The sequence below is a fragment of the Netta rufina genome, assembly GCF_964035555.1.
Source record: "Netta rufina genome assembly, chromosome: 6".
NCBI lineage: Eukaryota > Metazoa > Chordata > Aves > Anseriformes > Anatidae > Netta > Netta rufina.
The window spans coordinates 13392990-13537168 of record NC_140129.1 but is presented as its reverse complement, the minus strand read 5'-3'; the positions used below and the strand labels follow the sequence as shown (position 1 = coordinate 13537168).

The window sequence follows — 144179 nt, the reverse complement described above, 5'->3', positions numbered from 1 at the left end:
GTGCTAATCAATAAACAAAAATCTTTCTGGATGTTCATTAAACAGTTCAGATAAAACAGAAATGTTTAAAAAGGTATTTGATTTTACTTTAAAAAACAAATTTGTACATTACCTATCATAAATCAAATTCATCAAAGGACGTGAAAAATTAGCTGGGCCCCAAACAGCACTGTCACATCCGTAAATTTTTGTATGTGACAAATCAATGTAGTGACAGCCAGTAATATTGCCCCAGACAATCACATCTTTAACTCCTGCAACAGAGAAAAATACATAAATTAATTAAAAGAAAGACAAACACTTTCACAATATAGGTTGGACTAGATGACCTCTGGAAGTCCCTTTGAAGATGAATTATTCTTTAATTCAGTGTCCTGCCTTAATAGCAGATATGTTTTCATCTGAAAAATGCATCAATATTCTCCGTAACATTACATGAAACCTCAACAAAAGCTATAAAAGGAACTTTAATTAATATAATGCTATTATATGTATTAGACAAAAAAATAATATTTAGCTGTCGGAAAACAAATAATTTCACAAACATATAGCAATGTTTCATTTAAAGTCCTGTACATGGAAATATTGACTGCTGAAAAGCAATCTGAAAAGGAAAAAAAAAAACACATTGGTGCAAAAAGAATTTCTCAAATAATCTGCTGATAGGCAAATCAGCCTATCAGTTGTTCTATGAAATACGTGCTCTCAGAGAAGTTCATCCACTGAAATCCCCAAATGCTACCAGAACACAAAAACATTCACCTGCTGCATTCATATTCAGCTTCCTGGCCAGCATGGCTTTAGCTGCGGTTTCCCAGGATGTTGCAACAGCAATGACATTTTCAGGATTAATGGATGGGCCGTATGTGATAATCATCATCGCCTTAAGGTTTACAAAGGTTTTTCCTGCTGAAATTACTCTGACCTCTTTCTTTGCATTCTTCTCAATCAGGGGAGCATACACATGGCAGATCTCACTCACTTTTCTGATGTAGTTCTCAAGGGACTGGACTTCACGTTTTAAGAGGATATCATCAAGAACAATGATAACGTCAGCTTGAAGAAAAGCCTTATCTATTTCAGTGTGCTCTGAAATACCACGGAGGAGTGGGAATGCCATGTCTTCCACTTCCATTACAATACCGCAAAGAACATTCTTAAACTCGTCAGTGTCTAGCAAATGGATACTGATTTCAGTTGTCATCCCAAACACTTCTCCATTCGCCAACAGAGGTATCAGCTGATAGCATATAGGAGCTGATGCACTAATAAAAGAATGGTACCAAAAAATCATAGTTAAGCACTATATACTGCTCGTTTCAAAGTATTACATAAATAAACACAAAGACCTTACCTTTACATTTGATTATATTTAAATAGAGCAATAAAAGATCCAAACTAATGGCCTTTCTCTGTTCTTAACATGTTAAAAATTAAAAGCAGTTAGGGCATCCTTTCATTTGAAGGTTTTTCCATCCTATACATTTCAGGCCATAATGTCATTTAAAGTCTAGCATCTTACAGAACCACAAATTTTTAAGGTATTTTGTTAGGATTAAGAGAAATACATAAATTTCTACAGGTAGACCTGCTAGGAATTGATTACTTATTTAAATATTTCCAAATACATTTAATGTAAGATACCTGCATTACAAAATTTTGTAAATACTTGTTTTTCCTTCCAAGGTGATCTGGTGAGCTCATTGACACCTGTTCACATCCCTCACTTAAACTGGAACATAATGTAACGAAAATAGAGATACTTTTCAATTCATATGTTGAATGCTCATAGTGAAGGGTGCAGAATCTAACTCAAATCAGCAAATTACGTGGATTCATGTATAACCTCAGACAGTTATACCTCATATGCATTGAGAAAAAATGCATTCTTCTGAAACTGAGTGAAACTTCATACTCTTTTTACTTTCACCTGGTGATCCAGATCTGCAAAGGGTTGGTAAGATTTCTAATCTCCTCCTCCTCTTTTTCAGCTTCCACATGTGCCTGTAGGTTCTCCTCAGCAATGTCTAACATTTCCTCACTCAACATCATTGAGGTGATGCCATAATAGTGCTAAGAACAAAAAAAAAAAAAACAAAAAAAAGTGATCTCTAATGAAATGACAGCTCAAACACAGCAAGGTGTAGGATAGCTTTATTTTACATTTGAAGGAGGAATAAAGAACATTATAAGAAAATGTAAAATATGGGTTTACAGAATAAAAAGCAGCTCACTACCTGAGCATATTCCAGAAAATCATTAACTCCTCCCAGAAGCAGACCCTTCCCTCCACGGTCCAAAAGTTCTCTCCAAATGATTGGAGATTGTCTGTGCTGCCATCCATTCATTTCACAAATGTCACGGAGCCACTGCTAATATAAATACCACCCCCCAAAAAAAAAAAAAAAAAAAAAAAAAAGTTTTAATACTTGTTCACTTATGATAACAGTTAAATGTTACAGTTAGTAACAATCTTATTACTTCCTGTCAATACATGATTACAAAGTGTCTCACAACGTACCCACATCCCAGTGTGCAAAAATTGGCAGATTGACACAAAGCAATTCATGATGATACACTGCAATATTTCAGCAAAAGAGCAAAACGTCCTATGAACTTCTGCTTGGTTTTAACTCTGTAATTTTTCTCCATTGTCTTAATGACACTGAACATAGGAATGCTGTAAAGCAGTGAAAAATCTGAGGATTCCTTAAATAGGTAAGAAGTAGGTAACCTCTGCAGAAGGGTCGCTAGGCTGAAGAGGTTACTTGCCATTCACTTTACTGTTGAATTGGCTGAGGTATCAATCAAAAGTATAAGGGGGTAATATAAAGCAGAGTACTGCCTGTCTCATGAATACTGCAGTTTTTCATTTTTATATGGACTACAGTAAAACAAACTTCAAGTAAAATGAACAACTGAGCATACAGCAAAATAATTAAAAAGGCCCACTCACACTGTAAACCAATATATGAGATTTATTTTTATATTTCTGTTATAATTCAAGGCCTTTGAATGCCAGAAATCCTCTTGACAAATAATGGCTGTGAAAGTATACACAATCACAGTGTGCAAAAAATTTACAGAAAACAGCAGGCTGAACAGCCACATGTATTTAATAAAACATAAACTTCACTTTCTTGCAAGCAAAACACGGTTTCAGTGTGACCTTCATTTTATGTACGTATTCTGCCAGTCAGAACGTTGAAACTTTTCCTCAGGCTGGCGCTCATACCCAAAACTGCTTTTGCAGCACTTCCATCCACGTACCCAGATGCTAACGAAAGTAAGAAACAGACTGCAGCCAAGCACACTCCTTGCCAGGCGGAGCACTGGGTTGGGTTATCTACCACGTTTTGACTGGTAGCGCCTTACCTCCCACCTGTCAGGGTGCTGGGTGATCTTGTGAACCCTGAAGTCCGGCAGGTTAGCCTGGAGGTAGTCAGCCAGGAGCTCCGCTTTGGCATAGTAAGGGCAGTTTGCCCTGCCTGTGGAAACACCAACCGCACGCCCAGAGGCAGATGTGGTGACACGGGCTGGTGAGAACTCGACCAACACAAAACTTTTGGGAATTTTTCCACACACACTCACCTCCCTCCCCCCCCGCTCCCCTCAGGCGCCTCACCCGCCAGCACCAGCTTGGCCATGCGCGCGCCGCCCTCCAACGGCCGCCGGCTTGGGGCGTCGCGCGGCAACGCAAGGCGCTGCACGCGCCGCCACGGCCGTTTGGCCCTCGGCGCGCGCCGTCCCCTCTCGCGAGGCTGGCGGAGGGCGGCCGGGCGGCAGCATGGCGGCGGCGCCGCGCGCCGGGTAACGGCCGCCCGCGCTCCTGAGGCAGGTGCCCAGCGGCTGCCCGAGGGACGCGGGAGGCTGGAGGGGGCGGTCGGGGCGAGCCGAGCCCAGCCCTCAAAGTCCCCCTTCGCAGCAGCTCTCCGGGGGGGTTGTCCCAAATCTTCTCCCTGCAGCTTTACGTGAGGAGTCGCAGGTCTGCTCGCTGAGCTGTGGCTTCCCTTGGGCTTCACACACAAGTGACTTTGTGCTCTCTTTGCAGGCTGGTTTCCGCAGGAGGAGTTTCATCGGGTCCCCTGCCTTGAGTTGGCGCGTCAAATCTGCTCATGAAACGCTCGGCAAAATGAATAACAGGATAAGTAACTTGTTGAACACGGTCAGGTGCTTGCGTCGGTGTGGTTCTGTGCTCGCTCCCAAGTACTCAGGCGCCACAAGAAAACACGCTTCGTGGGTCGGCGGGCGCAAGGATCCCCTGGAAAATGTGAACTTCAGAAAACCCTTTCCAAGTATTTTTCCCTCTCCACACGGGTCATCTCTTCGGTTTCTATCTCAAAAGGCAGATGTTTTTAGCGCAGGTGATGAAATACAACCAGAGAAGAGTACTGAGGCTCTGGGGAGTGAGCAGGTTCCCCAGAGCTCCTTGGAACTGAAGAACTTGAAGGATGATTCTGGGGGCTCCAAGGCGAAGCCCGTTGTGGATCAAAATGAACAATTCTTTAATAGTCTCCGGAAATGCACCTGTCCTAGCGATGTGCTGGATTTGGCTTCAGAGTCTGCTGTTTCCCTTAAGCACTTCACAAACTGTTTAACTACAGCATGGAGACTCCTGAAAACCCTGTCCGAAGACCAGCAGCGTTACGAGAAGCAGCTGATCTTTGAGCACCCAGTCTTCATCAAGCTCTGTCAGCACGTGCTGCGAGACGCCAGAAGGATGACACGGGCTGACCTGGTGTTCAGTCTGCATGCTGTGGTGAACCTCGGTGTTCCTCAGAACACTCTCCTAGTCCAGACTTTGTTGAGGGTATGCCAGGTGAGTATGAAAATCTCTCTTCTAAGTTTGGGCTGAAGTGTCAGGATTAGTTCTGGGAGGCTGCCCAACATCAGAGAGATTTGGCTTACATCCCGGGTTTAATCTGATGCTCATTGGAAATTGGGCTCCCTTAGTTAATCTGTGTGTAATTCTAGTTTCCTTCATTTTTGAAACCACTGGCTGGTTTCACACGGATTTAACTGACAAATCATTATCCTTTTCAAATCAACTAAATGTGGCTGATAGGAGACCTTGTAGGACAATGGAGTCTCAGGAATTGACTCCTTGGGGGGAAGGCAGGATGGCAGGTGGAAATTAAGAGTGGCCAGTTTCCTTCTCTGAAGTAACCTAACATTGTGGAACTCTTTAACAGGAAAAGCTCAATCAACTTGATAACCGGTGTATCTCGGTTTTGGCAACTACTTTAGCAGGGCTGGATAAAGACAAGAATGTGAGCGCTCTTCAAGCTGGATTACTGTGAGGAAAATACATTTTTCACATGTTCTTAATATTTAAATATTGTTTGAATGTTATGTCTTATGTAAGTCACGGAGGGAATATCTGTGCATAAAAGACGCGTTTTGGTTTTAGGAGTTAGATGATTACATGAGATAACGGCTGTACATGACAGTGATTTTTGGCATTGTCTTTGCAGTTTCAAGCAGAAAGGCTTCTGATGGCATAGGAAGTTAGACCACTCTGCAGCTGATACATATTCTGACTGCATCGCCACCACTGTTTTTTTGTGATGTTGGTCAAGTCCCTTTGCATATCTATGCCTCTGTTTTACCTGGGTGTAAAAAGGAGGTAATAAGGCTAGCTTAATTCATTAACTATTTTGATTTAACATGATGAAAAATGCTGTTCAAAGGCCAGGGATTATTTCCTTCAAGTTTAGTAAGGAAAAATTAAGATGAAAACAAGTTTTGACTTCATCTTTTTATAGAGCAAAGCCTATGTCTAATGTTTTATCGGAATAACTTCTCTGGTTTTAATGTTTTTCTCTAGAATGATGAGATGTATGTGGGTAACCAATCTGCTTACTTTCATGAGTTTTTTACTGAGGCTGTCACAAAACTTGAAATAGATTAGAACTTTTGGTCCCAAGTCAGGTCCTGCTTTAAAAAGGCAGATGTGCTAGTGATACAGACAGAGCACGTTGTCCTGTAAGCTTGGGAACGTGGTTCTTGTAGGTTAGTGGAAAGCAGGGGAAAACAGAAACTCCTTCATGATATACTTATGATTCCTCTGTTCTATGATACCCCCTTCTGTTCCTGTAGCTCACAGCGCAGCTTGTTTTTTTTTTTTTTTTCCTCAGTTGCTCCAGGTCATAGTCAGTGTCCATTCCCAAGTTTCCTGTCTGTTTCAGAACTTGTCTCCATCTAGATGATTCTATGATAAAAACGTGTAATGTTTTCCACAGAGAAGTGTTAATTCCATGAGGCTTAACAGCACTCACATCTGCACAGTCACCTGTAGTCTGGGCAGGTGACCCTAGTGTTCAGAATGTGTTAGGGACAACACTTACGTATCAGGGAACATTAAGAAACCATATATTTATACCAATAGAATTATTTCCATGTGGGTTAACATCTGTGCTGCAGCTACATCACATAAAGTTGTGCCAGCCTTGCAAAAAGTAGGCAAGAGAGGAGCAGGGAATAACAGCTGTAACTTGGGAGTATATCAGTGAGGGAGAATGGGGGTACATACCAGTTCCTGCTGAAACAAGGAAACCATCTCAAGGCTTTGCATTTCTTTCTTCATCAGATTACTAGCGGAGCAGCGAATCCCAAGTATCAGAGACATCTTTATACTGCAAAACCTGATGAAATGCATGGGAAAAGATGCTCCAGTCTTTCTGAAAAAGAAATTAGAGGTAAACTTGGCTGAGGGGTCATTTTTACTTCCAAAAAGCCTGTGCTCTTGCATTGTTTTCTGAACTGTGTATGGTTCTTTCTAGATGCAAAAAGAGAATGTATAATACAAAAGTTAACTGCATTTGCTATATGAATCATAGTCCAGCTATATTTGCAAGAGAAACTTAAATTTGGAGCTGGGAATATCACTGAAAGGGGGCAGGAAGCAATGGAGATGGTACAAAAGGAGTTGAGACAGTAAATTAGCAGTGCCTTCATCTCTTGTTTGGGTTGGCCAGATGGTATTTCATAGAAGCATTTACTGGCTGTTCTGTGATTCCCTTGCCCAACCTCTGTCTGGAAAACCGACGTAATACTGTGTAATTTCTATTGTAGATGCATTTTGCATTTACCCGTTAATAGACATGCAGTAAGAATATTGTATTTTAATAACAAGTAAAGCTAAACTCTGTAGTCTCATTTTTACTGTCTCTTGTATCAGTCTAACTGCTGCTTCTGTAAATGAAGTGTGTTCTGCAGCATCGTTGCCTCTGTTCACATTAGTAGCTGGGTGTTTGTATTAAAGATATGCCACTCTGTGCTGTTGGATTGTGCTGAAAGCTTACAGCTCTTGCACATGTCCAAAATAGTAATTGCAGTCATAAAGTAAATCAACTGTGGTAATTATATTTCTGCTGCTTTTTTAAGAGTTAGTATATGGTATCACAGTATTTGGAAGTGAGTTTTACTGAGACTTCTTTAAAAAAAAATCCATATAAAGACAAATTTCTGGGAAATTGCTTAGTGACCTAGCTATAGAACACTTGATCTCTTCTGATTGTATATTGAGAATCTGAAAGAAGTTACTTTATGCTTTTGCTTTTTGTTGCTCCTTTTTCTTTCATTTAAGTCTGGACAGGCTAATGGATTTGGGAAAGTTTTGGTGAAGATTCCTTCACAATAAAGCAGTGGTAACATGTGAAGAATGAAGGATTTAATAAACTCTACTTCACTTTAGATGGCAGTTTTGAAAGAGATTGACCACCTGACTTACCTAAATGCTCGGCGTGTGTTTTTGGGTCTTGTTGCAATGAATTATTGTTCCATTCCGATCCTGAATGCCTGCAGTAAAAAGATCCAGGGTAAGAAAAATGTTTATTAAATCTCCCTCCTTTATGCCAAATTTTTCCCTTTCATGTCCCTTTCCTAATTTCCTTTAAAATTCAGGAAATATCTTTGCTTTACAGAAGAGAATAGTAATGTGGAGTCATTTGACAAGTGGCAAGACAGAACATTACTGATGGACAATGAAACCAAATAGTTCTTGCATTCTGTACCCTTTTTAACATTTCCCTGAATTATATATTTTTCTTTGCTTTTCTTCTGAATGCATTATTTAGGAAAAAGAACTGAATGCTAGAAGTAAAAAGTAGATTTCAGATAAGCTTTTAAAACAAATCTGAATTGGAAATAGATAGACGGGTGGTCTGATGTGATTAGTCTGAAGGGAACATAGTGTTTCCCTGATTAACTGGTTTTCAATATTGAATGCTGCAGTCCAAAAAAAAAACATAAATGAAAGGTAGTGCTCTCACTTCTCTCCAACCTTTGCAATGCATTTCCCAAGTATATGTAGTCAGTACGTATCAATTCACACTTAAAATGCATATGAATGTGTGTCTCAAAAAAAAGGAAGATATCAAAACAACATTTTTAATATTTAGGAAACAGGAATATTTGGGCTGTTTGTACAGTCATTATTTGTCCTGATGTTCATGTGTGTTAGGACACAGTCTTTAATGACATATAGTGGCTTCTACCACAGGAGTCATGCCGTGCTCAGACGCAGGCTACATAGCATGCATAGAGTAAGCAGCTACTCAGTGCTTTTTTCTGCACTTTTTTAGTGCATATCGTCAGGACTTACATGCTATACATTGTGCTCTGGGCATAGTCATTTATTTCTTGACACAAGTAACCCCTTCTAGAGTATGGAGATGGAACAGGATGAGGAGGGAGGGTTATCCATTGGGTAAGGGAATTTGCCAGCGTGTTTTCCAAGTCCTGTGCTGTTGCTGGGGCTTTCAAGAAAGTAGCACCCTCTTCTGTATCTCAGGACCTGAGCATAATTGTAGTAACCGTGTGTTTCATAAATTGAGTTAGTTTTTGCAGCATTGAGGAGATGACCCAGCGGTGATATTAGTTTTCTAATTACACAGAGGAGAGATTCAGGTCAAAGCGTCCAGTAACACGAGATTTCCTTTGATCTGTTTTCTTTAAGAATACCTAGCATTACCAATCACTGAATTTGATGCACAGATTTCATTGGCTTCAATTGCTGTTGTCAGTGCTGAGCACCTGAAGAAATGTTTCATACTAAGCCTGGAAACAGTGAAGAAACAGTTTCATACTAAGCCTGGAAAATCATTGAGCCACAGCTTACGAGAAGGGTTGAACTCATTTATTTTCCTACTATCCTCTTGAGTCTTCATGGAGAGGAAACAAAGTCTAGTTGTAGCTGTGCCTTCTCCTGCAGTCACTGTCTTTTAGGACATGCATGTCACTCATTGAAGCAAACAAGGCAGGATGTTCAAGAGAGAGCATTGTTCTTTGGTATTTAATCTTCAACTCAGGAGTAGGTCCATATTGTGTGGCAGATGAAGTAGCAGTGCTGTGCTACAGGTCTGTTGTGATCTGGTACTCAATCTGTGTCATTATGCTCATATGCCAGGAGGTTATGTTAAGGTTTTCCAGTCTGACATGTGCTAGTGCTTCAATGCTTGATAGCCTCAGTCCTTTTTAGAAATAGACACATATTTATGGTTACTTGCAGTTCTGTAAAACCAAATCAGAAAAAGTAAATTTCATCATGTGCCACTATGCCTCCAACCTACAGCTCCCTTTGCTTTGTCCTTTTTATCGTTTGTCCTTTTTTGCTTTTCTGTTACAGAGAATATTCACGATGCTCAATTTTGGCATTTAATTCTTATTCTGGAAGCTTGTCACAATCTCCAGTACCGTAATGTAAAACTGTTTTCAACAGTAGCAGACTACGTTAATTCCAGTGTCTGCATTTTGGACAAAAAACAGGTGAGTTTGAGACCAAATAATTTATAGTAGTAGCAGTAGAATAGGCAGTTTCTGGTGCTTTTCCATGCTACCCTTTTAGAAATACCATTATGATGAAGTTCATACAGTTAAATTTTTAAAATGCGCTTCTATCTATTGACTTACAGAATAAATAAAGAAATAGAATGAATGTTATGGTTTGAAAAGTTTGCTTTCATTAAAAATGCCTTTTATGAAAACAAAATGTAAGATCCACTTTACTTTTTCTCTTGACCTTATAAAAATACCTTTTGTTTCAGATTATCCTTTTTCTGTCTGCCTTCGAGATACTTGGCTTTCAGCCCAGTGAACTGATGGGTGTTTTTGCTGAGAAGGTGACAGCAGACTCTGAATTCCTGGACTTGAAAAGCCTTTTGATTGTTCTCCGAGTGTATTCACGACTCAACTACCTTCCCAAAGGCCAACATCATTTGTAGGTTTTCATTTGAGAACGCCTGATGTTATGTTGTCATCAATAGAGTAATATATGGAAATGTATGGAATGGCAACTGGTATTTGATATTAGTTGTGAAAAAGTCCATAGTTCTGTTTTATTAATCTGTAAGGTAAATTTTCTATGTCTTCTGGCATTTTTTTCTATATAGGATTTCTATTCTGAAACTGAAAATTGATATATTCTTGATTCTAGACCGATAAAGGTACTAACTCTGTTGATAGGTAGCTGTAGCCTCAAAGAAGATTCTAAAGCTAATGCTGGATTACTCAACATGTGATTGTACAAAATATAAAATTTACTAGCACATAATTCTGTTTGAAATCCATTATAGTCTTGTATATTTAGATACTTTTCTTCTGCTTTTGGAAAAGGTTTTTTGAGACTCTTCAGAGCTGCTTGAATAAGTACCTTCCCCAGATTTCCAACACAGAACTGCTGAAGGCAGTGTATTCACTTTGCATCTTAGGATACCTTCCTCATCGTGCACTTGATCAGCTGCTGCAAAAGGAGAGCTACGAAAGACTTCTACCATCAGGTTAGGCCTTTTGTTGTCATGTTCTTTTTCTTTAGAAGGACAGTTTGCCTACCTAAATAATTTTTTATAATTGTGTTAAACCTTATAATTTAAAGAAGGCAAACACAATTAATACTGAAGTTCACAAGAAAAAGCTGATGCAGTAATGGTGATTTAAGTGACACCTTAGTCTCTAATTATGCACTAGGGCATCTGGTTTATTGTCCTGGGCCCCATGGTGGCAACTGTTTAATTAATAGTTTGTGCAAAGAGGTGTATGTGAGATTGGTGGAAATTGTAGAAATGCATTAAGAGCTAGGGGTTCTTTGTGCAACAGATATTCAGACACTTTTAAAAACACAGGAAGTCTTAAGCTTCATAAACCAACTTCGGTACCTGGGATCATGAGTAAAATTTGACTTTGACTGCTTGGAGTTACTATGAGGAATTTGGAACACTGTAGTAGAATTTGGTTTCCACATGACATTCCTCTACAGTGAGTAGTGTAGTTTATCAGAGTAGGAATTCAGTGTAGAATAAAACTGCCTTGATATTGAGCCTCCTCTGACTGAACCTGAAAGCTGTAGCTGCTTAGTTTGGGAAGGCTAGTACTCTTAAAACACAGTTTCAAAATGATGGCTAAAGTCTGATATCCCTTTGTTTTATAGCCTTCTACTGTCTGGATTTTACAAATGACTTGTATGCATGCTCTCTTGTTCCATGTTCTTAAGGCTTCTCTAATAACTGATGGCAGGCATAGAGCTGTGTACAGTAGAGGGGAAAGAGTGGATAAATGGGAAGGTACTAGCTGTAGACCTTACTATTTTAGTTAGTGAATTGACAGTGTATATTTAAAAGAATATTGAAGATAACAAAAATCATTGGGAAAAAAAATTGGGGTTTGACTCCTGTATTGAAATTCATTTGCTCTGAAGAGACTGTAAATGGTAACAAAATGAAATGTTCTGAGAGGTAATACTTAGGATGCAATATTTTTTTGTATTCTTTTTCAGGTGATCTTTACAAAGAAAAAAAGGAAATGATGCTTCGCTGTGTGAAGACGTGTATGGAACTTGATAGCCCTTCCTTCATGAAGCCTGAATTTGTGCCAAATGAGAATTTCTCATCATTAGTATCTCTTAATCTCAGAAAGGCTCGAGAGGCACTGCTGGAACTTCTGGGAGATGAGAATATGTTTCGGCAAAATGTTCAGCTGCCATATAAATATCACATTGGTATGAAGACACATTCATATTGTTATTTTTAATGTAAATGTATAATCCCTAAAATAATAAGGTGGTAACAAATTTGCATAGCATACAGGTGATTAAAAGATATTTTTTTTAAGGTAGTCATTTAATAAATTATATCCTTGATTGTTGAATTTATTTTGTAGGATGCTTTTGTAAAGTCAATTTACTGAAATACTATGATTGCTTTTATTTACAAAACTGCTTTGGACTTCTTGTCAAGCATCAGCGAGCAGATTTTAACTGCATGTAAATCCAGAATGGCCAACTGTTTCAGACAGTTGATACCTTAGTATTACACTTGAATTAAAATGAAACAGTGGTCTTCTTTTGTTCTCTGACTTGTTTCTCCTCTAAAACTCTGGATAACGTTTGGTTTCTACTTCCATTTTATGAGATGGGATATGATCTTGACAGGTGATCATTTCATAACATTTAGTTTCTTTTATATTTTGATATTGCTTATTCTTTTGCCAGCCACCCAGATAACCGATTTTCTTGTGATATTTGTAATAGTTTTCTTCCTAAATATTTCTAACTGGGGATCAGATTACAGGAAAATCTGAGTAGGTATGATGGACTCAGATCAAAACGAGTTTCTTTATGCGAGTGAATTGTAATTTAAAGTTACATCCACAGTTTCTAAAAACTTTTTTTTTCTTGGAGATGTGCAAGCTTTAGCAGTTTATGTTGGTTGCAGGGAGGGAAAAGCGATCGGTAATGAGCAAACTACAAGAGAACAGTAATTAGAAACACAGCAGTGACAGTGTCTGATATCTTTTTCAAATGAGCTACATAGAATATTAATTGTAACCTCATGTAATGTTTGTTGTTGTTTTGCTTTCAGATTTTGAAATCAGGATGGATTCAGACAGAAAGAAAGTGCTCCCAGTAACTGCAACAGATAATCATCCTGACACAAGTGTTCAAAGGTGTCTTTTTTGACTGTCTATTTTTTCTAGTAGGCTAGTTTTGTTTGTATGTATTCTATGCACTTATGATTTCTACTGATTTGCAGAAGCAAGCAGACAACTTATTTGTGCTCCCAGAAATTGCCATGCATGCTACTTCAAAATAACACCTCATCCAGCTCATTAACTTCTAATAGAGGCTAAAAAAAATTACATTCCAGAGAAAGAGGCAGGAAACCTTACAGTTTGGATAATCTCAGCCTCCTGCAATGGATACAAATTTTTAAGTATGATTAAAATCCCTTCCAAAAAAATAGTACATTATGATTGTAAAATTCCAAGCATTACTGTGTTTAATTAAAAATTCAGTTATTCTCTTTATGTCTCCAAAATTTGCATCCCAGTGGTATGTTTTAGCAATGAATTCAGCTGCTGAAATGCAATTTGAATAAAATGCACAATCATGTCCATGCTTTAGGTGATAATTTTAATCTTGTGGAAAAAAATGACCTCTCACTGAATGAAGTAGGACATACATCAATTAAGTAAGTCTTAACTAGAATTGAGTAATGCTTAAATTTGTGCGCTGGGTCGCGCTGCACAGGAACATATTTTGTGTAGTTTGCTTTTTGAGAAAAAGAGAGCTAGTGAATTGAGTAACAGAAACTCACATCAGGTTTTCAAGACATTCAGCTTTCCTTACCCTTTTGAGTAGGTTTTATGGCAGGAAGTAACTGATCTTGAATATTAGCAAAGGATCAAAGTAAATGCACAAGCTGTCAAAATAATGTAGGATTTGGAATGATCTATTTCCTTCCCATTATGGGGGAAGTGGATGTCTAAGGACTTAATTCTGCTGTAGTAGTTTAAGTAGATGCTAGCACTTGAGTGAAGCTCACCGAAGAAGAGAGGGTCTAAATTAATTAAGTCTGGAGAAAGAAAAGGATAATGAAATTTGTGCAGTCCTGATACTCTGCCTTCCGGAAAGACAGCTCTATATTCTGCAATGTTGAAGGACATCACTGAATCATTGTCTTAAACTCTTCTTGTTTGTAGATTGGCGTTTCTCTTTGTTCCTCTGTCTGCATTTTGTTTGGGTACAACACACCCCCAAGGGAAGCTTGCAATGAAGAAGCGGCATCTAAGTAAATTGGGCTATCATGTGATTCTGGTAAGAGTTCTGTTATTCTCTCTGTTTAGGTCCTGTTATCAGCACAGTGATGAGTATGTTTGTTTGGCAGAACAGGCCCTGTAGGGAATGATGAGCTTTCTCCAGAGTGATAACTGCGTAGCATATCTGCTTTTACAAGGTGGTGATTGTGTCATAAAGGACAGAGGAGCTCTAAAAGACAAGCTACCACTTAACATTGTCAGTGAAATAAATGTTACCATAGCTCAGGTGGGAAAAAAAAGTCAAGCCACTGAATTGTTTGTACCTAGAAACCTGTGGGACTTTGACTTATTTTTATTTTTTTTTTTACAGAATGAATGATTCAAATGAACATGTTTCTCAAAATAGAGCAAATCCCTATGGCTTTCCCATCATGGAATGCTTTGTTTATGGGACATAGTAGTTTGCTAAAGACACAAGAAATAATGTACCCTTTCCTTTTCCTTTTCTACAGGTCCTGAACAAGAAGTTTCAGGAAATGACAAATGAAGATGCAGTTGAGTTTTTAAAAGGAAAAATCTATTCTGAAAATGCTTCCCCTATTTTCTAAAGTGAATGTGCCTGATAATAATTAAAGTAAACCAACAATTTTGTGTCTCTCTCTCTTTTTTTCCTGTTTAACTAACAGACTGATTTTAATGGAAAAGGGAAGCATTTTTTTTGTTTTTTTTTTTTTTCTGCACGACTGTGTGCTCCAAGGTATTATTACAGGTTGAGAAGTTTGTAAAGCCAACAATTTCTGCTGGTAGTGGTGGTTTTCTTTAGTGGAAACAACTACTTGATGAATCTGAAAAACATCCTGGCATCTATCACTGTTGAATTTCCCTAACTTTGTTATTTCTGCTCCTCCCATGCCCCAAATAAAACTCCTCTCTCCTCTTGAGCTGGGTCAGAAAAAGGAAGTGACTATTTCAAGTGGTATTGGTACCTCGCCTACAACCAAGCACTAGAGGGATTTCCTCCAACATCCAGTCCCCTTCATCCCCTGCATTAATCCTTATGCAGAGCTCTAGCAAGTAACTAAGCCTAAGGTGTGTATTAAAAAAAAAAGAGTTGCATGAAAAGTTTCTGAGAAATCAACCTCACTCAATTTTCAGAAGTTTGGGACAAAAATGGTTCCACGAGCTGTATGCTTATTCTTTTGAATCTTTTGCTCCACTACTACTGTAATAGATTTTGAGGCTTCTGACCACAAGATTACAGGTCTGTCACATCCTTATGAACTGACTCTTGCTCTCCCTTTATGATTGTCTCCACTGCTACTTAAAGAGATTTTACAATACTCAGGTTTATTCATTACATATTATGATGCATCTCTACTACTAAAAGGTAAAATGACAGCATGGTGGAATTCATTATATTGACAGGTCTACAAGCTCAAAACAGCTTTAGGAGTTCGAGCTCAAAGAACAGAGAGAAGTGGTACATCTTTTCTGTTATTGATAATATTTACTGGTAAAAAAACATTTATTGCACTAGAATTACTGGAGTACTTAGCAAGAGCATTGGAATGTTTGGACCTAGATATATTTGCCAAGAATAGGTTGCTTGTTTCTGCTGTACAATCAGATCTTCAGTCATCATTTTGCTCTACCATAACCACAGCCAAATTGGCACGAAGGGAAACAGCAATACTGTATACAGTGACCACATGTTACCTAATGGTGGTGCCCTTGCTTCACTTGATAAGCTACAAGAAGTGGGTTCTTTGTCTTTCTGAAGTAGCATGCATGTATGGATAAGGTATTACAATAATGAGATAAGGTCAAAAAGAATGCTAAAAAAATTTGCTGTGCAATTTCTTGCAGAACATGTGGATAACAGTATGGTGCACATTTATGAAGGAAACCAAGTAAAAAGCATCACAGTCTGGCACAAAAAGCATAGAGCACTGCTCAGCATTTCAATCTCTGAAATACAGCAAGTGCTGAAAAACAGATTTTTTTTGCAATTGTAAAACTTAACAACCAGACCAGAGTTAATCTGCTTAACTTGATGTGAGGTTTATCGTGCCTCTTTTTTTTATCTGCTACTTTAAGGAGGTATTGTCTGCATGAACTCATCTGTAAAGCAGAATGGTGAGGACCATTCTGATTTTCTGAGCTAGCCAACTGACTCATGGTTCTTGGCCAGTGCTGAAGGAGGTGTGAAATATTCTTGTTCATGCTGGAGTGCTGGCCGGAGCTCAGAGCTGTGTTTGAGACAGCATTTTATGCTGTTCAAAGGTGAAGCTTTGCAAACCAAGCTACTACAGTGTCATCTGCAGCTCTCACCTGGTCTGGGGAACTGCTGTTTCTGCTTCAGGCTTTCCAGTCAGGTTCTCAGTAGCAGGTACATAGCTCCTTCTGTTCAGTGACAAAACAGCAGGCAGGAAAGTATCTCTAGGGTACCAGCAACCCAGACAGAATTAGCCAACAGTGAGCACACAATAGCATACATGAAATTAGTTGATTATTTTCTTTTGTTTCTTTTAAACATCTTGTAAGTGTATGGACATTTACACAAGCCGGATGGAAGTGTAGTCCACCATAATGATCACCTTGCTTGCTAAAATATCTTGCTTTATGCTACCATAATAATTTATTGTTATCGCCTACACTGATTCATAGTTCCAAACAATACAATAGCTGCTGCCAGAGACTTAGGAGCTGTGGGTTTCTTCAGTCATTACTCCCATTAAAAAGCTACTCTGCTGCAATGTTGGAAATACCCTGATTTCTCAGGAGTCCAATTCATGCAGTAAGGCAGATCTGATCCCCTAGTTTGTGTGACAGAATGTATTTCAAACATTCTCCTCTTTTCCCTGAATCACGCTTATTAAAGTTAATGGGAGACCGCCAGTAGATGATTTTGCTTTGGTTTTTGTCACTGTGTGGACTGCTTAGTATAAAAGCTGCAAAATCCCCTTTTTAGGGGCTTAACATGTATTTAGCGGACCTGGCAGTGAGGCTAACAGGGGTGCAAGCTGCACCATTTTTTTTTTAAATACACCATTTTAACAGTCTGCCTGCAGTCTCAAGACAGGCATGTGTTTCTAACCTTTATCCACACTTAGAACACATTATAAGTGCAGTAGATGGAAATTTTTTTCTGAACAAGGAGTGGGGACCCTGGAATCTGAATATGGCTTTATTTTATAGAGCCTAGGAGCATACCTTATTAACAGAAGGAAAACAGATACCTGCTGTGTTGTTTGTCTTACTAGGGGAATTTTAGGCATATACCTAATCTAGCATGGACAAAGGTTCTTAAGTCCATGTAAAGTGAAAGTAGATCATTTACTAAGTAAACTAAATTGTTCACAGATCTTCAATGAATTGGCGACTATTTAAAGAGAAAATAGCAAGTGTACAGCTTAGAGTAAATATGTAGCAGTGACTAAAAGATAGTAGACTCAGTTGTACAGATCCACAAAAAAACTTCCTTTCATTCCAAGCTATGGAATACCAGACTTGGGTATCTGTACTGCTAATCTCAAAGAAAAAGATACTGTTATTCCTGTTTTTTTCACATACTCTATTATACCTTTTTTGATTCATAAATCTTACATTGTTACAAAACAATAAAATGCAATGATAAAGCTGGCTTATCTTTTTGGTTTGGTTTGTATCTTTCAGTGAATAAGCATAAACAATAAGCAATTAATGAATAAGCATTTTGTCATTTGAATTCTTCAGATTACTTGAAGGACATCCACATACAAAAGGGTGACAAGCTCGGACCACTGTCATGTATCATACAATCAAGACGAAAACATTGTGGGAAGAACTTACAAGTTATATAGCAAACTTCACTGGCTCAGGGATGACGTTAACCACTGCAGGATGTATGAACAGATCTAAAATGAGAGCGTGAAATGGGAAGGCAGAAGATGCATGCTGCCAGGGTCAGGAAGGCTCTTGCATGAACAGAAAATAAACTAGTACCATCTGAGCAAAAATGAAACAAAGTTTGTTAAGTAATGCAGAATGAGAACAGCAAGGGTCTGGAAAATAAAGCACAAACAGCTGGATTTGCAGACCTCTATGACCTGTGTTTCTCTGCCGCTTGGATTTACTTATGTCTGAAAACACATTTGAGCCCTAACTCCAGTCTTCTCAGGGGTATGAAATATCTCAATCACTCAGCCACTCATTCTTGCAAAACATCCAGGAACTCTCCTTAGAGTTTCCTCTTTGCTCTCAAACTGGCCAAGAGGTTCAAAAATGACCAGGAAAGAAGGACTGAGTGCATTGGAATAGCTTGTTTTTTTGTTAAGGACATCAGCATTTAAATAAACTTAACCTTGGAATTAGGGAATGAAAGTCTGTTTCTCAGCTATTGCAACTGTTTCTGCATATGCAAGAGGTTGAATAATGCTCTGTATGTGGAGGTCTATTGTCAATTCCTAAAGTGGAAAATTTTAATATCCAGAGATGATACTAAGATCTCCCTCTAAAGCTTGTTTTGTTATTCACCATTGCAACAGGAATGATTTTTATTGCCATTTGTTAACACTAAGTTATTCCCATTCCATGTGAATCTCATAGCACACAAGCTGGCATGAGCAAGGTATCAGTTTCACTTACTCTTTGCTGGCAGGAAAATATCTGAACTCAAGAAGAACTGCAGATGTTATGTAGAACTCAAAAAAGGTGGAGTATTTACTCCAAGGACAAATGTGCTGAAATCAGTTATCTCAGAACAAAAGCAGAGCCAGTAAAAAATAGCAATGGAATACAATGGTTATCTGTTCTTTACAGACATACTTTTAAAGCAATTATGATATTTAAGCACGTTTTACTGAACACATAATTCTGTGTTTCTGTTCTTTGCTAGTGACCATAGCTGCTTTAGAAGTTCTACATTGTTCTTCTCTTTTATGTGATGCCAATGTAATGGGTTCCTATATTCAAGACCTGTCCTAACAGCTGCAGTTTTTTGCTTTCTTTCTCTATTTCTGGATAATGGCAATATGGAGTCAAAGTATGAATGTGGCTAATACTGTAAATAACAGCCCAGGAACAAGAAGGATAACCTGTCTTTGGGTCTGCAGCAAGTCCTTGTGTCCACAGACAACCAACAAGCTTTCCATTTCATCCTATTTCCTCTCTTTGAAAGTATTCCCATACTATACTGCAATAACATTGTTGCCATGGCACCCATCAAAACCCAGATATGCTCCTGCTTTAACGCAGCAAGATGCAAATTTTGATAAGGGGAGGATTTCTTTTCATTTTTCACTGCTATAGGTATAGGATTCTATCCATGCCTCCAGACAGATGCAATTTACTAAACACTCTTTGTTATTTCTGAATACATGCCATGGATTATTCTTATCAGTTCAACTCACAAAGGGTTCCTGCTAAATCTTCTGTACTTGCCTGTTTGATTTTCATGGTACAGATTCCTCTACATATGTCATCTGCACTCGACCACCCTTTAGAAAGGTGGGGAAGTGTGTGGGGAAAGGGGGAGTGGCTCCTCAGCTGGTTTAAATTGAAGTCAACGCACCACAGCAATATACACCAGCTGAGGTTCTGGTTCTACATCTTCAAAGGAGGAAACTTGAACTGATGTGCAAGCCCAGATTTCTTCTTCTGCAACAGAGAACAGCTGGTGAATCTGACTCTGACTATATGCAGCCTAGTGTAAATAGTGGTAATTGCCACTGAAATCTTGATTTGTGCTGATAAGAGTTGATTGTGGAAGAGATTATATGTGTGTATGTTCAGACTTTATTGCACACAATAGCTTAGGGAGGGAGGAGAGCCTGGTGCCCACATCTGAAATCATGTTGATTGCATCATAAAAGAATACTTAAAGTATATTTATTAAAGACAAATACTGTGTTCCTGCTTGCCCTTTGTGCTGGCTCAGCAGTTAGCTATCAGCTTTAGTGGAACAACAGACAGTTCTGTGACAGAGGCAATTCTCTGGAAAGTACAAGGGAAACCTAAACCCCTTACATGCAGGGTGTGTGAGGTAAGAAGAGGGTAAAGACTGCTAATGCGTTTGTCCTTGTTGTCTTAGAACATGTTCCATTCTGAGTGATCTGTTCAGGGAACATAATCTCTGCTAAATGAATCTTCATTCTGAGTTACTTTCATATAATGTAAGGAAAATGATGGAGATCTGAAAAGTTAAGCTGGCAAAAAATAGACGTGTTTGGAGATTTCCTCTGTATCAGTCTATGCTGAAGGAACAGTACAAAACTACGAATGCTTCACTGATGTCAGCAAGATTTCATTCTCAGTAGAGTCAGTACTCCCCCTAAAAGGTACTACTGATGTGGATGAAGGCTGGTGTGATTTCTGGTAATACAGAATAAAAAGAGAACTTTCCCATCTTTTTGTTTCTGCTGTTACTTGATACTCATTTGCCTAACCTAACAGCTCAGTATTTGAAGGAGGAAAAATGAGGAGAACAACAATAAAGGTATCAAAACCACCTTATCTGAACAGAGGAAAAGAACATTGGCACCACGGCATTGGGTGGAGACACAGACAATCCGAGTTCAGCTCCCTGCTTGCCATTGCTTATCTGTTTGCTCACGGGCAAGTCACTTAGGAAGATCTCATAGCACACCCAGGGACCTGTCACTTGCACGCATCTCGGCTGTGCCATGACACCAAGGAATGTCCTGGTTGCCAACAGAGGTAATAATCACAGCCCAGCCTGGTGCCTGTGCTCCCGTCTGTATAATGGGGATGTTCCAAGGTCAAGATGCTTGGATTTGTTTGCTCCCCCAGGCAGAGCTGGTTGATGTTTTCAGAGCTGTTAGCCATGAGTGTGGAGAAGGCCTTGGCTCATTACACAAGTAACAGCCCCCTTCACTGAAGAGCCCCCAAACTTGTGACTAGAACTCTTCGCTGCAAGCCATGTCAACAGCCTTACTGCGAACTTAGTGTCACAAGCATGTCAAAATTACACCATCCAGTCCCCTCCCTCAGATACTATTAGCAGCAACATTTTTTTTACAAAATCAAACACCAAAATGGAAGTTATTTCTACTGCACATCACATTTGTACACATATAACACACTCCAAACCTGGCTTACAAATTTTTTTAAGACTTATTTGCAAAAATACCCCAGAAATTCTACTCAGGATAAGCTATGCAGAATAGAGACTTCTCTAACTCAGACAAGATTTGCTTCGGGATCTTTTGCCAAGTACTACGGGTTTCAGCAATCATTCCTGTGATTCCTCAGGGAATTCCTCATCATAATATGCAAGGTGAGTACTACTCACCTTGCATAGCCTTACATCCAAAACTGCAAGCACACGAGCAATACTGTTATGCTTGGTGGTGCCGGTGTTAAACAGAAAGCTGAGTATGGGTATCACTGCTGATAGAACTGAGGCCAAAGGTTAATATGAAAATGTTTCATAGCTGCAAAAGCTAATTACTTAACTTAAAGTGAGTATAGTATAGATTGTTTGAGTCTAAGAAATTGTGTGCAAGGATATTTGCATCTAATAATTTATGCCATGTTTAAATAGTTCATACAGTATTTTAGGGCTTGTAATAGAACTCATTAAAATAATGTTAGTTTTTCTAGAATGCGGTGCAGTAAGCTTGTTTTTTAACCATTAAGCAGTAATAGAGGCTTATGTGCAGTCTTTCACAGTTCTGCTAGTAGCAATAAAGTAATATTGGTTCATTTACTTACAAAGGTAATTACTGTATTTAAAAATACAAGCAAAATACACTTACAATGTTATGTGACATCTTCGTTAAAAAGATCTTGTCAAAACAAACCACACTTTGTTTTGACAACAAAAAAATTACAATGTTTTGTTTCTTCATACCATCAAGGATTCTCATCTAATTCTTGCCCACTCAGAACCTTATTACAGTATCAGACACTTATGAAAATCCTTTTGTCCCAAAGCAGAACCTTTGAAATCATAAGTTCTAATCATGTCACCAGGAGCTATTCTTAGGAGTGAAACTTTTCAGGACTGGAGAAGGTGAGTGTGAAAATTTAACTGCTCCTTATGACGGCAAATTCAGACCCATTAAAAACTGCCAGCAAAAGGAATCTTTCCTTTGATCAAGCTAAAAGGGCATTATTTTGCAGCCAGCTTGTATGCATGGAATTTAGGTTCAATAATTTGCCACTGCACCTGAAATACACTACTAGTGTTTTTTTTCAACTGCACAATCCTCATGCGGACAAATTTCCTACTGGAGTTTACATAAGGGCTCTAGGATTTTGCGCACAACTCCTGGTAAAGGGGATCATCCTTCACTCCTAGAAATAAACTTCGTTACTCCTGAGCAACAAGCTGTAAATACCACCTTGAATTCAGGCTCTATGTTAAAGGAGCACCTCAAGGTTTCTTAGCAGTGACATTTTGTTGTTTGAAAGATGAAGGTAAAATAGGCCAACTAAGGAAAGGCATTTTGCTAATAGCATCCTCTTTTCCTGCTTAAGGAAACTGGTATCTGAGGAAGCTGCTGCCAGCCTCATTAAAGCAATACAGATTTTGCCAGCCTGCTTCCATAAGGAGCTGCTTACCGAATGGGTACTTGATGCACTTCTGAGACAATGAAGTTGTCTAAAAACTGTATCATGGGACTGGTGGAGAAAAGGCAGGTGTTATTTCTTACAGTGACACAATACACTTAAACTTCCAGTTTTGAATCAAAATATCTGAGTATGCATGTGTGTAAGTGCTATAAAAACTGTGGAAAAATCTTTGAAAGCATTTGTAAATGTGTATGTCTTGAAATCATTAGGTCATGTACCAATTGTCAAATTAGTTCCAGTCAGCTAAAGCTTAAGTGTCCTATGTCAGTCAGTGATCTGCAGGACACTAACAGTTGGCTTAGTGGAACTAATTTTAAGGTTTGCTAGTAATGTCATTCTAATCTAGCGTATGTTGGCTGGAATTTATTTAAGATTATTTTTAAATCCCAAATGTAAGTTTAATGGAGTGTTTTCAGTATCAAATCAGAGAAAGAGAGAGAGAGGAAAACTCAGCTTCCAGTATATTCCCATCTATGCTAGAATTGTGGCTGGAGGTAATGAGGCTTGAGAACTGTTAACACTGTCAAATCACAACAGAGTCCAGAGAATTTCAGACAAACCTTTCTCTAACAAAGTTATGAAAGGTGAAGACGTAGTATACCAAGAGGAACAATGAATTGAATTGCAAACCATACAGCATATTGCTGAAGATGCATGCGCTACAGAATTAAGACCATTCACTTAATATTGTAGAATGCATTGGAATATTTGGAGTATTGCTCAGAAAGACAGAGAATACTTTTAGTACTCACAGAAAAAGACAGTAACTATGCAATAAGCTATCTGCTATGACAAGTCAATGGGAAACAGATCTATCATTTCATTGTGTGCTTCCTCAAAGTGAAGCCACAGTGATAACCAGAGGATATTTTAGTAAAACAGTTGAATTACCCAACCCACTTCTTCACTGGAGCAGAAGACTAGGATTTAAGGCACATTACTCAGCATGTTACTGTATTGACCCTACTGAGTGATGATTCTGACTTGGACATATACCATGAGCTTTCTGCAGCAATGAAAGAGGGAAATTTACTGGAAGATTATTTTGCCAGAATTAAGGTGATGATTAAAATAATGATCATCTTGAACTCCATCTAGTTCTACTTTGTTTTTTAGTTCAGATGGAGTCAGTATGGGAGTTAGCTGTGGAACTGGGAAAGCTTGATGTGGTGAAGTGATGTTTGTGGAGAGATACAAGAGCATATTTTTTTTCTTTTTTTTTTTCTTTTTTTTTTTTTTTTCATCTTAATAAGCTCCTTGTCCTTGAAAGTTACATGCAGCTCAGGAGGAAATCCGGGTGCAGGCAGCTACCAGGATCAAACTCACCGCTGTTTGATAATTGTTTAAAACATGTGCTACGCTTCAGTATGGAATCTTTAAACAAAACAGTTCTAGCTTGTGGCTGTTGCTAAACAGACTGTATGCAGATAAGTCACAAATAGCTGAGCATATGTGTGGTGCAAGGTTAAAACAATAACAAGCAGGTCGAATCATTCAAACACTGGAAATCACTTTGACTCCAGGCCAAAAGCTTAGCTTGAGATGATATCAGTATGGGATAAAAAGAGGATAAACTAACAGGCTTAGCAGCCAGCTTGTTGGAGTCAGCATATAGTATCTATACTTCCAGCAGGAGAGCAGATGGTCATATATTTAAGGAAGCACCAGACAGGGAGTCAGGAGATCTGAGTTCTATTCCTGGCTCTGCAGCAATGTTTCGATGTCACCTTGGGGGAGTCACTTTTTTCCCCTTTTTTCTTAATCTTTTAAGTAGTGGAAATAATATTTGCTTGTCGAGGAGGCGGTTAAGAGGCTAAACTGATGCTGAAAAAATGCTTTGAAGCTCTAAGAAAACGTATGCAAGTACTGCAGAGCAAACTTGTTTGGAAGAAAGGACGCTGCATGGTTTCACATGGCCATATGCTTATGACCTTTCCTCTCCTCAGAACATACCATGTCTTTTTACACAGTTTTCCAGGAGGGAATAAATGGATTAAGCTGCCTTCCACATTTGCTAGAAAGATAAGCAGCTGCCAGTAAGAACCTGACCAAAGAACAGGCTTTATTTCTGAGAGAGACATTATTTATGCCCAAGAGGGCAATAGGCTTGTTGACTCTAACTGTTTGTCCCAAGGTAGTTTTGCACTGGTGGCAGAATAACGTCTCTAATGGCGTTTATTCCAAATTCAGCAATGCTGCTTACAAACTGAACGTTAAGTACATACTTCAGTATCTTCTTTTATGAACAAATCTTCTGCCCAAGTCCCCAAACAAGTCCATTTTTTAAATCGGTGAGAAATGTCCATGATTATTTGTACAGGACTTTCATCTAAAGCCCATTAAAATCAAGTAGACTTCAAAGGAATTTGAATCTAAGACCTAACAAGCAACTGTCATTTCTTCTGAATCCCATGCCCGAAAAGCAAAATGACCCTATCTATCTTAGTAACTCTTTGGCATCAGAGGAGTAATGATTTCACCACCAAATAAATAGATTATACTTTCAGGATGAAGGTGTAAGGATATGGTTGGAGTTGAATTTTATCATATATCATGATTTGTGCCATTTGTATATACCTTTTTTTTTTTCTTTTGAAAAAAAAAAAAAAACACATAATGAAGCCTTTTGTTTTTTTACTCTATGCTCCATTTTTCTTGTCTCTTGATTCTGAGTCCCTGTCAAGGGACTGAGCTCCCTTCAAAGCCAGTTCTGGTAAAAGGGCACAGACACTACCACAGGAAAGATAATTCAAAACATTAGTCTACCTCACATAGCCATAGCGTGGACAAAGGAAGAACAAGAAAAGGTTATCTGAGCAGAGGTGTCAACATGGAATATGGTCTTCCAAACATGAGCTTGTTTTTCTGTTTCCTACACAGATGGAGTTGCTGTAAGGATGGACAATTATCAATCCTGTGAAGGTGGACTTCCTTCAGCTCTTCTGGAAGTCACTGTGGGTTGGGTATCTGCATGGAGGGAAATATTCATCATTTTTACAATCAAGCAGTCGAGCAAGTAACAATATGAGGCAAAAAATGGGAAAGGTCTGGTGTGATTTATGAAGAAGAGCGTATTTTTCTCTTGAATGCAGACTGGTTTTGTGAGAACACACTTCTGAGTTAAGCTGGTCAGTTTTTCTGTCTGTTTTCTTGATGACAGCCTTGGCAGTAATGTAAGAGGACTTTGCTGAGAAGGATACTATGATTACAGTTAAAATTCATTGCATGTGTACACAAACAAACTGACTTACTGGACTTTCTTCACTCAAAATCCATGCAGTCTGCTGTATTAAACGACAATGGGATGGCTTTACTCCAAGAGAGAAGTTCAGTGAAGCAATTTCTTTCTGAAGAATTGTGCTATACGTCTAAATGTAGTCTACTAAGGAAGGAATTCAACTGCTCACTCGTGATACATGAACTAAATAGGGAATGAAGTATTTCAGACAGTAACCAACCCACCATTTTGAGCATATCAAAACACTTTTTATGGCAGTGTAAAGTTGATAGTGTGTGGCCTGGGACTGATTTGGCCCAACTGAATGTGGTTTTAGGTGAAACTCTGCAATCCCCATATCTTTCCCTCTAAAACAAATATTGCTTGTTTCTTTTACATTCTCTTCTCGGCTACCCAAGTGACAAAACTGCAATCAGAAGGTCAGGGAAGTGCTCCACAAGGACATACACATGGGAAGGAACAAAGCAAGGATGGAGCTTATTTTTCCAGTATTCTCTTGTTCTTCCTACCCCTGTAATTTTTACATAATCCTCACTAGTTGCCATAGACCTTGCAGGTAACATTTTCTTCAGACTGCCAACGTGGTCATATAACATTTTTAAAGGTTTGAAGGTAGCATATATAAAAAAAAAATCTTACTTCTTAAAAGGGGTGCTGCAGTGAGAACATTGCTATTTGTATATGTTTGTATTTTGGGATGTGAAACAGAAAGCTTGAACAATTAACAAAAAGTACAACTATATCAACGTGAAGTTAATGATTGAACAAGGGTAGGTCTGGTTATATAATAGAATTGTGCAAATGAAGCTTTCAGTACAGATCTATCCTCATCTATTCTGGATTATTTGCACAAAAATGTGGCTTTTTCTTGGGATGACCTTTTCTCTGGGGATTCTAATTCCTGGAAAACTCTGCTCGGATCTGCAATATGATGGGTGAGTGTGAAGGGGGTCATGAAGAACTATGCAATCACTGACATTCTCAGGAACTGTGTAAAAATAGTAATAACATCTCTGAAATGAAAATGTGGATGAAGGGTTACTAACCTGTAAATTTGTAAGATTTGAAAAAAGAAAACATAAAGACAAGAAATGAGAAAGAGTGAATCAATCCAAGCCAACAAAGATATGGTGGCAGCTACAGGAGACGCAACATGTCCCTGCAACGCATCTCTGCTATCATTAGCTGAAAATCATATGGCTGATCCTCTTTCAAAACTTCTGAAATGAACTTTTGAAATCAGATGCTGTAGGAATAAAATACATTTTCGGAGTACAAAATGATTGAGCAAAATTAGATCCATTAATAAAAGAAATCCGGGGTTATGTGAAGAGGATGCTCAGATGCTGAACTCCTGTTTTAAATCTGTAAAAATAATTTAAAAAGCCAATGAAATTGGTCCAGACAATCTTCATCCAAAGGTGTTCATAAAATGAGATTATCACTTTTTTTAACTGCAAGTATTTTTGAAAAGTCTGAAATGCCTGCTTTTGCTGTATTCTCCATTCTCAACTCTGCTTCGTAAGAAATGAGTGATATAAAATTGTGCTGTTTGCCTGTCTAAACAATTCTGATAGGCATTAACCCTCAACTTTACAAGGAATGACAGGTCACTCTTTGCCTTTACAGCAGCTGTGATTTGCAGTAGGGGTACAAATACAGTGCAGAGACTAACTATCCATATAGAACTTCATATATGGAATTTTCTAAAGTCAACAGGAAAGTAGACCTGTGATTAATACTTCTGGGTTAATTATATCCCCTAGATACAGCTTTAAAAAGAACACAAAACCAAGCAAATAAGCTCCTTCACAGTATACCTGTTCAACACCTCTCCTGGCAGAGCATACACAGTCACTACATCTCCCTTTACAGCGCATTATTTCCCTTTAATCTTTACATTTGTGTCAGGGACTTGCTCAGAGCCTGATGTTTTCACTGGGCAGAATTCATGGACCCTTGATTATGTAGTGTTCAATTTTGTTTCTAATTGCTCTTCAGGACTGAACCTGTTGAGTACTTGCATAGGATTTAAAAACACACTTAACAGAATGATCTGTGTGACTTTGGACTAGCAGTACCTGCACAAAGATGAAGCAACTGGTAAAGCCCAGCAGGACTAACATTTTCGTCATAATTTGCTCTATGCAACAACTTAAATTAAATATCAGAGGCGTGTGATCTATGAACATCCAAGGAAATGCAGCTTGTGCTGAGAATGGTCCTTTAATTTGGTAAGAAAGCTTAACCATAGCATTTAAAAAATGTTGTTCTTGCATGGTCACATGGGCTGACTTTGCACTTCTGCACTGAGAATCCTAGTCCATAATCATAAATGAGTGTGTGCTTTCTAATTTTAGTGTACTATTAAAAATGATCTGTCTCCACACTGGCTATTGTAAAAGGTTTATCAGTAAATAAGAGCTGGCCATCTGGCAGCAATCTGACTGTCTGGCATTTCTTTCATTTGGTGTAATTAAGACATAATGTCAATGAGGATAGAAAGATATTACAGGATATTGTTTCCCTTCCTGACAGACAAAGCACGAAGCAAGCCCAGGCATTTCTGGAGAATAAACACGGAACTGCAGCTGAGATGTTTATTCTCCTAGCAAAGATGTTTATCCTGCATCTACAAGGATCTATTTCAAAGATACCATGGTTGTTGTATCAAACCGTTAGCAATGCAAATGTAATCATTTTGCCCCATAGATAAGGCTGCTGCTATGTGCTAACAGCATCTCCTGAACCAGTTGCAAACAGCTCACTTTAACTATCAGGTTCTTGTTAGTCCATCAGCAAAGGTGATATATTCAAGAGAGAGAGAAAAAAAATCCTGCCCTCCTATTTTTCAGTGGATAATGCGAAAAAATTGTGAATTCTATTTGCATGTATATTCAGCTGATAATAGTACATTTGTATGGAAGCACAAATGATAGCAGTTGCAGTTCAGATGAGAGCATATTATATTGATGACCACAATGATTCACCATGCAAGGCTTTTGCAATGAGAGTTTCTATCACAGAAGCCTTAGCAAGTAAATATTTATTTTTTTTTTACTTGACCTGTAAAGGTTTCAAAGCCTACTGAAGTCACTGAAGAAGACTGTGAAGTTGTGGTTATTGGTTACTAACAAGTAAGCACATTTCCCAGGTTCCCCATTTGACCGCATCAGTAGTAGATAACTGCCACCTCACCTTTGAGAAACACGACATAATTGTCAAAATCCACTTGTTATTATGAAATTCTTTCATTAGAAATATCACACTTGTTATCAGACCTGGAAAGCTGATCTGTGAACATCTCAAAAAAAAAGAATTACTTTTTTTTTTTTTTTTTTCCTATAAAGCATACAGATTTGTTTTCTGCATTTCCAAGCACTTTAATTTGTTCTTTTCCAACTTTTGATTTTTTTTTTTCTTTTTTCAGATGAACTCTGCAGTAAATTAAAGTTTCATGGGGCCTAAGGAAAATATATTCCCAGACACTGGATCTGTGTGTCATTTTTGTAATAGTAAAACGATAGATCCTGTACAATACATTTTTTGTGTTTTCTGCTGTTTGAGTAAGAATATGTGCTTCTGGAGACCACTCTATTCACTGCTTGTGGAATAAATTGGCAATTCTTATGGCGAGCAGTTTGTGAACATCCCAGTCTCTTAGCAACTGGTGATATCATGGCAATCTAACTTTTTTTTGCATGTTGAAATAGATTAGCAAAGCACAAAGCCTATTTGGAATAATTGAACAATTCCTGAACAGGAGGAACAAAAAGAGATTTTATCAGTGATCTTGTTTTGGCCCCAGTCCTGCAGAGGCAGAAACACACACCAGGGCTCATGCAAGCTGATATGATGAATAAAGGACTGCCACTAGCAAGGAAGCAGAGCTAACCTAATGCCCCAGCAACAGAAAACCCACATCACTTAGTCCTGTTTGTAGCTAAAACATTCCAGAAATTCATCACTCAGACATGCTTTTCTTAGAACATTTACATGTTTTGTCTTCCTTCCACATGAGAAAATACCTCCCTTTGATTTATGGCAATCATGTCTACTTTAACAAATATTAAAACCTGTCTTGTTTCTGTACTTAATTTCCAGAGATCAGGTTTTGCATATTGTGCCAGAAACATTTCAGCAAGTCCAGCATCTTCAGCATCTTTGCAGCACTTTAATGGTGAGTAAGAATAACCAGGTGTGCCTAAAAAGCACAGAGGGGGCTTGGAATGTAAAACAGATTTGCATGTAAGCTTGGACAGGAATGAAGGTGAAAGTAAACTTCAAAAAGCTACACCTAAGACGTTTCTCTTAGTGTAAGGCTAAATTGCCCCTCCACTAGATGAAAGAATTTATGGGGAGACGACAGTTTCATTGCATGGCTCTGGGAAGGTGCTGCTACTTATCAATGGTGCCTCAGTCAATGGAAGCACCGAGCCTGTGCTGCATGCTCTAGGAACAGATTCCTGGAGAAAAGTTAAGAAAAGAATCTGAAGAAAAACTTGTTCCATTGTTTTGATACGCAACTACTCTAAATAAATATATTTTCTCGTTCTGAGAACAGAGCGTGATTTGTGCATTTCCTTATTGTCCTCTGTCTAGCTGGATTTGTGGAAGCCCCAGCTGCTTGAAGACATCCGGGCTGGAGAAGACCTACACATAAGGGTCCCAGCTCCTCTGGTGCAGGAGGTGAAAGACAGCTTAGATCAACATATGATCTCTTACAAGTACGACCTCTAATTTCCTGATAAGAAAGGCTGGCTCTAGCAATCTTCTTTGCTATTACAGTAGGATCAAACCCTTTCCAATGAGCAGTCAGCAAGTACTAATGACAGGACCCAACCTTTGTTCCAACTGCCTCCAACTTATCTTATCTTGCCCGATGCACAGATATTATGGCTACCTCTGAGTTTTAAAAGCATGTTCCTCTATGCCCTGTTTATTCACCTTCCACTTAGCCTGGACTGCGAATTTGGAGCTGGAACAGAACAGAAACTGCAGTCTTCCTAACTGATCTTCCCTTGACCAGGCTAGGGAGAATTTCCAGGCAGCATCTAGTGCAAGAGAAAAATCCCAGCCTTTAACAAAGGTCCCAGTGGCAGGTCCCCACTGAGCACATGTGAGAGCCACTAGCTGCGTTATCACAGCTATCCAGCCACTCATCTATGCCAAGGGCCACGCTTTTGTTTCCAACCAGAAGATCTAATTCAGATACAAAGAGTGATTATAAAGCTACATGGGATTAAATAAGATCTATTCCTCATCCAATCTCACTCCCATTTGGAACTGACTTTTCCAGGTAACCAGCAGCTAGCTATATTTCATATAAACCATCCTGCAGTCACTCAGGGCTGATGACAAATGGCCTATGGACATACACTGACATTTACCAATGAAAGATAAGCTAAAAGAGGATTGGTGCCACTTCAAAGCTGTTTAGAGTTAAAGCTGATCTTGACATCCTGCCTGACAAATTCTTTTTAGTAAGTGTGATGCCCTGACAACCAGACGTGGAGAGAGATGAGGTGGCAGCCAGTATGCATGATCTGGCATCAGGTTTAGGTATTCAGACCGAGACAACAACCCAAAAGATATTTAGCCTCAATCAAGGCTATTCATTTTCTAATGGCTTCAGCTGATTCTAGGGGAAAATTAAATATTAATCAGAAGTTAGCAGCTTAATTTTTATTTTATTTTTTGGATTGGAGCCAGAATAGTATCCACCTTGTGTAAGCTCCTAAAGAGAGAGGCGGGTAATTTAAAAGTCAAGCTGAAATTTTGGCTTGAGGGATTGAGATAAGGAATAAGGCAATGTTATAGTTAAAATTCCTGCGACAGATTCAAAGCTGGAGACATCTTTTAGAAGGTGGTTGACATGCAAGGAAGGTAACGTGACAGTTAGGTGAATAAAGATAGAGACATAAATGACAAATTATAATCAGGACCTAAATATTCTGACTGTGTCAGATGCTGGGACTTCTGTTCTCCAGAGCTCTGATAAGGCATTTTGTGTGTGGTTTCAGTTCAGGGGAATCTGCACTGCTACATTTTAGTCTGAAGTTCAGATGTGAATAAACATCAAAGCCCAGAGAGACAGTCAGCTGTAACCACTCTTAAAAGTTAGATGTGCAGTTTCCAGAAATGCCAACTGGTGCTAGTGTCAGCAGAATAGCCTATGAGCACTTACGGTGTTTGAAATCAGTGTTTAAGCTACCTTTGCAATTGTCTTATCACAAGCGCCTACAATGAGCACAGATTTGTGAGTGTTACAAGTGGCCGCTTTCAGTAAGAAAGAACAGTGTCTGATATGAAGTCCTCTGAAGCCAAGGCAAAAGCTTTATGGATTGCTCTTCCTCATGGAATCAGCCCTATGCCACACTCTTTTCTGAACGAATTCCGAGATAAAAAGCAATGAGGTCTTTTTAGAGAAAAGATCAGGGTTTGTTCTGATTTTTTCAAAGTGCACCAAACACCTACATGAAGTCTTTGCAAATTGAAAATGTCTCTATAAAATACAAAGAAACAGTAATCTTAAAATTTTCAGTTTCCCCCTGACTTTCCCCAAAAGTGGTATTTTAGAGTTTTGCCCAGGAGCAGAACTGGTAAAGGAAAGTAAGATCTTGAACTTTTTTTTTTTTTAAATTGTCAATGGTTAAAAAAAAAAATCTAATAAAATTATTATTCATAAAACCCAATGAAGACTTCAGTACTTGGAACTTTCTCTTACAAAAAAGTAACCATTTTGTTGACGGTGATGAATTTGCCAGGCAGCTCAGAACCCAAGGGGCTACAGCTTTTTATTTGTTAATATAAGTTGTGTACCCACCACGACAGTTCTTCAGTAATCATTAGGGATTTTTTTATTTCCTATCTCCCAAATTTCCCTCCTTTCAGAGTCCTGATAAATGATGTGCAGGAGCTTGTGGACGAGAGTGTACTAAAGGAGAGAAGCCAAAGGCAGGTCCCTGAAGGTTACAACTACACTGAGTATCATCCGATGGAAGAGGTAAAGATGAACCTGAGTTTGTTTGCTTTCTTTGTTGCTATTTTGTATTTGCCACAGGAAGCAGCTCCCTGCTTACAGAAAGCTATACTGGAGCTCCTTCTGGCTTTAGGGGTCTTTTTTGAAGGATCAGTCCTTACTGTTTGACTAGAATCTCGTCCTCATGTATTTTGTTGAAGCTACCCCTAAATTTCCTGCTGAACTTACATGTGGAAAATAAATACTAAGATGGCAGATACCGTAATTGTAATGCAGTTCTGGAGATTTGATGGTGTGGTTCTGCATCCAGCAAAGACAACAGAAAGACACCCAACGGGGTGGGCATGTTGAATAAGATTCGGGATAGAGTATCAGTGTTGTATTGCAGTGATGTTGTCTTTTACCACCCAGTGAGATATGGCCATGTCTTTGCCTGCAGGCAAGTGAGAGACCTTCTGTAAGCATTAACTGATATCACAGATTGATATCACAGCTTAGGTCTGAAGAAAACATTGCTTGTCTAGGAAAATCCTTTAATCTGGAAATAGAATTGGATAAGAGAAGGAAACTCCCCCTTAGCACCAAGCGCTCTCTGTGACTATTTCAGATTTATGAATGGATGACTCAGATCGAGAAAAACAGTGAGCTGGTGACTCAGCACTACCTGGGGAATACAGTTGAGAATCGAACAATTTATTATCTGCAGGTAAGGCAGGAACTTTATTAAAATAAATAAAAGTACAAAGGAGAAAACAGGATTCAGATCTTCCCTAAGACTGTGCCTATTCCAGTTCACTGAAATGAAGATGGTTTTACTCCTCTACAGTGCAGTAAGATTTCCCAATGTTCATATACACTATCACTATAAACTTGCTATTGCTGTTATATTGCAAAAGCAGACAAATCAACTGGAATATTGTTTAGAAATATCAGTCAAGGTGAAACTAGCTTGGCAACAGCTGTGTGTGAGGACCAAGAATTTTGTTTTCCAGTTTTTATTATTTTTCACAGCATATAACATTTCTTCTACAAGTATTCCATGATACTTTTTATCGGTAGCTCTAGTAAAAACTGTAATCTTAATAATTGGCTTAGTTATTGTCTAATACACTCCTATCACTGAGTAAAATTAGATTCCCTGCCTTTCTGTGCTTCCTCATCTAAAAAAAAGAATCTCAGAGTAAGAACAATCAGACCTGTGAATGACTAATATAAATGAAGAAGAAACTGTTTTATTGAAACTTCTACTCAACAGGCACTTTAAAACTCTTGCCCTGAGTTACTTCAGAGATGGGCTCATTAGGAAGGAGAACTTATCATAATGATGTCTGCAATAATAATTATCTCAGATAACTCAATAGTATATCCAGGAACATCCTTTTCTTCGTGTATTAGGCTAGGCTATTTTATTGTAATGTAAGTTAGCCCAATGACCATTTTTATACTCTTCTCAGATCAGTCAACCATCAAATAAACCCAAAAAGATCATTTGGATGGACTGTGGGATTCACGCCAGAGAATGGATCGCTCCAGCCTTCTGCCAGTGGTTTGTTAAAGAAGTGAGCCCTATCTTTTCCACCAAAATAATAAAAAACACAGATTGTTTTGAATGCTTCAGTTTTCTTCTCTACAGTGGTACCAAGCATTATGCTTTTCCTGTTAAAATATGATGTTCAAAAATAGTACACAATACAGAAACCTAAGTCCAAATCACAGTTTGAGATGGGATACGGGACAATATTTGTTAGCACGTTGTATCCTCTATCTAAACTGATTCCAAAGACACTTAACTAGACAGCAATTTCTACCTTTTCCATGGTGGCTTTTGGATCAAGCCTCTCTGTATCACAAAGACACAGTCCCCCTGGAATGAAACATCCCTAAAAATGCAGTACAGCAATGTTCTAAAGTACCTGGTGCACAATGCCTATGGCATCGTGTTTTTCATTCTCTGCACCCTAGGAAGTGCACTACAACTGGATACACTGTCACTTTGTTAATGGCAGAAGGTAGGTCTCTCAATATATCTGGGGATCAAGTAGATCTTGGATACCACAGTAATATCCAGGAGTGAGTGATTCTTTGATGACATTTCTAAACCATTTCTTTACAATGATTACCACTATATTCTCTTCTGTTCAGTCCTTTGTATTTTTTATTTTCAGATTCTGCAAAATTACGAATCTGATGCAACGATAAGAAGATTTCTTCAGAATTTGGATCTCTACATCTTGCCAGTCATCAATGTTGATGGTTATATCTATTCCTGGGAAGCAGTAAGTAGTGAAAATCCAGGACCATACTGAAATTTAGACGTGCACAGCATGTTTTGTTCATTTTAGACACAGTCATAGCAATTATATTTAAACAGAGAACAGTGACAGAATCATTACTCACACAAATCCTCCTGTGGCAGAGAGTTTTTTTTCTTCTGGTAAATCAGCAGTCACTTGAGATCAGAGGGCAAAAAATTCCTAGCAAATGTCATGAGCCTTGGGAAGGTAGAAAGTCAAAACCACGGGATCCATTGCTTTCAGGCTTCTGGGAATGGACTGACTTCCCTGCTAACAGCTCAAGGCTTGAATGATAGAGTTAAGCATGTCTGGAGGAGTCAGTCGTACTTTGCAAGAAATCTCAACTAGCAGACAGATCTAATCACCTTCGCAGCATAGGGCAGAAGACTTGGTCAAATGTTAGGCTATCTGGCTTTGAAATAGATGTGCTCTCCCAAATAATCTTCCTTATCTGATATGGAGAACAACGCGAAATATAGAAACATCTTTTAATTCAGAACATTAGCACGGCCCAAAATGTTCAGTCTACTGCCACATGGACCCTGCTGTCTCTCCACTTACTCCCCAGCAGGTTGGGAGCACACCACACACTGCATTTGGATGCACTGGTCATTCAGCCAGGAGGCTCATACAGGCAGCGCAGTGAGTTCTGCAGGAACCAAGCATGGCAGTGAGTTTAACAATGAATCAAAGAGCAGCTAGATTAGATGGCAAAAAAAGCATTCATCTTCCTGAATCTGAAACAAATGTAAGTTCAGCTATCATCTCTTTTGGACAAAGAAGTATCCCTCACAATGTCAGGTCCTTCTTAGAAGTGGAACACCACACGGAAGCAGTTCGGTACTACAGAAATACCATTGTTGTTTTTTAAAAGCTCAGAAGCTCATTTCAAGGTGCATGAAGGCTTGTGGAAGATATCAGCATGGCAGTAATAAATAAGATGTTTGATCACTAAGTTTTATCACCCTTGAACAGAGTCCCCTATAATGCAAGAGTTACTCAAGAATGCAGAGGTCTAAATAAAAGGTGTGCAATGCCATACTATCATTAGTCTCTTTGGATCATCAAGTTGCAGTTATTTAACTGGAATTACTTTTGTTTAGGAACGTTTATGGAGGAAAAACCGTGCACCATATATGAATGGCACCTGCTACGGGACAGATCTGAACCGAAACTTTAACTCCTCCTGGGGCAGTAAGTTCCAAGTGTTTCATGTCAGCTACATATAATAAATGCATACAGTATTTATACAGTAAATAAAGCAAGAATAATAACAAGTCTCTGAAATAAGATTAAATCCTGTATGAAAGGAATACTCATCCCACTGTCACCAAGATACACGTAAAAGTAAAAACCTGGTTTGTAAAAATATTGCTATTGACTTTCAACTGGCATTTACTTCTGGAAGCAGAATATTAGTGCTTACACAACTGTACTTCTAATTCACTGCAGGAGCAAGCATCACCAGTGTTAGGAGTCAGTCAGTTAACAGCCAACATTTGTATCTGCCATGAATTTCAAGGGGCCTCCAAAGGTTTGCTGGCAGGTTGTATACTGTTGTTGTGTCAGTGATTTCATTGCAGCCAACCTGGAAATGCGTGTAAAATAATTCATAATTTTCAAATTTTAGTTGCTAGCAGGAGAGTAAAGCATTCGAGTCCCTCTGAGCTTTCTAGTCTGACTGCCCACATACACACACACCTGAACACCTCCAGGTAAATTTCCCTATGAAGTGGAGTTAATATGTTTCTCCTTTAATTCACTTTTTGTATTCCTCTCCAGGTGTTGGTGTTTCTTTTAACTGCACCAGTGAAGTTTTCTGTGGATCTGGACCAGAATCAGAGCCTGAGACGAGAGCTGTGGTCCAGCTTATTGAACAGAAGAAGAGTGACATTTTGTGCTACTTAACAGTACACTCCTACGGACAGTACATCCTCACTCCATATGGTTCCACAACCACACCTCCAAGTAACAACGAAGAACTGGTAGGGCAAAACATTCATCTTTCACACCAGTAGAGAATTAGTACAAGCAGTAGCACCTGGCACAACTCTTTGAACTGTTGATCTTTCTTTAAAGAAAACTTCCCTTGAGGCAGGTCTCCAGGGCTTTAGCATGCTCATTGCCCTTGTGCTGGGCTGTGGTCTCCTCAACGTTCTCAATTGTCTCTTGAATGGGCAGTACCAGCAAGGCTTCTCTGTCTCAGAATTAACCCTAATCTTTCATCTTAAAGTAGGAAAAGTGAATTATTACAGTGTTACTACAGTGCAGTATAGGTAAGCAGAGAAGAGCACCAAGTTCTGCCTGCAATCATTTGCTGCATGCAGGAATGTGTTTGCACTTCAGGATGCTAGTACGTTACATGCATGTGGTTGTCAGGGTTGTATCCAGAATGGGTACAAACATGTTCATTTGGAGAATGGGAGCAAAGTAGACACCTACATTTTGGTTACTATTCTCCCTTAGTTTTTGAGTGGTTTAATTTAAGTTCACTAAAATGCATATTTATGAACATTCCCACAGCTGTTGCACTAGTGAAGAGCATGTAGGACCTGGGTTCATACTTCATACCAGACACTGGAGAAGTGATTCAGTCTGTCTGTGGTTCAGTTTCTAAAGATGGTGAGACACCGACTCCATGGCAATAGGAGAAGTGTAAGAGATCAATAGCTGCTCTAGTCAGTCTCAGTTTGCTATGCAGCATAGACTCTAATTCTCCAAAATGCATCTCTCCAGCACTAAAACAAAACCAGTATCTTCTCCACCTAATAACAGTTATCTTTTTAAAATGTAATTTGCATTAAAAAAATCAAGACCATTTTTCCCAAGTGTTTGTAATGGGTTTCTCTAGAGTCCTGAACTAATAGAAATAAAACTTGAGGCTGATCACAAGTAAACTTATAGCTGAAAGAGATACAAATTTTGGACTACTTGGAATAATTGCCAAATTTACTGGTACTGACGAAAATGCTGTTTGTATTTTGAACATACAGATGCAAGTTGCACAGAAAGCAGCTGCTGCCCTGATGGAAAAGTATGGGACCAGTTATAAAGTAGGATCAACCTCTTTAATTTTATGTAAGTTTATTTTCCCCTTTAATTGCTCTGTTTTTCAAAGAAGAGAGTCATTCTTGCGTCATAGACATTAGCAAGTGCTGTTTTGCCAAGGTCCTTCTTTGAGTAATATTTAATTGCCTGGTTTGGTGGAACATACAAGTAACAATCATTTGAATACAAGATAATACTGTACCGCATAAAGCTGACTGCAGGAAGGAAAGAAGCATTGATCAGAAGCCAGTTCTTACATGAATTCCTCACAGATACATCACAGGGGACAGAAAGAGATTGGTGATAGATCATCCTGACCCTGCTGAAGTCAGCAGCAGAACTCCTATTTATCTTCACTGGAGTCAAGCAAAAATTAAAATCCCAATCAGGTCTACTCCATCAGACATTATCACATTGCAGCTGCCTGCAGTTTGGTGCGAAATGCGTCAGTCTCAGCCTCATTCCTACCAGACCAGATAGCCACATCACGAACACACCACGACAGCTGATCTTAGTTGACAGTCTTAACACAGAGGACTTGAGGGCCCTAGAGACTGCCTGGTAAAAACAATCCTTTCCCACCAAGCAGGAAGTCATGCCAGGCACTCAGAACAGTAAGTAGCTGGTTTCAGTACACACGTGGTTTTGCATATTCACAATGTCTGTCTATGCCAGTCTCTGCATGAGCAATGTGGTGTAAATCTAAGGTAACTTGTCCATGCCTAGGACTGCATGTTGCCAGGGTTTGTACTTAAACTGAATGGGTAAGAAAAAAAAGATCCATGAGCAGATAAACAATGATACAAGGAGTAGCCAGAATTTTTTTCAGGCTTGAACAAAATCATGTTTAAAAATATATGTGTTTAAAAATATACAGAGAAGTTCAATGTCAATGTAGGAAATGAAGTACCAGAACAGAAAAATGGCCTATGCACCTTGTATCCAACACTGATCATGGCAAAAAGCTATGAACGCAGAATCTGTGGAACTCATCTCTTGTACAATATCATCTTATGGAAAGTTGTTTCACTTAGGAAACTCCATGGAAGACTTTAAGAATTGGAGCAACTAGAAATGCTGGTCTCCATGTCACAGTGATGTATGATTACTGCTTAGCTCAGGGATTCTGGTATAACCTTGCATTAACAAGAGGTATTTCAAAGAGCAATGCTTAATACATATATCTCCCCTCTATTTTTAAATTCACAGACAGTAACTCAGGCTCCTCACGGGACTGGGCTCACATGATTGGCATTCCTTTCTCCTATACATTTGAACTGCGAGACAATGGTACTTATGGATTTGTTCTACCTCCTGACCAGATCCAGCCCACGTGCGAGGAGACTATGTTGGCTGTGACAACCATTATAGACTATGTTGACCAGAAGTACTTCCCAGGTGGGGCTGTGATGCTGACCTCAGGCAGCCTGAGCCTGAGCCTTTGCCTGAGTGTTGTATTTACATGGATTGCTTCTTAAAAACACTACCAAAAGCCCCCCAAGAGACACCAGACAAGGCATAACATCCCTTTGAAATGACAAAAGTATATTAGCAGAGAAACTAAATTTCAAGTATTTCAATAAAAGCTCATTCCAGAAAATTCAAGCATTCACTTGTGGTTTTGATAGCTCTGTTTTAGGGACTTGTTGGATGAGGTGCTATTCCTACCTCATGGAGCAGATCAGAGAGCATTTCTCTGCATTCTCAAATTCCAGAAGCTCGACAGAGTGCTAGAGGACAGGAACCACTGCAGCTTATCGAGCAGAGACCCTCAGCCTGGGCCACTCAAAAGGAAGTGCCAAGGAACGAGCTGCTGTATGCGTTGTGACAGCCAACAGCAGAGGGTGCAGGGCGTTCACTAAAATAGAGAAAACCTGTTTTAAACATGTATTGTCTGCTTTTGAATCCTGGAGTTCTGCATCCCAGAACTACGTCCACCAGGCTTGGTTATTACAGATTTTTTTTTTTGATAGAAAATGAAGAGTTCAGGAAAAAAATGCTATGTCTAATTTTCTAATGCAATGTCTAATTTTCTTAGCAAACTTGAAGTTTCCACTTGAAAATTTAAAGTCTTCTTTAGACTAGAGATTTTCAACAAAATATTTCCAACTTTGGGGAAGAGAATATTTTTTTGCTTGTTTATTTCTAATGACTGCTTGAAAGCTAGTCGTGGAAAATGTAGATCAAAAGCTTCTGGTATAAAACAGATAAAGCACACGGAGATGACCATAATATTACTGTCCTCAAGCTATAAAGTACAACAAAACTCTGTGACTTGACTATGATCTCATCGATATTCTGTGGCAGAATCTGGAAAATTCTTTTGACAAATTCCCTTCCGATGCTGGCAAAAGAAAGATGCATCACACTTGACCATGATACCGTTAAAGAGAAATAAAGACAAAAGCTTGCAGTCTTTTTTCCAAAGCACATCTTATTGTTTTGTCTGTATGGTTCATTGTCAAACCTTAGCTCCTGTGTTCACTGTCCACAGATTATTACCAATCAGCGTAGCTAAATCTGTCTAACTCTTGCAGGTTCCCCAGAGCATAGTCCTTCCAGACCAACCACTCATTTAGAGTAAGACCCGTCTGTCGCTGGGCTTTGTAGCAGAAGGTGTCACTAATTAGCACTTCTCCCCACAGGAGCATCACTCCCCAAACTTATGTTTAGTTTAGGGTGTAACTTGTAAGGCTTTACATCTACGTTTGTATATCATGCCTTTGGAACAGTAAGAAGCAAGACAAGGCTATCTGGCCCATCACTGGGAGCTGTCTTTAAGCAAATGGGTTTTGACCACGAGTGTTTTGTAGCCTTCTGCTGGCAAGTGGAAGCAAAGCCCCCCAGTTCCACCAGGGCTTCCACCAGCACCAGATGGCGGTGTCCTCTGGGGACCAGTGCCCCCACGTTCACCTTGCCAAAGCCAACCCAAGCTTGGGCTTCCACCATGTCATTTCCAAAACTAGCCCATGACTTTACTGGTACAAACTGCTGCTGGGCAGGGCCCCTTCCTGGATTCGGAGACACCATACAGCCTGGGTGCCTAGAGACAGACTGGAAGGGAGTTAGTTTTGTTGATCTTAGGGATCTTTTGATAACATTGTTTGCAGCTACAAGATAAAACCAGGTGTGTCCCAAGGTTAATTAGCAGATTTCTGTGGACTGGCTCATTTCCTTATTAACTCCCCTTGCTGCAATAACCACCAGCAGATAGGGAAAGATGCACCTGGACGTGGGCCCTAGGCAGGGGGATGAGGGGAGAGTTTGCCTCCAGCATTCCAGAACCACAAAAGGGGAAAGGAAGACTGCCAGGAAAAGAAAAAAAAAAGGAGGGAGAGAGAGATTTAGCAATAATCATTATTTAGAAGAACTTCTGCTACTGTCAGCACACTGATCATCCTTGGGCACACAGCTCCCTGGATCCATCAGCAATGACTCACCCACTTCGCATAGTAAAACCACAAATGAAGGTTGTGTGGAAGCAGTACCTTGCCCTCCCTGCCACTGCAGAACTGATGTCCCACAGTGAGTGCTTACAGCCCCTTTTAGGAGCGGTCGTTGCACAATCAAGCTACAACCACTAAAAGGCCAAGGCTGCAGCGAATTGATCTTTACAAACATTACACGGGCTCTTATTTCACACACCTTCCCAGTTTGCTGACATCTCCGTGTACCTTTTGTGCTTGTAGAAGGGTGATAAGTGTGGCTGACAAATGACTGCAGAGAGGGTGCATTTTATCAATCACAGTTTGCAAATAAAATTTTTAAAGAAAAACATACTACGAATGTCTCTTGAAACTCCCCTTACTTCATGAATCCACTGTCTGGCTCTGTCCCTCCTATGTTCCTTTTGTTTTCTCTTTGACTTCTGCTAGTTTCTGCTTTAGGATGAGTTGTGGAAAGAGCCACATTCTGATTTCTTAGCAGAAGCACTGCATTATCTTACTGAGATGATTGTGTGGCTTTCACTTTACTCATGTGTAAACACAACAGAATTTATCATGCAAAACTTATTCTTTTATTGATTGTTATTTCTCCCCAGTAATTTTACCAATACCAGTGTCTCTTCTCTTTCTCCTTCATAGTTATCCAAATCATGCTTGCTTTACTCGTGTAATTGTTATTGAGAAGGATTAATTACTTTTGGTCATTCAGGTTACTGAATAAAAACAAGGGCATCTGATTTTTGAGTAAGAGTGTTCTACATTATCCTTATTAATATTTCTTCCTTAATATAGAAAAAAATATTGAAGGAAGGGCCATCAGTGATCTCATTCAGTTTCATGCAAGGAGCTCCTCTTTGTTAATTTCTCCTACACACGATGTTAATTTCATACAGTCCTCAGGCTCCTAACAAGTTAGCAACACTGCCCTCATTAAGGAAAGCAAAGATATCACGAGGGAGCTATACTATTAAATGAATGTGTGTAGCCTCATTTCTTGGAGCTGCACATGATACAAGATCAAAAACCTGCAGTTTTGAAGGGAGTATAGCAAGCAGTAAGAGCAAGCTCTGTCAGCTCACCTTCTGGGGGAGGCACTTATTCCCTGGTTGTTATCTCCTGATAAAGTGCTTACGCTCCAGAAGTCCACTCAAACATTTTTCTTGGGTGCAGGTTCTGTTCCAAGTGAAAAAGAGAAGCTGTGTCTGAACAAAACTCTCAGACTTGAACATCTCAACTGTGTATCAAAATTAGAAGCAGTCTTAGCTGCTACAAGCTCGCTCAGAAACACAAAAAGATGGTCTCAGTGTGTCCCAGGTATGATTGTAAATGGAAAGGTACTGATTTACAACAGAAGACCTAGCCATTCGGGTCTCAAATCTCTCTAGCTAAAACTACTTTTTCCAAAGTAAGCTGGGACCAACTTCAGATGGAAAGGTCAGACTCTGAATGGAAATCAAAGCATCCTGAGATGGTCTTGGGTTTCCTCAGCCTACAACTCACAAGCATTCATGGTCCTGGTAAGCTTTGTCTCAGTCCCTGTGCCTTTTTTTGGCTTTATCTAGAGCTTGGTTTTCTTGACTAGATGGGTTTTCCAGTTAAACCATACACAAATAATACAGCAGAGCCCACTGCTTTGATGACAAGCTGTGCTCATGATCTGCTTCAACATAAATGGCTAGCCAAGGCTGCTTTTTCTTTTTTTTTTTCTTCACGACCACTAAGCTGAGAAGGGACCAAAAATAAAGATAAAGATAATAAAGAGAATTCTAAAACTGAAACGATTGGGCATTAGAATTAGCAAACTTGGGTACTCTTGATTAAAGTATTTTCTAAAATGCATTTTCTATTTCCAGTATCTGCTTTCCAATGAATCTGGATGATCCTTGTTGGTAGAAAATATAAAGGAATAATTTGATCACAACCTGTCATCACTTGCTTCTGTCTGCCAAATCTCACAGTGTCTGTTTATGTGCATGGTAGGCATTCATAAAACCAGCTTCTTCTCTGAAAGCTGGCAAACAATACCATTGTACTGTTCCCAAGGCACCCTGTGGCAAGCAGTGAGAGCAAATGCAGTGTCACGCTCACACCTTTTAATTCTCCTCAGTGTCTTGACCACAAGTTACACCCCATCACAGATGCCCTCTTGTGTGGGGAAAGACTCAAATGAAGGCAATGTAATTTAGGGAGTGCTGTTTAGGATTGCATAGTACCTACAATAGAAAATACATAGATAAGGGAGAATATTTGCAAAAATGATGGAAATTTATTCTGCTGACAAAGGCTTTAGAGGGAAAGAGGAAATAGGTCACACATGGACTAATAATGTCATCATTGCTAGCTTTAGTTCCTTTGCATGAGTGTCTGAAAGAGACAGACCTTGTTTGAAAATCCAATCCCTCCCATTTCTCAAATACCCATCCAGCCTTGCCTGAGGATCACCTAACACAAGAAAGTAAGTCTGTATTTAATGTCCACATTCCTAGTCCCTAAACACAAAACACGGGAATCTATGACAAAGGCCACTTTACCCCAGATTTTCTCTTCTCACTTCAGTCACTGTTTCTGTATATTCCTTAGATTTGCACATTGCAACTTTCTTTCCAGGCTACCTCAGCTAGAAACAAATCAAGGGCTTTTGTTTGTTTGTTCTATGCTTTAGCTTCTACTTGAAAAATAAATCTTGCTCGGGATAAGCAAGATCCTTTGTGGCCATACACTTGTGATATCAGAACTGTCTTTGAATTTGCCATTTTCTTCACCAGTTACCCGGGACATGGACCTGAACTAATCAGTGTGTGATTTTGAAAACACTGAAAGGGGGTAGAAATCTCAGAAAGCAAGTTGTGTCAAATGGTTTACTAGGAAATACTATAAAAGGGTCATTCTCAGGGGTAACAAACCCTCCCAACACCAGGGGAATGTAATTCCATCAGGAAAATGATTGCCTAAAAGTATCACACCCAAAATGCCTTACTTGGCATTACTCCCACCTCAGAGGCAGCATCAAGCCACTTGTGCATCCATCCATCCATTTTGCCTGCTACCTAAAGAATTCCATTACTCTGATAAACCTGTTAGTGCCTGAAATCCCCAACACATTATCCAAGGATATCTTAGTGACCAAGGAACAGGGAATCAATAATAGGCTCGTGAAGGGACAAGAAGGGGAATAAGGGTTAATAGCAATTATTCATGAAAAGCAATTTAAACCACTTTTAAAATTTAATTTTGTGTGCCAAATTTAAAGGATTCTTGAATGCTAAGGCCTTTTTAATCATGCTGATCCTATGTCTTATTAAGTAGGACCGGAACATTACTCTTTTTTTTGTGACCCTCAGTTATCAAGGACATGCTGGGCAAACAGCCAAGGTAATACACGCTCAATAATAATAATAATCTATACTTAAAGGTAACATGATGGCTATTACATGATGGCTGTGCCGATTGGAGGAAGGTTAGATCCTCCAGCTCTGGTAACTGCTTGACTTAGTACTTGTTTTAGTGCATGAGAAACATTATAAAATAAAGCATATATCTTACAAGCAGGAGAGAAGTCATGAAATGTAAGCAGCAAAGAAATGGGAAGAGGTAGCAGAATGATGGGGGCGGAGAATCCAAAAGCAGTTTGGACATGTTTTTGTTTTTTTTTTTGTAAAAAAACAACACAACGAAATACAGCACTAAAACTCCCCTGACTCCATCTGCACAGAGGACTGTCACTGTGTGCGCCAGGAGAACAGATCAAGAGATTGATAGAAGTCCTGTTCTATTTAAAGGACGTGGAAATGTACAGAATCAAAGAAATTAGAAATGACAAAAAAGGCCAGTGAAAGACTATCTCCTAGGATTGCCCTCTAGGGCACACTGGGGACAGGCAGGTTGTCTGGTTGAGTCATTAAGGTCTCAAGCTCTTTTCTTCCATGTCCCCATTCAAACTGTAGAGTTGTACTTTTATCTTCAGTTTTCAACCTTTTCCTGTTCGGCACAGGAAATACATGTTTTATAGATATGTATATTTTTACATATTTGTTTTGTTTAGCAAAAATAGGCCTTTGGCAATAGGCTTATATTTCTTAGATAGTTGTGTGGATCCCATGGACTCTCAAGGATCCAGAGACAACGGCTTGTCAGACAGCGGCCCATTAGTCTTCGGTCTTGTGACCCACAGCACCCTTGGACTGGAAAACAGCAAGTTCCAGAAATTGTCTCTTCCTTTAGGGTTTATTGGTAAGATGCTCCTGAAGCCTTTTTTCCAGCCATATTGCTGCTTTTGTCCAGGTTAGTAGGAATCTGATGTTATCTACTGTACACTTTCTTTATGGTATCAACAGAAAATTGAGCTCTTTGACTACCTTCCAAGGAAAATTGGGAACTCCAGCTGAGTCCTCTAAACTACGATAGCTGTTGAAACAAGACTTGCTCTAACCCTGTATCTACTACATGTTCAGGATCACTCAAATTTGGCATGCTGCTCAGTCCCACAGATCTGGCTAAGTTATTCTTCAGGTCTCTGCCAGGTGAAGATCCTTTCAGAGGGGCTATTTGGATGTAAAAGCAGCCATGGTGCTGAAAGAATAAACTATTTATTTTCTGAATGGGCTGAAATGACACTTTCCCCTACTGCAAGCAGACACCATTTATTTCACCTCCCTGTACAATCAAGTACAACGACACCTGCTGCAAAACTCTTTTGGAGTTCTAAGATTCTGAACAGCAAAAATATTGTCTTTCATGTGACTTGTAGTACCTCATTTGGTGCCACTTTGAGTGAGGCCAACACACAGCTATTGAAAGGCTTTTAGTGGCAAGAGAAACTACTTAACAAAACACACATAATCTGAGGGGAAAGAAAAACAGCTTGCGTAAGGGTACCTAGGAAGATGAACTGCAGGAATACAGAATGGACCCAGATCCTCTGAGCCTCAGTTGGCAACCTGCTCGCTAGCCTGCCACATTCAGACCGCACCACTGAGCTTTAAAATGAAAAATGGCTTCAAATGAAAAGAAACAGTTCCTAAGCAGAGGTCTACTTTAAAAACACACAGCGCTCTAGTGCTAATCAATATTTTTTGTCTATAACATTTGTCTTACATAGTTTTTTTTTTTAGTAGTACAGCGCTGATTTCCCATTTTGCTTTTCTAGAGAAAAACCATGAAAAACACTTGCAAGTATCTTTAACAGGTGTTCTACTGAGATACACACTGCTTAAAGGTCACTTTTTTTTTTTTCTTTTGACAGAGACCTTAGACTTCTATATAAAGTGCAGCAGGTTTTCCTGAGATGCCTGAAAACAAATGTTGACATGCTGCTACAGCACTCCACTTCTTCCTCAGCTTCAAAACACAGAGATGCTTTAGAGAAACCTACCAGGAGCGTTAATATGATGATGTGCCAGCAACAAACTGCAGCACGTCATGCGGAGTTCTGACCTCAAAGAAAGCCTGAGTATCTGCAAGGGCTCTTCACTAAATAACAGCAGCATTTTCCAAACACAAGAGTGGAAAATAATCCTCTTTGGTGAGCAGTCATTTCTTCTAGATAAGGAAGAGAATTTGCAAAACAGCACCATACCTCCAATACGTTAAGTGTATATGTATATATATTGTTTAATGCCTTATTTTTTAGGAGAAAAGACAGTTTACTAGAGTTTAAAAGACAGTGTTAAACTTGCTGTACAGACTAGTCCAAATTTAAGCTTGAAATTAGTCCAGCACATCAACTATACTTCAGAAATTTCTAAGGTTTCTTTCACTATGGGAGCTAAGTGGCAATGGGCTTAATCCTGCACTCCCTGACATCCATAGTAAAGCTTCTGCTGCCCTCAGCAATACTGGATCTGACCCTGTAAATCCCAACATGCTTGTGATCAGAGCTTGATTTCTAAAACCTTTTTACCCAGTTTCTCACGGCAACTTGGGCTGGGAATTCTGCAGAGACCATTCACTTGAAAGATGTCTGAGCGAGATTTCTTTCATTCAGCGACAAATCCCTGACTGATTAAAAGACCTGTGCTGACAGCCCTCCAGGAAGCCATGCCATCTACTGCTTGGGCAGCAGGCACTGCTGGCAACATGTGCCAATTTACAAAACAGGGAACAGTGAGGGCGTGAAATCAGGAGTCAAAGTCCCTGCAAGCTTCCAAGCAGTTTAAAATAGAAGGGAATTTTTGTCTTGGTTAAACACAGTCCCCAGCCTCTCACAGCCAGCTGGATAAATTAACCATTATCTAAAACATTTCTATCATCTTCAGTGGGGCACGGTAAAATGTTAGCTCTTCGGTTATGTTGGGTTAGGTTAGGTAAAATGTTAGGATTGTGTAGTATGTTGGAGTACACTCAGTAGTTTCTCTACAGAATCACCAGCTCTGTGGTGTAAACATGCCTCCAAAACCATATATCCATGGACAAAAAAATTTGGACTCTAATTAGGTTGTGTTTTTATCCTCTCTTTCTGTAAAAATACAGCTTAAGAGATCATGCTGCCTACCTCTCAACCTCTCCATAGTGACCCTTGAACCTGCTGGCTGCCTTCTGCCAAACTGGCAACGTGAGAAAGGTCACAAAAATGAGAAGCTCCTACCAAAAAAAAAAAAAAAAAAGTGTGTGGGTGGCATACAGAAGTCCAAATTGGCACCTTTGAGAGGGAAGGGGGTGTGTGATGAGGCCAGTAATATGGTCTTTTAAAAATGAGCTGGGGGGGCGGGGGGAAGGACTCTCTAAGAGGAGAGCAGATGAAATTTGAGGGTGTTTTCTGGCACACATGATGGAAATTGACAAGTGGGTTACAGACTTGTGTGGGCAGAAACGCAATTTCAGAGGAAACTAGACTTCGTTAATTCTGCTGCTTGGTTGTGTTACTGTTTTCTGTGAAAATTATTAGAATTATTAGACATAGCAGACTCAATTGCATTACCACTAGAGAAGAACTGAACCAAAACCACAACAGGATGCTGAGAAAAGGTCAATTGCTGAGCAGCCATGTACTATACAGAGTAAGAGCCAATATCAATACATTAATTAATATGCAGTATAAGTTAAGTAATATACATAATGAAAGCTCTAAAAAAAAAAAAAAAAAAAAACAACAAACAAACAAAAAAAAAAAACAAGGAAAGAACCTGCAAAAGAACCTGCATTTAGAACAAAGGCAGCACCTTTTCCTGCAGAAGAAAGGACTGTCTCATTCTTCAATTCTTAAAACAGTGTTTTCTTATAAGTAAGCAGAATGAGAAGCAAGCAGGGAGCTTTAGGAAGAGCTGGTAAGGACATACCCTGCATCTTCAGCAGGTGGCAGGATGATAACCGAGAACAACATCTTCTGTTGAATATGTGTGTCACAAGGCTCAGGGGGACTGCTAATTCCCTTTCCTACAATGACTCAGGCTGGGATTTCCCCTAGTTTTGTTATTAGCCTAGTTGCTATTTTTCTTCCTACCCATTTTGTTTCTTAGGAGACTGATAGTCAAAGAAAAAAGAAACAACAAAAAAACCCAAGCCCACTCCTACCAGTGTGATCACAAGTTAAGAAATACCGTGTTCTTCCCTCCTGAGATCTGCCAGCACAGAAGGAACATGCTTTGTTAGTATAGAGCGTGTCCAGGGAAGTAAATTTCCAGGCACAGCCACACTTTGCTCTCTGAAAGCCAAATAGTATGGATTTATTTTATTTTTTTTTAATGTTTTCAGGGCAGTAGCAGAAGTTTCTCCAGTAGAACAATGTAACTGGGCAATGATTTATGGCGCAGAGCAGTGGTTACACGACAGAGTCATGGAGCACAGCAGCAATTTCCCTGCCACCCAGGACTGTGCAGTCCTGTAACAATTACACTTACATCTCTGTGTAAATATACAAATTCAGGGACTCTTCTTCCTGGGGAGGATCTGCCAAGCCCATTTGGACATATTCTAGGACAGAATGAATATGGTGCCCCATAATAACTGCTGGCTCTTCTGTCTCATTTTCATGAGATCACAATCTGCTTCATTAATCTGGTCACCATGATTTCCTCTTCTCCCTGTCTTTTTACTCTCCCTCCTCATCTTTCATTTTATTTAACATGAAACTATAGCCAAGAGAATAGAACAACAATAAGAGGTGCCGAAAATTCCCAGACCCTAGCCCAGTCCTCTACTGGATGAATATTACTCTAAAGAGAAACTGGTGCAAAATCCTCAGATTACTGAAGAAACAGCACACTTCACACAGGCTAGAAACTAAGTCCTGCGTTATAAGCCCTGTCTCTTGTTATGTTCTGGCTTCTCAAAAGGACCAAATACCTCACTCCTTGATGTGATGTTGAAGCTCTTTAGTCTTCATCCCTCTTGAAAATTCTGGTGCTTATTTTTAGGATCTCAGCCAACGGTTTAAGAACTGATGTTAAGCCCCTGTGCTTGATATGCTGAATGTGTGGGTTTCTGGCACATGTATTTAAAAAGAGATGTGTTATTAATTGGCTTCCTAGGGGCCGCAGGACTTTGGAAAAGACTTAATAAAAGATATGCAGCATCGGAAAGCAGAACACCTTCAAAAAGTGCTGCTATAAAAGATGACTCATCAGGTGATACCACTGATATTGCACCTGAGGAAAATTGTCCCAGATCAAAACCACCCAGACACAGTGGACATGTTTCTAAGAAAGATGCATAAAATCTTTTACCAGGTTGCTTCCTCAGATGAATAAAGCAACTGAAAGAGTAGGCAATACATGGATATCCAGCACAAGTGGTAGGTAATGGGGGCTTAAGTTCTCATGTCTTGATCCTGCTCTTATTTGGAGATGCTGACACATCTCCCTCAGACTTTAAGGAAAGTAGGACTGGCACCAATAGAGCTGTTCTTAATTTCCTGCTTTCTCTCCCAATCTGTTGTTCCTATCTATTGCTCTCTGTGACCAGGCTTTTTAGCTCATCCCTCCATGAAGCTTTGCTACATCTGCTTATCTGTTTGCTTAAGCCAGCGAAGCAGTCTAGGTAGCTCTTTGCCTTTCTATAACATTTGCTTACTGTCCAACGGTATCTTTGGCAAAGCTGACATATTCATTGATCTATCTGAAGCATGTACAAGTGATTGATCACTAGTGCCCTTTCAAAATTACTGCCCACCCCTGACGGTGGGGATGGGGGGAGGGATTACATGTGGATCAAAATATAGGACCAAGAAAGAACAAAGAGACAGAGGCACTTTCCCACATAGAGAAAGCTTTTGAGGTTGCATTTGAAAGATGGTAGGTAATACAAATTCTACCCTGGAGTGACGAGCTGGGGCTGAAGACTCCCTGGAAGGGTGGGAATATGTATCAGAGGGTCATGACCACTCCACCCTTCCTTTATTGTTAAAGGGGGAGGATTTATGTATTAATTTCTGTTACTGCAGTTCTTCAGACCAATACCAATGGGTCAGGGCCATGCTGGACGAGACATTAGAGTGACATTTAAAACACAGACAGCACTTCCACAGCATGCATACCTTGTTATCCAGGCAGCACACAGCACGAGGAGGGAGTGGCACATAATGGGGAGACAAATGGTGGGCAAAGCGAGAGCTGAGCCAGGGGCACTAGGGCAAGCTTGCTGCTCCGTCACAGGCAGAGGTGAGCACCCTGATTGATGTCTGCTGCAAGCTAATGGGGTCATGCTGGCTGAGGGGGGGGAGGAGGATCTCATTTTGGGTGCCATCCTGCCTCTGCCACAGAAAGCAGTAATAGCGTAAGTCAGAAGCCCACAGACAACTACCTGGTGACCCCAATACAATCTGCTTGCCCCCATCAAGTATGAGCACTCTAATTCCCCTCTCTGTCAATGTGAGCAAAACCAGCTGAGTCAGATTTGAAAGTCAGATCTTACTCAGGCTCTCGGACTTCAAGCTCTCTTCTGTCACCTCCATTGGGAACTGTTCAGCTCAACTGGGAGCACTTCACGTTCATTTTCTCCACTGCTCTGCTTTGTAAACCTGTTTTGCCCCATCCCTTTAGATAATAAGCTCTTCAGTAGTCTCATTCTGGTCTGCACATACAGCACCAGCATGACATGGCACGAGATCCCTGATTACATTTTCCATGCTTCACTAAAAACCACATGGAGCCATAGGAAGGACAGAGCAAAGAAAAACAACTCCAAGCAGTTATGAGGAGCATAGAAAGGTCCAAATTTACCTGTGTCCCATTAATTTTTGCCACAAGGAAGGGGGCAGCAGCATCTGTAGTAGCAGCTACAAAGAATGTCCTTGGTGAAGGAAGGGAGGTGGTAACTGTGGCTGCTGGTAAACTGCAGGGACCAGAATATCTCACAGCCACACTCCTTTTCTATTCACTTCAGCTTTTGACAGCTTCCAGCTTTTTGTTGTTGTTGTTTTGTTTTTCATCAAACAGAAGCAGTATATATCAAATAGGGGGCACTTCTCAGTGTCAGATGCTTTGTTTAGTAAAGCTTGGGAAATACAGTATCATCTCCATTTTTTTTCCTGAAAGGGATAAAAGACATCACAGACCTTACACATCCTTGTGGGTTGTTATTGCGGGGTTAAGGCCGGTGTTTTAAAAATGGAGGAGAACTAAGCTTGTATTATAAGTACCTCCAGGGTTTTGAATTGGTTTATAAAAATAGGTGCCTGAAGAAGAAAAAGAAAAAAAGAAATCTGAAAAACAAATTCAACACCAAGTAGTTTCTAGTGTGCCCATCTATTTCAACTAGTGTGATATTAATAGAATACACAACAGCAGGGAGTGGGAAAATAAACGTATTTTCACTCACATAAAGGGACTGACTAAATGACTCACAAATGCAAAAATAAATAAATGGCTCCCCATGATAATCTGAAACGATATTATACCCACTGAAACAACTCTGCTTCTTAACTGTAACCTAGCATGTTAAATTCAATCAGTTTTATTTGAGGCCATGGTCAGACTGAGTGATCAATCTCTATTACCATGGGCTTTTTTTTTTTTTTAATCCTGTCTTTACAGTGCCATTTTTCTTCTCACTAGACATTTCAGTTCATTTCCCTGAACCTTCATCAGCTTAATAGCTGAATTTCAGACTTACAAAAAACAAAAACAAAAAAAGCTCAAACTTCCAGAGCAAAGCAAGCAAGCGTGTGCTGTGCATGGGAAGGGGGAATATAGCTAAAAAATGTAAAATAGGCAAGGCAATTGTTAGCATTGCATGTCCTGCACTTACTGGATAATAGTTATGTATTCTAGCTTAATAATGCAGATATTCAGGGTCAAACAGGTGCTGGCTTCAGATGGTGTAGAAATCAAGAGGCAGGGTTTTTTTTGGTCCTGTATAATTGGCAAACAGGTATTCCCCTAGAGAAATGGAATGAGGACACAGCAATTAACTCTCCCAGTCCTGCAATCGGAGTGCTAATCACATCCTTAGCAACTGCACGGTCACTATGGTACCGACACCATCTTTTGCTCAAATCCTTTCCGATTCATTCTCCTGGTAACTTTGGTGCTGGTCAGAGCAGAGGTTACATACACTTGCTGACACTACGCTGAATGGCTCCATCAATATCCAGTCTGCAATATTGGACTCGGTTGCAAATAAAAATCAGCTGGGAGGCTAGAAAGGAAGGCAGTAAGCGTCCAGACAGTCTATGCTGTTTGCTTTTCAGAAACACTGTGCAAATGACAAACACAATGCCTCACTACAGTCTCTCTGCTCTAATAGTCTTAAATGTGAGGCTAATGAACTTTATCTTTCAACTCCATTGAACCTCATTATACTGTAAATACCCTTTGTGTAACATCTTCTCGTGACTCAGCTGCCAAAAACAATAATGATACTATCAGAAAAGAAGGAAAAGAGAAAGCCATGGCTTTAGAAACGAGCCAATCAGATGCATCTTTCCACAGCAAATATTTGTCCTGGGAGAAGCAGTGACAAATTACAGAGGTTGTAATGGAAAAAATGCTAGATGTTGAGACATTTTTGAATGCTATCAGAATCAGAAAATAGCACACAGGAAACAGACTAACGATCTGTCCCCGATGGAATTGCGGAGTAGACAGTGAACCTCCCCTCTAAGAAGTTCTATCCCATGCACTGCAGGCACAAACAACAGGAACTGTCTTTCATTCGTGTTTGGGGTTTGAGTAGCTCATCTCCTCAGACTGCTTTGGATACCCCAGTGACACAGAAGAGCTGAGCTCCAGTTCTCACCATGTGAAGAGGGGATGCTGAGCTCCTTGCGCTGCTGGCGTTACAAAGTGTCAAAGGAGAACTTACTCAAGATCCCAGCCCCTTAATTTCAAATGCCAATGTTTTGGTACATGGGAAGACTGATCTTAGCATTAGTCAAGCAAAGAGAAAGGAAACGAGTGCTTGCAGGAAGAAAATGGATGTCATCTAATCCAAGTGTATTAAGCTTACGTCAGGACACTGTGCAGTTAATGGGAATAGGACAAAACATTCCCAGGGGACATATTTTCAGTATCCCCTCAGCCGCACGATGATGCCCTCTGACAAAGCTGGTACTAATCACTTTTGGAGGCAGAACAGAGGACTAGGTGGATGCTGTGTGGATCTAGTGTGATGACATCTGTTTTCACAGGTGGAAAATGATATTAAAATGGAAGGTACAGATACTGGGAGGTAATCAACTGGAGTGACAGTTTCAAGTGGTACTGACTGAGACACAGATAAATGCATAGCTTCCAAAAGATTTGTAGAGTGGATATTTTCAGTAATGTCAGCATTTATCATATATTTCTAATTGGAGGACCTCAATTCTCCATTTTCCTAATTGATTACTGTAACAAAGACACCTTGAGTGCTGTATACTGCTCACTGATTGCTAGGCAAACATTATTGGAGTGTCAATATTTGCTTTTTCCTAGAGCTATCATTGTTTGAGAGGGTGTAAGTCATTTGGGATAATGCTCCAGTAGCGTTTTATTAAACACGCATGGAAAGCATCTGGTTTGCTTTGTCTCTGTTTTCTTTTCTTTCTTTTTCAGCAAAAACAACCACTAGTCACTTGATAAAGCCAAGAGACAAGATAAGGCATATCAAAGGAACATATGATATTCCTGTCCTATTGCCATCACATTACTTAGCTTTGGAAAGGTTGAGAATTCAAAATTATCACCCATTTTACATTTGCATACCTGGTCTCTGTAATGAAGCATTCCCCTAAATCTCCTTCTACCCCAGTTGCTGATGTTTTATCTTTAACTAGAAGCCAACATCACAGACTTTCATTCAGAAGTTTGTGCATCACCTGGCATAGCAGGGATCCTGCTCCTAATTAGTGCTTCTTGATGCTACTGTGATACAAACCTATGTTTTTATGTTAGGGGTGAATGCTCTATTTCTTGAATGGGTGAAATAAAACTCAACTGTTTACCTGGACAAAATGAGGAGAAAAGTACACAATAGTTTCTTGCTAAATTAGAGGGAGAAATAATTTTCTGCCCTAGCCAATATTTAATGAGGCTTTCCAGTTCTTCCAGGGGTGTGTCTTTTTAAATAGCATAAAGATCTTCTCTGTGGTCCAAGAGCTTGGGCAATAATCAGCATAGCTGAGTTCGAAATAACTCCATAATTGCAAGTTTGGCCAACTTATCCAAAGCCCTCACCACAAATTTTATGAAAAGTACTACTTGATATTTACATGAAAGTCATAGTACACAGAGTATGATGCACTTGGCAGGGTGGCTGAGGTGCATAGCTGTGGAATAACACTTCAGAACATCTTATTGGTCCTCTGGTCATTCACTATGTAGGTAACTACTCACAAGAATACTGTCCTGAGGTAGAGAGAAGATCACTGGAATTGATGGTAATGAAATGCCTGGAGAGTTCCCTGCTGCACTTGGGAAGCAGACAAGAAAAGTGGATTGCAAAATCCAAAAGAATGGCCTTGGCTCCCTGACACGGGTCAAGAAGAGGTTGACCATGTATTTCAGAACTAGAAATCCACACCACACAACCAGGAGTTTTGAAAGGACAGCATTGTTAGCCATGTTTTTTTTTTTTTTTTTTTTTTTTTGCTAACTTCTATCCTGGTTATAGAACAGGATGAAGGAAAAACATAGAATTTGGCCTTCTATATACAAAAAATAGTGCCCTTCAACGGTTGTTTAAAGTAGACGATTATTCTTGTGCAAGCCAATTGGGAAGGTGTATAAATACACTGTGCATGTCTTTTCACACATGCAAAATTTAATTTCACAAATAGCAACTTCAGGCATCTGGAGTAGATAAAAATCTATGGAAACGATCTGAGAAGAAACTTTAGTCTGTTCAGCACTAGAACTCACATGTATGAACCATTACCAATATCCTGCTGAATAGGAATTTGTCTTGACATTACGCTGATTGTTTGGGAACTGCTGGTCAGTATAAGTCATGTTTTCCCTTTCTGCATAATCTGAAGAGAATTACAGTCTCATAGTTTCAGTTGCAGAGTATAAATTCAAGTCTAAAAGCTCATGTTTTCAGCTGTCTGTACATTCCTGTGACATTCCCCAGTGGATCAGCGATTTCAATGGCCAATCACAACAACACAAAGCACCTTACTTCCTCTTTTTTCACTTCTGATGAAACTTCCTCTATCACAGAGCAGAGCTAATGGTCCACATTTAATCAACAACAGCATTTACATTTCAAAATAATGAGAGCCACTCAGCTGGTAACTTGTTAATTAGTTCTGAAGCATTCTCCCTTTCAGCCTTTATCCTCTTGCACTGCAGCTCCAAATAGACCTGGCTGAGGCTGACAATCCTTCCAATAATAAGAGAGGTAACTTGAGCAAATGTTATCTCAGAATCCTATCTTGCTCTAAGCTCACTTTACACCAATCTCAAGGAGAACTACTCCTGATTTACCTGGGGGTAAACGTTTTAGTGTATCACATCATCTTTTCCGCCTAAATTTTTTTTCCTACTATTTTTGAACGATGAATGTCTGCAAAGCAATTACATGCCTGAACTTAAACTTCTCTCACCCCTTTATTTTTTAATAATGCTATTCTATTTGAGGACAGATTCACATTTGCAGAAGAGCTATTTCTACCACCTTATAATTCAGTGCATTTTTTTTCCTCAATTCTAACATGAAAGCACTTTTACACAAAGCTATACAAAGCTACCAGAATATAAATAAGAATCTCTCCTTTTTTTTTTTTTTTTCTAGCACCCAGATACTTGCAATTGAGGATGAATGCAAAGAATGAGGATCTGTTCCTAGTTTCTATCCCTGTGCTAATAAAATCCGCAATACAAATGCTGGGTCTCACAGTCTTCCCCAGCATATTCCTTAACTGCAGAATTCCACCAATTAGTCCCCAGTGCAGGATATGCCTCAGCTGACCTGCTGCCAATCAGTTGCTCCAGAGCCTAGATCGATTTTGTCCTGTGATTATCAATTTTCCTGTCAGACAAAACAGACAAGATCTTAAAGAAAAGAAGACATTTTAGGAAATAAAATCAGGATGTTCCACTCAGCACGTAATTTCCTCCTATATCCTAATTTTGCATGGCACATAAGTGTGTGCTTAACTTCAAGCACTTGATTAATCACCTCTTTGAGAAAAGGAAGTCTTTCCTGAACTGGAGGCTAGTTCTTCTCTTCTGCAGCTCTACAGATGAATGCTTTCTTTAATTCTGTTTTCTTTTTCTTTCTTTCTTCTTTTTTCCTTCTTGCTTTATTTCCTAATTTTTCCCCCTCTTCCCACTACTTTTTTTTTTTTCCCCTATCATGTATAATAAATCTTTGCAAAGTTTTTGTCTTTCCTAAACATGGTGGGTGTTAAAGGAGACGGCTTATTTAAATAAGGTAGGGGAATACATGTAGGTTATAAAAATAGCAAAACATTCCCAAAGTTTTAACAGGAATTTGTTCTTTAGATTCATTTCAATTTCTTTGGAAGCCTGAGGACAAAATATACGTAACATTGAGCCTGGCATTTTCATTGATCTTTGTCTTCTATAAATGAACTACTTCACAAATAACAAATAAAACAAAACAAAAGGAAGAAGAAATAAAACTGGCATGTAAAACTTTCTTTCCTAAGTCTCCAGGGCATCTTTTGAAAATTATCTAATTTTGTCTGCTTGTGACCACCATAAAGTACGTTCCCATATATTGGGAATTTGGAAAAATGTTGCCAATAGTTTAAAAATACATAAATAAAGAGGTCATACATTTCAATCAGACATTTAGAGTCTGCACGTGTTGTCTGTGAAACCAATGCAATGATTCTGATTTTCACAGAAACGTGACCAAGCCTTAGGGTTGGCAGAAGCAGTGAGTTTGGATCTGAGCTCCGGGAAACACAGTTCTAGAAATGTGATCTGCAGAATATCAAGATTGCAGAATCGCAAGACTGAATACATTTCATTTGAAATACTTGTTTAATCATTTTCTAAAAGATAATCTCATGTGCTTATACATATTACTTACAAGAGTTTGTTCTATCACAAAATTCACAGCTTGATAATCCCTAGGAGGCATAAATCCTGAAGATCACTTGATAGCCAAACTTGAAACATCCAGTGTACAAACTGCCTGTATCTGCAAAAAACACTTATCTGATTAAAACTGCCTAATTGAAAAGAAGGTTTCCTAGAACAAAGGAAACAAGCGGGAGGGTGTGCTTAATTAATTATTTTGGGGGACTAGTAAGATTTCTGTTCTCCTTGACTCCTCTTTCTGTACTTTTAAAAAATACTCTGCCAGTAACAAGCAGTCTCAACATACTTGCCCAGAGGGGCTCTGATCCAGTTAAGACAAAACTTACATTGATACTAGTGAGCGTGACCCTGGATTATACATTTGTACTTGACTTGTCAGAATTCATCTCTGCTGCCCACTTGGCATATCACACCATGCAACTTAGGTCCCCGATTCAGAAGTGAGAGTTACAAAAAAATCTGTTTTAAATTACTTTAGTTTAATTTAGGTATTTGTGGGATTCGGACAGCGCCAGCAAGACTAATTTGGTTATAGAATAAGAATATTAGCCATTGCAAATCAGGCTCTGGCAAATTTATTTCTCAAATATAAATAACCTTTCCGTTTTATGTATGAATATATAAGTGTTTTGACTTTTGTGTGGGATTTGGAGGCTCTGTCCCTATAAAGATTTGTGCATACGTTTAAGTCAAACATCTAAGGAGTAGTGTCTGTTCCTCCCCTCTCCCCCTTGCAGTTTTAATTAGATTCCTTGATTTCTGCATGTGCAAGGTATAAGGTTAAGCAGCTCAGGGACACTTTGAGGGATTTTAGGCTATCATCTGGGCAATAGTGTGGGAATCTTCTGCATATATACACAGCAGCAAGAAAACAGCCAAACTGTTACCATAACAACAGTTTTGAGGGAGGGAGTTATAAAAGGGAACAGCAGGAAGAATAATTTCTTTGAAAACATTTCAGTGTAATGTTAGGGCGTGAGGTGGGAAGGCACAGAAGCAGGCATTAGATAATCTAGTCTTTAAAATCTACTGTATGCCGTCTGTGATCACTGTGAGTTACTAAGGAAAAAAAAAAAAAAAAAAAAACAATAACTCCCTGCTGAGACTAAGGCTATGAGTATCCCTACTCGCAGTTTTGTGGCTTGTTGACTAGTCTCCATCGGATTTTGTGTTTTTTAGAAGAAAATGTCCCCTTTCCACATTTTAATATGCTTTCACCTGTTATTATTTTTAAGCTTGTGGCACACATTGATAGCAGTTATTTTTAGCCATCCACCTACCTATTTTTAAACAACTCCTCTGCCTCACTCCCTACCTCAAAATATACCACGTTGACTTCAGTTCAGTTATGTTCAAGGTCATCCATCACCCCCGTTCCCATCTTTTGGAACTACAGTCACTGTTATACTGGCTGTACTTGCTGATGTGGGGGGGGGGGGGGGGGGGGGGGGGAAAAGCAGGCACGTGGAAATGTAGGCACTCTTTTACCTAGACTTGACTCTGACCCAGTGCTAGACAATGCACTGCCTGGTCCTGCACGGCATGGATGTGATGAGGTCAGAGCTGTGTGGCCGCAAACTCCTTTCTGTAATTAGATCTGGGCTGTATTTTCCCTTGGAAATGCTCTCTCTTTATCATCAAGACATTTCAAAGCTCACTTCTATTTTTTTTTTTTCTTAAAGCAGTGAGACAACTGATTTTTTCCTAGCAATTTTTTTCCCGTCACAAAAATGATAATGAAAAACAATTTAAACTTTTAATTTTTTTTTTCAGCTATTCCATTACTGATCTTTCCATTGGCTCAGAGGAAACAGTGAGAGAGGGTTTGATTCTTTTCTGTGGAAAGAACATCAAAAACCCTGTTACGCTTTTTGTAGAAAAAGAACATTTTTTCCTCTTATCCATTATTTTGCTAGCAATTTTGTATAGCATTTCTTTGAAAATACATGTGCCAGTTTCATTTTAAATTTCTTTACTCCATTCTGCTACTGAAAAGGCTGCAGATGGAAGGGGGAACTGGGAACTCCCCGTGTCAATCAGCTCTATTCACTCAATGGCTGTATTTATTAGTTTCATTAAAAACATATTGAGCCGCCCTGGTTCCTCAGTTCCGCACGCCTACACAATCCCGACTGCCTCACCATCCCCCTGTCAGTTCGCACTCTGCCCCGAGGCCTCTCTCAGCTTGAGATTCCACATGAAACATGAATCCAAGAGGATATCACATGTTTTTAGGTCTTGCTGGAAAGATTTCACACAGCTTGATAGGGCGTGTGTGTCTGTTAGTGACCCACGAGATGAGAAAAAAGAAATCCTTTAGTTGGAGTGATATATATATATATATATATATATACACACACACACACAGAGGTATGTATGTTCTAAGAAGAAACAGAAAGAAAAAGACTATGTGAAGAAAGAAAAAGACTAAGCTTGGAATACATATCCACTGTTAATGTCATTTGGACATGAGCGTACGTGTAGCATCTGACCAGAGTATTAGTCATAAACCAAAGTTTTGTAGGAAATACGGCACATTGGGCTGTCATCATAATGGAACAGCCCTTAGAGGAGATTCTTAATTTGTTACATTATTAATGCTGAGGCATGGACTGGAAAACATGTCTCTCTCCATTTGCCTCCTGTTCTTATCAAAATCAGAACCACATGGAAGAGCAGAACCAAAGGACAAAAGAATGGATGCTGACAGAAATATTACAGTTAGACTGTCTGTCTTTAAATGTTTTTGTTAGTTTTTTTTTTTTTTTAAATCTATTTTATGACAAAATAAAAAGGTGTGGCATAAATCTGTAAGATCTCTGTACAGAGGATTGAGAGCTGAGGTTGCAGTCTAAACTCTATTTAAGTCGCAAGCCTGGTCTAAAGACAAGCTAAACTACTAAGCAAATACCAGGCTAAGAATAAGTTTTCAGAAAAGGATTTTTTTTTTCTTCCCTGAAGAGTAACCCATACAAATCTATCTGCTCGAATACATTAGAACTGAATTTCTTCCTCTTTTTGGAAATGATCTCTCTTTCCAAAATCATCAGATTGAGAAACTGCTACCTAAACACACTAGTTTTCTTTCTCCTTTCCTATATATCTATAGGCTTTGAACTTTAATTCCTGAAACCTACAATGTTCCAAGAATGGAAGAGACTTGAGTACACTCTGATGTTCTTATGCACTCCAAAGGATGTAGAGCATACAACCCCTTCCATAAGTATCTTCTTTTTTCCTAAGCACATCACAGCATATTAGCACTGGTCTCAGAATCTTTTATAGAAAAATTACACCTTTTCCTCTCGTGACAATTCAGATTCAGCAATACAGCATACAAGATCTGCTTACTATCAAGTAAGTATTTTCAGCAGTTACGCAGCCCTCTCAAAATGTTTGATCCACACAGTCATCCTGACAAGGAGTTTATAGTATTATTTACCTGTTTCCAAATGAGAAAGCAAAGGTAGATCTGAATGTATATTTGTATATTAAATTGACACAAACATACCGGTGATTTTCTCCCAGATTGTTAACTTTTCATCAGTTCAAGCCACTTCCACGCAAGTCCTTCCCTGTATGGAAAAGCAGCCCTTTGAGGAGCAAGAGACGAATGGCCAAAACTCCTCTGACACAAAGGTTCACTGCCAATAATTTCTGATTCATTAGGAATCAGAAACATTCATATGAATTGTTCTCTCCTTTGTATGTGCAAAACGTAATTCCCACTAACATCAAAGAAAAAACTGACCTCCTTGTCAAGCAGCAACTGCACGCGGACTGTTTTGTTGTTGCTCAGGGGCTCAACAACATTTCTCACTTCATGGATATTTCACACACCTACCCAGAGTGGTGGTCCGGCTTCCTCCTGGAGCGTGCACTGATCTCCTGCTGCCTGGTACCACCAGGCACGCACAGCAGCAGGTAAAGGAGGCCTGCCCAGCCTGGTGGAGCCCATGCTGCAGCCACTGCTAGCACGGGCTCCATCTTGCAGCTTCTGTGCCACAGTGGACATTTGAGGCATCAAGCCAGAAAAGCCCAGCTGCCAGAGACTATGTTTGGAGAACAGCACAGCCACTTCCTCCCCTCCCAGATAAATTACTTTCGGGCAACACCTGATCACAGTAACAGCTCCCCAGGCACTTGTCCTGCTCTCCTCACAGACAGCTGCAGTCACTAAAAGAGCCCAACAGCACCTGCTGGGGGAATGATGCGTTATGGGAGTACTGGTGGTGTTCATATGAACAAATAAATGCTCTCAGCATCTTTTATGTCTGAAATCTTGTACTTTTCTCCACATGATCTCCCAAATAGTGCCCATGGCCTGACTGACTTCAGGCTCAAAGATAGCCCTCAGCCATACCCAGGTGGTTTTAGGGTGCTCTGGTGGGGCCATACCAGGAATTCAACAATATGGGTAACTGGGATATGGCCTTGTTGTGTTTATAAGTAAAAACATGATATGGACATGCCTAGGTGGATTTTTTTTTATTGGTGCAGTGGCCTGAAGGGGCAGGTGCCCAGCATCAGAAATGCTGAGAGAAAAGCAGGCAAGGGGTTAACAGCAATCCCCACCACGAAGCATATTTCAAATGGCAGTACTTTTATAGTTGTTTGGTAACTATCAGCAGAAAGCCTGGCCAGCACAGAAGGGGATGACAGAATTGCTGTGTGGGGAGAGGACAGCAGGGCTCCCGTGTGTAGCGCGAAGACCCACCTGACAGGGCGGAGCACATATCCTCCTGCACTTCCTCTCAACATTAGAGCTGCTGCCGTTTCACCAACGTTGCTCAGGGACAGACCCAACTGTCCTGCTCCTTCACAGCCCGACAGTGTGCCCCAACAAGGCTCCTGAGCGGGGTGGCTCACCAGAGAACGGGCTGGCCGCTGTGGGGAGACCTGAGGGGAGAGGCGCCATTTTGAGGGGCCCTGTGTGTCTCCTCAGCGCCTCAGCACTATGGCGGCCTGAGGTGTGCCTGCCTCAGCCATGCCCGGCCCTCGCGGCACACTGCTGTTCCCAGTGTTAGCTGGGGGTGAGGAGAAGCATTTTGCCTCCTCTGTCACGGGCTGCAGGGCTGGTGTCATGCAGGAACACAAAAATCCCTCTCATTGCTTGTGGACAGGGAAGGAAATCGCCTGATTCTATGTGGAAATAAAGATCTGTAACTGAAACCTTCCATTCTCCGCCACAGCTCATGAACTGTATTTAGACTATTTCCCGGAGCGTTAGGCAGTGTTCTGATTATGGATCTGTTCCATCCTTCCTCTTCTAAATTACCTTAGTTGTAGCAGCTCTTTCTGCACCATCAGCCAGCCACAGTATTTCTGAGTCACAGGAAAGGAGATAGAAAGAAATGCATATTTTAGGGATTAAAATATTCACCTCAGAAGACCAAGGTTCTCATCTCTGAATTTTAGGAACTTGTATTGTTATCCAAAAGGCTAAGAGGCTTTCGCTGAAGGATACAAAAGTTCCCGTTTTCAAAGATCCTTCCTGAAAATCAAAAAATACTGTTTAAATGTTATCACTCAATCATACCTGTCTTTACTTATGGGATTAGTACTTTTCCTAGGTTTGCTAACACCAGTTAGACTGGACACTCAAGTCAAGGTTACGTTCTGAGTACCTCAAAAAATGAGAAATACTAGATAGGAGCTTCGAATCAGAACATATTTGCCTGTGTTGTGATGCTGGCTTCCGGTCAACACTAGGTATTATTTGGGGAATTCAAGTTGTATTTGAGGCATGCCTATCCCCTTCCACAGGTTTGAGATGCTTTTGCTCTGTTTGTACCTCAGAAAAATTCCGGGGGAAATTCAGCACTAAGATCACATAATTCGGGTGGCACACCTCACTTTCATTAACTCTCAATTTTTCTTTCATTATTTACTCTCTCCAGGAAAATGTGAGGTAAAAGGCAAAAACTAAACATACAAGCAAAAAGAAAATCTACACTTGTAATATAGGAAGCATTTTCTTTTTTATAGCTCCCTCATGTTTTTCCTGAGATAGCTTGGAAAAGAAGACGCTTGAGAAAACTAATGAATCTGTTAGAATAAGCTGCCTGCCAGATAACTACATATTGCAGATTCCTGCCTAGAAAATGCTAAGCTCACTCCGCCTCCTTCAGCCTGAGAATGGAGTAAGGACTCCTCGTCCCTGTGCTTGCTGCTCCTCTCTGCTTCAGCTGAGGTGCATCTGAAGGAGAGGAACTGTCTGCAAAGTCATGCAAAATTGTGCAAATTTTGCACAGATGTGTCCAACAAGATGCTGATTTGCAGTCTAACCCTGGAAGTAACTAATTCTTCTTTTCTTTCCTTAGAGAACTCCATTCCCCAACAGTGAGAGTAGCCTAAGGTGTGTGATTGTCTGCTGCCTGAACAATTTCAGAGGGAAATTTCTCTTTCATGGTATCTCTTTTTCCTGGCCTCTAACCTAGGGAAGTGTTTGAAAGCTGTTCTTGCATATTCTGAGAGGAAGTGCATGATAGTAAAGCACTGGATTTTCTGAAAGTTCCAAGAAAACAGATTGTTTGTATGGTCATCTGTAATTGATAATCCTCTCTCCAATTCAAGGTAGTTGAAAACAGACCAAAGAACCAGCACTGCTACTCCAAAGTTTTCTTCATAAAGGTTGTTCCAGATTTCTCTGGAAGTACCTCTCATATGTGGAAAGCAGAGGACTAATTTACATTAGAATTATCTTAGGCTAGACATATAGACAATTAACCATCAGAAAACTCAAGGTAGGTGACATGCAAAAAGCTTCCAGAGGTTTTCAAGGAAGAGAGGAAGTGAAGCAACCAAACCTTGTCTTTATAGAAAAATAAATAAATAAATAAATACATTTAAACCAAAATTTTATTTCCAGGGGGAATTCTATATTGTATATAATTCCAGACATACCTTCATTGTACAAATCCATGTACAATAAAGACACTTTTAAGAAACTGTATGACAACTGACTGCCTCAGTCCCTCACGCCTTGAGTGACATCAAGATACTCCTGCTGTAGTAAAGCTGCTAGAGCACTGTGAAGTTTTGACCATTTAGAACACCAGCCAAAAATTTTAGCCTAAGACAAGTTCTTTTCCAGTGCTCAAGAGCTGTTTGTAACATACACCCCAACACTACAAATTAAGTCCATTGTCAAACATCTGGCATGACCTGAGTGACCAGAGCAGCTATGTGCATCACTGGAACTTTTGTCTTCCAACTTACCGTGTATTTTTTCAGTAACGCCTGATGTAACTTCATCTCCTTTTGCATTCAACTCATCACCTGGAGTTAGTCACCTCTGGATGTCTCTCTCTCTCTTTCTTCATTAGCTACAGAGGGAGTATAAATGAGTAGGTTAGAATGGTAATCTGACTTTTAGATGCAGGTATCAGGAGGGTAATCCTACCTTCTGTCTCCCATGAGTAGTCCTTGCAGGTCTTCCAACAGGGAAAGTCGAGCATGTTGCTACAGAACTAAAAGCTAGCGAGTTTGTATCAGATGAGCCTTACAGGATGTTCATACATGGTGCCATTTAGGTCACTGCTGTGTGTGATAACAAGATGGCAAAAACCTAAATGGATACAGGCCTGGCTTGACAAAGTCAGTTGTTTCATTTTATGGCATGACACTGCAAAGTAATTGTGCTCAGAATGACTGTCTTTACTGCCTAAACACATTTTCAGTACTTGAGCATCCAGGTGGATTCAATTGTGCTTGCAATTTTGCAGACATTAAAGAGAGAGACTAAATGATTGAGGCAGGGGAAAGAGAACAATACTGCGCTCAGCTCCTGTGAGACTGTGTGATGCACAGACTAGAGCATCACACTAATGCTCAGGAGCCTCAAAGTCTAGTCCTGTTTTGACCACTGACTGACAAATGTTTTGAAAGCTAGGCATGGAAAATGCAATGCAAGTGCTCTCTGTATCTTTTACAAAAATAATACTGGCTAAAATCTTTAACCAATGCTAGCTTACGAAGAGCAAAAGTCACTGACTCCAACAGAAGCAATGTTACAAGCCAGATGGAAATCTGGTCAGCTTTTAAGAATATGAATTTCTTTCTTGAGCATCTTTTCCAAAAGCAACATGTGTTACAGCATGAATATAAGCAACACTTGAACTGTTACAAAATACATTTAAAAATATTATTTAAATTCAAAAATGTGATTCTCTTAAGTTAAAGCATAAGCTATCTATTTATACCAATATGTGTTTTTACATAACCATAGCCTTAACTGATATTCAAAAGCGACTTCGCTGTTCACGGAGGTTTTCATAAAGAAATAATATACAAGGCACACTAAACACTGTCGGGCCAAACACATTCTACTGTTTATTACACATATTACATTCTTAAATAAAAATGCGTCACATAACATTTTTGCATAGATATCTTACAATATACCAATTTAAAAAAGAATTATGAAACAGACCAGTAACAAAAATAAATTTTTTCTTCATTAATAATTTTGTAACATTAACATACCACCATCATATAATACAAATAATATTTTTAAATCTTAAGACTTTTTGTACAGCAAAAAAACTGACAAAGTAATATATTTATATATATATATATAAAAAGCTTAAAAAAAATAAAATGTCAAAAAAAGGCAGAACTGAGGGCTACAAGATTGGGTACTTCTGTGATATACTAGAAATACCAGAGTAGGCCTGAGAGAACGTGACCGAGGGCATCTCCAAAATGCACTTGTCAGACACATCTGGTAAAAGAAAAATTATAGTGCAAAATGAAAGTCCTTCAAGCAATGTTGTTTGTGTGTGTTTTTTTCTTTTTTTTTTCTTTTTTTTTTCTTTTTTTAATAGGGAGCATTCATCCTTTTGTTGTTGTTGTTGCTAAAAAAAATCCCCCAAACAAAAATCTAACATGAAGTAGAGAGCAAGAAAGGTTTTAAAGGATAAGAAAGAAAACAGGACATTTTGCAAAGCAAGACAAAAAAAAAAATAAATCTCAGCCTGCTTTATTATTTTTCCAATCAGATGAGCAGACACGCTAAACTAAGGCCTTGTTTCTAAGAGAAAAGCTGTCATGGTTTATATGCAGTGATTTCAAAACCATACACTTAAATTGGTGCAAGAACCTTTTGGTCGAGGTATCTTAATTGGTTGAACCATTTCTTACACTTTATCTTAACTGCATAGGATGCCAATGCAAACACAGTCCAGGCGAACAAATACTAGGTGCATCCACAAAGTGATTTTAACTAGACTGATATTTTAACATAGGGCAACTTCCCTGGTAGAGACATGGCCTTGGTAACACAGTAGTGTGTAAACCAGTGTTTTGATCTACTTCCAGAATCTGACAGGCCTGGGTTTTAAAATACAGAGGGATGGGAAAAAGGCATGTTGCAAAATATAAAGTAAAGATCAGCCCTTCAGCCATCAGGCCTTTCAGGGACTGCATGTTAGCTTTTTATTTCCCCGAGAGCCCAACAATAAAGGCTAAAATTGTCACCTTTCTGTCCATTCTAGTTCACTTTTAGTGTGTACATGCTAAGCCCTCATCCCCCTCCCTTCCCACCTCCCCTCCCAACCCCCAATTTGCAGCCTACTCATTCACAGTACACAGCAACAAGTATTTCCCAGACTGTTGAAAACTTTCCTACAGAAGCTGACATGATTCCTAAAATGCAGTGGCAACAGTAAGTGCCCTCCCTAAATCAAAGCAATAGGCACGGTTGGTTACTACACACTGTAAGTCAGTAGCTCAGTTTTGTCTTCTGTGTGAGTGCATACGGTATACGGTTGCACCTCCACCCTCACACAGAGAAACGGTGTAGAACCTGTTTTTCTGGCAGTATATAGAAGTTAGGACCAAAGCACTTAAAAAAATCATCAAAGCTTTCATTTTGAAAATTGTGAAGAGTTTCAACTTGAATTATCACACCAAAAATGCCATTAACAAGCATTAAGGAAAACTATAAAACCCTGTTTGAAAATAACACCTGCATTTGAAAGTTTTCAGGTAGGGAAACCTATTTTTGAGGTGATAAAGGCAGCCTACCCCCCTATCTCCACATTTTAATGTATATAATTTATATATACAACTACATCATTATATATATAACTTATATAGTACAAGTATGTCTTGGACTTATTCCTCTAAGGGAGGAGAAGTCTCAGCTTTTATGAGAGAGACCTTAGTACCTGGTGGGCCAGACCCTCCAGTTCTTGCTATGCTAAATCTTGCCACTGAAGCCAATGTAGAGCTGTGAGGAGAAAGACTGCAGTAATCATCCCTAAACTATTAATAAAAAAAGACACAAGTGTGACACAAGGAAGAAGAATATCCAAGCTTGATCTGGAAATGATCATTCAAGAAGGTGTAGGTTTAATGCTAATGAGTGACAGGCAAGACATATCAATGAGTAGTTGTAGAATCTTGGGAAGAAATAATTTTCGTTTTTTCAAGTCAAAGCCATAGAGTTAGTCTAGCATGGTCATTGTTCTTCATATGTGAGGAGCTTTGCAAGTGCAATTCTATCTGAAATCAGCAAAAACTACTTCAAAAGAGTGTTGGGTTGAATGCATAACCCAGAAATATGAAAGCTTAAAAACAGTCTGGATGGAATGAAAGGATTTGCTAAGTCCCAATTAAAATCAAGAATAAAAGCCCTTGATCCACTGGGTGCTGGCCTGGTAACATTAAATAACGTCCAAAGTTTTCCTCTGTTTTTGTTTTTTAAATGTAAAGATTTTGACATACATTCCAGGAAGGTGAGAGAAAAGGAAACCCTTAAGCATGTTGGATTTTGATCAGTTCCATCAAAAGCACCAAATATGACTTGTTCTATACACAAATAAACAAAGCATGTTAAATAAGAAGAGCAACCTTTGTGTTAGGGGCAGCTAAAAAGCCCAAGTTGTCTACAGCCAGGTAAAAATGAAGGAGAAAACCTGATTCTATAAATACTGAAAGGTCACAGATAACACACATTCAATCACTGCAACCATCATATTGTTCAATTCCATTTTAGCCATACATCTTAGTGATTATCCTTTTTACTCCTGAAGGTAAAATAGCTCCAAAAGCAAAGGACTGGAGGATCTTCTTGCATTCAGGTTCTTCTTCCCCACCTGTGTTTAGTCAGTGTTTTCCAGGTATTAAGTGAAAATGTGCTATTTTAAAAAAGCAGTAAACCCAATTCCAAAAAATCTGAGTCAAATGAAAAAAAAAAAAAAAAAAACACCTCTGTAGAAATGTAAGTTGGCTAAGATTTCAGGTACCGGGAACCATTTTTGAGACACTGCATGGGTCTTCCAGGCTAGCAAACTTGTTTCTGTAATATTTGTTTGGTTCCTGCAACTGTGACACATCTCATGGTATGATATTCCTTCAAACTGCTTTGCTAAGCTTTTTTTTCTTCTTCAAGATTTTTTTCCTCTCTACATCTTGCTCATGAATAAACCTTATAACGTTTGATATGGATGAATCAGAGTTTGAGAGTAACCCTACGGACCCATTCTACACTCTGGGTAGAACCAGTACACATAATTAACCAGACAGAGCTCTGATATGAATCACAGAAACAGGAAAAAATAATGTTGGAAGGTATCTGTGGAGGTCACCTAATGCAAGCCTCAGCTTAAAAAACAGTTCAGTTAGATCACTCTGCTCAGGGCCTTGTCCAACACACTGAATAAATCCTGGATTTCAGTCCTGGAAATAAGCTTTCTTTTGTTTATTTGCCTAGACTATTCAGGTGAAATCATTTTCTAGACTGAGAACTGGCTATTGAAAGAGAGCAAGTTTGAGATAATGAAAAACACTCTACTCTGGAATCTCCTTTCCTGTTAGACTATTCTTTGTAAAATATACATGATGGTTTACGTTGCTCTTCTCCTAAGGGGGAAAAAATTGCAGAACAAAGATGCGCTGAAGTGTTGCTTTGTTCTAAAAAGTGACTAAAATGCAACATCATGTGTCTCCACGTTTGATATAGTATGAGTGATACGTTATTTTAGTTTAAGGTAAAAAAGTGATGATTATGTTAGAAAAGCAGAATTTTGCTTGCCAAGCCTCAAGCTGGCAGTATAAAAAGCATATTTCCATAAGCATAATTTTATACATTCAGAAAATCTTACTAGAAAAATCTTGATACTGGTACTTTCTAAATGATTTTTCAACACTGTAACATATAAAGTACATCTTGATTTGGGATATTCTGTTCAATTTTGGTCTTCCCCATACAAGAAAATTACTGACACACTGGAGCAAGTCTAGAAGAGAGCCACCAAGGAGATCAGATGGCTGGAGCACATGATGGATGAAGGGAGGCTAAGAGACACAGTTAATTCTTAGGAAGAGAAAGGTAAGGGTAGATCTTATTGCTGCCTACAAATGCCTAAGAGAAGGTGTGGAGAAGATGAAGACTCTTTGCAGTGGTGCACGGCGGAATAGCCAACAAACACAAGTTGGAACATGGGAAATTCCTACTTGACATACAGATTTGTCCTTTTTTTTTTTTTTTACCACAAATTTAGTCAAATATTGGACCAGCTTGCACAGAATGGCTGTGGAATTTCCATCCTTGGCAGTATTCAAAAATCAACTGGACATGGCCCTGAGCAACCGGCTCTAGTTGAAGGTTGGCTGAGATAGTCTCTGGACAGTCCCTTTCTACCTGCATTATTCTATGATTGACTACACTGCTCCAAAACATTATTTAGCTACTCACAAAAAAAAAAAAAAAAAAAAAAATTGATATTTGATTTAGTTGTTTCCTTTATGTATACTATTTTGTGGGACATTTGTCTCAGTTTGTTCTCATCCTACAGTTCCATGGCCTTGGAAACCACATCTGACTTTCTTCAGAAAAGCCAGAAAAATGTGGCTTCTGTTTTGCAAACAGACATAAATCTAGCATGAAAGAAACAATGTTAAGCTTCTCCTTTCTAAAGCTCAATAATTTTGTCCTCAACTGTTACCAAATCATCCATTTAGGGTTTTGCTTCCAAAGACGCCTTACAGAAAGGATTAGCCTTTCCTTATTAGCCTGTTTCTATTCATAATTTATAAATAGAAGATGTCTGTACAACTTTAGCAAGGAGACACAGGCCCAAAAATGATCTAGCTATACTGAATTGCTCAGGTTTGAAGTGCACAGCTTGAAATATCTGCAAAGAAACAAAACTTTTAATTGTAAAAAATGACTCCTGGAACGTGTCACTAATTAGGCCTTTCCAAAATGGAGACTCCATCTACAAAATACAAGCTATGGTTCAAAATTTTAGTAATGACTAAGACACTTGTATATGAGCACCCAGAAACTGAACTGCAGAGATTGACAGAGTATACAACATATTCAGGTGAAAAATACCTCCTGTTACAAGCAGAAGCGATGGTCCCAAAGCCCAGAATTTGGCTTCAGAGTTCAAGACCTGCAACAAAAAGAGCCTGAGAAATCTGAAATCTAGTTAAGGCTCTTATCCCCTTTTCCTCTATGTTTGGCTATACAAATCCAGGATTTAACTATAGGCCTGTCTCTAGAACAAAATAATCACACATTTCAGTATGTTTCTTTCTATGGGGCCCTTGTTCTGCCATATTTAAATAAGACATCAACAAGACCACAAATGAAAACTGGAATAAAAGAAGCAGTCTTGCTTAATTTTTTTCCCTTTTAAATAGAGACTGGTACATACACTGTCATTTAATAATTATTCTTTGTAGACTACTGTTAGCATATCTAAAGGCAGGTGTGTCCAGAGGTCAAAGGAGGATATTTATGCAGGTTCACAGCCAATGAGTATTGTAGCAGTGAGTTTGAGAGCACATACATTAGGATGCTACACTAATGAAATTCTAGGATTTTCTTATTCTTTTTTTTTTTTTTTTTTTTTTTTTTGATCTAATGCACTGACTGGATGCTCTACAGTTTCACACAGCTGAGGTTTCAGTTCCCATTAGACATCTGGCAGGATGCTCTATATATTCCAACACAAATTGGATTCTAGGGCCCTCAGTCCCAGTGGAACAGCTGGATGGAATGGCCATAGAAGTATGCAAACACAGAAGTAGAGAAATACGAGATTGTCAGCAAGCAGTGCTCCGCAATTTTTGTATATATATATATATATATAAAATATATATATATATGTATATATAGTACGGTTAGTTTTAAATCTTTGGAATAGACTCAATTTTCTTTCTTTCTCTCTGTCTTTCTTTTCTTTTCTTTCTTCACACTCTCTCTTGCTCTCTCTCTCTCTCTCTCTTTCTTATCATGAATGTTACATCATTGCCCCTAAAAGATGGTTAGATTTTGGTCCATATTTCATGCCATATGGGCCAGACATCGTATTTACCCCCTGTCCCCAAAGTGTTCAGTTGACAGTCACAGTGTTTTGTGAAAACTGTGAGGAAAAACAGCATCTTTTGAGTAAATTCAATCTCTCACTGGAACCAAAGGTTGCAAAATGCTGAGAATTCAAGTGCCAAGGATCCTGGTGACAGCTCATAAACATCTATTGAGTTTCTTGTTTGTTCTTTTTTCCCCAAGAGTACAGTTTTACCTCCCAAAACATAAATTAAGGGAAATATTTAACAGTCAATGAGTCAAAACAGTCAAAGAAGGGCAGTTGGCTAATACAGTATAAAAGAGCAGCAACCATTTGTGGACCATGCGCCATTTTGTTTCTAGACACATCTTGTAGGGATGGTCCCAGAATATACAAAATATACAACCTAATGACCACCTGCCTGCTTGCATAGGCCATTTTTATGGTCCTAAATGCAGTCTTTGGAGTCAGGGCCAGTGCCAAATAGTTTCAAATGCAAGTTATAGTAGGATACATTTTTCTTTGTTTGTTTTTCTTTTGTATTGTAGACTTTAATCCACTTTAAGCCCAACGAAATCAAATTATCAATAGGACTGAAGGGTGAGCATGAGACCTCCACTTCTCCTTGGTGGTTCACATAGCAGGCCAAAATGGACCTCTAGGTTAGTAATACTTTAGAGCAATCATTTGGAAAAGCCTCATTGTTGTATGTGAAATCCAACCCTTCCTTCACCATTCACACCATTATGTTTTTTCATATTGGAGTGGGCTACAGTATCAACTTGATGAGTGGAAAAGGAGGACTTTGATAATTTCTTTAAAAGGCTAATGCTGAATGAAGCCTTTGTACTTGGAAGAGGTTCTCGATTTCCCACTCAGAGACTAGAGCAGGATTTTTGGCTTGTGGTTTTTTTTGAGTGTAAGATGTTCAAAAAACATCAGGTTTAAATAAAAATGTCTGCAGGTGCTCTTTACACAAACAAAAGTCTAATGTTTTAAATTGGTTATTAGAAGAACAGCAAGAAAAAGCAACAAAATTCATCTCTAAGTCACTGTGAGTTGTGGCTAACGTGCTCACATGATGTGGAAGGAATCCTGTAGTCATGCCTGTGTGGTGTGGCCAGTCCCAGACCGATATCCAGGTGAAGACAAGGAGTTCTGAAGATCACTTGTTCGTGGAGAAAAGAGAAAAGAAGGTTTAAGCTTCCAAATAAGCTTTTAAAGTTTTCATTCAACAAATAAACAAGAAGTCCTAGCTATGGCAATAAGGTGAGGCCTACAGAGATATTAGGTGCTGTTTCTCAGGGTTTATCCCTTGGCCACTTAGCCATCATGGCAGCAGCTTCCAGAGTCCCTAGTGCATATGTTGTGCAATAGCCAAAACAAAAATTAAAATAAAAACAACCAACAAAAATATAGTCCTCCATGAAGTCTACATAAACTCAGGCCAAAGAGAAGATATTTGTGTCACAAGTGTCACTCCACAGTCTACTGCCATTAAGGCCACTGGTATTGACTTAAAAGGATCTCAATAGCTCAGTTCTAGGAAGAAGAACCAAAACCAAGACAGGTCAAAGTGTCTGTGAGAAGTCTGACGCACTGAACATTAGGAATCCTCAGACAAAGAACAAACGAACCAAGAGGTTAATTTTGGCTACCAAACTGGGATTTGGTTTTCTAGGTCATTGTTTTCCCCCCATCTATTTAAAAAGAAAGTTAGTGCTACAAATATGCAACTTCAAGACGACTTATTCTCCTATTGAGTTGCATTGAGAAGCAAGTTAAATAAGCCCCTCCTGTTGCCGTCCACCTGCAGAGAAGCCTCCTCCATTTTCTTTGACTTCCATTGGCAAAACCAGGAAATAAATCCAAGAGAGACAAAGTACTGTACGCAATTGTTCTTCTCATTGACTTCACCTCTATACCATTTCCTCGCCTGCATCTTCTCCCATCCAGCTGGGGCAAGGCATAAAGAACCGATGTATGTATTGAAGTATAACTGGGTGCATGACAGTGCGAGCGTGTGGTCTCTGTACAGAGGATTACACGTGATCAAGTTCTCTTCTCCTGCAAGGCAGCATGTTATTACTCGAGTTCCACTTTCATCTCACAACACTTAGCTCAGATGACTTCCATGCCAAGCTGACTGATATTTAGATGTGTCTCTTCATGTGGAGGGCAAGGTGATCAGACCTGGAAAAACACCTGCAAAATAAACCAAGTGGGAAATTAAATAAATACAGAATTTTGGAAAACAAGGTTCCTGCTCCTCCCTCTTTATGTATAGGAGGAAATGCTTATCCAGGTTCAGTGACATTCTTTAGATTATCGATGGATCAACACCAAACCCTGTGTGCTTCACCACTATAGAACTGATGGCCAACTATCCTGGCTTTCAGCAACTAAATAGACTATTCTCCCTTCTCTGTTCCTTTCCCTCCTCCTCTTTCACTGAGTGAAACTTCAGGGAAGGGTGCTCATCCATGCACCTGTAGGATAAAATCAAATATTCAGTGTATGTGTGTGTATAAAAAAAATAAAACAAGTCAGTTTTACTCAAATACTTAGCAATGACAATTTAAAAATAAGAAAATAATAATTTAAAAAAAAAAAAACACAAACAAAAACACAGAAAAATATACCTTTTTCAAGTGCCCAGTACCTGCAACAAACACCAACAGAAGATGCCAGTTTTGAAAGCTAAGTTCCCATTCTTAACTACAAATCGGAAGAAAAATGGTTCAATGCTTGGGGGCTGGAAATCCTTCGGGCTACATCTCTCATTTTCTCTCCATTGGGAATATCATTGGTAATATGTGGATGCTGATGAATGCTATCTCCCTAAATGATGTTGAGAGAAGACAAGGTATTATCCCTATCCTGTAAGTGTGAAAATTGAGACACAAAGAAAGCAAGGATATTGTAACACAAGAAGTATGGTAAAACCAAAAAAAAAAAAAAAAAGGCAAAAAAGACAGGACTTTCGCTTTCAATTTCTGTTCTTCATCCACTAACCCATCTTTCCTCCATCTCATCACACAATATTACATTTTGACATTCTGAACATTTAGATGGATACTGATGAGACGGACTTAGAGCATCAACCCCGGAGAACTAGTTGAGTTTTAGGGCAGGTCTAAACATGCATTTAATTGAAGATAAGGTAGGGCATGAATTTGAAATGACACATCTACTCTTGATTAACTCCCTCTCCAAAGGCTTATGACTGCATTATTTTGAAATGACTTAATCCACTTGGGAAGTGGGTTAAAATATTCAGAATAAAACACTCCCGAAGAAGAGCAGCCCCAAAAAGAGTTAATCAAGAATTATTATTCTAGAACAGCTGTCTTGTAGCAGACATGCTTCAGGGCATTCACTGCAGCAGGAACAGCAGCCCAAAATCTGTGACTTTACACCATTAAGATATTGTCAGTAACTAGGGGAATAAATTCTGAGGAGGACAGGTGCTTTTCTTCCCTGTCATTCAATACGTAAACCCATTTTATCAAAACTGCCAGTAAGCAGGAATATTTATTCAACTTCATACCCAATAGAAATGGGATCAAAGGCACCAATCCATTTCACACCCACGATCACAGTGTCATTAAAGATATGTATGGCACCAGAGAGTAAACTGCAGGACAAGCAGGCAGTGGTTCTGGCTGCCTACCCCAAAGCCCTGAAATGGAGCCCGACTGTCAGAGAGGCAGCACTGAGGCACTCTCAAAATTCAAACTTCTACTATGGACTTTGTACTTGTTTCTGAGTACTCAGAAACAAGAGGTTTACAATATCCCTGCAAATCTTGGCTTGTCTCCTTTCTACCCTAAACCAAAAAGCACTGGCACAATTATTTTTAGTAAGAGGAAAAAACATCTATTATAACACAAAAACACAAATTCATGGCTTTTGAATAAACTGGTTTTGTAGGGCTTTCAAAACAGAAAATATATATTCCAGAACTGATTTGCCTGCAATGTCTTTTCACTGCCCCACAGATCTAGAAAGAGCCACCAATGGTTAGAATATCCAAATGGCTTATCATGAGAATCTGGACAGCTCAAACATAGGCACTGAATCTATTTCTAAAAAAGCAATAGTTGAGGATTTTTTACTTTTCAGAAAGAATGTAAAAGAACAAATTCAACTATGTAGTCAAAAGGAAAAACACAAACAAACAAACAAACAAAGAAAAATAGAAGTGCCCTCAATCTAAAAGCAAGCACCCAGAGAATAAACACACTAAGCAGAAAATAAATAAGAAATATAGAAACGAAGAGATTTTAAAATAGTTAGGGAATCTTTTCTGTCCCACTGGCAGCATTCCCTTGTACGGGCAGTCTATCTCTACCTATATCCAGAGATGATTCACCAAGAGGTAAATTTTTAAGACAAAGAGGCCTTGTATGAAGGCAACTTTCACATGAAAAAATAAACTCTCATCATCTAAGGATGAGCACAGCTCTGCTCCAATCAGCTGTTCTCTACCGATCCGTAGCAGCTTACAAAGGGGTTAGCACCCTTCTAGAGTGGCAAAAATTCAAAAGAAAGACTTCAAAATGGGCTGGTGGCTGCATTCTTCCCAGCTCCTGCCTGAAGTGCAGTGAGACAGATGAGGAGCTGACAATGGACACTTTGCTTTCAGCGCAGCAGGCTCAGCACAGCTAGAATTTTCTAGCCCAGGGGTGCCAAAATCCACCCTTGGACCAACATCTCTCCCGTCAGTCTCAACTGAGAAAGCAGCATGCTCTGGCTACAGAGGCTGCCAAAACAAAACAACAGCTTGAGAGGCTGCCAAAAAGACATGCACCAGCTGGCACTTCAGTCTAGGACTAGTCATAAGACCACCACCCAAGCACGGCTTTTCCTCTCTGATTGTCTCTATGATAAATGCATCCGAGGAAATGTATGCTGAGTCACAACACAGCAAGATCTGTGAAAAATACGAATCCCAAACACTGTTTCACATCAATTACCATAGTATAAGTATCTAGTGTATTTTTCAGCCCTATAATATTTTTATAGCTAATAAAATGGCACCATTCTTAGCTAATTTATAGCTAATAAAACGGTACAACGCTAATTGTTCACGTCCTCCTGCTGACTGATTTGGTTAGTTCTAGCTGTTGGTAAGGCTGGTGGATAGGGACGTTTATTTTCAGCAGTATAACAGTCCTTACTAAAAGATACAGCTAAAACACGCTGTCCAAAAAAAAAGGTATTGATTAGTGGGCATATTTTTTTCCATTCTGGAACAAGAGCTAGCAGTGGGGGAGGCTCCACAGGATACACTGACAAGATAAACTCCTTCCTCCACAAAATTAAGAAGCAGCAGCTTGCTGGTCCCTAGTCCTGTCTATGAGGCAAGACTTTGCCCCACATCTCTGGCTGTGCCTCTTCCAGTTCTAGAGCAACACTGCACGTGGTATGTGGGCCATCACAGTCTTCCCCATCACCCCTCCCCTAATCCAGCTCTTCCTAGGAAGGACAGTTTATGCTAGATTAAGACACCCTAATTCTGAAAGTCATACAGTGATGCACAATGCAAAAATTCCCAACTCCCTTACATGATTCTCTCCCTTCTCTTTTTGCTCTATCTCCTTAGCAACACAGTACTGCTCAGCACTGAAGCCTCCACAGGAGAAAGAGGGAAGGTAAGAGTATACATCGCTCAGCCATCTTTCTTACCAGCTGTGGAGTTCCCACTGTGGGATTTGTGCATTTCTGCCAAGCATGCTCTTAACTTGCTGTCAAGAGAGGACACCAAGCACATACACTTACACTGGAGTATATACCTCAATAGGTTGGCACTGAGCTGCTACCTCCTAAGCACGTATTTATGCAGAAGAAGCAAGTGCCACTGCCCTGTCATCTTCTACCCTTTGGAGTGCTGAGGGCTTGCACTGTGTGAGGAACATAACCTACCTGTGTTTCTGAAGAGCATAACTCCTGGGGAATGCTAATAAACAGCATACCCCTGGTGTCTGGAAGGCACGAGGCACTTGTACGCTGCTTTCTGCACCACTTTAGCTGATTCTCCTTTCTCCCCTGCTGCCACCAAACCACATACCATTTGTTGTACATATGGTGCTACTCAAACCAGTGGTAGCTTGCCAGCTATAACTAACAACGTGATCTGTGGGGTGAATGGCATTTGGGCTGGGATAGGGCTGGGGACAGCAGCAGAAGAGAATCAAGTCTTCTCATCTCTTATGTTTTAGAATTGTCCTGTACACAGGGGGCATGAATACCCCTTTGATGCTGGCCAGGAGGTCAGAGACACAACTGCATCTGAAAACAGACTGGAAAGGAATTGCAGCCACACCATGTGCACAACACTCCCCTTCTTTACTATATTGATCCCTACTTTAATGCTCTGATTGCCAAGGTATGGCCTTCCCTTCTGAACAACAAGAGCTGTTCCCTTCTGAACAAAACAGTATGTTTTGTGCGATGTCAATGTTGTGAAAAGTAGATCCAAAAGGCTCCTTAAATTTTAGCAAGCCCGGATGTCTGAGGGAGTGACCACAACTCTTGTCAGTAATGGTGAGTGCAGAAGAGGGCAGCAGTTCAGATATGGAGCAACTGTTCTCCAGCTGGGAGCCCTGGGTCAGGAAGGAGAGTCTTTAGCATTAAATTCTGCCTAAGTGGCTAGGGACAGATTTATGCACATTTCAGTGCTTGCTTGAAGTGACATCTCCAATAGATGCGGACAGATGAATGAATGAAAAAAGGAAAAATAGTGGTATGGCAAAGTGGGCCAAAAGAATAGGCACCGGCACTCTACAAGCTTGCAACTGATTGGAAAAGTAAATCCAAACCTGACTCCTACCACCGCACACAGATGGCTTGTGCATGGAGTGCACAAATCCCGGCAGTCTTATTAATATATTTTTTCTTTTATTTACAGATTCAGCTGAAGAGCAGAAGTATTAGATGGTTGCAAAAATGTATCTCTTGACTGCAGTAACTGAGTTGGCTGCCAAATAAAAATATATATATAAAGGCAAGGATAATATGTAGATGGAGAAGAATGATTACTTAAAAAAGGACTGAAAGAGGCTGAAGAGTTGAAAATACCTATTTTACATGTTAAATCTCTGCTAAAAATACTGTCTGTCCTGACACAGAAACCCTGCAGTTTTGCACTGCTTGTGTTTGTGTGCTTGTGGGGCTGGGGGTGGTTACTCTGTTCTTCAGAGAAAAAGAGAAAGGCAATGCCTTACATTCAAAACAGAGAACATAAATGTCCTCCTTCACAAATGTGCTTATACCAAAGCAGAACTCCAGAGGTCCCTACTTGGTTTATCCTGTCCCTCACTCTGAGCAAACAAAAGATAATCCAGGGATAAAACAAAAGATAATCCAAGAGGAAGCTCTCTGTGGCAGAGGGGGGGCAGGAAGAGGGGAGACAAGGGGAGAAGAGTGCTCAAGGAGATGAAGCTCTTGGAAAGGCAGGATGTGAAAATGATCGAATTTCCTTCCCATAAAAGGATGGGGTCCCTTGTTTATGTCCCACACATCCTCTCTCCACGCATGTTCTCTGCTGGTCTGGTGTACCCAGAGGCTTCCTAGAGCCTTTATTGTATTACAAAAATGTTTTCTTATCAGAGCAGAGAACCTTAGTGCTGCATTAAAAAGATGGGTAATTTTCTTAAGTCTCTTTTAAAATATATATATAAATAGGATTAGCCGGATAACATGTTCAGATGCAAGCGCATTATTTGATTACTCAATACTGGATCCAGGTTTTACCCAGGGCACTGCCAGTCTCCAGCTGGGGGGGTTCGAGGGGGAGAAGTGCTCATTGTTTGATCCTGTCAGTGCTGTCAAGAGTCATTACAGGGGTAATTGCTTTTTCTCCACCCTAATTTCTTATCATTTGGGACTGGAGATGGGGAGGAGGTTTTTCTTTTGGTTTTGTTTCTGAATTCAAAGAACCCAGCTTTCAAAGGAACCAGCACCAAGCAAGGACAACCAGAATTTTCAGACGACCTCATCGTTCATTCAGCAGCTAAAACGGTGAGGACTGCGAAAAGGTCGGCAATGAGCAGCAGCTCCCACTGCTCTCACTGGGAGCTGCTGGGTACCCAGCTCCCCCAGCAAAACATTTCTGAGTCCCTGGAGGATGGCTGCATGACAGGCTCTTCAGGAAGCCTGGCTCTAGGCACCCACCAGGCTTTTAAATCTGTGCCCACACAAAATGAAGGGGCAGAGTATTTCCCACATCAAACAGACACCAAGGCTGAGATTTAGAACTGGAGGAAAAGATTCACTCATTAGCAGAAATTCACAGCAATCACTGATCCTACTCAAAACAATCCCATGACTGTGAATTGTCAGACTTGCCTAAAATACTCCTGTGCTCTCGAAGCTGAAGCACTTTGCTGTCTTCTTTTGACTCTCAGTTTCACCTGGGGAAGCACTGAGCCCTCGACTCAGTGGAAAGAGAAGACAATGATGTAGTAACTTTGTACAGAAATTAAGTGCTCTTTTCCCAGACTATTCTGTAGATTTTGGGCACCTGTGACATAACAGCCACACACAGACCCCATGTGCCCTCTCGTACACCCAGGTGTTCACGAGGCCTGTCAGCTTCTGCAGACCACCCTGAAGTGGTCTGGAGCCCTCTGGACATCCTCTCTGCTTACAGAGTATTAGAAAAAGCTGTCCTATGGACTGAATCCTGTGCCCACAACAGACACTGGCACGTTTCAGTCAGACCTTTACCCGGTCCCACCTCTTTCTTTGTGCCCTCCGTGGCTCAGGGACTCAGGCAGTGGGACACAAGGCCAGGAGAGGCCTCTGTGCTGAGGGCCAGGCCTCTGCTCTCAGGGAGCTGGCAGCTCCGTGCCGCCCACCATGGCCACATTTTGCTCAAACACCGCGTGAGGAGGCAGCATTACCTGTCACAATGGTTGCATTTAAAGGGCTTTGCACCCGTGTGCTTTCTGTAATGCCTCGTGAGCTCGTCGCTCCGTGCAAAACGCCACTCGCACCCTTCCCACGAGCACTTGTAAGGCTTCTCACCTGCGGAGGGGAGGAGAGAAGAGTCAGCACGGCAGCAGCATTACTGAGCACTCAACTTGCAAATCCTGTGACCGCCCCCCTCGCCCCTTTCCCACTTGGGTAGTTTAACCCACATTGAGTCATTCACAGCCAGAGCACGATGGGCAGGCTAACCCAAACTGAGTCACACGATTCATGGCCAGAGCACGACGCAAACCACTTAGGGCTTATGAGGCATTGTACTGGGGATGGGTCCAGCTCCAACATTCCAGCTGTTAAAACATCCAGTTTCCCATTTCTAACAAAACCCGTCAACTGCTCTTCAAACAAACCCTCAGGATGTCCCCAAACCTCGCCCTCTGTGCTGCTGGGGCCTGATTTCCAGTCAGCCTTTCAGCTCGCTCTGTGCTCGCAGGCTGAATTACTGTGGTAGCTGTGAGAGGCTGTACCCATGCCAAAACCCCGCAGGTGGAAGCCGGTCGTACCGCCACCTGGGCACCCCCAGGAGCAACCACCTCTGGACAGGGAGTGCAAGAGGAGAAACGTTTTCTTCTTTAAATGAGCTGCTCCTTCAGTCTTTTTGCACTACACCTGGATCAGTTGTTATTCCACCCCCAAAATATGAACCACACCACTGAAGCAATGAAGTGGTATGTCAGGAGAGTCTGGTCTTCTGTGTTCACTTTCACCTATCTTCTGACACAGACCAGCCTCTGTGGATCCATGGTGTAACATCCGTGAGTCCCTCATGCTTTCTGATGGAGACTTCCAAGGCCTCATGGCTCCCTTCTCCTCATTCCGTGCCCATGTATTCATGCACATGCACATTTATCATCTCCCCCCAGAACAAATGCTCCAGTGCTTCTCCTCGAGTATAAACTCAAAGTCACGGCTGCCCACACTGTCAGCACAGTGTGGATGCATTAGAAGAGGAAGAAGTTGAGATAAAATGCTGACAAGAAATCACTTTTGCTACTAAGCTACTAAGCCAGCAATTATAAACAGAGAAGGGACTTATTTATTTGTTCTTAAAATTGCTAAGAAGGCAATCTTTAAAAAAAAATGCCACTGACCAAACTCAAGTTGCAATACGTATGACCTCTCTACTTGGCCACAGCAGATAAATTTCTCGGCGCAGAGAGGCAGATTTCTATATTTAGCGTGTCTATTCAGCAGGTAAAGGACTGAGATCTGATTATGGGAGCCCTACGTATTTCAAAGTGACAAATTGGAGAGGCCAAAAGAGCAATAAAAGTGAAGAGGGCAGGATAATTGCATGAAAATACATTTTAAAAAGCTGTTTTGTGGTGAGTGAGTTTCTACAAACTTCTCATTGCACAGGCAGCTCTGCTGCACTCTGGTCCCCTGCCCCAGCAGGGTGAGGTGTTTGTGAACTGGAGTTGAGCCATTTTAACAGACTCTGAGAAGTTTGTTGGGCACAGTAACTCAATTAAAGGATTTATTGGGATGAGGCAATGGAGAGGGTGCAGCAGCAGACAAGACTTCACCAAAATACTGAATTGTGCCCTCAGTCCCCAAAACCAGAAAGGCCAGCCTGGATGTCTCTACTGTGTGCCACAATCCACCATGGGGACGTGGCAACAAGACAATGGGCTGAGCCAATAATAACCCTGTCCCACTTAGACTCAGCCTGTCTGGTCAGCTCTGCAGGCTTGCATATTTTTATTGAAAAAACAAAACAAAACAAAACAAAACTTTTTTCACAGAGGGACAAAAAAGGGGGAAGAAAATTCTTGTTAGTGAGCCAAGTGCTGGTGTCTTGTTTCTGTGCTGGTTACTCAGCTGTAATTCAAACACTGCTACCAGCGCTGTCGCAGACACCAGAACTGCAGTTGCTTCAGCACTGTCCCCTCAACAGCCCGTGACATCCTACCTGGCACATTGCATTCGATCTCCCCTTGTCAGAGGAAAAGGATTTCCCCAGCCCTGGTCATGTCTCTGATGGTGCAGCGGTTCCATGTGAACAGTTCCTGCATTGTTTTTAAAAGCTGTCAATAAATGGGCCTCGGTGATAATCCAGCTTCCTTGGTTCTCTGACGCTCTCTAGTGCCTACCTCAGAGTGGAGACAGCAAGGCAGACAAACTGCCTTGTAGTGCGTTTTCTACACACACTGTAAAGAGAAGGCAAGGGACGAATGCCCAGCCAGATCTGGCAGGAACAGCCAGCCTGAACAATACAGCCGCCTACGGAGCAGAAGGGTGAAGGGAAAACATCATGGGCTTTCTATGAAACAAGGGCTATTAGGACTGAAGCTGTGTTTGGCTTGTTAACATTTGTCAAGAGCTTTGAAAATGTACAGTGCTATATATAGGTTACGAGAGACAGAAATGCCAAGCGTGATTACTGGTAAACCCACGGGATGCCACACATCTCCATTATTTGCTCCAGGGTCTCCTCTCTCAAGTGTTCCTGATTTGGCCTTGTGCTGCCCTGAGCTTTTTGTTTTCGGATGCTTTTCCTCTGTAAGCGAAGCCCCGCTCCACAACATGCCAGAAGTACCTCTTTGTGCTCCCAGGCAGCACGCTGCCATGCAGAGCTCCACGTGGCACAGCATAAAGGCGAAGGAGCACGGTGACCTTTAAAGCCATGTCAGACAGGCTCCTTGACCCAGAGACCTCAGAAAGGTTAGATCCCCTGCCCTCCTGCAGCCACTCAAAAACACGAGAGGGCACAAAGTGAGAGACCTCTGTGTCTCTGTACGTGAGGATGAAAAACAAACTGCTTCCTAATGGCTGCTCTCGTCTCACCCGCAGATGAAATGAAAGCTCTCTTGCCAAGGTGTGTGTCAGGAGGAAGCGTGGGAATGGAAAAGGGGGAGAAGCCCCTCCTACCTCACTGCTGGCAATGGCAGGCAGAAGAAACGGGAAGGATCGTTTCCATGTGCCAGGCTGCTCTTCTGTTGTTGTAGAGGATTAGCGAGAATAAAAGGATAGATGGCGAAATCCTCCTCTGCTGAAGGCAATGGCAAAACTCCCACTCTCTTCTACTGGGCCAGGATCTCCCCCTTTCTAACAAATTAATTATGAGCTTCAAAATCCAATTAAAAATGGGAACATCACAGAGCTGTGCCATACTGACTTTTTCCAGGCTCTAATTCCTCACAATTAAAAACCACACTTAAACCCCGTGCCTGCGAGCCACTCCCTGGAAGGAGGCTCTCCTCTTTAAGTCACCTTTACCCAACACAAGGGGCTGTGCAGTGCTTATACAAGTCCATAAACCCACATTTTTCCATGTGCACTCCACAGAGGAGCCAGAGCACATCTAAAAAGAAGCTGATGCCCAGATACGCAGCTGCTAAAGGCTGTGCTGCTGCAGCTCAGGATGTGCTCCACACCACGGGGCCGGCTTAGTCTCCGTGCACCCACGGGCACACCGAGGCAGGGCAGGCAGCCAGCGACGTGGGCACACTTTGAAGCATCAGATTATGCAGTTTTCTGAGACGAGCACGAGTGTTCCCACAACGTACCACTTGTTTACAGAAAAATCCTAGCAGTGCCCCAGAGCAGTGGCGAGGTGCAGAGCACCGTGTAGTGATTTCGTACCTGCTGACCGCACTGATTTCTTGAGGCAGCATCACATTGGTGAGCAGTGCAGAGCCAAAAAGGTGAGCTGCAGAGGGAAACCATGGTCAGGCTTCCCAGCACGCCTGCTGCATGTGCTTCAGGAGTGTTATTTCTGGCAGTGAATGGGGGCAACCTGGAGAGCGACCCCAAAAGTGGATTTCTGAACTACAGAAAACGCTCACATGGACACATCCTTAGTTGCATGCTGAGGGCGCCTGAGGAGCAGCCCGCAGATGCTGTGAGCGCACAGACCACTAGGCTGAAAGCTACTGATCAGTCCCTGGCCCATTTTTATCTTTTCATGTTTCCAGAGCATATATTCATATCCTGAGATGGGGCTGTTTGGGGAAGAAGCTCTCTGTTCCACTTCTATTCCTGGCATTTCACACAACTTAGCTTTCCTTCTAAAAACTCCCCCAAAGTACACTTCAGTAACAGGCTGACCCTCCATCCCTCTTCATTTCACCCACCCTTGTCTAGTCTTGTAACTGGAGGACAAAGAATTCTGCAAATTTATGGGAAACATGCAATGATGAAGCAAAAATCTACGACAACCTTAGCAACAATCCACAAGACTTTGGTACCCCTGAAATCAGGTCACTGTTCCTTTGCTGACTAAGACAAATGAAAGACTACACATTAAGCACCCAGTTATAAAAAATCAGCAGTGATTGGTACAGGTTTCGCTTAAAAGCTAAAGGTTTTTCATTTGAAAATATGACAGGGTCAAGCACACAACCCCAGCAACACTGCAACACTGGTAAACACACACCAGGTTCCCGGTTACTGTTGATAGACCTGGGCTGGTTTTACAATGAAGCCACTTCACCAGACTTCTGGACTTGTCGGGTCGTTTTCCAGTCTCAGACACACTTGGTGAGCTTCATCTCATGCAACTTCACGTACCACAACTTCACGTACCAAAAAGCATCATCGGAAATAATCACCTACTGCTCCTTTTGATGTTAACGGAGAGACAACGGCGTGTGCAGAGTGGGACACATCAGGCCCCAGTTACACCGAAGCTGGAGGTGAATTTCTCTCCCTTGGTCGTACAGGGGAGCAGCTCCATCACAGGCTGCTGTGTCTTGCTCTCCAAGCACAAAATGGAAACCATCAGGTCTTCTCTCCCATACGCTTAGATTGCAAACACTATACAAGCCTCAGCAATACAGACTCTCTCACAAAACAGCACAAAACACTGAAATCCCTTGTCCTTGCCACCTATACACCCCAGAACCATCTAGGTGCAGGGCATATTTCTTTGTACAAGGAGTAAGAAGAGTCAGCTCACTGCAGACATCTCGGAGCGGCAGTTTCAACAGAGACCAGTTAGTAAAAACATTATGGTTATGGGAGACAGAGCAACACAAACAGGATCAGCTGAGGACATTGTCATGACCAGAAAACTGCTGCACAAAAGAAGGAAGCCAGGGATATTATACATCTTACATTTTACAGTATTTATTGCCAACCCTAGGGGTTTAAAAAGTCTATGAGTCCAGTCTCCCACAAAAATAATGAGATTTTCAAGATGAAGACAGTAAGACAGAGAGATCATTTGCCTTCTGGTTTGGAGATAACCTAGGGTCATGATTTTAAACTTCTCTTTGCAGCCCTGAAGACTAGAAACATTTGTTATTAAAAACAAACACATGCACATACACACACAAACAGAGAAAGGAGGTTGTTCCCTACTCCCTGGATTTTGGGAGGGGTGAGTTCAGAAGAAAACCCTACAGATTTGGGGATGTGCATGATAAGATCAAGCAATACTGCAGGGTGAAACCCTGGCTTCATCAATCGTTGGAGAAATGCCCATTAAGGCTTGAGTTTCGTCCTGCATCTTTACGGAATTAAAAGTAAACAAACATATTAAGATTATCCTGTGTGTCTGTTTCCTTCTGCCTCCCCATGCACCCCAACTTAAACACCACAGCACAAATACATGCTGCTTACAGTGTGCTTAGTAAAATAAGCAAGCAGTTTAAGCCCCGTGGTCCTGCAATAACTTCAGTAAGACAGATCAACAGTGGAGAATCCCAGTGAAAACCCTCGCTGGTATACCTCACCGCTAAAACACGGTACAGTTAAGAGCCCCCTTTTGTCAGTATGCCTGAGTTAGCCAAAAAGGCTTAAAGAAACTGAGGAAAAAAACAAATCCTGTCTGCGTGCACATTTTGAAGGCCAGTCAAATAAGATGTTTGTTACACTGTGCTTTAACAGCTCCTTAATATGTTATGTAAGTACATAAAAATAGCATGTGAAAGTCTTTAAAAAAACAGGAACACCCCCTGAAAAATCACCCTGTGTTCTAATCCACAGTGAATTATTTACATACAGTTTCAAGATCCAAAAAAAAAAAAAAAAAAAGTTTTCTGAAAGAAACACAAAGCATCTCCTTCATTTTTAAAATCCGTGATTAAAATACTACTCGAAATGAAACTAGTTCTAAAAGCCTCAATGTCTAAAAATATGTCCTGAAAGACAGCTTTAGCTACGCTTGCTCTAAGACTGGCGTTCTTGGAGAACCAGACAAACTGCAAATTACAACTGAAAAAGGAATTAAATGCAAGATTTCTCGCCTGGATTTCTCCCATAAGGACACTCTGGGGGCCCGAGTCGTGCAAAGAGAATGTGTGAAGAACCACGTAGTCCCACTGGCTTTTTCAGAGAGCGTTTTAATAACTTTCCTCGCCACCCTCTCCGAGAAATCCTTCTGGGACCTACTGTTCCAGGGCTGGTGGCTGGGAACGTGCCGTCGCGCCGAGCCGCGGTGTCAGCGCTGGGACGGGGCCACGCAGAAGGACACCGCGGAGATGCCGGCAGCCGGTGGGTTTTCAGTGAGAAGCAGCCCCCCGGCTTGCCTCGCGGAGAAACGCCAGGCAGGCGCTTGTATTTGCTTTGCAGTTTATTACAAAAGTCTGCCACGGCACAATGGGAAGCCTAATGTGGAACATCACATTAACAATATTTTATATTTATGTAGCACTCTTCATCTCTAAGGGTCCCTGAGAGCTTTACAAGCTACATACGTGGCATACCAATGAAGCCGAGCCATAATTCTTCTAATTAGCTGAATATCAGCACACATCACATGGCACAACAGAAAATGTTACTGGTCACTCCTCTCTTCATATGGAAAGTGCTACGTGATATTTACCAGCAGCACGTTGCAGAAGGAAATTCAGTTTTAAGAACTCTGGAAAAAATGCAGTCTCCTAACCAAAGAGGTCTCCTTTACGGCCGTGTCTGTCCCCCCACGTCGCATACACACACTCCCCAAATAGGAGACACAGAGGAGGGGCCCGAGATCTGCTGCTTGTTGAATGGCCCCATTTCCACGCTAAATTCAGCAAGTTACCATCAGATGCATGCCTCAGACAGCTGCTTTGCTGGTGTGGCTACAGAAAAGCTGGAGAGCTGCTGCAGTTCAGTGCACGACAACATCACCCTCCTTTTAATGCCACTAAGTTCATTTCTTCAGCAAAAAGGACGAGCAGGCTATTTAATACACACAGCCTCTGGAAGTCAATGCCGCCATCTAAGTGTATGTGCATGCAACCCATCAACCAGTAAAACTAATTATAAAAATCAATTTCAGATACTTTTCGGAGCCTTTCATTCCTCAATATACTCCTAATTGATTTTTGTTGGAGAAATAGAAAGGGTAGTTATTATTTTTATTATTACAAAGGAAGGCAGGAGGGGCCGTGGTCAGTGTTTTAAGTGGCTCACCGATTCTTTCTACCCAAAAAGAGAAAAAAGGAAAACCAGCATTTTATTCACAGTTTTGCCACCTGCTGGAAAGATGGAAAAGCCTTTGAAAGGGTGACAAAGCACAAGAGAAAAGCTGGCAGTAGACAGTACAGGGCAGAAGAGGAATGTGACAGGATTGTGAAAAACACAATGTGAGAAGGTTGTACCTATTTATAGATGGGCAGGGATGATCAAGTGTAAAAGCAGTACATTGCCGTGAACGCTGTACAGCTCCTTTCATCCAAAAAGGTCAGAAGTGCCCTTATAGAGAGATGGCTCTAATCATGTCTGTATCAGAGATGGGCGAAAAGAGGTTAAGAACCAGCCCCGCTGTCCAATCAGTCTTTCTACCAGCTTCAAAGCTCCGGACTAGTCCCTAGGGGCCTTGCCAAAGCTTGTCTACCAACCCGGCAGCAGTCTTCCGCAGGCAGTCATTCAGGACACAAAAACAAATGAATTTTTGCAGCCTTATTTCTTGCACACACACACACAAGCACCCAACACACACGCACAAAGCCCGCTTGCCTAGCTGAAATGCGGAGCGAAGCGAAGCACGCGGCAGCGCTCCAAGAAATGGAAATACTCCTTTTTGTACCCTCCTTGAGCGCCAGCCGGGGCGCACAGCCCAGCCTTGTGCCCCCTGAAGTGCACAGCCCAGCCTTGTGCCCCTGAATTGCCGGTGCATCCTCGGCCAGCCCGGCCCAGGGGACGGCAGCAGGGCAGCCGGCAGCATCCCCGGCAGCAAGGCTACCCAATTAAGCCTCCGGAGCGAGTGAGCAAGGGGGGAAGGAAAATTAAAATTAAAAAAAAAAAAAAAAAAAAAAGGAGAAGAAGAAAGAAAGGCAAGGCTGGATGGAGTTGCTTGGCAACGCGAGGGCAGGAGCAGCTGTGCAGCAGGTCGGGCTGGTACCCAGGCGCCCGGCTGGCCCATCAGCATCCTGCACGCCCCGCATTTCGTGCCGGGGTCTCCTAGTAACAGGCGGTGCACGCCGGGCTGCTGCGCATCCCCTCCTCGCCTCCTGCTTCTCCCCGGCAGGCACGGCATTGCTGTTTGCCCTAATTACACATTCTCCGCTGCTTCAAGCTGCCATTACTTTGGTCCCCAGAGGAGCAGCAAGAACTTTAAAAAAAATCTCCTCTAATAAGGGTTTTTAGTTTCGAATGCAGCGGAGCTCTGCGAGCTCGAAGATGCAAGGCGAGGCAGTGGCGGCAGAAGCAGCAGATGAAAAGAGAAAAATTCAGCGGTTCACCGGGTCAGATTTTTCCAGGACCCCGCAATAGATCTTTTCCCTTTGTTTTTTTCTAAATTATACCAGAGTGTGAGCAGTGATGAGAGCCCTTTATGGGCCCTGGCGCCTATTTATATAATCCAGAGCGGTGTAGTAAAGGTCTGCTCTTTGGACACTTGCAGTTTAGGCCAAGAGTTTCTGAGAAATTCCATTCAAAAAGCAAAGGTAACGCCCCAGGCAGAATATAAAAAATATTTATCAGTGACCAGAATTGACAAAAAAGCAAGTGAAGAGGAAGAGACACCCCCTGTCCCAAATGCTAACATTTTAAGTTATTTTTGTTCCATATTTTTGCTAACGAACGTGGCTTTTCATTTACTCAAACTATTGCAGTGTTGATGGGTCTCGCTATTTATGTGTCTCTTCCTTTCCTCCCCTTTGCCACTGAAAAATCAGGGATGCAGACTGGCAGAGACAGCACGGGAATAAAAGACGAGGGGAAAATAAAATATCTTCCTTTCTGTTTCCTGGTTTTGTCAAGAACAACAAGAAGAAAGGAACAAGACCCAGGATGCTTTCATTCATTCAGATACCAGCTTTGATTTGGGGGGCGGGAAGCCGTGTGTTTGGCTGTATAAAATACACCCTGTGCCAGGGCCAGCGGGGGCAGGCGGGCGATGCTTCGGCAGGAGACGCCGTCCCTCCGGCTGCTGCCTCCCTCGGGGGCTTGTGGCAGCTCCCAGCAGTGCAGGCAGCAAGAGCTGCTCACTGCTTCGTGGAGCACGTCGTGGTCAAAAGGTCTCAGCAACGCTGCCGGGCAAACCCAGGCAAACCGAGGGGCCCGGTCTCCAGAGCACGAGGCAGCCAGTGAAGGTGATGAACTCTGCCGGCTAGGAAGTGTACTTGTCTGCATTTGGGGAAAGTTTGCACGATGATCACCTTCCCAGAGCTAGGACTCCAGAGGCTCTAAGCATTAAGGGAGACAGAAGCACCCTGCTGGAAATCCCCCAGGTCATCCATGCTGCCGGGTGAGTGTAAATGAGGAATGATGCAAGTGCGCTACAAAACCCCACTGCTGGGTGACGCTGCATCTTCAGAGGGAAAATCTTAGAGAATAAAGACACCTTCTGTATGAAATGTGTTCCCCAATACATGTCCAAAGTCAAAACAAAGCCCAGGAAACCACCTGGAGAAACCACCGTTGGGACTCTCTGGGTTTCACGAAGAATTAACAATAAAATTGCATCACGTGTACCACACTCATACAAAAGTCATTTCACAACAGATCAGAGCTTAGTCCATTCCAGTTAATTTTCACCCAGATATTCACAGATAAAGGTCTTCTACTCAAAGGCTATTTTCCATTACAGAGGCCAAGTTTTTAGCTTAACTTGTTACGCTGAGCAAAGCTCTCTTCTCTCTGCCCATGCCCAACACACATGCCACATTCTCCTAAAAAACAAGTATTTTTCCTCCAACTTCTAAAATAACAAACAGCAGCCATGCTGGAAAAATACCAAATGTGGAAAAATTCAGCTTCAGGGAAAAGCTTAGCAGAGTGACACGTGACCAACACGAAGATGCCCAAATGGAAGTTCATGCAAAATTAACCGTAACAGGTTCCGTGCACTTACATATCGAACAAAAGTGTATGCAGATATGCACGCCTGTATTTTTATGGCATTCATTTCCAAGAACTAATACATGCTTCTACTGCACTAATGATCACTTATGGTCATCATAAAAAACTAGAATGACATTGCAAAATTGTCCAGCTAATCTATTAAGTTCCCTCTATCGGTGGTAAGCGCCCAGAGGAATCGGAGCAAGGAAAAAAAAAACAATAAACTCCGCATGTGCACAGTTCAGCAACAGGGACACCTTTCCTTCAGAACTCAGCTGGTGATCCGCTTTCATCTGGAAGCACAGGCTCGTCACTGTTAGCTTGGCTAGCACGCCTGTAAATGTTTTTCCAGCTTTCAGTTCTTCAAGCCCCAGTTTTCGGTCCCAGGTTTCAAAGGCCAGGCACCCCCAGGCGCAATCTGCCCACGGCAGCACGTGTGTGTCTATCTACAGATGGGGCTGCTAGGGCTGAGAACTGGCCTGCACATTTCTTAAAGGCTTTCAGTTCTTATTCAGCCTTCTATCATGTATAAAGCTGGCCAACAGAAAGATTTGGGGTCTCCAGTGAAACAAAGAGACTGTGGATAAAGAGGGTCCCATGCAGGATTTTGTCCTCCCCTTTCTAACAGGTATGCACCAGTCTTTAAAACTCCCTTCACTTGAAGTCCTTCTTTCGTATTCATTTCACTCTACAGCAGTGCACTACAATTTACTGCTTGACATTTGGTAACCAACTGGCTTTTGGCAGCGGTGTTAGACAAAAAGTTTTCTGAAGACACAAATAGAGTTTTTCCCTGAACTCCAGCAAAACAGAAACAGACAGTTTGACACATGAAATCCACCCTACAGTCTCGGCATCAGATGCTTGCCCTTTACCTACCTTGAAATACATTTTCTCAGACATCATTCCTAGTGCTAGTGCAGGTCTGTGCCATACCATGGGCACCATTTACTCCACGGTGGCCACGGTGTTACCTGGCTCTGGACCTCTCCTGGCAGAAGCACGGACGCGCCCGCTGCGTTTAGGTCAGCTGAGACAAAGCCTTGCAGCTCAGCTGTTCCTGCAGGCAAAGCTGTACGAGGGGTGTGAAGGGCAGGCTCTGTGCTGGGGGCAAGCTCCTTGCCCTGCACACTGAGCTCCTGGGCTTTTGCCCAGATGTAACCTAGACTTAGACACCTCTGCTGTGCTTAGAGGACTGACCTGGAGCCTGCTTTTAAGACATGTGGCAGCACATTTGGCTTTTTCTGCCCAGAGTGCTTCAACTCTCCCAGGCTGCTCAGGTCCTTCTCCTCCAGCAAGCCCACCTCAGCCTAAGATGGCACCTCCACACACACACCTCTGTTTCAGGCCCGGTGTGACTTCAAATATTTCACAAGCACCAGTGTTTTTCTTTTTCTTTTGTTCAAAGCAAAGTTTCTCATCCTTAACCTGCTGTTTGTATCCAGTGCGGGACACCAGCAACATGAAGGGACCCTGGCAGAAAGCAACTGAGGGTTTTTAGTTTGAGGTCTTACGCCATGAGCCATATCCTTCACCCCTTTTCTTGGCTACCTCCAAGGGGCTCAGGGATGGATGTGAAGAAAACACAGGATGACAAACTAGAGGGGGCTTCTCCGTGCCTCACTGGGGCAGCCTGCCCCAGCACTTGGAGGTGCCTGCACTCTCCCTTCTGCAGCTGCCAGCAGGCAGCAAACAGCACTTTCTAGGTTTCCCTTGTGCCAAAAATCATCTCACGTGGCACACAACCAACCAACCAACCAATACCTATTTACATTTCCAAACCCAAACAGTCAGACTGTCTCCCTACCTGTGCTACTGAATTGCAAACGATGGAGCAGAAACAGAGGAGGGAGAATGCAGGTACCGGCAACCAAGCAGTGGCTGAGCACGGGTGTTTCAAATGGCGGAGGCTCCTTTTGGCAGAGCCCATCCTTCTGTCTGCACCGCTCACAAAGCTCGCTCCTCAGCCTGAGCTCTCACTGTAGTAATGACGTGAGGCTCTGGCCCTCCGCACTGAAATCACAAGACTCCCCTCCCAACTTGCCAAGTGGTTAAACGGCTTCAAAAAGAGAAAGTTTTTTAAAAGCTTGTGATCAGGTCGGGCTTATTTCAACCAGCTTTGATTAAAAACAAAACCAAAAACCAGCAACACACATCCTTCCAACTTGGCAGTGCAACTGAAAACAAATCCAGCCACGAATGAAGGTCTTCCTCACACCCCTTCTCCTTCCCCAACTCCCTTCTCTCGTTTCCAGCACCTAACTCACCTGCTGCTCCAGCTGCTGCCACGGGATTTAGCACCCTCTCCGTCCCTCTGTGTCCCCTTGCTGGTCTCAGCCCTGCACACAGAGCTGGGGACTTGTTCCAAAGCTGTGGATCTCTCTCTTTGTGCAACAAAAAAATCCCAGGCCTTGGCTTTCATTCCTCCCATTGTAGCTATACTGTTCTCCCAAATGCTTTTCCCTAACTCATTATTCAGAATCTTACACACCTGGTGCTTTGCTTGGCTGTTTGTATTTTCTTTCTCATCTTTGGCTTTGTGTTCACTGGAGGCACCGCATTAACACAACACAGCACTGCAGCTTCCCATTCATGGGTTATCACTGGCACAGACAGTCTTTATTTTCTCTATTATTCCTTCACCTCAAATTAATCGTCTTCATTTATCATCCAGCCTTCCCAGCTCAATTTGCGCTTTTCCAGTCCTTTCCAGATTCTGGACATTTCCTCTTCTAGCCCCAGCACTTTTGGAAGACTCTTCTCTGTCATTTTAAATCCCACCTCAAAAACCTTCCTGTTCCTTAATGCTCTTCTAATACTCTTGTGTACCTCTCGCTTTTTTCTTTCAAGTGTAGTAATTTGTTTTCCTGCAGGGTGGATTTATTTGTTCTTGTTGCTCTCACCCAGCACTTTGGATCAAAGAACTATATAATTTACAATAAGATATCATGACAATGTGAAACAAACTCCACTTAAATAAATGCTATCTTCAGACAGTCTGTAGACTCGTACTATCTATTTACACGGGCATCCTCCACTCATTTTAGGCTCTAGTAACCTAAATAAAGATGTGAGATACCCAACTGCTTTTTTTTTAAGAATTGATCTTGGGTTGTATCAGATCCTGGTTTTAGATGCATAAAGAAAAAAAAAATCAAAACTTTCTGACACTCACAAAATGCAAGCCCCAGCAAAACACCCTATGGCTTATTTTTTTAATCATTATTGCAATCTTCAGGATTTCCCAGTTAGTTTATTTGTGGTGCTTTATCTCTGGCCATGAAGCATCCGTGCCACCTCATACCTTCCCCTGCACATTACTGCAAGGAAGGCTGATGTGAGTTGTTTCATCAGGAGATAGAAATCTCCATGGGTCTTTGATCCAGGGGACACGACGACTTCCCCATGACTAATCTTTCCAAAGGTCGCAGGCCAACTCCCCCTTAGACGTATTTGCATCCCGACACTCACCAGCAATATCCTGTTTTCTAATTTAGGAAGTACCGATGACTATACATTTTCTTTGGCCCATTCTAATTCCTTTCCTCTCCACTCTGCTCTGCATTGGCAATTCATCTCCACATGTGTGAAGGCTGGACTAAAATTTCTGTTTCTCAAAAGAGACATTGTCGTTTGCACTGATGCCTGCTCCATGAATAAGTGTGAGAGAATGTATTAGGGCTGGATTACAGCACCAGCCCTGGTGGCTCCTTTGTTATTTTTTTTTTGCCTCACCCCCATGTTGGCAGCACAGCCTTTCCAATCCTACAGCTCACCTTTTCCTCCTGTTTCCACACACAGCCCCTATTTCTCCCGAGTGGCTTCTTTGCTGCCCTCTGACAGACAGACACTTCCACCACTGCTCTTAGCTCCTTTCCGTACCCTTCTCTTTAGATGCCCCAGCTTGCTTCGAATCCAATCAAATATTTTCATTTCCCTTTCAACCCAGACAATGTTTTTCCCTTTCCCTTCCAGATTAAATTCTCTCCCACACAGATAATTGTTTTTCCCTCTCCAAAGGTCGTCCAGAAGGTGGTTTCATAACCAGTTCAACCATTGATGGGCCTTCCAGAACTGTCCTAATTCTCTAATGGAGGAGATGCGAGAGAATAACGAGGGAAGCTTGCACAGCACCATGCACAGTGTGGGGTCTGAGTGTCCCTGGGCTCCCCAGCGAAGTAAAGCCCCAGGAGAAGCCGGGTTCCAACCCAGCAAGCTGCTATCAGTCTGTGTTGCCTCCAGCCCAATCTGGCTCATCACGCTGCGAGGAAGGCCAGCCAGCGTCTGTCTGGTCAGCGTTACGTACGAACGAAAGGAATGCAACCTCCTTCCGCTGCCTTCCACCCCCCGGCTCCCCAACCCATGGCTTTCTTGTCTTCCTGCAGAGCAGTAAATCCCTTTGATCCAGCCAGTGGACTTTGCACATGGAAGTTGGGTGACCGGCCCACATCTGCCTCCGGACGGCGAGCCCCACACTGAGAGCTCTTTGTCTGCCAGGGCACTCCCACCCCTTCGCACAGAGCCCACTCTGGCAGCCTGCTCTCGCATGACACACTAACGAGCTACCAGCCAAAGGAAAATATCTCACAATCATCTCAGGCCCTCTGGCTCAGCCAGTGAGTAAGCCAAGTGGCTAGTAGCCATGGGCGCTGCTGGGCGCATTCACAACCCGCAGCACACGCAGCTCCCTGCGGCTCCAAGGCGGCTGCGGTAAAACAAAGCGCCGATGGAGAAAAGGGCTGGTGGAGAAAAGGGCTGACAGAGAAAAGGGCTGCTCAGCCCTAGCCCCGGGGCAGGCATGGGAAAGGAGGCGGCCCTGCCATTCACAGCTCAGTCCCAAATTTCCATCGCTGGTCGTTTCTGTCCCTCTCTTTCACAGGAAGCTCAGGAGCTCCCTGCGGGGACACCCCACTGCCCAGGGCAGAGCGAACAGGTTTGATGCCTTGATTGTACCAGCTCTAATTATGGCACTCATGGGCTGTGGGTTTTAAGGGAACAGAGCACTTAAAGGGGACGTATGGGTCCAAATGACTTGGTTCTTGTGCCCAAATAAGCTAGTTACATAGGCCCCTCCCCACCACTGACTCAGACCGCTCCCAAGATGTAACCTAAAGGTATTCAGGTACCTCTGAACACCCAGGTGCTTTCCACTGAAATAAACCTGCTCCCAGCTTCTGCCTCAAAGAGTCCAGTTTGATTTTAACAACAGGGCTATATCCAGTCCGCTCTGCAAATGAAACCGTCCTTCCTACACAGCCATAGACAGCTAGGATGTAACCAGGTACAGGATGCTTGCATGGTTGCAAAGACAGGATGGGACAGCTCCTCATCTAGCTTTGGTTTTTGCCTCTTCTCTTTTACCTTCCTGCTTTTTCCTAACAACCTTTGCTACCTTTGAATTTGGTGGATCAAAACACGAACACCTCCTTAAACTAGGAAATGGTTTACAGACTGGTTGAACTACTGCTGGTTTAACTGGCAAGCTCGGAGGGATAGCTGGACCCACTGGGTGAGGTGATGGCAGCGGGACATTTGGGCACGGCACCTGCACAGCCGCAGTCTCATCACTTGATGCAGGTCTCCCCCATCTGCCAGTAAAGGCGGACTTGCCTTGCCCACCACACACATACACCCCAACTAAAGCTATTCAATAAAAGTATCACGGTGCCAGTGAGAAATGTTTCTTGTCATGGAATAATTGCAAAACACAGTATTTGACATGGTGATGTTACCTAGGTGAAAGATACAATATTCAGCCAGACCTAAGACTTGACTCAAAAGCATGTAAAATCTTGCAAGATTTGGACTCCCATGGTAGAGGTCTTGCCAGAGTGGCTGTATTTTCAAAAGCTCCCTCAGGACTCCTTGTCCCCATTCACACCTACTGGGTGACCAAAACAAAAAATTGCACAAGTTCACCCCTTTTAGGTGAACATGTCACATCCTTGGCCAACTTCAGAAAGAGCTGTATGAGAATCATCACTTCCAGCTTGAGGAGGAACACGGGGGTCACATGCAAACAGTCAAGGCCATTGCATCAACAACTCACACGCTGGAGCTGTGCCCTGACGGGAGCCCCTTGGCCCACTGGAAGGCCTCAGCTGAGATGTCCTCCTGGACACCACAGCAGAGCCTGCTTTGCTGTGGGTTAAGCTCACGGTGGCTTTGGCAGCACAAGGAGTCTCCTGACCACATCACTACAGGTTTTAAAATGACTGCTCTACTTCCATTGGCTTTCAAATCACTGGATCACAAGTGAGGTCACTCCTGGTAAGGCGGCTATCCCCAGTAAAAGCACTAGAAAGCCCATACTGAAAGATCAAACCCAAGGCCTTTTATGTCTTAACATGATTTATACCTCAGACCATGTAACTTTTACAGTGCTGCCTAGTATATGATGGATGCAGCTCTCTTAACAACCCACACATTTGTTTGATTTACTGCACTGGTCCAACATGTTATTTTCTACCTTGCAAGAACAACCTCGCTTCTAGGAATACGCCTGCATGATAAGATCGTGAATTAAATGTGCAGTTATCGTAAGAGACCACACATTTTACAGTAAAATTGAGAAAACTGATTACAGCAATCCCTCTGGAAACAAGAATAATCACATGATAAGATAGTGCTAATGGGAATTTATCATCTCTCATCACATGCGAAGCCTAGAACAAAGCAGCAACACTAGCAAACTGCACAGCTATTACTGCCAATGAATACCAGCTGAAAAGCTACTGGGGACTATGAACAAATGACAGGAGAGTAGGGATGCTGAACAGCCAAACTGCAGCCAATTTGGTATGCTTCAAGATGCTTACACAGTAAAGCTTATATGCAACACTAATCAATACTACCCAAAATAACTGTCTGATATCTTTCCATACATCCCATACCCTTTCTATCCACACTATTCCAACCAAGCTCCATGTCATTGATTAATTTGCTCTTGTAGCATTGGCAGTACAAGGAGTCTCCTGACCACATGCTGTATTTAGTCACCAGAGTAACCTGAAATAGTGAGATCTCAAGTGTACATGCATCTGTGCTGTACACGTCTGCATCTACACACATGCTCCCTCTCACACAAACATTATTCCTAAAGCGCCTGTCTCAGTTCTGAAATATGCTTGTTCCCTTCCCCCATACAAAAAGCAGCAAAAACCTACCCACGGTATTTTCTATTTGAAGCAATTAACACTTGACTAAAATTAACATTTTTAAAGCTGTCTTGGGGATCTGAGTGCGGAAAACCCAAATTGGCATGCCCACAGTTTTAACATGAATGATACATCTACAACCCTTAGGTATCCTAAAATTACTCTGCACCAAGCCCCATAAGACACATGAAAGCTCAACATATTAATGGTAGGCAGTGAACTCCTCCGTTCTGTTGAAAAGGGGGTACATTTGCTGCCCTACCGTATTTTTCCGTTGCCCTGTTTCACAGATATAGGCTTGAACTTTCAGAAGAGCTTTTTTTTTTTTTTCTTTTCTAAATGAGAATAAAAGAAGATGGTTACGATTAGGTGGCAGGAGGATAAGATGAGAGAAGCATCCTACACAAGTACCTGTATGAGTCCTCTGGTGAGCCTTTAAGTGGGAGCTCTTTGTGTAAACCTTCCGGCACCCATTAAATTGACAGCGGTGAACCCTCTTCTTGTTTTCTGGGGACGCTTCCGCCCCTGGCCCTCCTTGTTCACTGTCACTTTGCCCACTTTTTATCGTCCCTGCGGTTGCTGCCGCTACACCCACTTTCATGGAGCTGAGCGAAGCTTTCTTGGCCACCAGTTTCAATGTCACCGTGCCGTCCACTGCTGAGAGAGTTTGTGAGGTTTTTACAAGGTGGCGGCTGAGCTCCGGAGAGGAAGGGGGTGTTAACGAGGTTACTGCATTGAGTTGGGCCTGGTTGACGGCTGTGTAGCCTTCTGTGGAAGAGCTGGTGGACTGCAAGCTGAGGCACGTCTCAGACAGCAGCTTGTCCCGTGAAAGGATAATGTCCATGTTGGCGCTTTTGTCACACGTACTCGTCTCCACCGGTAAAAGGATGGGGTCCAGCCGCCGGATGGTGTCCTCCGCATCTGGAGCTGAGGAGGCATGAAGGAAGCAGTCTAAGTCCTCACCAAAGCTCTCGGAGATCTTCCGTGGTTCCGTCTGAAGGTATCGCTCCAACTCGAGGCATGTCTGCAGGAGGGGAAGGGAGAGGGGAGGGAAAGAAACCGCTGTTAGAGAGAGATTACAGCATAGCTCCCACCGAGGGCAGGAGAACAATGTGGTCCAGAGCCACTCAGAGACAGCACCCGTGCACACCAGCACCTTCTTGCCAGACGGTCACCTTTTGGCACACATGGGGACCTGCACTTGTTTGAAGCTGCTCAGAGACAAGGTATGGGAATATCTGTGTATGGTAGCAGATATTATGATAGAAGTGAAGATACGACAAAGCATCCACTAAATTTTCATGGAAATCTGCACATTGCCCCATGGACACCAGGCCCTTTCCAATTTTAACTGTAACCTGGCCAACAGTCACCTCCACATGAAACTACTCAATCTGCCCAATTTCCCGGCCACATAAAAACAAAAAGTCACCTCTCCAGAGAATTTCCTCCTCTTTCTTTCCAAACATTAAATTTAACTGCAAATTTTACCCAGCATAGCTGGCTGGGGCTCAATCTATTCCTGGAATGGCAAAATTCTGAAGTATATAATTTTAAAACAGAAGGAGGAGACAGAAAACCTTCCAGTGACACCATAGCTTGGTTGAAGGGGCTGAGAGAAGGTGTAATAAGAAAAAAAAGGGACCTAATGCCTTTCTTAGAGGGTTTTTGGCACAGCTGGTCAAGCAGGATTTCCTGTATGCAGGACACCACACTTGCACACCAGCACACACACACAACTGATTTAAAAGTAGGTGATGATGCAGGCAAACAGCTGCCACTTAAAACTGCATTCCTGCACCTCCACAGCAGTGATCATCAGCACGAGGATGGGGTGAGCCTATTACTTGAATGTACCTTGTATTAGGCGCCCTGAGCTCATATATGGAGGCCCAATAAAGCCTCCAGGCACCTTCACACTGCCCAGTGTTCTCTATAACCAACATTACAGACTTTTATTATTTATAGAAAATGGTTAGCTGTAGTTTCAGGAGCATTTAATGGAGTTTATTAGTGCTATTTTTCACTTCTTGCTGCCCGAAAGGATAGCTGGTTTAATACCATCACTGCAATTTTACGGGGCTTAGAAAAACACACATTCTAACTCAGATTTTTTAGAAACCTCTAAAAACAACTCCTAAGAGAACACTTCTAGAGATATGAAAGAAGGGACTTTAGGCAAAAATATTCAATGCAGCCTACGGGAGCTGATGGCCCAACTACATCTCAACCTGGAAGCCAAACATCTGATCAAGAAACAAAAACTTCCTATCACCGGAGGCGAGACGGAGACTCCTGCCTTCTGGGTACAAACGTCAATAAGAGTGTAAAGAGGCCCCATTCACAGCTCTCTGGGAGCTACCCTGTAACTCAAGATTACTCCTGTTAATGCAGCCTGGAAGCAACACTGCTGTTTGCAGATACAATTGGGTGAGATGGCTTCCAGAGTTACAGAAATAATCTGTCAGACTGCTATCTGTGTTTTTTGTTTGTTTCTTTTTGGTTTGTCTTTTAATAATAGCTGCTTATAGATCTGAGCTGTAGAGATGGACTTGGACAAAAAGCAATAAAATGGCAACATACGCAAGTGAGACACGGGGGTTATTTTCACAGACGTGATACTGTACATGCGATGTGCCTGCAGGTGGGACACTTACTGGTCAGGAACCTTGCCATAAGCAAACCCCCATACAACCAAGCTTCCCAAACTGAGTAGGGCGCTTCACTTCTTCACCTACCACAAACGGGACCACTGAAGAGCTGTTTTTTTGTCAAATACATGGGAGATTAAGTCAGCAAGCTTTAGTGCTCCTGACACTCAGCAAGGGGAGGTCCAACCCTGGAAAATGGAGGGTCAGCACACCCCTGGGAGCTGGTACCAGCGGGCTGCAGCCTGCTGCTGGGGCTCCTGTTGGAGGCTGCCAGCTCATTTCTCCAGCAGCCTGCTCCAGGAGTCACAAGAAACTGTTTATTTGTGCTCCCTCCTTTCCCCACCGCTCTTTCAGCTGGGTTTTTCTGGACAGGTTCCTATTTCCTGCTGCAACAATGCAACCGGCCCGCACGTCCGCCCGGCTGCCCCCAGGGCTTCCCCGCTTCCTGCAGGCAGCAGAAAGCTGGGAACAACGGGAACCAGCCCTGAGCTTCCTAGCAGAGTGTCACAGCATCGCATGCTGCTGCTAACTGACTTTGCCAGCTCGTGTGACTGCAGGAGAAGCTCTTCGCCCCGAGCCCACCTTAACCCAGTACCAAGGACTTCCTTCTGGGGGCAGGGACAGGGGACAAGGCTTTCAGCTTTATTTACGAGTCCCCTCTCCCCTGAAGGTCCATCTGAACAGGCTCCTGAGGAGGGAACAGACAGCCTCACTGCTGTCTGTCCCAGGGGACCAGCACCTACTGACCCTGCTCACACTGCTCCCAAGCAGAAACCTTGGTACCAGCACGGCAGAAAGCTGCTGTGCTGGGGCTGCTCTCTCAAGGGAGAGCTGCTCTCATGGACACAAAAAGCCTGGCAGGTTTTAGGGGCAGCCTTCCAAATGTGCCCCTCAGTCTTTCAGGACTGACACCCACAAGTGCACCAAAAGAGGTGATGCTTTTGAACTCCCCACATCATGTAATTTGGGCTTTCTGGCTCACTTAGCCTTCATCCAGTGGGGCAGAAACAGGTCTAGGGGCCTAATAAATGCAAGGCTTCCAAAGTGATGAGTGAGCATAATCACAAATTAGGGATAGAAAGGGAAAAAAGAGAGAGAGAGAGAGGGACTCAAGGCCATTAAACGTGATGACAGTGACATGAGATTTCAATGGCTGGGTCCAGAAAGCTGCACACTGGCTCCACGCGCCCGTGGAGGCAAGCGGGAGGTGCTGCTGCTTTAAGGCATAACTACCCCGACAACAACAATAGTAGGCCTGACAGTTTTTCCAGCTTCACCATTAATTTTCCATAAAGAGCAGTTTCTCGATGAGCCCTTTTCAGGCAAAGCCTGATGCTTCAGAAACCTGTAATTATTCCTGGCTCCCCCCTCCCGCAGCCATTGCACCTGTGCCATTTCAAGACACCAGCTGGCCATGCCTTGCCTTCTGCCTCAGAAATCCAAAACCAGTGGATCAAGCCCATCTCCCCATAGAGGGGAAAAAAAAACAAAAAAAAAAACAAAACACTCAAAGGCAAAGAAACAATATAATGAGGTCCCTCCCTCCTGCCCCCCTCAATCCCTCCACCAAGTCAACAGGGGGGCAGAGCCTGGCAACGCCGAGCCAGAAAGGGCCTCCGGCTCAGCTGCATGGCAGACAAAGCCCGACGAGGGTTAAGGCCACAGCCCCTCCTGTGCCCCCTGCTAGGGCCCTACCTGCTGCTGCCGTGGCCAAGGGCAGGCGATGGCAGGCAGGAACAAAGCTTCTTTCCCCATATGCACTCCCCGGCGTGTGCCAAGTACCTTACGTGACCTTCCCCTCGCTCCGGCCCAAATCACCCGGGGAGCGGCGAGGCAGCGTTTGGAAAACAGCTTGTTTTCTTCACTCCTGCCCTGGCAAGACCTATGATTTTTAGGTCAAGTAAGCTCACCCCCTTGTCTTGAGCTCTGAGCTGGTGAAACCACTCGGGCTGAGACCACCAAGGCCTCCGTTCCAGCCCTATGGGCCATCAAGAGGTTCTTCGGTCTCCGCTCCCACAAAGTCATCTGCCAGTGAGTGCAGCGAAACCTAACAATTTTGTGTGGGAGCAGCAGGATGTTGACAACTGCCCACAGAGATATGAATGCACATGGCAAGATTCAGACACTGGGGAACCTCCATACATCTTCTGCTTCCACCACCGGCCTGGGAGGAAAGCGGCCCACGGAGCGGCCCAAGAGGCTGAGACAGGAGCCAGGTGCTCCTGTCATGATCATCAGTTCTTCTGGACGTCCAGTTTCTCCTCAAACGTTCATGCAAGAGAGGGGAAGACTGAAGTAACAGATGTAATAAATGTCACATTTGAACTAAATCCTACCGTGCTGTAGGTTGACACGCTGTGGGTAACTTGATGGTCATTAAAGTTACCCAGCGCCCACAGATTTGCAGTGACAAAGGCCTCAAAAAATTTAATGGGAAGGGGAAGATGGCTCCCTTCAGGGACACAGGAAGACGATATGCAAGACTGCTGACCGCTGTCAAGCTGTTTTTGCAGGCTAGGGATAAAAAGAGACCCGACCACTTCAACCCATCTGCCCTGACTAACAAGGGTCATGCTCTTTGCACCTTACGCCTCAATTTAGCCAGTTAAAAGAAATGATGATTCATGGCTGACAAATAACAGCATATGACTTTGCTAAACCCCATGTACTTGCAGAAAGCCCGCTAGCAAAGGATGGCGGTCTGGCATGTGGATTTTTCAGTTTTGGATACAATCGCAAAAAGATTCACTTTCCAAGAAGAGGGACATTTTCGTCACCTAACAAAAATATTGTGTGTCTCCTGCCTACACACCTTCAATCCATGGCATCTCTTCATTCCCCTTCTCAGGCCTCTGGGGCACGTAGAGCAGTAGAATCCACCGTGACACTTCCACATGCAAGACCAGATCCTTCAGACACTTCATGACGACCCCTGCAACGCTGCTCTACTTGTTAGGAAATACAGTGGAAGAGAAACGCAGTGTCTGCCTCTGAGAGTAAGAGGTGACACGTACACCATTCTCAGCAGAGGTTAGCACTCCCCTAACTGCAGCCAGCAGAAAGTTTTTACAGTACTCAACCTCCTGGGTGTTTTGCAGAGCTAAAGACAGAACAGCGTGCTGAGAGCAAAGTTCTGTCAAGGGTAAAACAAAGCCCCAGCACTTAAAATGATTTGAGGTCAGCCGGGGAAGACACCTAATCAACATGTTCAGTGGGTTTCTCGGTTTTATTGATGCTGAAGTATTTTATAACATCTTGATTTTGAATTTTTCCAGCAGACATCGGGAAGTTCTTATCTGGAAGTGCTAGTTACTTCTAAGTGCCATTTTACTGCAGATAAAATGGAACATCAAGCACCGATCTTGGAAGTTATCCAAAACCTAATTAAGAAGTTGGATACTTAGATCAGGCTGTGACAGAGAATGAAAATGTCAAATGTGGTTGACAAGCATGCCTGATCTACCAGCTCTGTTTACAATACTTGAAAGGATTCTCTGAGCAGCAAAACTGAAACGAGTGAAGCAGAATTATACATGCAATTGCTGAGGTGAAATTCCAACCTCCATCATGACCCCATCACTTTCCACTGGCACATAAAAAAGGGGCCTTATCCATAAGTTGAAATAACTGTGAAAGTCTCAAGATTGCAAAGGAAGAGAAAATTTCCCCAACCTGAAAGCACCCCAAAAGAATCATCCTAAGGTGAGCGTCACCACGGTTCACTCAGACCAAACTACAATGAGTTGCTTCCAAGTCCAGCATCTGGTGTCAGTCTGTCATTCTTCAGCAGGACAGCAAAAGCTCTGAGCTACAGCACCACTTGCATTTTGGTTTCCAGATACGGAACACGATACTGTGGGGCAGCCCTGAAGTTCAGAGGAGTAAGAGGTCCAAAACTCACCTGCCTTCCCTGGAATGTCATGCCATGTTTGTCCTTAACCCTAAAGCAAGGTTTGAAAGATTCATCTTCCTCCCACTGCCAAAAGCCTTCGTTACTTCCTGAACAACAACAAACCCCAATATTCTTGTCCATCTATTCCAAGATTGTCATCTGTTCCCAGCCAGCTGCCAAAACCTCCAGCTTTTCCTCTTGGCAACCTTTACTGGGCAGTTGCTAGTTGTCAAAAGCTGCAGCACATCAGAAGCTTAACATTTGGGACAGCATAAAATAAACAGAATTTTAGTATTAAAATAAGTAGTTTTGCTAAATACACTTGGGAAAATGGGGAAACCGCAGTCTGAAATGAATGAGTAGTAAGAAAAAGTTTCAGGCAGGCAATAGCAAATAATTTCTATTGCAAACGATTTAAGACAAAGCTCCCAGTAATGTGCCGGCACATCCTACTTACATTTTATATAGTTCATTAAGAAAAAGACAGCTAAAACCAGGTACAACAGTAAGCCACTTGCTGACAGCTCACGGCAAATATCTGCATGCATGTTCCCCCGTATAGACAAGGCAAAGCCAAGTTAACTGTACATTCAGCTACCCAACAGGCTCTTGCCAAGAGCAAAAAGCAGGCACACACATGGTCAGCAAAGATCAGCTGACACGCAAAGCCTGGTTTTCCTGTGGTAACTTCACCATATGCTCAAGCTGACAGGCTCGTCCTCTCTAACACTGGCTGAGTCTCAGCAGCCAGCAGAGTCTGGGCCAGACCAGCCTCTGAACTCTGTGATTTCTGGTGAATATGCTACGCACGACCCAAGGCTCTGCTTGCAAAATTCTTCAATATAATTATGACCCGCGTCCATTTTTTCCCCTTGGTGTCAGCACAAATAACCAACTTTTAAGGAAATGTATTTAGCCAAACCAAGCCATTCACTATTATTCATGCACAAAAGCACTCCCAAAGAATGCTCCCGTATCACGACCCAGACAGCCTTCTCCCTGCACGTTCTTCACAGCCTTTTTCTTCAGCACATAAAAGATGCTGAAGTCAGAAGCCTCAACCACATTCGGTAAAGACACAGTTTAATGTAAAAAGTCTGCAGATTTACTGACAGAGCAGAATCACCACCTCCACATAAACACAAGCCATTTTCCTGTTGCTCTGGGGCATGGTGTAACCAGGGTTATCAAAGGCTTTGATCAGCCTCTGAAGCTCAAAGGATCAAACCCACTTTTGCCATAAATTAGCGATTTTTACCAACAGAAATGGGTAGTGAAACAAATGTCTCGAACAGAGTGACCTGTAACTCTGCCCAAGGAGTCGAAATCAAGATTTGTAGCCAAACTCAGTGACAATGAAATAAATCGTATCTAACAATTATTTTTGGAAATGGACAAGCCATATTTGTTCACTAAAAATCCCTGGTATTTGGGCTCTAAGCATAGAGTTTCAGTGCACTGGTTGTGAGAGACTGAACAAAGGACTGCAGCTAAGCATGGCTGAATTTGATAGGCATCTAGATAAAAAAATGGATGAAAGAAATCTGCAAACACTCAACCAGGGCTTTGGAGGGCTTTTGTTGTTTTTTGACTGTTTAATAAAGTTAGAAAAAAAATATCTGCGACCAGTCACAACAACAAAAAATAGCATCAGCAAAGGATTAAGGACGGCCAAATCAAGAATTCAAAAGTGGAGGCTGCCCATTGTGCTAGTACCAAAATACAATAAAACCCATGTGTGGTTCCACATCAGCGCATGCACTGTCTGCTGCCATGCAGTCCACACCACAGGTAGCCATACAAAAACCGTTTGAGAAATTATAATAATAACCTAACAGAAAAGAATAAAGAATAACCCAAGTGTGTTTCAAAATCTTTCTGAAGAGATCATTTATTTGTATAACAACCTTGGATGGCTTTGAGTGAGTTGGCTAGTGTCCCTCACTGCTAACTTTCCTCTAAACTTCATCAAGTATGTGTTTAACCTGTTGCTGTCCCGTTTGGAAGCAGCTTTAATTTAGCATTATAAATAGCAAAACGGGACAATTAGCTCCTTGAATTGCCAGTTCTAGCTCCCACTGAAATCAAAGGATCAGGTTCAAAGCATGCCCCAGAGTGTGGTAAACTTCTCACAGGAAATGGATATGCAAAAGCAAATGCTGACGGCTGTGAAACGTACAAAGTAGAGCAATATTTTAGGTCTCGATCCTCAATTAAGATTCACCCCTATGAAGTACTGCAGTGGGGTTACACGGCAGAACTGGATTCCTTGTAATTACTCCAGATTGGATCATGAATGAAAAAATGTACTAGTTAGAGATGTTTCATTAACATCACAGATAGCTTAACATTTCCTCCTCGGCAGCTGACACAAATGTGTCCATGGGCTCAAGCAACACCATATTCGCAAGCACAGTTCTTCACAATTAAGTCCTATATGAAGAAGAGGTGTCATCGCTACACTCAATATATGGTACGTTTCGTAAGAGGGATTTCTGGGTTGTGAGTCACCTCTGCTCTGACCCAAAAGCATATTAAACGAGAGTGTACATAACATTGAATTCCTAACCCAAAGACGTGCTGTTCCTCACCTTAACTTTGTATGAGCAGTATGTGTCTGCTGGGACAACTGAATCTACCCTGCACATGATGCCCATTCACTATCACATCTCATGGCTCAAAAAACCTTTTGTCTGTTCCCTTTTGTATTATTTTTGGCTGCGGGGAGGAAGAGGTGGGGACCTGTCTGGGAAACAGGAAGCAGGCTACAGGAGGGGAATATGTTGTAGAACAAGGTCAGAACAAAAATAAATAAATAAATAAATAAAAAAGCATTACCAAAGCACTTCTAAACCATAATAAACATAGGACCAAAGTCCGCCTCAAGCCATGCAGGGAGCAGTGGGCTGCTTGGCTGAAATTTAAACTTCTAATGGGAGCACAGCAACTGTTTGATCACTTTTACAAAAAGCCATTTGTTGCTTTTTTTCTTTTTTAAAATCATTTGGGCAATTTGTTATCTTACAAGAACAAGAAGATGCGTGTGCTGCTGTGATAAATACGCCAGTCTGGGCAAGGAAAAGAGAAGACAGCAGCCTCGAGTTTCACTGTCAAACTGAGAAAAAACCTCAGACCAGAAACAAAGCGATGGAAGCACAACCGGATTCTCAGCTGGGGTAAATCAGCAGAGAGCAGCACTGATTTCATTGTTCCTGTTTACATCAGCTGAGGACCTTGCCAACACTCAAACTCCATGAAATTCTGCTCTTGATTAGCGCCATTTAACTCTGGCTTACGTGAAGCAGAATTTGACATGTTCTTTGATGGCTGGAGACGGTTATTTTATATTACAAATCTTGTCTACTTTATTAGGAACAATGTGACCCAAATGGAAAAATGGGAAGAATTTAAAAACACCACCATCTTCAGACATCCTGATGCTTGTTGTTTTTTTTTTTTTTCTCTCTCTCTCTTTCTTAATTTGGCCAGCAGTGTATTTGGAGGTACTCACAAACTGGTTACTACCACTTCTGTACCAGAGTTTTCATCGTCAGTGTGCAGAAACAACAGTCTTCATGCTTGAACATCCCACTGCAGGTAAATTTGCCTCTCACTCAAATGCAGGTGCCCTCTAAAGGGTGCTCCATCACCGCCAAGGGTGTTTTTCCATTGCTTTTATTTTCTACACTGCACTGCCAAGGCATTTGTTCCAAAACTTTAGCCATCAGGGATTTAGAACCAGCCTCAAATCTCACAGGCAGTGCACTTGGGCTGCCACACACTCCGATAAAAGCAGCACAGTTCTCTTTTAAGGCAATTTGTTGGAGCACATTGGGAAAGATCCTGCCAGCATTGGCCTATCCACTCAGCAGCAACACAGGCAGCTGCCCACAGGCATCTGAGGAGATCTGCATCCCCAAAATGCATCCGATGAAACAAAAAGGAGACATGGCAGGGCCTTTTGTGGTTACCATCTGCAACTCAAGGTGCGCTGTCAGACCCAGAGCAGGCTCTGCTTCCTCCCTGTGGAAGGACGGAGCTCATCTCTACGTCAGTGCAGTTTGCAGCAGGCCGTAGGGCTAGCAGCTGCAGCACAGGATGGACAGCCGGGAGATGCCACCAAGAGCCCTGCTGTTTGTGGACTTGGCAAAGCTCAGCAGGTCCGATCAGCAGCTGCTGAGAGTCAGCACACCTCTGTGAGCCGACTTACAGCAGCAAGGCTCTCGTTCTGGCTCGCTTTCTTCAGTCTGTTGACTGTGGACACCCACCCAGTTGTTATGGATTTTAATATGCTGCAATATGAAAGTGCTATTTCAGGACAAAGTTATTAATAGCAGTAGCAGCCAGAAAATAGCCTAGAAGGAATGCAATGTCTTGGTATTCCTGGAAGATAAAACAACTTCCCAGCATCCAAGCAGCCATGGTCAATTCAAGACTTTTCTGTGAGACTTTGTAGTTCACTACAGGATCAATCAACCATAAGCCATCACGATACCCTTCACAGAAATGCCCCATACAGATACCTGCCGAATCATAAATCTGCAGAGACTACAGCACCGCAAGTCCCAGAGGGTGGTTCTGTGTTACAGCAAGCAGGCTGGTGAAAAGCAGAGGCTGGGTGCTGTGACAAAGCAGCTGTCTGACACAAGGACCTCCCAGAGGCTCTTCTCAGTCTCTCCTCTCCCACCAGCACCTCCTCCTTCCCTTGTTCCTTCACGCTGCACCTCCTCAGCAACACTCTTCACTTTGGCAGGAGGTTAGCTGGCAAGGCAAGGCACTGCCCCTTTTTATGCTCTCTCTTAAACCGACTTTTTCTCCTGGCAAAACTTCCCTGAAAACATATTGGAGAATACTGTGCAAGTCCGCCAGACCCTGTCTCAAGTTTTTGCTGGCACTTGTCCCCCTCAAATTAATTGGGAGAGTTCCCAGATTAATTTCAGGTATGTCCCTGAGCACAACACTCAGCACCACCTTCCGGAGCTGAGGGCATCAGGCAGGCTTCTCTCTGCTGACACTGCCACAAGGCTTCCAGCAGCCACTCCGCTGAGAGGCCCTTAGAAGGCCTTTGGCTTCCCAGCCCCATCCTCAAGTATCCTATTAGAGTAAGTTGGATGAAACCCGACACTGTGCCTTTGTCCAAGACAAAAAGGCCCTGCTGATGGTGCTGGGAACTGGAAGATGGCACGTCTGCAGCATGGGAGCCTTGCTGACTAAGCCACCACACATGGCTCCAACACAGCACCAAACACGCCACAGGGAGCTCTGGTCCCTCAGCCATCTCCAGAAAGGAAACAAACATAACCCGTTTACCAACAAGGAAAAGAGAAAACACACTGTAGGCATTATAATCCCAACAGAGGACATCATCTGGCATATTTCCCACTCAGACGTTTAAAAAATTCAGTTAGTTTACCTTAAGTGTCCTATTTTCCCTGATTTCCCTTCTTCGTATCTGCTTAAGCCTCCTGCGATAGGCCTGCTTTTGTGTGCTGGCAGCACGGCCCACCTTCCCTCTATTGTCTTTCAGAGAAGGGATGGGAGTCTCCACTGTCATGGCCTGGAAGGCCGCGGCCAGGCTCTTTTGGCTGGGGCTGTGGGAAGGGGAAGAGCAGGAACATGTCTGTGCCACTGCACAGCCTCTTCTGCTGCAGCAGCAGCGTCCTGTCCTCTTCCTCATGGTACAACCAACTCTCCCTGTCATTTTGTTTATCTCCAATATTGCTTGAGTAAAGCTGTTTTTAGTAGCCCCCAAAGGCGGGGTCTGTTGCCAGCTATCGTCAGCCCAAACACTTTCAGACCTCTGTCACTGCTATGGCAGAATCCCTGCAACAGCTAAACACAAACATTATGTTCCCCCAAGTACAAATTACAGCTTTCAGGAGCTGCAATTTTATTTTGGTTATAAACATACAAAGGTAACCTTTATGCTGGGCGAGGAGGAGCAGCACAAGAGACCGCAGGCCGAGCCTCTGCCTCATGGGGAACATTCCTTGGGAGCCCTTTGCTGCTTCTCCTCCCGCCGGCTCCTCTTCCCAGGCGGCTGCAATGATACCAGAGCCAGAGCAAGAGCCAAAATCCCTGGTGCTGGTAGCTGCTGGAGGGATCTGCTTCAGTCCCGCCAGTCCAGGAACCAAGACTCAAAAAAGGAGAGAAACCAGCCCAAAATGTGCTGCTTTAGCTCTATGCCGGCAGCATACATGTTCAGACAACAGTATTTCAGGCACAACTCGTGACTGTTGCCATCCTTCATCCCTGCAGAAGTCAACACGGCAATTAGCAACACACAGACATGTTCAGGAAGGCAGTGTGAACATCCCAAAGACTGCTTCCCATTGCAAAAGCAAGGCATAGAGGGATTTCCTCCATTTTACATCTGTAACCCTTCCCTGTCCAGACCACAGGTATCCTCGCTCTGCAGATCTCCCATCACTACAGCACCGAGCACACGACATCTGTCAAAGAAGCATGAAGTCAAATTGACCCTGCAAGCCTCTGAGCGTCCCCTGGGGCATTTCAGTCCTCCTGGAAGACTGCTAATGTGTCCCTTCCCCACCACAACTAACGATGCACTCCTGGAAGCAAAAACTGCATTAAAAGTCGTCTTTACATGCAAGCTAAGAGCTTTCTTTGCCTCGTACCATTTTTACTCATAAATATAATATCAAGGTGATTGTGTTCTCCTCAGACTACTCAGAGTGTTCTGTAAGTAAAACCTGCAATTGGCAATTTATCAGATAGAAAAATAAAAGCCACATTTGGTTTCTCCCTACACTTAAAAATGACCACGTGCAGTCTCTGAAGCAGACCAATCTTTTTAACAAGGTCATGAATATCAGCCTGGAGGCGGAGGGAGGGAAACAAAACCACCCTGCACATGTTTTCCTTCTCCGCCGCTTTCTTACCGATGTTTTGCTCACTTTCTAAGCAAAGAGGAAGCCTCTCCTGTTCCCGTAACCCTGTGTTTATCCACATTCCAGCGGCCAGCGGTGCTTACAGCCTTGAGGAGCTCTCCAAGGGCAGAAAATCAGACCTTGCTGCACATTAAGATTGAGACACGGCCAGTTCTGTGTGGGAATAAGGTGGAAGCCGTGAGAGCAGAAAAGATAGAGGCAGTAGGTGGTGGGACACCATGAAATCTTTTGAAAGCATCGCTCCTGCTGGCTGGGACAAAAAGCACAGCACACCCTTCGCCTAGTGAAAGGACTGGAAAACGCTCTTTAGGAGGCACAGCCTTAAGAGCCTGAACAAATACCCCCAGACGTCCCTGGGGACAAAGCAGCCCAATTTGATCAATACAGCGGCATTATTAACACTGCGATACCTTGCACGTGGCCAGTCATATGTTCTGGGCTCTGCCGAGCGTGGGGGAAGGGGTGCAAACTCCTGCAGCAGCTCACAGGGGAGCCGTCTCTCCATATCCTCAGGCTGCACAAAGAATCTCTTCCCCGTTCCCATGCAAGCTGCTTTTTTGGGAGAGCTCTGCTTCAGTAGTATTGATCAAGCTCAGGTGGAAACCCATAAATATCGTGTGCATTATGTGCTGTTTTTTTTTGTTTTGTTTTGTTTTTTGAAGAGATTTTGCTTTTAATTGCTTTAGGATCTCTGCCTTCAGGCTTTCTTTCTGCAGCCGTGAAGCCCCTTCCTTTGTGGGCTGGGGACAGGCACATAAATGCAGGCAGTTAACAATAATGTGACTGCAGAAGGTGGGACTTTATGAATAGCAAATCTTGTAAAAATATTACGAGGATTAGGGGTTGAGCTAAGTGCGTTTGGATTCACACAGGGATGGTAGTAAAAGGGTGTGTGTGTGTATATATATATATTGCTGCTGCTGCCAAGGCCCGGTCAGAGCCGTGGCCCTTCTGTTTGGCTCCTCGCAAACAGAGTTTACAGACAATCCCGGCGAGTAGCTCAGGAATTGGCAGGAGAACGGAAGGGGAAGAAAAACAGTCCTAGCTAATCATCTGCTTAACCACGGCCAGCACATGTGAGGCTCTTGTCAAAGCCGGGCCCTGCGCCTGCCGCGTGAGGAGCCTGCGTTTTGCCCCACACCGCCCCAGGTGATGCATGGAGGACCAGAAATAGCCTTTAAAGCCAGGAGAAAGGCCCTCTTGCCCACGGAAGGAAGGTTTCATCTACTGCTGGAAAGAAAAACCACCCCAGAACTGCTGCATCTGCACCAGACGTCCTTCTCTGGCACTCAACTTGGACATAGTATTAAAAAAAAAAAAGGAGGTAGGTGAACAACAGACTCTCTCCCCCTCCATAGGGAAGAAATCCTGCCACGATTCCTCTCTGCCACCTCTCCAACACAAAAGCACGAAGACCAAAGCCAAATCCTGCAGAAGGAAGGTGAAATGCTGAGCCTGAGCACCCTGTGCTGTCTCCACACTGTGTTTACCGAGCTCCTCTCACCAGAGAAGTGCGGTGCTGCTCCAGAGCTGCTGGCACCGAGTTCTTGCAGAAAGGGGTGCTGTAAAAGTGTCTAGACAGACTAAAATTAAAAAGAACAAATTATATGACACTGCCCACTGTCTGCAAACCAGGGCCAGATTCTCAGAGGGAGGAGTAAATCGCTAGTGCTGTAATCATAGCTAGTGGAGTTATCTGCATTTACGCTACGCGAGGATCTGGCCCAGAAAAATACTCCTGTCAAATCTGCAGCCAAAAATTCCTCTGCTAGACCACATTCCACCAGCTAAACTGCCAGGGAAGACAATTGCAAAAAGAATTTAATTAAAATGGAGATCAGGGAACGGGTATCCTTTTCAGGCTCTGCTCTCGGCTCCCTCTCTGTGACAACTGAGCACTGGGGTGTCCCAAATTCCCAGCCTGCAAAACGGGCACGCTACAGCTCCCTGTTCTCCATGGGCAGTGGCTGTAAGGCATCCTATTTGTCCAAAGCTCGGCCATCACATCAAACATCTGAATGCTCTAAAACGCTGGGTGTTGGATGAAAATGTACGCATTTTGCGCTGCTGAAACAGCTCTGTCACTGCTCTTGGAAAATCTGAGCCTCAAAAAGGCAACTTTGCAAGACTTGCAAGACTGCAGGTGTCAGGTCTGTGACTCACCAGGGTACTGCTAGCGAATTTTGCTGCCCCAGACTACACAAATCCACTGGCACAGTGGTTAAAGTAGAAAGTCCCTCCTCACTGTTGGTGCCTAGTACTGAAATAAAGGTACGCACAAGGAGTAGCGCTTTACCACTGTTTTCTAGTTCATATTTTATCTCTGAACTTAGACTTTTGTATTGATTAGTGCCTGGATGGAGAGTGGGTTTTCTGCATATCCCTCTGCTTTCAGCTCCACCAAGAAGCTATTAAATTGAAGAATACACCCACGGTGTGGACCACTGAGTGCAATCACGCCGTAAGGATGATGCTATGTGGTACCTCATTGTAGCAGGTCCTTCCTTCATTTTTACTCCTTAATTTTTGGTAAAACATTTAGCTTTCTACATGCTGGTCTGCAAGAACATCTGCAACAGCACACTGTTCAGAACACATTTCTTTATAGTCCTTGTGCTCCACACAAACATCCCTAAAAGATGCTCACAACAGGACCTCTGCACTGTTCATGGAAGTGCTTGCTACCACATCTGCGCTTGAGAAAGCTGCTAATTCCCATACATGACTAGAGACCCAGTTTTGTACACCTGGTATGTGCGCTTCTGGAAAGAAAAAAATGGTTACTACCCCGCAGGATTTTATTTGTTTGGCCAGCCTAGCAGCAGCATTGATTATGATGTTATTTTGTATTGCCTGAAGCTCTTCAAGGACAATCTCTCTTAAAGGCTTGCTGGATATAGAGGAGAAAGACGACAGTTTTTGTAAACAGTTTTCACAGAGGCAAAACCCAGCATAAACCAGCACAGCTCTGCCGCCCTCAACCAGCTGTGCAGCTCATTACTATTTAGTGAGGCCCCACTATTTTGTTACAACCCCAGCAGACACCGCATGGGGCAAGCAGCTTTCCTCCTGCGCAGGAAGGAAAGGGGACGACGCATCTTCCGAAACACCGGAGACTATTCCTTTGCAAGCCTCCTCCTGCAAACAGCCCAAGCTTCCTCAAAGGAACGGCGATGGTTAAAGGCAGCAAGGCAGACAAGCAGAGCAGGAGGCTGCAGCGTGCGGGCTGACCAGCCAAACTCACACCAAGTCCCGCAGTTCACAGCAGGGAACTCCTGCCCCCAGCTCCAGAGGCTCCTCTGCCTTACGCTAGTGGCTTCCTCAAATCCTCCTGCAAGGCAGTGGGGCCAGGATATACCGGTCCTGCCCCTCTTGGGCCTGGTCCAGAACCCGCTTGGATCCCGGGGAATTATTTCCATCGCTTCCAGCAGCCTTGGGACGCCGCCGAGCTGCCTGCCCAGCACTGACTCAGCAACGCGGCCGCAGGGAGAGGTGGAAACGGTGCCGGGGCTGCTCCAGGCTCCCGTGTTGCAGGCTTTGGGGCGGTGCAGTGAGCCCGGGGAAATGCTGGAATGGTTCTTAGTGGTAAACAGAGCCCAGAAACATATCCATGGCTTCGCAGGGCTAGCCCACATCAACGGCCAGCAGGATTTATGCTCCCGATGGCACCTTCCAAGCCCCCTGGGCGTTGACCCCAGCATCATTCCTCTGCTGCGGGATCTGCATGAGGGTGCTGAAGGGAAGGGCAGAGGTGTGCTGGGTGGGCATGGAAATTCAAGGTGCTGTTTCAGATGAGCTGTGATGAAGAAAAACTTTGGTGTTCGACAGCCAGCAGCACATGGATGCTGTTTTCTGAACAAAGGACAGCAACTCACAGCAACCCTACTCTTCCCATCACTACTATCACCATGCAATTTTCAGCCCCGTGGCTGTATTTGTTTTTAGACTCCTCAAATGCTGAGGGTTTCCACTACCTGCTGTCAGCAGCCAGCTGATTCTGAATCAGCTACCATCACATCAAATCATCAGCGCCGTTCTGACTTCATCCCACTTAAATTCTGATCTGTTTCCTTAAGCAAACAAACAAAAACTTGGCCTCGTTTTTTTGTTTCCGTTTACTTTGATGGATTACAGTCCCCAGTATAAAAACATGCTTAATAAAAACAAATCAGAAAACTAAGGAAACTGATAAAAAGCTTTCATTGTGAAGAAAAGCAGGGAAAAGGGCTTAAGGAGTAAATGCTAAAGTTTTCTTGTCATGCCAGCAGAGAGAGGCAGTATATAAAGGAACCCACACAGGGGCAGGAAATAAATCCTTGAGACTGAATTCGAAGAAAGACAAATTAATGCATTTATGGAAAAATAGCAACACAGCATGCACACTAAATACAAAGCAGAGATCCAGTCAGGCTGAAAAGAGACCTTGCGCAGATAAAACAGAGAGAAGACCACTGTGGTTTTGGGGATACATTCTTAGCATCTGATATATAGGAAAACTGGAGGAAACACGAAGATGGAAAGTATGACAAAATTGAAAGGGACACGCACATTTGTTCCTATTTATCACGTCGGCTCCACAGTCAGTATTATAATCTCCAGTCAATGAGCAGGGGTCTCGTTTCACAGTTAGATACAAATTCTTGAAAGAGTTAATAAAGATGGGAAAAAGCATCACATTACACAGCTATGAATTGGATAAACTCAAAGCCATGGAGGTCCTCATAAAAAACAAGAGACAATACAGGAGTGTGAGGAATTAGACTCAGGTAAGAAAAAAACAAACAAGCTTTTAGATATTCTTCCCCTCAATGAGGCTTTAGCACATGCTTTCAAGGCTTCCAGGGCCTCGTGCTAGGTGGATTTCCAATGAGAGCAGAAGGCTCCACTGAGGCATACAGTGAGAAATGGCACCTGGGCAAAAGAATTTGATGATCTTACAGCATTTTTTTTTCTGTGCTAATTTCTGAATTAGCAATTTCTGAATTAGCAGAACTGCTAATTAGCAATTCAGAAATTCAGACATTAGCACCGGACCAGATCTGCTTATATGCACAGTTTATTGTTGCTGGATGAAGGCAGTGGCAGAAAATGCCTTTTCATCATGTGCACCCTGCTCTCAAACCTCATTTGCCTTTGGAATGAGGCAGTCACATCCCGCTGCTGAACACAGGCTCTCCTGCGACCCTTCTCAACCTCGGAGGCCACGCTGCAGTCAGCCTCCGGCCCAGAGGCTGTCCATGACACGACACAAGATGACACAGCTTTGCTTCAGATTCCAGCCAGCCAGGAGGAAGCCGCCAACTCCACAAACCCGGCCTCTCCTCCGACCTGGCACAGAGCACGTGCACGATGGGTGCTGGAAATGGGCACACACGGGGCCTTCCTTCAGCCCAGACTCACGTTTACAAAAAGGCATCGAAGTGGATTTACTTACAGAAGCTGATTTTAAGGTCAAAAAGACCATTCTGCTCATTTAGCTGATCCCTGGAAGAAACTGCCCATGGAATTGCACAAAATGCTCCTCCAGATGCTCATTTACACCCGCTTTCAAGTTGGTTTCCACTGCTGAATATGAGAGCCTGAGGGCAAATTGGAGCAGGATCCTTCTGTCTTCCCATGCACTGAGACTGCTCGGAGACCTCTCTCATCTGTCTTCGTTTCACAGGCGGGTGGGTATCCGCTGTCCTGGGGGAAGCAGTGCCCACACTACCTTGCAGCGTTGCACAGAGCACGTTTAGAGCTTAGAAACATCTCTTCCCTTCCCACCCCCACGTTTTCTTCATTTGAAAAACCAAAGCAAACAAACCATGCTACATCCTTTGTTTTATAGGGAGCCACTCAAGACCTCCCACTCTTTTCATGGAAAGAAAATTTATTTCCGGTAGAGTTTCCATTATTTATTAGCTGAAGGTGGGGGGAGAAACGGTATTTATAGGATGCCTCAGGCCATGCTCACTACAAAACAGAACTAAGCCGGTGTGGTCAGAGCACGATTTAGCGTCCTATTGCGCAACAGTTTAAAAAATGCACCCTCTCGTTACGGCACTTGAGACCATCTCCTCCCCTGACACCGCTGGAAGCACATTTATGAGAGCCATAGAGCAGCAATATTGTTTTAATCAAATCATTAAAATGGGCGTGCTGGTTTTTGCCCACATCCTGGTATTTGTTCCACATCCTGACAATATTTGGGATTTGTATAGACCATTCTCCTCTAAGGTGTCAAGTGACTTTGTAGACACTGGGCCAGCACAAATCTGCGTACCACCACTGGGACTTTGGCTGATCTGCATCAGTCTGCATCAGCCCAGGAGCTGACTCACCGACTGCTCTGCACTTCCCTGAGTGATGGGGATGCTATTCTGCCCTTTTACAGAGAGAAAAACCAGTTCAGAAATGGATGTCAAAGGTTTCCTTGGTCTTCTCCACTTAAACATAAAGAAATGGAAAGGAGAAAGAAACTCCCATTTATCACAATAGTACATCTGACGAGAGACAAAGATTGCTCAAACAAAATGCCAAATTTCAGGGCCTTGCAGCTGATCTAACTCTCACTACATGGATATAATCCATGCGAGGCAGTCCCAGTAAAGAGGAATCTTCAACCTCCTCTCGGAGGGTAACCACTCAGTGTCCTGTTGAACAGGCACTCAACTCCCAGACGATTAGGTTTTCCTACGATATGTAGGTGGAAATCACCCTAGGCTGTGCTTACACTACACCAGGTGACAGCCACTTACTCTAAAATTCTCAAACTTGCAACAGAAGCACCTTACAATCCCTTTCACCGGGTCATGTCAGCACTCCACAATCTACAGCAATCTACCTCTTCTTTCAATAGCAGAGACCTCTGGCACTGTAAGTGCCTCCTTCCTCTGGTCTGACCAGATGGAAACCCCTTCCTCCCAATATTTGACTGCAACCCCCCCGCTTTCATGTGTTTCTGAAAGCCACAACACTCAGAGGCTTCTGGTTACATCAGAAGTGCCTTTCTCAACACCAAACGCAAGCTTCTGTTTTCCTTGATCGTGCAGGAAAGCCTACAAACATGCTATTATACTATCCCAAAATAGCACAAACCAAAACCAAATAAAAACAACATGCACCTTGCCTGATGTACAGCAGCTCTCAGATGTTCACAACTATTTGGAGGTGCTGGCACAGTTTATGAACAGCTGGGGGAGGGCTGTCTGTGGCTAGGAGAGCATCTCTGACGGAGACGGAAAAGAGCTATTCTGCCCAAACTGGTTGTAATCTCCGTCAGTCAGTCCACTGCCCTTGTTTCTCCCTTATTATTTTAAAATGCAGACAATTTTAAAAATAAAAGCTAGAGACACTGAAATTCCTCCCCATCTGATCTAGTCACTAATGAGGGAGGTTTCTTTTCACTAGCACAGATTTTCCATTGAGCAGCAAATGCAGCCTCTCCACTGTCCACGTGTCGGAAACAAAGCCACTTCTGGCCTGATGCTTTCCATATGAAACACCAGGTCCCATCTTTCTTCTCCCTTCTCCCTTCCTCCCTTTCATACTTTATTACTCACACAGCAGCTGTAGTAGCTTGCAGATGAGTGGAATGTTTCCTTCAGAGCAGCATAAATTTTCCAGACTGACATGGGAAGCCAAAAGAAAAGGAAAAAAAAAAAAAAAAACCACACCCAAACCAGGATTATGAAGGATTATTTTCACTAGTTCAAAGCAGGCAGCGAGCTCTGCGTGGCTGTCACCCTTTAAAGCACTGTGCACCCACAGGTAAAGACAAAAGCCCCCGAGCCGCCCACCTCACCCTGCACCCTGGGACATGAGGCACCTCAGAGCCAGACATGGACCAGAGGTGTCAAGGCAGGGCGAGCACAGATTCCTCACCAACAAGATGCACAGCACCTCGCCAGCAGTGTTTGTGAGCGGTCCTGGACAAGCGGAGCCAAGGAGGGCGAAAAGTGACCAGCAGCTGTGAGGAGCCGATGGAGGCACGTGAATGCACCACTCATGCATCTCCTGCACCTGCACGCCTCACCAGACTTGCATGGGGAGGGAGAGCAGCCCCCAGGTTACAGACCAGAAGTGGTCAGACATTGCTTACAGCACCACGAGGTGCTGTGGCCGCAGTGCTCACAAGATGACAGTCACAGGTTGTAACGAGTCTAGGTACCTTTTACTAGCCAAACTGATACTAGCTGGGGAAAATTAATCAAGCTTTAGGGACGCAGGACAACAAAGGCAAAGGTGCTAGTCAAACCAAGTCTCTCACACCACAAACAAGGCCTGGCCCTGAGGGAAGCCTCTAGAAAACAGACCCAGTTGAAACATTTCTACTAAACAATCTCCAGTCAAAAAAAAACAAAACAAAACAAAAAATAATTTTTGTTTAATCTAAAGTGTTTTATTGGAATGTATTGATTTTGAAGCACCACACAATCAGCTAAAGTTTCACACACCCAAGATGTAATCTAGAAAGACAGACCTGAATTAAGCAGGAAAGCGATCCCAACCTGGGTTTCTCACAGCACACCTAGGAGCTGTGATGTGTCCAATGCCCATTTTGAGTGTAAAAAGCAGGCAGACAGGAGCAGCTCTCTCCTCTTCCGCTCTTCCACTTACTGAACACTTTCACTGTGGCCTTTGCTCACTGGAACCTTTGTTTTCCACCCAGCCCTGGTGGAGAATAACAGTAGGCAATTAAAGGCAGGCCCCTACTTCACCCCCAGCAGCACAAAGCGACTCGGCGCGATGCCGCTTCCCCTCCTGGGCTGGCGTTAAGACAAGTCAGCAAGGGGGACAAATTGCAAACGCTTGCAAACCCAAGAGCTCTCCTTATGCTTGAAAACGAGGTTTGCCCATTGAAAAATCAGGATTAAAACCAAATGCCTAGCAGCGTAGTAGCCTATTAGTAGTGAAAGCATTTTTCAAATCTAATTTACTTGTCATGCTGCATGCCTTTTCCTCACTGCGCAGTCCAAACAGTTGCTCCCACTTCGCTTTATTTCAGATGCACGGGAAGAATGCTGCAGTGCAAGAGCTGCACAGACAGCAGGTGGGCAAGATGATCCTGTCCAAAAAATGCAAACCCTGCTTATGCCTTGTTTTGTTTCTTTTAATTATATAGATGGAGGTAATTCCACTGATTGCAGTTTCTGTCAGAACATGTTGATTTACAAACCTTCATCACAGTCAAATGCCAACCCTTTGCCACGTCCCTTTAAAACTGACCTTGGGAGGCTGCAGATTTAAGGGCAGGATTTGTAAATCAGGACACTAATTGGAACCTCGCAGAAAAGCCTCTCACAAGCCGGTGTCCTTCTCCTTTGTGTGCCCCTCCGTCAATCACATTGTCTCCCAGGCTCACCTCTGTCACCGGCTATTTCTCTACCCCTTGCCGAGCAGGAGCTGCTGACACCCCCCGTATGATTTAAGCCCTAGCTTTGCACGCAGGTCCACAACGCTGGGAAATAACCAACAGGATTAGGACGTGTCAGACACGGTCTATAAGCCCCGTGTTCAAAACCATTATGACACTTAAATGCGTACGTCTGCAGGACCTTCAGCAAGCATTAATACGCCGTTTATGCTTAAGTGACTCAGACTCTTTAGTGTACATTGTAAAGTATACTGCATGCATCTTAATGGTTCTCTAAACAACAACACGTGTGAGGAATACACAGCTGCGCTGAGCGGAATCGCCCTGGATTGGAAAGGATCCTTCATGTGTGAGAACAAAGAGAGAGAGGGTACCTGCTTGGAAACAATTAAGAGCATCAGAGCACTCTGCCAACACAGTAAAAACCATTAAAAATAAATAAATCCTGGACTTCCTGACTGAGTTTTCTACACCCGGTTTGACCCATTTTCTATAAACTTAGAGATGGGGTCAAAGTTGTGCTACACACAGGCTGTCTCAAAGGCAAGGCAGACCTCAGGGAAGGGGTTCAAGCTCAACTTTCGGCTCTTTATTTTCATTATTTCACACAGCCGACCCTGTACCCGTGGAGGGCACCCAGCATGGGAGCCGTCCTGCACTTTCAGGGCCTGCCCCACGACCCGGGCCTGGGGCACTGCCTGTCCCCTGCCCTCAGCCCCGAGCCCCCGACACCGATCCTCACAGCACCAGCAGGCAAAGGGAAGAGCTACCCGCCGATCCCGTGACTGAAGAGCCGCGAAGGAAAGGCTTGGAAAGGTCCTGATGCGATCCAAGCTGTCTCACTGCCCTGGAGCACAAAGGCTGAGGCGATTTCGTCACAGCAGGGAAGGGAGACGTGGCCCCTGCTGCGCCAGGCAGCCCCGTCCTCACCAGATGCTGCCAGGCCAGGGGTGCAAACACGGCCCGGCTGGCACAGGGCCGAGCGGGCTCCTTCTGACACGTGCACACATCTCCCTACCCGAGCCAGCTCTCCAGCTGATACAATAGCAGCACTTTCTTAATGCTGCTGGAATCAAGTAACTGCTGGAAAGCCTGTCTTTTTGTTTTTTAAGAGTAAAAACACAATTTTTGAACTCAAAGTGGCAATGCTAGGAAGGAGACACAGCCGAAAGAGTACCAAACTCAGGCACTCAAACACACGTACTGCCTATCAAGACTGACGTCAAGAGAAGAAAACTTGGCTGGTCTCAAATACATCTGGGGAATATACCTTTTTAAGATCTATGCTCCAAACCTGTTCTCTACCCAGCAACTTTTAGGAGGAAGGGAGGTTCTTTCCCTGGCGGGTTTGTTTTGTTTGTTTGCTGCAGAATCAGCTGAGGCCGGCAGTACAAGTGAATCCAGACTCGTCTGGACCATGTCAGCAGCAGTCACGCACAGTACAAAGAGGACCTGTGCGGAGGGGGAATTCATAGATGACCTATTGCTATGACTTGAGCCTGAAAGAAACCACAGAAATGGGCACTCACAGCTCGTGAGCAATGCTGGGAGTTTGGAAGTAGTGGGGTGTTGTAGATGAATACGTATGAGAACAGGCAGGAGGCACCTGAGAGTCTAGAGAAACTGAGAAGAAAATAAGAGTGACTTAGCACCACTCTTGAAAACACTTTATTAACACTCCAGAATTCAGCTTTACCATCAAATAGAAAAACTCCCACCAATTACAATACCCACAAATGATTTTTATGACATTTTGAGTGTGGTGATCAATATCCTCCAGTGTTTTTTCCCCTCTGAAGGATGTGACGAACTTGGTGTGAGGTATACTATTACACTTAACACACTGTACGCCAGTGCTGCTCAGCCAGTGAGCAAACCCCCTTTGTTTTATAAGAACAATTGCAATCACGGTTGTGCACGTGCAGCTACAGAGTCAAACAGCTTCCTTCTTGCTTCCCTACAATGTGTCCCAATGCAGAATGGAGATGATGCTTCTCAGTGGAAAGTCATTCGGAAAAGCCTCAAAAATATGACAATATCCAGAAAAAATAAAAATAAAAAAAAATGTCCCCCACCCTGGAAAGCTTAAGTGTGAAATTACTGCATTGAATTACTGAAGACCTTCTGCCATTTCCATGTGGAAGTATTGCATTGCAGACTCGCTATATATCACAATTTTTATGTAACCTACTCAAGTCTATGCACTGCCTATTTAATAGGACATAAAGACATGGGTGGGCTGGGGGCTGTGAAGGTTAAAGCATCCCAAACAAATAAAAGAAGGCATTTTCTAGTTAATATCCACAGTATGATTGTGCATTGCTGAAAACTATGTACCCTATTTCAAAAGCACCTGCCACACACAGAAGCCACACACAAAATCAGCTGTTTAACATTTACAACATGGATTGCAGGGCTCCACACTTTCACAACACCAAGAACTAATCATTTCTAACAGACTCTGCAATTAAGGAATCGCAAAACAATACAGGCTGCAGTTTCCAGTTTGACTTTCTCTTTCTCCATCTCCTTCTATAGTGTGAAAAGAGCTTGCTTTCAGCACATGGAGCAAGTGGAGAGCCTGCACGGATAAATGGACTGGTGCTCAGAGTCTGAAATACACTGCAGTACACATGTGGCTGTTCTTGGAAGTCAACCATTTCTGCAAGTTATTCTCAAGAGGCATGATGTACTATAAGCACTTAAGAAATGTGTTACACTGTGACTGGAACCAAGATGAAATAGCAATATTAAAAGAGATGGTTTAGTTTATGTAGTGGCCAACTATGCCATTAAACTAGAACAATGGAGGCGATGGGCAGGCAGGAATGTTCTCCAGTGTGATTTATGCCTTTCCAGTAGCAGTGGAAATTTTTCCTATAGGCCTGAAAATGACGTTGTCTCCCAAATAGAAGTCAGCGTTGAGATGTAAGGGTTCTACCAGACCAGTCTCCCTGGGATACTCTGCTCTCACACGGCACAGGGACCTCAGAGCCCTTTGCCAGGATGGGTCATTTCAGCCTCCCGGCCCCACAAAGACCATGCCTCTGTAGTGTTGTTCTCAGTCATTTCAGAACAGGGTAAAATGAGGCCTGAAGACCTAATTAAAAATACACAAAGGTTCTACCACAGAGTCAAGGGCAAAACAAAGGTTTCCTTGATCCCGTGCTTTACAGGAAATGCACATCTCCCTTAGAAGGATCATGGCTTGCTGCAGCTGAGAGCAACTGAGTCAGCCAAGGCAGGAGGAAATGTTATCGGGCAGTGGTTATCAAGCAAACAATACAAGGCTATTCCCACCAGTAAGGCCTGTGACACGTGTGGGAAAGGCTGGCTGCCTTTTAGTGTAAGCCAGAGCGTGACACTTAAACCCTGCTGATTTTGTACTTCTGCTGAATCAGCTGCACTCACAGCAGCCGGGTGCATCTACCTGCTCCTGGTGCCGCTGTGCTCTGGCAACACAGGGATCGCTGTGCCAGAAGTTGCCCTATGCCCCCCCCAGAAAATGAGGAGAGCCCCCAGATGTCTCCTGATCACACCTCTGAGCACACACAGAGGACAGCAGAGGTGGGTTGAAGTGCTGCACCTAGAAGAGACAAATCTGACTACAGAAGATGCCCTCTGCTGTTGATCTTCTAATGACCCCTCACACAATGTGAGGGCCCAGCACGAGGAACAGGCTGAAGCCCCAAGCCAACCCTGTAACCACCTCCCCCAAAACCAGCCCTCGGCAGAGCCACGAGGCGCTCCCCAGCTTTGTGCTGCTCTCTCCACAGCCCACTCCCAGTCCTGGGGACACCTCGCCAGATACCTACCCCTGAGCAACGTGCGTGGGATTACAGCTCCTCACGCTGCACAGCCGCAGCCACGCAGGGGCTGGGATTTCCCCTGGGCAGGTTATAAATCACCGAGCAAGCTCACAGGGATGGAGAGCAGCGGGGACAGCGAGCAGCTCGTGTGGTTCACAGCACGGCGAGGACGGAGCGCCAGGCAGAAGCAGACAGACACTGAGACACCAGCCAGCTGGCGTGCAGCAAGTGCCGGGTTTTTCAATGCCCAGCCCACCTCTTTCTTTAATCTCTCATAGTGCCATGGCTGCACGAGGCTGCTGGAAAAGACCAAACAAAGTTCTCTCCCTCTGGATGAAGCTGTGCTGTGGACTACTCATCAGATTCTGACCTCTCCACTCCAAGACGAAACCCTCCTGACCTCCAGAGCGCTTCACCTGAAGGAGGACACTCAGAGCTGACATAGCAAAGCTAAGCTTTTGTTGCCTGAAAACCAAGCCCACCAACACGTGCTTTAAAAATAACGTGAAATGCATCATGGATTCAGTTCCAGCTTCCACTCCAGGTATTGCCACTTTTACTACGTGTACTACGTCCAGGATGGAGTGAGAGGTTTTTTGTTTGTATTTTTCTCCTGAAAAGGAAACCTACAGAAGAGATGACAATCTCTTCCTCCCCCGAATCCACTTGCGTTACACATAGCGCGGGGCTGCTCTCATGCAACTCCGGCGCTGATTGGTAAATGAGTAAATGCCAAACTTGCTCACATTTCTCTTGTAGTAGGAAGGAACAAGGGAGAGAGGATCAGCTGACCGCACGCAAGCATTTAGCAACCTGCCTGTGCTGTCAGTGCCCTCTGTGAGTGATGGCTGTTTCCCAATCGGAAACATGAGCAACTGCCCCAGCTGGGTAGTCCTCAGCCAGCAGCTACAAAAGCGTGGTCCTGACTCAGGAAAAGAGGCAGACAGACAGGACTGTGGCAACACGCTCACCCCAAGGCGCTCTCCAATTTTCAGCAAGGCAATTGCATTGTTTATGGTATCACAAGAGCCCCCAAACCGAGCGGCAGCAATTGGCACGAGCCAGCCTCTCCCCATCGAGGACGGACAGCCGGCTAGCACAACAAACTTGAGCTCACAGCCTGATGAGGAAGCCTGCTCTTGACCCACACAACTACTTCCCCCCATTTCAGAGACTCTGAAGCAATCTCCGGGGGACGCTGCTCTGATGCTGTCAGGAGCACTGCTCTGGAGCCTCCAGGGAGCTCAGGTCTTTTCATGGGAGTGGAGGCAAGACCCCTTCAAGCACCTTCACCCCGAATTAAAGCTGCTGCTTCCCTACCCCAGTGCTTCACACAGGGGTTGGCAACTGCCCTGCCAGCTGTCTTCCTGAGGGTCTCAACTGCACCCTGACAGCTCTGAGGGGTACCTTTGGGTACACACACATGCACACGTGTGTGCCCTGTGTACCCAGGTTGCTATGGTTTGCCTTAAGCAATCAAATCCCTAATACCAGGCTACGTTTGCAAGCAGTTCAGCAGACTGAAATCGGGGTCTCTGTGTCAGTGGGTCTGCCAAGCCTGCATGCTAGCACGCTCTGCGCAGCTCCCACTAGTCATCTACTGGGTCAGCTCCCCTGTTGTCTGCAAGGACGGTCCAGGCAGCAACAGGGGAAAAAATTAAACTGCAAATACAGGATGCATTATGAGACATCGGGCACTGGTTGGAAGATCTGGGGGAAAATAAGGGAAAATGTAATAAATTATTTCCAAGTTTTCCTTTTCCAACATACGTGGGGTTTAACCAGGAGAGTATTAAGTTTAAATCCTGTCAGTAAGAGCGGGCTCGGGTAGTACATTGCACTGTATAAACCAAGCTGCTGCTCTTCCACACATAAAAGAAGGCAGCAGGAGACAGAGTATCACGCACAGCACTGCCTAGAGCATGCTGGCTATGTCAACAGATTATCTCGCTTTGGACTGCCTGGGCTGTTACTAATATGCAACTGATCCAACAACAGCGATGCTATGAAATTATTTTCCTTAATGAAATTATATCAACCTCTTCAGTTTAATTAGCATGTTAGAATTATAAAAGGAAAGCAGATGTGACCACCATGGATGTGCGAGCTGAATATTAATAACAAAAAGCACCCCCACCCCCTCGGTGGAGAAAGCAAAGTTGGATCAGTCATTTCGCAGATGAAATCCCGAACGTGTTCACACCGCGGCTGTCAGTAAACCTCTCCCAGGTGTGCATGCACACACAAGGCTGGAGCCCACACAGTTTTAGCAGGGCGAACCTTTAAAGACCCAGCCACAGTCCAGCGGATGACAAAGCTACAGCCCCTGCCGAGCGCCCGTCTGCGTTTCTGCCTGCACACACACCGGCAAGGAGCACGAAATGAACGTCCCAGGCTGTCACTGGAGAACTAGCACACGTTGCCCCTGTGCTAGCCAAGCCTAACGGGAGTGCCTGCAAGACGCAGCCCCGTGGCTCCTCATCCCCAAAGTGACAGTGCCGTGGGGCCGGGCAGCGTGCTCACACATGTCATCCAGCCACACCACTGCTCTTCCCAGCCAGCATGTCTTGTTTTTCTTTTAAAAAGACACCAGTTCACAGACAGACCCCCTCTGCCAGAGCACCACAGCAGCACCCAGCTCTGCCGCTTCCCTCGGCATCCCAGCAGAGAGCTGTTCGCAGGGCTGGGCATCTGGGCACACGGTTTGTTTGTACAGCTCCTTTCTGTCACCTGCTCTTCTCCTGGGTGTTACTCGATCACTAATTGTCATTTTCACGCGTCGGTGGGGCTTGATTTCCCCTGTCAGAAGTGCCCCAGCTCTCTCTGCGCGTTAACCCTACGGAGCCTCCGAGCACGCGGGCTGGCTGGCACCAGCCTGAGGCGGCATTGTCTGGCCGCACAGCCAGCGTGCGCTGCTCCCCTCCTTCCAGAAGAAGGGAAAACATGAAAAATTAAAAAATCACTCGCCCCCTAGTCAGGGGATTCAGCCTACAGCCCTTGCTGGTGCCCCCACACACCTGCCCACCTCGTCCTGGTTTCTGGTGACAGGAACACCTGAACCCCAGACGATCCGTGCCGGTTGTCAGCACCGGCTGGAAGTGATCAGCCTGGAAAGACCAAGCAGGAAGAAAACAGTAACTAAACCCCAGCCGAAAAACGGGGTGAGGAGAGCGGTGCTCACCAAGCCAAGCCCCGGCGGCTGTCAGCGGCCCCCAGGTGCCCCTCGGGGGGGGGGGGGGGAAACCAGGCAGCTGAGGATCTGCCCACGCGGAAAAAATAATAATAATAATAATTAAAAACAAAACAAAAAAAAAAAAAAAACAAAAAAAAAAACAAAAAAACAACAACACAGCGACAAAAAAACCATCCTGACCGACCAACCCTGAACCGAGGAAGCAGAACGGAGCCGCGGCCGCAAAGGCACCGAGGATGCGAAGCGAAGCATTCACCTGCTGCCAGTTCTCCTCCAGGGACGGCAACGCGGAGAAGTAGCCGGTGTCGTGGACGAGCTGCAGCTCCTGGAAGATGCTGTAACTCGCCAGGACATCCATGCTGCCGCCGCCGAGCACGGCCCCCGCTCTCTGCCCGCCTGTGCGTGTGTTTGTGTGCTCTGCTGGGGCTGGTCGCGAGCATAAAAAAATAAAATAAAAAATAAAAATAAAAAAATAAAATAAAAGAGGAAAAGCGGCCGACGGTGGAGCCGGCGGCCCCGGGGCTTTGTTGTGTTTCGGGCACAGTTTGGGAAAATAAAAGGAAAGGGGGGGAAGGGAGAGAGGGAAGGAGGGAGGGAGGGAGGGAGGACGGGGGACCCTCAGCGCCGGGGGCCGGGCGCGCACCGAGCTCCGAGCACCCCGCGGCCGCCGCACCGGGGCTCGCGCTCGTGCCCGCCGCCGCGCAGCCCCGCGCCGCGGCCATGCGCGCTCCCGCGGCCCCCCCCCGTGTTGTCGGGAGCCCGCAGCGCCCCCCCCGGCCCCCCCCCCCCCGCGCCGCTTCCCTCAGAGGAGCAGGCCCCGCCCCCGCCGCCCCGCCCCGCCCCCGCGCGCGGCCCACTCAGGCCGCGCGTGACCATGTAAGGCAAACGGCGGGGCGGGAGGGGCGGGGCCGAGGCGCGCCTGAAGTCACTGCCGCCCAATGGCGGTGCGGGATGGCGGGGAGAGGGGCGGGGCCTGGCTTCGGATTGGGCGGCGGCGCGGCTCCCGCCTCCCGCCCGCGGCTGGCGGGGCGGCGCGCGGCGAGCTATTTTTAGGGCGCTATATAAGGGGGCGGCGGGGCGCGCGGCAGCGGCAGAGCGCGGCGGGGGCGGGCGGCGGAGGATGGCACGGGGGGCTCCGCGCCCGCCACAGCGCCCGGCCGGCTGAGGGGGCCGGGGGCGCTGCCCCCGGGGGTGCTCTGGTGGCTTCTGTGGTGTGTGGTGCTCACTGAGCTCCTGTGGTGCTGGCTCCTGGTGTTTGTACACGTGGAGGGGCCGCAGAGGATGTGAGCATCTGAAGGAGATGGGCTCAGCAATGCCATAAACCCCTTGTCTTATGTGCTGTGGTGCCACCAGCCCCATGGCCATAGCCGTGTCCTGCCACCAGGCTGCTGGTCCAGCATCACCCACCCCCATGGGGCCAGGTGTCTCCTCAGCAGATGCTGCAGGGCCATCTGGTTTCGCAGCAGTCCCTTCACGCTCTCCCTGCTCCCCATGCCCATGTCCGTGCTCCCCACTGCCTCCCCCGCAGCCCAGTGAGCGTGCCTGGCCTCAGCTGGCGCAAATTGGTGCAGTGCTGCTCCCGCACGCACGGCTCGTCCCAGGTGTCCTGCCCGGATTGATGTGAAAATATGAGGCAGCAAAACTCATCAGCGTTAATTAGTTCATGGTATGTTTTCTTTCCTGGTGATGAAGACAAATTGCCTTCTCCAAGACCGGGCCCATGTTAACAATTTTGAATGCTGCGTTTGGAGAAGGCCTCTGAGAATAAGCCTCCCGCTGCCCACGCTGTGGCTGCACCAAGCCACAGATCCTCCAAGGTGCTGTAGGCTGATACTGCTCATACATCTTTTTATATAAAAAGAGTGAGCACTGCACCCTCATTTGGGGAAGCAAAATGTGGTGGGAAATGGAGCTGTAACAGAAGGCAGTAATTGGGAGAGACCAGTCAGAGACTGTTAGTTTTTTCAAGTAAATGTTCTCAGCTGTGTGGAAATACCTCTTGTGCGGACACTTGTGCTACAGAAGTGGCTGGTGGCAGTCTGCATATGGCTTTCACCCCTAGGCAAAGGCTCAGGGTGGTCTGGGGGCAGCTCACCTGCAGCTGGCTGTGGCAGGGATGCCTGCTTCTCACCCTTTGCCTCAGGAGCCGTCAGTTGCCTCCAGCAGGCCCACCTCCAGCACCTTCAGCTTTGCAGAAGAGCCGGGTGTGAGACTGGACGTGAATAATAAACTGATCATTCTCATCAGTACACCCACAGAAGTGGAAATGCGCATGTTAGCGGGAAGGCGAGAGGGAAGGTCAGCGCGGCGTGTGCTGCTGGAGGTCCTGCAGGCGGTCGTTACCGATTCCAGGCATGCCTCGGGCTGGCACAGCGACACATTCCTGGGACACCTTGAAGACGGAGGAGGGAACTGATCTGAGATGGTCAGAGCTGGTAAGAAGCAGCACCTGGGTGTTGTAGCACAGCTCCTGCTCCCAGAGGTTTACTTAAGAAATACCAGTTTCAGAAAAAGCTTCTAAAAGCATTGCTCCTTAAGAGCTGGTCAGAATAAGGCCATATGCATATGTAGAGGCTGCTTCTGACCTCAGCTAGGCAACAGGACAAAAGCAATAAAGGTTTGTGGCGAATGCTGCTTAAACATACACTTTTATCTTCAAATTCTGTGATTCCTGTGGTTGAAAAACATTTTGGTACTGTAATTCTGACCTTGTTAAGCATACTACCCTTTTATTTAATAGGATGTATAGTGCTCTGATTGGCAAGCCTCTGCTCTAACACAGGTGTGAAAGAAGTGGCCTGTGTGAGCTGTGGGTTGGTCAGTTTTGGTTGCAAAGCTCTGCACCTATGAGTTGCTGTGTACAGACGGCCCAGGGATCCCCTCTGCTGTGATAAAGAGTCATGTCTGCTTGCTGCCGAGTAGCCCTGGCTTGGATTGACACTTAAAATCCCTGTTAGCCCATCTTGAACTTTCTGCTGAGGGCATGCCCTTGTAGGAGCAGCCTCTCTTCCCCCCTCAGGGTGAAGGTTGTTCTCTGGTGGAGCTCAGCTGCTTTTCCCCAGCAAAGAGCCCTGCCTGTGCCCAGGCACACCGTAACTGATGGCCGGATCCGGTGAGCAGATGCTGGTCTGCTGCTCTGGCTGTCTACAGGAGGAATTGTCTGAGGGCAGGATTTTGGCTGCGAGCCGTGAGGTGAAGAGCTGGGCTACAGATCTGGCCGCTTGCCTGGGTGGTTTCCAGGCAGACATTGCATTTTTATTGTCTTGGATACTCTGCTTTGGAGGTCACTTGAAAAAAGCAGAATGGGGTTATTGCTGTGCAGAAGTAGAAAAGTCTGGACAAAAAATGAATGTGGTGATACGCTGGGTGTTAACGCTCTCGCTTCAGCATCTGGGGTAGCATATACCTGTGCTAACCCAAAGGTAATGGAAAGCAATTTTTACCATGCTCTTGTTTTGCAGGCTGTGCTGACCTTACTCCTGGCAGATAGCCACTCAACCCTCTCTGGCCCAACCACGCCACCCACCAGAGAGCAACGCAATCAAATGTGGAGGAGGAGCACCACCACTACACTGCCGGGCTCAAGGGCACAAAGGACTGCACAACACTCAGGTAAAGCTGAAAGCTGGACCTGTGGGAAGTGTAAGGAGGAACATTTCAGCCCTAGCACAAAATTGTCCTGAAATGAGTAAAGAGAATAATCTGGAAGGTGAAAGGATCTCTTTAGGACAGCTCCAAACTTCATCACTGCTGTGACTTGTGGAAATGTTGGGAAGATGCAGGGAGGTGGTACCCAGCTAGCTCAGTTCTCTGGGCTGTGCTGAAAAACAAAGCCTGATGCTTTGAGGGAAGTTGAGATAATAGTTGGATGGGCCTGTTCTGGTTCTGAACTGGAGGCTTTTGGCCCCTATGGTCCTGAAAGGGCACTGCACACTCAGAACTTACCAGAAATGAGTTTTCAGTTTGGGGAAGGAGTCTTCATCTGCTGTGGTTGGTTCACGTGCTGTAAGGTTTTGCGTTGCTGGCTATCATTTATATCTTAGAACTGTGTCTGTTTGCATTGATATCAGTCTGTAAAGAGTAAAGCAGTGCTGTAAAGGCAAGTAGTGTAGCATACTGCTGTGCACAGACCAGTATGGTGATGGGTCAAAGCTTCCAGCAGCATGTAGTAGGTACAACCACAGCGTTAGTGGGAGGACATGTGAATTCCTTTGGGTCCTACTGAGAGCTCTGAACCCATCTGCAGCTAACCAATTCTTCTGTCTTACCAGTCCTGAACCTTTAACTAGCTGTCTGTCCTTCTCAGAGAAGTGATGTGGCTGTATAACCCTCCCCCTCACTCCCCTTGTCCTCCAGATTGTGCTACAAATCTATAAATCATATAAGAGTAGACCGGTACTAGAGGAGTGAAGTTGTTCTCAGTTCCTGGCTGTACCTGTGCTCCCAGCCTCTGGGGATGACAAAGGTCAGCGTGTGTGCATGCAAAGCAGAGACCTCCGCCTCTTGCCCAAAGTGATCTTCGTGTTCCTGAACCTCTTTGCAAGGGCAGTTATCATTGCTATTCAGCCGGTGTTCAGCATCTGACATAAACAGTCTCTGATCATATTAGTAGGCTCTCAGGTACTTCTACAGTACAAATAATAAATAATAATGAGCTGCAAGGAAGACCTTTGAGTTTTGGATGTCTGCTCAGGCTGGGCTCTTACAGCTTCCACCTGATGCATCTGCTTTGAAGACCCTTCTGGGCTGCTGTTGCTGGCAGTGCAGCAATGCTGCCCAAAAGAGTGGGCTGGGAATAGGGCCCCTTTGTTCTTGGCATGAAGGAAAAGGTGGTCCTCAGCCCAGGGAAGTCTGCTTGGAAGTGTGGTAGGGTGGGTTCCTGTGTGGTGGTGGCTTGGTTGTCTTGATGGTCATGCTGAGGACAGCGGGACTTTTCCTCACGTGTTGGGTGCGAAGAAGTGCCAGCCCTGGGCAGAGGCCATGGCTTTTTGTCCCTCTGCTGCACACTTCAATGTGAAAATACAAACTGGTGCCATGGGAGATGTTGTGCGGCTGTTACCAGACATGAGAGAGACACATTTGTGCGTGGAATCTCTGGGCTGGTGGCCTTTTAATGACTGAGCTGGATTACACTCAGGAAATGTATAGGAAACCTTCCAGTAAAATAGAAGGATACTTGAATGGTTCAGCAGCTGGTAACTGGGGACTGGCTTGCGTTATTACATACATTACTCTGGACAAAGTGTTGGTTCGTATTTGCTGTAGCCAGCAGGAGCTCTTTTTAGAAGAGCTGGCGTTGCAGCACAGGTAGCACATCCAGCACGGGGGGCTTGCTGCGCGTGGCTCTTTGGTGGCACCGCAGGGAATACCTGTGCCAGTTGGTGCCTGTGCAAAGGAGAAGGCTGTCCAGAAAGCAGGGGTTACAGCAACATTGCTGTTTTTTTTTCTTTCTAGTCTTGTCACAGATGAAAGAAATGCAATGCATTCAAAGCAAAACTTGTCTTCGGCTGGAAGCTGTGAGACTCTCTTACTGTGCTGTTTTCACAGCCTCTTGGGGTTTCTCTCTAGTCCCGTTCCTTACAAAAAGCTGCTGAAGATGTGGCTCTCAGTAAAGCGTGGATGTGTGAATTAACGAGGAAATGCCTGAGTGCAGGGAATGAAAATCAAGGCTCCGAGCTCGCTTGTCAGAGCCAGTCGTGCTGGGTGCAGGCAGGTGCTGCAGCTGTTCCCGTGCACAAAGAACGAAATGCCTGGCTTGGCACCAGCACGCACCTCACAACAGCAACCAAGCCTTGTACAAACAGTGAGGACCAGAGCCCAGCTCAACTCCAGGCCAATTTCCCTGCTCTGGTTTGTTGGTTGGGCTGCTGGCTCGACATCACCTGAGTATTGCAGCATTTCTCCCCCTAAAGAGCATCTCTTTGGGGACTGATGTTGTATGAAACGAGACAGAAATGGTTTTTCACTTGGGCAGCCTCTTCCCACCCCAACACCAGCTGTGCTTCCTGCATTTTTCCATCTGTCAGCACTAACCCTACCTGAAGACAGACCTTTGACCAAGGCCCTGCAGCCATGGCCCGTAAGAAGAACTGCTCACAGCCAAATTCTTCTTGGGGCTCAGCCCTCACAGCCAGGCAGCTGTGGACTGCTGAAATGGAAGTGGAAGGATCTTTTTTAGAGGGAGAGCCTGTCCTTAGCCTGTCTCCCACCGTGCTTTTTGTTCCTTGGGATTTCCCAAGAGGATCAATGGGGCTCTGCTGAGCATCTCATACCCATGCAACCTGTGTTGAATAGGGGGTCAGGTGGATACCTGGCTGCTGGTAGAAAGGCAGCAGCATTGATACCGGGGTATTGGTTGCACAATATGAGACCTCATGGGTTAAATGCAAGAGAGACAAAGCTTTGTCCAAACTCACAGAGTGAGTCAGATCTCAGAATGAACCTGGATCCTCTCAAAGGGCAGATTAATGCCCAGGGACTGGCCTGTAGCTGCTGTACCTGCTCCCTCGGAGCCCTTTGTGATGGGAGAAAACTCCTGGCTCCCCGCGTCGATTCATGAGACAAGAGCTCTGCTGAGCTGTCATTTCCTCCAGGGCAGTGCTCAGCAGGGTAGTCAGCAGTTTGTCATCCCTGCCCTTTCTACCCGTAGCAATTGCTGCCACCAGTGAGTAATTGGTTATTATTATTAAAGCCATGGGGAATGTTATGAGATTGTTTTATAAGGGGTGGGGGGAATTGTTTTATAAAATGGAGGGCACCAGCACAGCTTCTCTTCTCTGTAACAGGAGGTAAATACCTGCAGAAGGTGAGCTGGGAGGTTGTTCTTTCTGAGGAAAGAAGGAAAGCAAGAGGTGATACAAGTGATAAGTGGCAGCTGAGGAGATCTGAGCCTTGTTCTGCAATCCCCTGCCTCGAGAGCTGATTTATGGGTAGCTGAGGGTAAAGATGCTGGGCGTAATCCTTCCTGACGGAGCTCTGTACAGCCAAAGGCAGGTGCCGGTTGTGTGTGGTGGATTCGTGCTGATTTCTGAAGCCAAGAGTTAAGAAACTGAGAGGCAGAGCCATGGAAGAGCGAAGGAAGAGGGAGATGTGCATCTCTCCAGAAACTCTTGCAGATTCCTGGAAGCAGGCGAATGCTGGCTGCCTCTGACATCACTTTTTTCCATGGCAACACAGAAAGACATCATTGGGGTTTTGACAGGGGAGTCGCAAGGGCTTGCATGGCCTGGACACAGCAAAAGGCCTGGACGTCACACGAGGTGACACACAGCAGTACCTTGGAACAGCCTCAGCTGCCACCTCGCCAACCTCTGGCTCCTCCACCCTGCGCTGCCTGGGCTTACCAGGAGCCAAGTGGGGAGCACAAATGCAGGGGCTGAACCTCTGCCCTCTTGCATTTTTCAGGTGTTGTCCTGCTGTGGTGAGAAGTGGTGACTTGCCCCTTTTCGTGCATGTATTTTTAACCATTTTTATGAACCCGCTGGCTGAATTCTGTGTGTATTTGGGTATGTTGTCCATCACTTGCCATGATGAATTTGAGCAGAATATTCCTGCAAAAAACGTCCCCCAGCTTTTGCAGTGTTAAGCGTGACCATGACTTTATAAATGGGCAGGGCTGCGAGCCCTGTGCCAGAACTGGGGATGCACAGTCATCCTCCTTAAAGAGAGCCACTGCTGCAGGAGCTTGCTCCGGCTTGCTTTGAAGTCAATGGCAAGCTTCCCATTGACTTAAGTAGGAACATGTGTTTAAAGAAATGAATAATGCTGCTCCTCGCTTCTCCAAGTTTTATATGGTCAGGGCATGGCCTGATTTGACCTGGACACTCAGCCTGTGTTTTACTGCTACTTCAGCCTCCGCCTCAGCTGCGCAGTAGGTGGTACGAGTTTGATTTGTGTAGAAGAGCTGCGTACTGTTGGTAACTTATATTATGAGCATTAATTGTGTAGGGCTGATAAACTGTAAAGGTTTCCTTGTTTTCCACCAGTAACTTTCACTTTATATTGGATTTGGACAGAGCATGCATCAGGGTGCACAGCACCTCTATTTTTCCTGCACATGTTGCTCCTGCTTTGGATGACCGACTTGTGAGGGTGGAGTTGCCACAGGCCCTGTGGAGGGAGGGAGCCGTCACCACTGGCACAACCCTTTGAACTGTGCCAAAGGTACCCAGCTAGCCCCAGGCAGGAGCAAGCCTTGCTCAGGCTCCAAGCTCCAGCCAGGGCATTGTGGTGAGGCCAGCGGCACGTCCCTGGGGACTTGTCCCCCCCTCCCCAAGGGCTGCCCCCTCCCCACTAAAGCAGAGGGAGTCTGAAAGGGCATTACCGTTTTTCTTGGCATTGATTGCAGGACGAATGCTTATTGAAACAATTGCCTCTAATAGCTCAGGAGAGGCCTTTATGTTCTGCTGTGGCAGTGATCTACAGATAATGGCTCCCTCCGAGATTCTCGTGCTCTCCTGTGATCCCCATGCTGGATGCATTAAAGCTGACCTGCAATGAAAAATATGTATTTCTTTTTTTTTTTTTTTTTTAGTGCTTCTTAGAGTTCTCTGAAGTACCGCTATTACTGGTGCAGTGCTCGTTGTTTCTTGGGGGTGGCACTGAAGGGTGAGCCTTGGTTTTTGTGGAGTGAGGAGGCAAACTGCTTGCTTTTCACCTCAGAATCAGGACTGTCCTGAGCAGAGGGAACGTGTGCTCTTGGGCAGGGGATCTGAACCCCTCACCAGAGGGGCAGAGGTGCCAACGTGTGACCATAGAGACCTTCTCTCCCAGCCCCTCAGCAGAACTGGCTGCACAGGTTTCCAGCAGAAGTGAGTTTTCATCAGAACATGCAGCTTTTTTTTTTTTGAAATTGAAGCGTTTCATGAGAATGTGTCAATTTGAACATAATTTTCAACAGGAAAGTCAAAGTGAATCATTTGGGCTTTTCTGTTTTGTTTCATTAATGTCAAAATGTCGTGTTTTGATAGAGACAAAATTGTCATTTTTGTGATGTAAAAATGTTTTACTTCCACCTGCTCATTTTATTCCATTTTCTACTAACTAGAAATATACTGTTCATAAGCTATTAATTTATCATTATCTTTAGATGATATTTAATACCATACCTAATCTTGATGTATACTGTTGTTTTGACATCTAAACCAAGCGTCTTTTTATTTTAGTGAAATGAAATTCAGATGCCAAGACAAAACAATTCACTGTTTGTTAAAATTAAATATTTTCTTGTTTCTGAATCCAAACAATTTTTTTAATTTTTTTTTTAATTTTTCACTTCCTAATGGGGAATACAGCTATGTTCTGGGGTGTGAGGCTGTGGAAAGCAGCTCTGTTGCCAGTCAGTGTGCTCTTGGGCACTTGAGTTAAATCAGTGCTAGCAATTAAAAAGCAAGCAAGCAGGTTAAAACAATCTGGGCAGCAATAATTTCCCTTTCCAGTTAATGAGGTTTCACATGGAAGAAGATAGGATGAAGGGCTGTAGTGTCACCTGTTGTGTAGCTCGTGCTGGCCGAAGCGACTTGAAGGTGTTTGTGTTTGCCATCCCCAGCTCATCAGCTCCCAGTCTGGTGATTATGAAGCTGTACCTAGAAGTGATGGCATCTCGCTGTCGCTTCCCAAGCGAGAAGGCAATACCTCGGCCTGGCACTTCTCTCATGAGATGCTGAAGGCACGTGGATGTGAGGTCCAGTGGTTGGGAAGGGAGAAATGACCGCTCGGCTGAACTCCCTGAGCATCAGGACCAGCGCCTACCTCTGGGTGCCGGGACTCAGCTATCGGTGCTGCTAACTTGTTGTGTGATGCTTCCAAATTACGCTGCGATAATGGCACTTATACATCACGCTTTGAAGATGCTTTTTATTGACTTAATGTGAATATTATTGCCATCGTTTATTACGGGGAAGTATCTCATAGTAATTGAAATACAATATGGTGCCATTAATCACTCTGAATACGAAATGCTAACTTTAAACTGTTCATAGTGTATTAAACACTCCTCTAACCATAAAACAATTTGACTTCCAGTCAGATAGTTTAGAAATGGCCGATGTTTCAGATTTGTGGTGATTGGCATTTATGTAGTGGTGTTTACATTTCTGTCTTTCTGAGCAAAGTGTTTTCTTTGGAGTTTCTGCAAAGGAGTCGGGACTTGCAGCTCTCTGTTCCCTGGTACAGAGCTGTAAACGGGTGTAAGCTGAAGACACAACTGCTGTCTGCTTAACAGCATCTCTGCTGCGCACCTGAGATAGCAGTGAGTCTGAGCGCGCTGCATGCTGCATATGGGGAGCATTTCTCCTAAAATATCACTAGCACTCTTTCCCCAGGGTGCTTGGTAAAAGAAAAAATAAAAAAGAGCCAAACTGAAATACTGAGGTTGTAGGCAGTGGCTGTAAAAATAAAGCCCCTTTGTTTCATAGGGTGCTTTTGAAATTTAATTCTCTCTTCTGTGCTGCTTAGAAATGAAAGGGTTTTCCACTTTGAAAAATCATTTTCAGTTTAAAAAAAATGCCCAAAAGAAAAAAATCATTTAAACTGCTGTCATAGCAAAACTACACCAGTGCCATCTGCAGCGCTTGAGCCAGGTGTGATAAATCCCCTCCAGACGTGCCCAGCTCCTGGCCTCTGATGCCCCTTTGCTGCCTGTGCCCAGGTAGGGAAATGAAAGCCCTGCCGAGCAGCTCTGGTCCTGCTCCTGCCCGCACAGTGCTGCTGCAGCTCCAGCCTTGCAGGATGGGCACAGGGTGGGTTGGACAACATGCAGTGGTTGGGAAAGCTCCAACGTTTGCTCTACAGAGTCTCCGAGGAGCCCTGCTATCCAAATGGTTGCAAGAGCCTCCTTTTTTACGGCCGGGTTTTAAAAGCGTACTTCAGTGGTGCACACAGGAGGTGGGGAGATGTGTAAGGTCACTTCTCAGGGCACGTTTTAAAGATTTTCCAAGATGAGCCGAGCAAGGTCTTTCTGCTGAGGGGAGGGGGAGGGGCTTTTTTTTTAGCTGGAGCTTTTATTGTCAATATGTATTTTTAATAAAAGGGAAGCGCTAGAAGCGGTAGCAGGTGACGGAGCCCTGTGCTGTTCAGCTGCTGACATTTATAAGACAATGCCAACGTCTCTTCAAAACAGACTCCTGCTTGCCACTACTGTATTGATGTACACATTTATTGTAGAACTGACAGCAGTGAGATGAAAATGATAATGTATGAAAAAATCCCAGAGGCACAAACCAGCGGTTTTGCAACGCAGCCTCTTTGCCTTTGGCATCGTGCGGAGGGTAACGCTCCTGGATGAGTCACTGTGAAGCAGCACAGGCTACTCTCATACATCCTTGATACTCATTTTTCCCGGTTTCTGGTGACACCAGCTGTGTATATCTTAATCATCTTGGCGCGTTTACATTTCTTTTTCGATTATCTATAAACAAAGCGTGGCAATTACATGGCAGGTGATGGCTGGAGGGAGCTGGTCAACTGTGAGGCTGTGTGAGGTGCTGGGCACGGGAGAGGTGAAAAATAAATACACTCCAGGCGGTGAAAAGGGAGCAGTAACCTTCCAAATAGCATAGAGGAGCAGAAAAAATTTACTGCAGAGGATCAATATGGATCGGAGGGCGAGTGAGTGCCAGGCGTCCATCCGCAGGATTTGGCCCCGTGTTCCCCAGCCCAGCAAGGTCTTGGTGCAGGGCACCCTTTGGTGGGCTGGGAGTTGTGCTCAGCGCCCTGTGCCTCGGGGCTTTCCTCAGCCAGCACGGAAATGAAGCCGAGGAGGAGGAGGAGGAAGTCGTGTTAGGTTAGAGCCCAGTCCCGCTGATCAGTTCTCTGTGGAGCATTTTTGGTTGCGTAGGAGCAGTCCCCGTGGCAGCAGGCTGACCTTCGCTGAGGGAGGAAAGCTTATTCACGGGGCACGCTTTGTAGGATGCTCCTTACCGCAAGGACATCGATTCAGCAATGTTATGCCGATGTTGTGCGCCAGCCTTTATTTCCTGATGAAAAATGAACATAAAGAATATGCCGTATCTATTGATTCTTTGAATTTGCATATTTGGGTGTATATGTTTGATGTCTGCCTTCTGTGTGTAGCTGTTTGCCAAACGTGACAGGATTTGTTTTTTAAACCTGGGGGCGAGTTCTGCCCTGTGCATTTAAAATAAGATTTCTCTGAATTATTGAATATGTCAATAAATAAAGCAGAGGAAGCAGGCAGGGAAAAACCCAGAGGTCCTTGGTGAAAGGAAGTTGTAGATGCTGGTAATAGGCTGTTAGAGGCGTTTAAAAAGAAAGAAAAAAAAAAAAAGGAAGAAAGGAAAGAAAAAAAGGGCAACTTTAAAAAAAAAAATGGAAGGGACAAAGAATCGGATCGAATGTCTCTGTTCTGTTTTTCTCTGTGTTTGATGGCAATTATGAGCTTAGCCCTGGATGGCATTTTGTGTTTTTCTGTGAATTTAATTCCACCTCATGGTGGAGGGTGAAGGAGAGGATAAGTGTTTGAATAGATGCTGAAGCAGAGGGAGGGGGGATTTGGGGGATGCCCATGAGGTGGGAGATGGCCCCGGAAAGATGTGCAGCTTTCCAAACAAATGGCCTTTAACCTGCAGCACAGCTGAAAAAAGGGAAAGGAAAAGGAAGGGGAGATCAGGCCCCAGAGAGGAGCTTGCCCACGCAGGACATGACCTATGGGAGGCTGCAGCCACCGTGGGCTTTGCTGCTGTCTGTAGCATCGTCCTGTGCCTGTAGTGGCTGTTACCGAGAGGCTTGGATGGCTCGTCTGAGTGCTGGCCTTCCCCACTGTCCCACAGATGTGTACAGAAGGAAGGGGGCTTCCTGGCAGTAAATAGCTCTGCATGCGGGTTCGTCAGTGCGTGGGGCAGAGCGTGCTGTAAGCCAATGGATCGCTTCCTTAAGTAAATAGAGCAAGGCAATTCTGCCGTAATTGTTGTGAATTGGAAACAGCGTTTGGTGCATTAAGTGTGTTGTATATTAGACAAGTAAAGCATGCTTGCTATATTGGGAAACACAAAGTCGCAGGGTTTTACCTTAATTGTGTGCAGCGTGGAGGAGGAGGAGAGAAATGGGGGTGTGAGGGCTTTGTACACAAGGCTTCTGGGAATGGTCGCGCTGATCTCAGCGGGAGGAAAGGCATGCCCTGTTTATTCATAGGATAGGTGCAGCAAAGCTCCCCCCCACCCCGATGTGACCCCTCGCCTGGTGGTGCTGCGGCACGAGGTGGGTCCCCAGGGCTCGGGGCATGGCTGGGGACTGGCATCAGCGCCTCTGCCTCTGCTCAGCTCCTGGGGGACAGAATAAAACACCGCATTTTGCAGAACATGTGTCATCCCGTCCCCAAAACTACAGCGTCCCTTACGCTCCTCTCAAGAGATCTTGCATGAGCAACCGTTTACATGAGTGTTACATTATTTACAACTTTTGCTATTATTAAATTAATGTCACATTCATTGGGGTTTTTGTTTTGTTTTGTTTGCAAGGCAGAACTGTAATTTGAGCAACATATTCATCAAGTCGGAAATGGCGGCTCCAATTATTTTAACATTCATTTGCCCATTCAGCTTCCTCTGCATCTGCCGGTTTCTTCCATGCGGCAGTGTGTCGGAGCGCAAAGCGTGGCTGGGGACATTTTTGTGCTGTTCAGCAGCGAAATCTCCACGAGGGAGCTGATGGGAAGCATTCAATCCAGCACAGCTGAGGCTGCCGGAGCTCTTCTGCAGGGCCATAAGGCACTGGTTGCAATGGCAGCGCGTCCCCAGGCGCAGATTTCCTTTCTCTGCAGGCAAATCCCTCCTGACTTCAGAGCATGGGATACGGGGTGGCAAGTTTTTTTAATTCAGGCTGGGTAACAAGAAGAGGCTCCATCGATTTGCTGGCACAGGAGCCTTGGTACAGCAGTCTCACGTGGTGGTGGTGCTTGTCGAGGTGAGTGTGGGATAATTGGTTCAAATCTGAAAGGATACTTTTGATTGCTGGGTAAGCAACCATAACAAAGCTTCAACCCTTCAGCAACTGCTGAAAATAAGCCAGAATAGTCCAAAAAACCCACCCTGTTTCATTATTTATTTTGATCCTGGAAGTGTAAGCTTTCCTGACATGGTCGTAAAATCTTGTAGTTTATTAATGCTGCTCTCTTTGAGACTACATCCCATACCACCCCCAGGCATCTGATGTTTCTGCCTCTTTGGGCCCGATCCTGCAGCTCTGCTCTATCAAGCAATGCTGGGGTGCTGCTGCACTGGCCCCCAGCATATGAGTGTCAGTACTCCAGCCTTCCTTGTCACAGGGCTCTCTTAAGATTGTGTTTTTTTGTGTGTGTTTTTAAATACCAGGAAGTGTGTTCTCCTTTTCCTTTGTCTGCTTTCTTAGTCTGTGAGACTCACTTGAGCTTTTACCAGCAACCACGAGAGTTAACTTCATGCTTTAGCTTTTTGTTTTTTCTTTCCCAGAGGAAATGGGAGACTCTCAGATGATTCTTGGCCTGCAGGAGCCAGGGTCTCTAGGGAAAGCACAACCCAAATATCAGAGGGCTCCTGATAAAACTGTGGGAGGAGATGGCCTTGATGTGTGAGTGTCCTTGTAGGACCATGCCTGCACCCATCTAGGTCTTCAGCCTGCAAAAAGGAGTTCCCCTTCTGCCTTGGCAGTGCTGCTGAAGTGCTGGCGTCCCTCTGCTTTTGTCTGTGTGTATCCCATTTTTCAGCCAGGTATTTGCAATCACACATATTGAATCCAGTTGCTTGGTGTGGCCGGATGGCTCCAGGCAGAAGTGGCATCTCCCTTTCCATTAGATCCAGAAGAGGAGATGGATAACCCGCGCCGAAAGGCAGGAAATACAAACCTGTTATTCAAAACTTGATTGTGCTGAATTCCTCCCATTTCTCAGCAAGGGACAGCACAAAGCAGCACTGCTGGCAGCAGCACCGTGCACTGCCAAGGCCGGGGGCTCCTCCATGGGTGCAGCAGCCCAGGGGCAGCCAGGCCGAATTTTGCAGGGACTGGCTCGAGCGCAGCGTGGGGGTGGCAGTGCGCAGTCAGATAATGAAATGTGGCCGTGCAAGACCCTCAGCGACGGCTTGTCGGATGTGCCTGTGCTCTGTTCATTAATCTGCGATAATTAGACTTATTTGCAGAGGTTAACAGCAGTGGCACATGGTAATTAACCACTCGTTCCCCGCCGAAGGACTCATAAAGCTGCTCACGTGGCGCAGGTCCGGCTGTGGATATTTTTGGTGCTGGAGGGTGCCCCCAGGGGATGATGTACCCCAAAACCCCTTGTCTGACGTGCCCCAGGGACAGGCTGCAGGAGGGGGCAGGAGGAAAACAAATCTGAAACCACTGCTGTTTGCTCTGCCGTGCCTCGCCGGCCGGCTGGGAACTATGATTTCCCCAGGGCAGGGGCAATATTGCTTAAACACCTGCTGCTGCCATGGGCAGGTGTTTTGGCAGGGTGGGAGGGAAGGGGCCAGCGTGCCCCTCAGTTTTGCAGAGCATTGGGTAATGCATTAGAGCTAGGACCAGCCTGGAGTTAGGGAGCAGAAAGGCGGATTTCGGACAGGATCCCCCCCTCCCCTTACATTCCATCTTCCTGCATCCCCCCCCAGCGAAACTGAGCTAATTAGTCAAATAGATGAGGATAGGCCGGGCGGGGA

At 43.5% G+C, this 144179-nt stretch overlaps 4 protein-coding genes across 4 annotated transcripts in view; 2 read left to right on the top strand and 2 right to left on the bottom strand.

Moving 5' to 3' along the window:
- The window catches only part of MDH1B (malate dehydrogenase 1B), a gene marked incomplete at both ends in the record, with an annotated part of 6244 nt that extends 2597 nt beyond the window's left edge, over positions 1-3647 (bottom strand). The window contains 6 exons of the mRNA XM_084289421.1: positions 113-254; positions 763-1265; positions 1931-2073; positions 2238-2372; positions 3376-3536; positions 3626-3647. Coding sequence (XP_084145547.1) covers positions 113-254; positions 763-1265; positions 1931-2073; positions 2238-2372; positions 3376-3536; positions 3626-3647 — 1106 coding nt within the window. The remainder of the gene's footprint in view (positions 1-112; positions 255-762; positions 1266-1930; positions 2074-2237; positions 2373-3375; positions 3537-3625) is intronic.
- A 124-nt stretch (positions 3648-3771) lies between these two features.
- On the top strand, positions 3772-14682 carry FASTKD2 (FAST kinase domains 2). Its single transcript, XM_084288978.1, has 12 exons — positions 3772-3834; positions 4052-4819; positions 5193-5296; positions 6590-6698; positions 7697-7820; positions 9629-9768; positions 10047-10219; positions 10615-10778; positions 11771-11992; positions 12855-12939; positions 13975-14089; positions 14544-14682. Exons 2-12 carry the CDS (start codon positions 4133-4135, stop codon positions 14637-14639), a joined length of 2019 nt encoding a protein of 672 aa, XP_084145104.1. The 5' UTR covers positions 3772-3834; positions 4052-4132; the 3' UTR covers positions 14640-14682.
- Positions 14683-26701: 12019 nt separating this feature from the next.
- On the top strand, positions 26702-39648 carry CPO (carboxypeptidase O; the record flags this gene model as incomplete). The annotated part of the gene is made up of 11 exons (XM_084289420.1): positions 26702-26781; positions 29951-30026; positions 30449-30573; positions 32741-32852; positions 33436-33534; positions 34283-34387; positions 34994-35104; positions 36226-36316; positions 36905-37107; positions 38116-38200; positions 39380-39648. 11 exons carry the CDS (start codon positions 26702-26704, stop codon positions 39646-39648), a joined length of 1356 nt encoding a protein of 451 aa, XP_084145546.1.
- Positions 39649-74316: 34668 nt separating this feature from the next.
- On the bottom strand, positions 74317-128912 carry KLF7 (KLF transcription factor 7). The gene is made up of 4 exons (XM_084288843.1): positions 128789-128912; positions 99130-99742; positions 81259-81382; positions 74317-74554 (listed from the first exon to the last, which is right to left on the bottom strand). Exons 1-4 carry the CDS (start codon positions 128888-128890, stop codon positions 74503-74505), a joined length of 891 nt encoding a protein of 296 aa, XP_084144969.1. The 5' UTR covers positions 128891-128912; the 3' UTR covers positions 74317-74502.
- Between the last annotated feature and the right edge of the window lie 15267 nt (positions 128913-144179).

Bases quoted from the DNA above. Each gene is read 5' to 3' on its own strand.
- FASTKD2 (XM_084288978.1), top strand. From the start codon at position 4,133: ATGAATAACAGGATAAGTAACTTGTTGAACACGGTCAGGTGCTTGCGT. The intron at 4,820-5,192 runs GTGAGTATGAAA...ACTCTTTAACAG, and splicing joins CTTTGTTGAGGGTATGCCAG to GAAAAGCTCAATCAACTTGA. The intron at 7,821-9,628 runs GTAAGAAAAATG...TTTCTGTTACAG, and splicing joins CTGCAGTAAAAAGATCCAGG to AGAATATTCACGATGCTCAA.
- KLF7 (XM_084288843.1), bottom strand. From the start codon at position 128,890: ATGGATGTCCTGGCGAGTTACAGCATCTTCCAGGAGCTGCAGCTCGTC. The intron at 81,383-99,129 runs GTACTTGTGTAG...TCCCCTCCGCAG, and splicing joins TCACCAGAGGACTCATACAG to GTGAGAAGCCTTACAAGTGC. The intron at 74,555-81,258 runs GTAATGCTGCCT...TTTATTTTGCAG, and splicing joins AAATGCAACCATTGTGACAG to GTGTTTTTCCAGGTCTGATC.